At 47.7% G+C, this 128,786-nt stretch overlaps 1 protein-coding gene across 2 annotated transcripts; it reads left to right on the top strand.

The window, feature by feature from the left end:
• Nucleotides 1-41,180: 41,180 nt before the first annotated feature.
• On the top strand, nt 41,181-115,674 carry GABRQ (gamma-aminobutyric acid type A receptor subunit theta). 2 transcript variants are annotated; one of them, XM_037408558.1, is made up of 9 exons: nt 41,181-41,697; nt 45,749-45,837; nt 68,427-68,494; nt 92,031-92,251; nt 105,367-105,449; nt 109,804-109,941; nt 111,531-111,683; nt 114,395-114,651; nt 115,142-115,674. In XM_037408558.1, the coding sequence occupies exons 1-9, from the start codon at nt 41,618-41,620 to the stop codon at nt 115,517-115,519; spliced, it is 1,467 nt and encodes a 488-aa protein (XP_037264455.1). In that variant the 5' UTR covers nt 41,181-41,617; the 3' UTR covers nt 115,520-115,674. The 2 variants fall into 2 exon arrangements, with proteins under 2 accessions (XP_037264455.1, XP_037264456.1); XM_037408559.1 differs by having other exon boundaries at nt 41,405-41,697; nt 114,395-114,639.
• The last annotated feature ends 13,112 nt before the right edge of the window (nt 115,675-128,786 follow it).

Genomic DNA, 128,786 nt, shown 5'->3' with positions numbered 1-128,786 from the left:
AACTGTCAGTTCTCTGCGTTTTTATATCAGAAAATGACCCAGATCTTGCTTCCAGGAGAAAGTTAGGGGCAATCACTGTTCTACCTTATTCCTACATACCACAGCCATCCTGACTTTGGTGAGATAGCAGCATTCATAATGACTTGTTTCTGGAGAGTAGGAAGGGAACATAGGCTCTCTGTCAAAGCAAAATTTCAGCTGTCTATGATCTGAGCATGGTCTTTACTAATCCAGATATGCAGACTTGTCAGACTTGTATCTGTTAGCAGCAGTACAAATGCCAGGAGAGTTCTGCTTTCCTCTGCTGGATAGGGGCCATGGGCAAGACCTGATGAGCCTCACTAGATCTAAAGACCAACATCTTTAGGAAAAACTGAGTTTAGTCCAACACAGTGCCCACACAATCAAATCTGACATCTCTTAGACTAGAGGAGGAAGAGTCCTTAGGTGTTACTGCAACACTTGGCTCTCTTACAGGAACTCTATGGCTACCACAAACTGTGTGTAATCAAGACACGTTTCTCCAGCCCTCAACACCACACCCAACCCTAGCTGATGGAGATTAAATACTCACAGGATAATTTTGAAGCATCAACAACCAGACCTTCAAGTCACTATTTTCTGATCTCTGAAAGACATTTTGACTGAGCTGCAGGGACCTTACTTTTGAGATCTTGTGGGGACAGCTAATGTTTTAATTGCCCTTAGACTGTTCGTACATGAATGACAGCAACCATCACATGGTGTGGGGCTGTTCCCATTAAAAAAAAAATAATCCATTTCTGCATTGAATTCCTCCTGCCATAGCCTAAAGCATCACTCAAGAAGACAGCTGTGTGTGCATGCCAGCAGAGGAGCTTTTCTGCTGGTCTTCACAACTGGTGGAAATCATAGGAAAATTCACTTCAGAAGAGATTTCAACACATCATCTAGTCTAACCTCCTACTCAAACAATGGTCAGCTAGAGAAGAGCCCTCTGAGCAGCACAGGTTTGCCACACTTATTCACACTGAATTTCTGTTTACATCTAAGTTTCCTCCATGGCACATCTTCTGTTCCTGATTTGTATGCTTGTGAATACAAGAGTGTTGGCAAGGGAACAGACAAGAGCTTAGAGGGAGTCCCAAGGCACGGCCATTAACTTAACTAAAAGCCCCGAGGATCTGGTCCACCATCTTCTCATCAGAAAGTGATCTCCGTGGGAGGCTATCACAGAGATGACCATGCCCAGAGGTGGGACCAGACAAAGGACCTGGTTAACTTGAGAACATTGGTTTCCTGGACGCTGAGAGGAGAAAAGGCCCTAATACTTGTTCTTCCTTCTTTCCAAACTGACTCAGCTGCTGGCATGAACTGCCTTGGATATGAGAACAGGCATGAAACAGAATCAGCGAGACAAGCATATCCGGAGACAGAAATGACTCAGGAGTTTAAATGGCTCATATTTGAAGAACATTCCAAGATTTACAGGTATAAGTAATCACAGGCAATGGAAACCATGCTTCTCTTGAGGCCTGTTCATCCATGAGCAACAGCCACACAGACTTCCTCAGGAGCAATGTATCTCGCTCCACTCTGAGATGTCTTCTCTAAAGACTGCCTCCTTGCTCAGCGGTCTCCGGTGGCACTGCCAGCAGCCTGAAATAGTCGTGGGCACAAGGGCCTTTACTGGAAAAGTTTTTCCAAGAATCTAAAACTCACATGAAATCCCTCCCCTTGTATTCACACCACAAGCCAAGTTCTCCTTACAAAGGCGAGGGAAGTGGCCATAATTGTGGTCAGACAGGAAAGAAAGAACAGGGTAAGGAATTACAAGCGTGTAGCCACATGAACAGTGAGTTGCTAAGAGCAAAGCAAGAGATAACAGCACCTAAGCAGCACTTTAATGAGGAGATCACTGGACATGCATATCGCAACCCTTTCCTCCCCTCCAGATGTGCTGATCCACACCATATCGGCTCATGCAAGTCCTTGGCAGAGCAGACACCTGTGCACCACAGTAAGGCCTGCTTCTAGCTGCCAAACAGCGATAATCAAAATCTCCACCAGTCAAATCTCTCCTGGATTACAGAGGCTGCACCAGACAGACTCCAAAGCTTTGCATGATCTATGCCCCTTATGGTTTGGCTGCAACAATAAGAGCAGGCTGGCTCACCCCACCAGCTAGCCCAGCAGGGACATCAAAGGACACCCTGTTAATGGTGGAGGCAGTGAAGTCCTCCTTCATCCCAGCCAGTGCCAAAAGCCAACTGACCCATATGGGAAGGGAGTACGCCTACCATCTGGATAGTGCATGATGACAGAGTTAAAGACGTGATGGCTATTCAGCAGTAGCCCAGGATGGCTTTGAACAACAGAGGATGCTGTCAGGGAGGAGAGGCTTTGGCCAGGAAAGAAGGCATCAGATAGCTTAAGAAGTCCAGCTTTAGCCAACCTTTTCTTTGTGGGTTAGAGATAATGTTATCGATAGCTGGCATTAGCTAGCTGGAATTATCTTGATCTCTGCTCTGTTCAGAAGGAAAGGTAACCCTCCACTAAGAGCATCAGTCTCTGTGGATACATCCATCAATTTAGGAGGCATAAAAACATCTTGTGAAACTTGTAAGCAATTATCTTTTAATGCATCACTCCATCATAAGGCTTTTTATTTCCTTCTTAAAATATATAACCTCCCTCCCCCCTACCTCGCTCTCCTTTACCTTCTAGAACACCTGCCTGAACTGTGGCATACTCCAGGAGCTGATGGCTTTGAGGCAAAACCCTTCTTATGGCGATCAGGGTTAAAATATGTCTGTCACCATATTATTGAAAAGTAATCTCTCAAAATGGAAGTACAACAGCCTGGGAATATCTTGCTAATGATTAGCTAAGCCTTTGCCTGCCATCACCTGCTCAACTAGCCAGAGTAAAAGTATGCTTAGTTTTAGGTCCATGCTACAGTGCACTTGAGCTGAATGGGATTGCAGACTTAGCTCCCACCATGGCAAAGCAGTAGGGTCCATTCTGAAGGTGCAGGTTGGAGCAAGAGCTTAGGGATGTGCAGCACACTTCCAGTACCCATATCTTTGGAGGCAAGTCCATGCCATTCTCATTCATCCCACCCGACACCCATACTCAGCATCCAAGGGAGCTGGCTGCAGTTACGTTGCAATGGCCAGGATGGAGGACCAAGCCAGGGAACAGGTGACCTTCCCCAGTGTTGCAAGGCAGAAAGATAGCATGCCAAGGGAGACATGTCCCAGTAACACACCACTCCCCAAGGGCACTGGGTAGTGCAGACCTGCTGCAAGGCTGAAGGCTCATCATCACAGGGAGGGCACTGCAGTGAGAAAAGTCTTGGCTGCTTGTGTGCAGGTATCCGCCTTGGCATGGAGCAGGTCCTGTTTTCCCCACACATAAGCTAACACGGAGCCTAACAGAGTCCTTTGCACCAGCGCTGCATGAGGTGGCCTCTGCAAGCTGACATCCACATCTGCTTTGAGGCCTTCTTATGCTGCCAAGGGAAGCAGCCAGCCTACCGTCACTAAGCAGATAGGAGGTTGATGCAGGCAGGAAACCAGAACAAAAGACACTCTGGCTGCATAGGGGTTCAACCCTTTCCTTGAAAGCTGCTGGTCCCACAACCACCAAGAAACACCATGCTGGTAACTACTTCCCAAAGAGCTGGAAGAAGGAGACTCTCTTCTCCCATCACCATTTCCTCTTTCAAAGCACCTAGGGTGATCTCAACAGCCCTACAGACCCAACTCCTGCCCTGCTTTCCTGGTGCTACCCTGTTCTCACTCTTCATCCCCACAAGGCCAGCTGCCCCTTCTCCCCACCCGCCTGCTCCTTGCAACCATAGCAGCCTCAGAGCCGGCTGCTGCTTGGTGCTTTATTAGCCCATCTCCATGGCAACTCGCCTACAGCTTAACTCAGAGACACCCCTATCTCGCCTCAGCCATAAATCAGCCACCCGCCTGCGTCCTCAGTTGGAGACAGGGGTCACCACTCATCCTGTGCGCTACTGGGAGCCTTGCTGCCACTGTCCCAGCCTCCCTGCTGGGGCTGTCCCATGCAGGCAACAGGCACGGCAGGGATGCTGTTTGCTCTCTGTGGCACCATGTTTGTACCCCTCAAGCAAAGTCTAACAGTAATTAAAGAAATAGTATTAAAAAGCTAGTGGTTTTCCCAGTTTGCAGGCAAACTGAAGCCACCCATACAAACCAGCAGGGAGCTGGTGTTCTTTCTCCCTTGGGCAGGAAGCAGAGTTCTGGGCTTAGCCCCCAGCAAACAGGCATAGCGCTGGGCTGAGGCAGAAATGCAGCATCTCCTTCCCCCATGGTAAGCCAGCCCCCTCCCCTCCTTGTCTATGGTGAAGTCCTCAAAGCCTGCCAGAAGGGAACAAAGAGCCAGCTAAAATGCTGTGCTGTCCCTGGTATCCAGAAACAGCTCAAGAACAACCTTTTCCATAGCACAGTTCAAAGGCGAGACTCTTCTTCAGTGTTCTCTCATCAGGACTGTCCTTTGGGCACCACCTTACCAGTAAACCCACTGGCTGTTACCACATAGGTGCTGACAAATTAGAAGCAGGTGACTGGTAAGAATTGGCTGGACCCTACCAGGCCAGACTTTCCCACACACTTTTTGCCAATAGCACTGGGAAAGGGCTGCAGGACATGCTGCTCTTTCCAACCCCTCAAACACACAGCAAAAATGTGTTCTTGCTGCTGAAACTTTCTATGTCTAACCCTCAGACTTAGAAAATGGAGAGAGCTTTTTCTTTGTATCCCACATGTTATGGAGGTTGTCACTTCATCCATACATTTCAAGCACTTGATGATGTTGGGGTTAAATTCTGGCAACACAAATGCCAAGGTGGCTCCCACCACCAGAAGCTTAGGCTACAGAAGCCTGGCAAAGTAAGCAAGAAAGGAAGCATCATCTTTAGAAGATGTTGGGGTGTTGCAGGGCTGTGCTGGTGGGAGGAGGAAGGTGATGGGCTAAGGCAGAGTCATCATACGGCCACTTGAGGTTACAGACACAATCCACAACAAAAAAGACAGGCTAACATGCACTAGTGGAAAAGATGATCATTTTTCCATACCTTTCCACATTCCCTGAGAGGCACTGATCTACACATATAATGCCAAGAGATGCCTGAGGCACAATGCGGTGTTTCTATACGAGATCACATAATCCTTGCTGGTTTAGATAAGGGCTTCAGTATATCTGTGGTTTCACCCATAGCTTAGACATGCCCAATGAATTCCAGAAGCAGGCATTGGGGTAGCTATATAGGAGCATTTTGCATAGATGCTCAGCACGCATACCCACACAACAACTCAAAAAGCTAAAAAAAACTTTCTGGCAGGACACTGCAGAGCTCAAGGTCTGTGTCTCAGCAGATCCTGGTAAAGCAAAGAGCTGAAGCCTTGTTTCTATGACAAAATATGTCCATCCAAATCTCCAGAAGCCAGGTCTATCTGCACAGACAAGTACCAGAGCTCTTTCAGCAGGGATAGCTGTCTCGAATTTCCAAAACTATATACTGGCAGTAGAACAAATTCATAAAAGCTAATGGGCCTGAAAGGACTGTATTTGTTCTGCAGTCCCTTGGCAAGAGCAAAAATAAACCTGGAGAGAAAGACCTGTTCACATACTCTTTCTTTTCTCTTCTGCAGTTACAATAGCAGCACCAGTTCAAAAATCTCCCTGTAGAGTCATAAGGTTTTAGATGCCTCAGCATTTCTATTTCTTACATTGCGCATGCTTGTCAAGTCCAAATATGCTTAAGCAATTTAGGTACCTAACACTCATCTAAATCAAGTGCTTAGGAAGGCTGGCTTTAAGAGTCCTGTTTGTTTGCTTTTCTGATCCAGGGTCCCTCTGAGTTTGTCTCTGCATCCACAAAGCTGTGAACTCATCTTTTGTTTCAAAAGGAAGTGGAGAATGGCATAAAGCCAAAATCTGGAACTTGAAACAGGGCCAAATATGAGGAGGTTCACGCTAAAATTTGCAAGAGTTGAAAACACTAACTGAAGTGTTTGGAAAATGCCCTATGTTCATGTTACATGGAATATGTTATTTCAGGTCTTCCCTCCCCTTCAAATACCTTCATCAGCTTTCTTTGTCAACTCAAAGGAGACCCTGGTCTCGTCACAGCTCGATAAACTGAGCTCAGTTTACAGCTGCACACCAAACAACAGTAAGCCTCCTGTTGCAAAGGTGTTGCTCAGCTTCAGGTGCAAAGGCCATTAGGAGAATAAATCCCAAACAAGGGAAGTATGAACTCTGGTGCACTCAGAAACCTACCACATCGGGAGCACTTTCACTGAAACAGCAATTTTAGGATCCTCTCCATCAAACAGGGTAGTTAGCTGCACAATATGGTTGCAGCTAGAGCCAGTCAGCAGGAAAACAGAAGTTTCCTAAAGACTTCAGCTGAACCTGCTACTTTAACAAGAGCTCTAAACGTCACCACATTGCCTGTGGTATGGTCCCTGAAAGGATTAATATCCTGTCATGTTTGGTAAACTTTACGAGGACCACAGGAAGCTGAGGGACAGGCAACTGCCTAACACCGAGTGGGTCTCATCAGCTCTAATTAGCTGAAACAAAACAGCAGAGACCCAGGTAATAAAAGCTTTTCAAGACGTTAAGGTGAGCGGTCGCTGCGAGAGACAAGACACTTCAACCACTGGCTCCTGGAGGCACCCACGTGGGAAGCTGAGGCTGAGCCAGAAGCTCAGTAGGTAATGAAAGGAGGAACTGCTCAGAAATGGTTCATGTGTTAGCCTTGTCCTGGCATGTGGTGAAGCACAAAAAAAGGGGTAGTTCATAGCCCGAGGGCTGTCTCCCTGTCACTCACACAGCTTATGCATACACCATCTGCACAGCTGGTGCCAGGGGTGGAAGCATACTGGAGGACTGGCTTACCCATCAGTACAGGTCCTGTCCATCCCCAACTTCATTAGGATCAATGGTGACCCCCACTCTCAGAAACACCTTCAGACACGTGCACTGGAAACCACTACACAAGTTGCCTGCCAGAACTGGGCCAACACTGAGGCAGACATACATTAGGCTACAGCTCCCAGGGCAGGCAGCTGGGACTCCTTCCTGGCACAGTGCTTTGGAGAACCCAGCTGTAGTTGTGACTACAAATGTACCACTGATAGTCAATGCTTTCCCAATCCGCTGTCTGCTTCAGTAAAGTATTTTTGAGTGTAAACAGATCAGAGACAAGCAGCAAGAGGAGTTGTGCATTTGGTGATAGAAAGGCACACAGCAGAGCAGTGCAGCTATACATGGGAAGAAGTGCCAAAGGGCACAGAGACAGGCAGATGTTCTGCTGCTGCTATCAGCTGTCTGGCAATGCAGTCAGCCTCAGCCAAATAGGAAAACACAGGCCCAGGGAATCAAAGGACACTCAAGATGATGCTGTAATAGCCCCCAAAACAGCAATACCTAGAACAGGCGAAGTTGCATGACCCAGAACAGCCCTACACAGAGGGAAGTCCTGTGGCTGGTTGGGCTGTGATGAGCATCGCTGCTTCCACTCAGCCCCATATCCCAAAGCACACCATCCTTCAATACCAGGAAATTTGAAACAGCAACTTTCCCTAAGTCTCCTCCCTCCCACACAAGCTGAAAACAGTCAGAACAAGACAGCCCTAAAATGGCTTGGTCAAACACTTACCAAAGATTCACGTTAGATATTTCCTTCACATGCCTCCCTAGTCTCAGGTCACGGGCTATTCAGGTGACTCCAAAGTATCAGCCAGTCTGAGCCAGGGTCTTGGCTCTGAGTTACCCCCAGTGCCGACACACTTGATCTGCAGGGCTGAGCTTGGGCCTCACATGTTAGAGGACAGCAGCTGCAGCATCTAAGCATCAAACTTTTTAGAATTTACTAGAGCAAGCTTTACTTTGTTCCAACTGATAGGAGGGGAGAGGATAATAATTAGTAGGATCCATCCTGCTTTTCCCTGTCCAGCCAGCCCCACCATTAGGGAGGAGAGCTCCTCCTCTCTGGGAGCCACTGCACATGCCACCCTCTTGATTTGTAATTAGTGGAATGAGAATGCTCAGTCAGCTGGGAAATCTGCCTGAGTAAATGACATCCTCAAGTGCTTTCTAATCCGCGGAAGGCAGCCTCTCACTTCACTTCTAATGGGCTGCAGTGGGGAGCACCAAAATTTCTGCTGTGGACCCACATGCATCCAGAAACACTTCTTTAGCTAATCCTCTCCAGGATCTATGCCAGCAGCCCCAGCTAGTCACCTGAGAGAACCTGCTAGGTCCTGCCAAGAGTTTGTGTCAGTAATTAAACTGCCTCAGTATCACAGCATTTGCTCCCTCCTCAAGGAATCACAACCACATACCATTTAAGGAACGCTCCAGGCAGAAAGGAGTCTTAGTTCAAGAAATACAGGAGCTATAGAAAGCCCAGAGGCAGGTTCAAGGACAATTGCAGTGCTATTTCCACGGGCAGGACTTTAGAAGTGAAAGAACAGAGGTTACAAGTCAAGACAGAAGTTGCAGAGCACCTGGCAAATCACACAGTGGAATATTAACTAAAATAACCCTCTGCCTCATCTCTGTTGAATTCAGATGCACAGGGGAATCCATCAAGGTAATTTATGGTGTGTAGCTGCTGATATGCCAATCAAAGGAAGCCCAGAGTAACAAGTGCGTTAGAAGAGACCTCATTCATTGTTATCTCCACAAACACAGGATTAATTCCTTCAATCCCAGTTAATCAGGCTACTTTGTTACATTTCTTATGCAAAAGGAAAAGTGATCAGTAGGAAGCATTAGGTATTAGATATGCAACCCCCTGGTAGCTTCCCTTGTCTGGAGGGAGGCTGTGGAGGTGGTGTTTAGTAGGGCACATGTTCTGGAGCAAATCTGAAAGGTCTCCAGCCAGAGGTTTTCAATATGACATTTTTTTCTTTCTTAAATGGAAATTTCTCCATATACAAACCCCCAAGATTTTGATGAAAACCTGACAATTTGCAGATGCAGAGATGATAATTAGGAAGGCAGAAAGAAAAAAAGAGCTTTGCTAAATTTCAGGAGCCCACAATCAGCTTTCACAGACGGAGCAGGCTCACATGTTCTGCCAGGAGCAGCAGAGCGGACCTTGCTCTGTGGATTGCAGATCTGGAGCCATTCAAGGTGCCAGGAGCTGCGGCAGGAAAAGCACTACTACAGCAGCTTCTCTTTCCACCTTCTCTTTAACAGCACAAGCAGGGGTCTCTTTTCCTAGGTCTGATATATTTTTATTCTTTATTTGAAAAGAAAGACATTCTGACTAGATTGGTAGGGACCTTTTTGCATGGACTGATGTGCTATTGTATTACTGTAAGCTGTAACATCACGGCAAACTGAAAAGTGTTGAGAGGAGGAGGTAATGCATGGATCAGTACTAGATCTGGTCTTATTAAATATAAAATTACTGATCTGGAAGAGGGAATAAGCAGCACATTAATTAAGTTTGAAGAGGATCTGAAACAGAGGAGCTGCCAATAACAAAATTGAAAAAAGCATATAAAAAGGAGGGGGAAAAAATCAGGTGAGAAGAAAGTGGAACCAATTAGCAAAGGAAAAGACACTAAGGAGGCTGAGGGGAAGAGAAGGTTCAACCCTACTTCACCCCAATAGCCCCAGAATTCCCTTGTTGATATCTAACTTTTTCCACAAAACCAAAGCAACCCCCAGGCAGAAAGAGATTTGACACACCATTGTAGGAAGACACGTCCTCCCAAGTTTTTTACTTCAGCACTGTTAGGAGGGAATGATGAAAGCTTTGTCCCCCAATGAGAAAAAAATGCCCACGTTTAGCAAAGGGCCATTTTGGGAACCTGCAAAATTTCATCCAAATTCAAGTGTCTTGCTGCAGAGTGTCCAGCCTTGCACACAGACCCACACAGAAGATACTTGCAGAATTTCACTAAGGATGAAAATGTAGGGCTTTGGGGATTTTTTGGTGGTTTTTTGTGTAGAGGATTCTTTGAGAAGTTCAAAAGCTACAAAAAGCTTTTAGTGAAGCAGTCTTCAGATGCCAGGGAAGCCAGGGAGTAGCGTGCTGCAGAAAAGCTTTTGCTGAGCAGCAGACCTTTCCAGGACAGATACTCAGAGAGGCACAGACACACTCTCCTCTATCAAGTTGCAAAACAAAAGGGCAAGCTCCCTTTCCCTTCCTTCCCTGACAGGGGCAGCATTTCCAGCTTTGCTATGGCTGTCTTCAAGTTGCTACACATTATCTTTAATGCAGATTACTTTGTTGAAGATTATCTTTACATCCAAAGGTGATGTTTCAGCTGGCCTGCCCTGGAATTGCTAACAGAGTGACACCACCACTAATTAATTAGCCTCTGTCAAAACTCTGGGCATTTTTCAAACCTCCTGAATTCAAAGCACAACAATTAGTCACAGACATTACAGCAGGAATTGCCATCTTCCTTTCCTCTTGCATTCCTCTCCCATTTCTTGCTCACACACTTGCTCTGTAGCAGTGTTGCTGAGCCAACCCAAGCATCTATCCACAGGGAAAATGATCACATGGTATTGCCTGAAGTCCATATTTGCCTTGCTCATCATCATCCCTGAAAGGGTCTTGGCCAACATCAGTATTAACAGAAGCAGAAATGCAATGGACAAAGAAACAAATATTTCCCATACTGCTGCAGAGAGCTGGACTCCACTCAGCCCCCAAGCAGCTGTTCTGAATGCCCTTCAAAAACCAAGGGCATAAGCACATAGTGAACATTCACAGTAGAAATTCCAGATTAAAAGGGACAAGGAGAAGTGTAGTAGCTGACAGCTCTACCTGTCAAGTCAGGGATGATGGGACTGGCTGGGGAGGTACGAACAACAAGAAGAGGCCACATTGGTCAAATGCGGGGCTGAAGACATAGGACCCTGGACTATAAACAGCAGCCAAAGCATCTGGGGAGGGGACCAAAGCCCACAAACACCGCTGTGGCCACAAGTGTCTGCTGCCAACAGCAGCCCTAGATATCTTCAGCCTGACAGCCAAAAGCATTCACCGCTTTTCTGCTTTAGGCTCTGCATGTCAATTCTCACGAATTTAAAAAGGATAAAAATAACCTGTCTTCCAGTAGTGGTGGTGTGAATTTAAATTCATTACCATGTGTGAAGCAGTCTGATACAATAGGGATGAGTACTACTGTGCAGCAAAGAAGCAGATCCTACAATAGGCAAAAGAAAAAAACCTGAGAGCCACACTGATGCAAGCACTGGGTATCCTGTGCCCTGAGTGAGGCAGAAGCACTTCAGAGAAGATCCATGGGGTCAGGTAATTGGGCTGTATTGATGCATATGCACAGCATGGGGTGGGGTAAGGTAAAAGAGGCACATTCAGTTTTAGTCTCCTGACTCCTGAACATCAGGCTTCACTGCCTGAACATTCCAGTAACATCAGCATACATAGTACAGAGAAGCTTGGCAAAGAGCAGGTTAAAAATGAAGCTAGAAAAAAAAACCCAAGAGTAACAGTTGGGCCAAAAAGTTAGTCTTTTATCAAAGTAGTGAATATCAGGTTTGCAAAAAGGCTTGGCAACTTGCAAGGAAGCATGACTTCTTGAAAAGGCTGTTATAAGTAAAAGATATATAGAGTGCAGAGGTCAGGGGAAAGGGAAGGTGGGCAGTAAAAAGGTTTGCATCTCTTGGTGTGAAGGTACACATGTGAAAGCAGGGCTATCAGAGTGACTCCAGGCATCCTAAAAGCCATGCAAAGCACACTCGGCGAGCACTGCTAACCCCTCCTATGATTGCAACACCCATGAGGTCTCACCACAGACTCTGGGGCGTAATTTTCAGCTGTCTGATGCCTTTGCTTGGTTTGCACCTCTATTGTGGCTTAACCTTGACTAGCGACTAAGCCCCACACAGCCACTCACTCACTCCCCCCACAGTGGGATGGGAGAGAGGATCAGAAGAGTAAAAGCGAGAAAATTCATGTGGTGAGATAAAGACAGTTTAATAGGTAAAGCAAAAGCCGTGCATGCAAGCAAAGAAAACAAGGAATTAATTCACTACTTCCCATGGGCAGGCAGGTGTTCAGCCATCCCCAGGAAAGCAGGGCTCCATCATGCATAACAGTTACTTGGGAAGACAAATGCCACCATAATGCTGAATGTCACCCCCCTCCTTTTTCTTCTCCCAGTTTATATATACGCAACATGACATCATAATTTATGGAATATCCCTTTGGCTAGTTCAGGTCAACTGTCCTGGCTGTGTCCCCTCCCAGTTTCCTGTGCCCCTCTAGCCCTCTCGCCAGCAGGACCCAAGAAACTGAAAAGTCCTTGACTTTGTATAAACCTTACCCCGCAACAGATATAACCATCAGTGTGCCATCAACATTGTTCTTACACCAAATCCAAAATGCAGCACCGCACCAGCTACTAAGAAGAAAATTAACTCTATGCCAGCTGAAACCAGGACAGCCTCACAGATCAGCAGCTAGCTGCCTTTTTCCTCCAGACTACAGCAAACACATCTGGAATAGTTACGGATGGCAAATTCCTGTTGGCAAAGAAAGGATTAATCATGTGGATTTTACTTGATTGCCTTCCCTGTGATGTTTTTAATCAGAAGTTTAAGACAGCCATACTTGTGGCCACCTATGCAGACATTTGGTTGGCCTCTGCTCTGGACATGGCAATTCTGTGCCTGGGAGACCCAGAACCACTGCAACAGGCTAGGCTGGCTCACTTGTAGCTCTTGGTTTCTTCAGTGAATTTAGGCTTTTCCATATGAGCCTCCTGCAGGCAGAGTCAGACTGTTTTCCCATCCCAATGATTTGTCAGGTGGTTTGGTCTGATGAAAGCCAAAGCTCTTTGACTTCATGTGCCAGCTTCAAAGGATCTTGCCCATGACTCCACTTTCTTTTCCATCATTTTGTATTCTGTATAAAGTTCATCCCATGGAAACCGATAGCAGCCTCGTTCTCATTCACATTTATAACATGGCAGCACAACTTATAGCTGTCTCCCGCAAAAGCTCTTTGCCTTAGTCTCACCTGCTATCCATTAACATGAGGGAACTCAGGATGCTGGTTAACGCATTTAGAAATGGGATTATCTGAGGCCTCTTGCCTTCTTAGCATGGGGGAGGTACAACTAACCTCACATGGAGTTTTCACACCAAAGCTTAGATGAATTTTTTGGGCTAGTTTTCATTTTGTCTTGACTCTACGGAACACGGCACAGAAGCAGGTGGTCAGCTGTCATGTTGCTTTTGGGCACACAGACAAGGCCAGCAGGTGATGGTGCTCTAGATCCCTCTGAAGGAGACAGAGGGGAATTAAGAGAAAGAGACACAGTGCAAAGGTGTGATGGAGCTGAGGGGCCACTGCCAAGAACCAAACAGACCTCAACGCACATCAGCTGCACCAGGTTTCAGCACTGGTTCTTATAGCAGGGCAGAGTTACAAGGATGTGATCATGACAGCTTCTTCATTTTAAAATATTTTCTGCTGGGTTTTCTACTTTTTTTTTTTTTTAAAAAAAAAAAACAACCCAACTTTAACTCTAAAAATGTAAAATGAAACTTTGAAAAACTGCATTTTTCTTCAAGGTCTTACAGTTCCATTTTAAGCTCTCTACCAGCCAGAACAGCAGTAAGAAAGATGCATTTTTCAGATTAAACAGTCTCTTTCAGTTCTTTTCTCCTTTTTATCTTTTTATCTTCACCTGAGCAACAAAGTCAGAATATTTGAGCAAGTAGCTACTGCCTCATCCCTTTCTTTACTCCCATTTTACCAACCAGAAAAGTGATGAGGGCTTTCCATCAGTTTGAGGAAAGTGGGAAGGCCTGATAAGTCTTCCTATTAGAAAATTGAAAATTAAACCAGAACAAAAAATCTTTGTCAGGTGAAAATAGAAGAGAAAATTCAAAGAAAGAGAAAGCTGTTTCTCACCAAGAAACCACCCATTTGAACCAGCTTCAACTCTTGTGCTAAGTCATTTCTCTTTAAAAAAAAAAAAAAAAAAGAGGATTTAGAACTTGCTGCTAAAGGTATTTTTTTTACCCTGGGTTGAAAATATCATCCAGTTTGAAAAACAAAGCCTTGTGATGAGACAGTAAAGAGAAACAATAAAGCTGCCTTTACCCCTTCACAAACAAACCTCAGAGCCTCCAGAACCAAGCAGTATTGTGCCTTGCAGTGCAGCCATCAGTGAACAGACCCAGGTCTGGTCCTGGCCATGAGGACAGGGCCAAGGAACACCACCACAATCCACAAGAGGTGTTTTACAGTGGGATTACACACCTGTGAAAATTGCTCAGATATTAGGAGATTTTAGCCTGCGTGAAAACTGCTGCACATTTTCCTAAAATACTGAGGGAAGGAAAGCCACCTCTGAGGTGACACTGGGCTGTGCAGATCAGGACTTCTGTCCAAAAGGGGCTGTTGTGCTTTGGCAATGACTAGCACCAGAATATCTTGTTTCAGGAGACCTAGAAAGAGGCATCCATAAAAAGGAGGTTACTGAGGGATTCCCTCAGCTATTGAGGCACCAAGATGCTTGGCAAGAGGCTTGCTGTGGAAACTGCAGAGATACAGATGCTGTGCAAGCTCCCTCTGGGGCTTTTAAGAAGTGTCTGACTCAAATGGAAATCAATATGAGGCTGGAGTCAACTACTCTGGGGAGAAAAAACTCCATCCAGAGCCAAGCCCAGGCCAGCCCCTTTGTGCCGCCCTGGGGCCAAGAGTCCCAGGGCCCTGCCTAGCTTGTGGCAAGGGAGCTGCACACCAAGGGGAGCCCAGGGGGTTGCACCACATTTCCAAGAGCTTCTCTTCACCCCAGGACTGAGTTTCCCCTGGCTGCTTAGCATCGTTCTGTACTTCCTCTTTATTTCCTCTGCCCACAGCCCTTGCTGGTCACAGTCCCATTCCTGTTCCTGGGGCAGGGCTGTGCCTCTGTCCCAGGACAGCCTGTGGCCAGCAAGCTACAGTGCTGCCTGCGAGGGTGCGCAGACTTCCTGGGCACCACTGCACAGGCTAACCAACTTCTGGGAAGCTTGTTTTGCCAAAACCAGCTGCTTCCCTCCCAGTTCCCAGACAAGGCTGGAAGGGAGAATTACGTGTAGTGAGGAAAGCTCCCTGAATTGCAGCTGTATCAGGAGCCACAGCAGTAACGGATATGCTTGAAGGGCCGGCCAGACCACAGTGCTGCTGGGGAACGCCACTGCTGTGAGTCTGATTCCTAACATGGGACTGAAATGCATTTGCTCCAGCAGAGATCCCGCTGCTTTCTGAACCTACGTACCAGCAGAAGGCCCGCTGGAAATAGCGCAGACCCCCTCGGCAGGCACAGAGATCAGGGCAAGAGGTATTGCTGGCAGCAACAGCATCTGCCTGCAGGCATGCCCAAGGAAGGCACCTGGAGGGAGCCTGGATGAATCCAGCGTAGGAGCTCACCAAACAGACCTTGCCCATCTCCACGGCTCTGGTGAGTCCCCACCAGCCTTGCGGACAAACCCGGCTCCGCACTCGCGCCGGGCCGAGCCCGGGGGGCGCCGCTCCTCGCTGGCCCGTCCGGGGCTCGGCGCCGGTTCCGCGGGTTCTGCTGCCCTCTGCCCGCCGCGGGAGGGAAGCGCCGCTCGGCAGGGCCGGGAGGGGGGCGCTGCCGGGGGTCCACACAGGCAGGTGGAAACATCCCGCGTTAAACAAGAACGGACTCGCAAAGCGGCGACCGGCAGGGAGAGCTCCGACCTCCCCAGCCGTCCTGCAAGGGCTGAGCTTACAGAGCCACAGCTCGGCCCGGCCACAGCGCGCTCCTCCCGCTTCCAGCCCGGGGCTCCCGTTAGACAGAGCCGTCTGCGCCGCGGCTGGTCGTAGCTGATGGCCAGATGAGCACTGCAGAGCAGAAGCAGCAGTGATTTCGGTGTACAAAGGTACAGCTTGTTTTATTTATGCATATTTACTCCTGCAGAGACATGATCAAACAGCAGGCAGGAGCTCCCTGGGAATTCCTGTGCAGCACTGGTACCTGGTTCCTAAGGAAGGAGACTGATTCAAGAGCCACTCTCTGGACTCCAGTAAAACCCAAGCTCTCTAGTTAGATGGGCACGGTCCTGCCTTCTCAGAGAGGCTCCCCCCATCTCTTTTTACACAGCATTTCTAGCAGCCCCTAACACATGCTTCCCAGAGTGTCTTTGCTAGGATCACTTGCTCACATACTAAGAAAAGCTGTAAAGCAATAACAGCGTCACCTGCAGACATGTGCCACAGCCATTCAGGTCAACCAGTGCATTTCTGGGAAGTGGACATGTCCACAGGAGACCTCTGCTTTCCCAGATAAGCTTCCATTTTAAATTAAAGCTTATTCAAGCATTTACATCCCAGTGATGCATGAAAGTGTCTCTCTACAGGTAAAGTGACTGTAAGATGGCATTTTTGCATATCTGATATCAGGACTTTTTTTTTTTTTTTTTTTTTTTACAGGCTGAGCTATCAGTAGTTCCTTCTTCAAGTTACTGCTTTTCAGCAGCGTTCGGGTTTGAGCTACAAGCCAGTAAACCTACCCAGCAAGGTAAGAAGCAAAGTACTAAAACCCTACCGAGAAAATGCAGATCCGCAGAAATGCCTTGAATGCACAACTGTCCCAGTTGGACATCTGAGAAATCATTGGCTTTGTTTTTGAATGATAGGGAAATTCAGTCTTCCCACACTTGTGTTAACACCCCACAGACGTCTGGCAGCACCTCTAACCCCGGCTCTGCTGGAAGAAAGAGCTTCAGTACAAACAAGCTTCTTCGCTCCGGGTCTCAACCATACCCAGACAGCAACTTATCACTAAATATTTGCCAGCTTATGCAACTGCAGACATACCACGGGGTCACTGCAACAGACTCATTCCTCTCCTTCAAATGTTCCCTGACAAGCAGGCAACAGGACCCACTGGAAGACAGGTCAGTTCACTGACCTTAGGGTAGTCCCCACACCCCCCAACCCACAGCAGTCCTGTGTTTGCACCCTTCATAAGCCATAGAGGCACAAGCCCTCTCTGAAAGCCTGCACCTGTCATGCACAGCTACAGAGGCCCGATAAAACCATGGGTTTTGCTTTTCTTTCCTATTAGAACTCATTGGCTATTCATCACTTGTGGGCAAGCAGGTTGAAAAACCTTGGTTTGATCTCCAAGAAGAAGATCAGCTTGTAAGAAGTGTTCAGAGAAAGTGTGACATAACAGGGTATCTGTTTCTTCAACAGATCTGCTTCCCTGCATTTGTTTGAAGTCTGACCTGATTATTCTTGCAATTGTATTTTTAATGCTCATCAGGCATCCTTAGAGAAATGGATAGTCACTTTTTTTAGATCATGCATATGCAATCACATAAACAAAATATAGCTCACCTGCCCTGTTCTTCCCCTTTACAGCAAAAAGCACATCCATAAGAATTGCTCCAGTGAAAGCAATAGCTATTCAGATGGGACAGAGCACCAGTTTCTTATCTGCCTTGGGCACATGCACCAGAAGTGCCATCTGTCTTCATTGTAGGGACAAATGCTACCTTCATACTGGAATAAACCGAAGAAAGTTGTTTCCCTGTCACCCATGCTGTTGCCCTACTCATATTAGGGGTTCATGCATACAGTGTGTTCCTCTAGTGTTGTTCTCACGTATTTGTACAAGTTTACCTTAAATTGGCAAGTACAGCTCTATGGGTACTTGTATTCCCGTTTTCTCTTGTCTGTTAACCATTACCTGGACAAGACAAAGGCAGAAAGGATCACTCTTGGTACTTTGCAGTAGTGACCTGGCCATGAATGAGCTACCAAAAGAAGGGCACTAATTCAGCAGATGGTGCGGCATCAGTTCAGCACCTTCTGGCTGGTGAGATGCCACTCACATGTGCTGGGTCACCCCACCCCCCTCAGCACTGGGGAAAAGAAGAGGAGAGACTGGAAGATCTGCTGAGAGGGCAATCAGAAAAATTCAGCCAGCCCAGTCACAGCGTGAACCTGGGACATCAGCCCCAACCCGTGAGCACACCCCAAGCCCCTCTGGCCTGAGGTCTGGCATGTGTTACAGTTCTAGGGCACACAACAAGACCCACAGGCAGCCCCTACATCAAGAAATGGTCTCTCATCCAGGTGCCTGATCAGCTCAGCCCCCAGTGAGCTGTGGTCAAGGCTTCATCTCTCAGCCTTGCTGTTGAGAAGCTGCTCTGTCACACATCAACATCCCCTCTCAGTTCCTGCTCAGCACTCCCAGCATTTCCATCACTATCGAACCTCCCAGCCAGGCAGGGTTGGGATCAGGATCAGCAAACCTGGGGTGCAGGGGACTGCCACACACCAATCTCAGCATCAAGAGCCATGGAAACCCCCAACCAGGCCTGAGTTAGAGGCAGAAAGTTTGAGAAGCTGCACAGTGCTGTCATAAGCAGAAACCACGGACACAGGCAGTCCCTGCGCCTCATAAATCATCAGGAGGGGGCAGAGAACTAGCTGCCATTTCATCAGCTAATTACAACTGTTAATCATATTTTCATTAACCTGAAATGAAACTGCCAGCATTCCCCCATTCCCACCCCATGCCCCAAGTCCCATTTCTCAGATAGTGATTCTTTGTCAGCCAGGACACCTGCTGTCCTTTGCAATGTGCATCTGGCCAGTTGCCTATGTACAGTAGTTTCCAGACCCTGCTATCTTGCCTCTTTTCCACATCTGCATACACACTCCTTCCTAGGCCTCAGTAGGCGCATACGCTGCCTTTGCTGTACAGGTGACATATTTAACCCCCTTGTACTTTCCCAACCCTGCTCCAGATTACCTTCCAACCCTGCTTACGATTGTGGAAGCCTTCAAGGCCTATACTATTGACTGTCAGACTTGCTAACATATTGATCATGGAATCATTTAGGTTGGAAAAGACCTTTAAGATCATCAGGTCCAACTGTTAACCCAGCACTGCCAAGTACATCACCAAACCATGTCCCTCAGAGCCACAGCTACATGTTTTTTAAATGCCTCTAGGGATGGTGATCGGGCAGCCTGTTCCAATGCTTGACCACCCTTTCAGTGAAAACAATTTTCTTAATATCCAACCTAAACCTCCCTTGGTGCAACTTGAGGCTGTTTCCTCTTACCCTATCTGGGATAAGATATCTTTATTTTATCATTACCTGGGGGAACAGACCGACCCCCCTGCCTACAGCCCCTGCCAGGGAGCTGCAGAGAGCGGTCAGCGCCCCCCTGAGCCGCCTCCTCTCCAGACCAGCCCCCCCAGTCCCCTCAGCCGCCCCCCATCAGCCTCGTGCCCCAGCCCCTGCCCCAGCCCCTGCCCGGCTCTGGACACGCTCCAGCCCCTCCACGTCCCCCTGGCAGTGAGGGGCCCAAAGCTGAACACAGGATTCGAGGGGCGGCCTCACCAGGGCCCAGCACAGGGGGACGGGCACTGCCCTGGCCCTGCTGGCCACACTGTTCCTGACACCAGCCAGGCTGCTGCTGGCCCCCGTGGCCACCTGGGCACAGGGCTGGCTCCTGCCCAGCCGGCCCAGCCAGCCCCCCCCAGCCCCTTTCCCGCCGGGCACCTTCCCAGCCCCCTGCCCCAGCCTGCAGCGCTGCCTGGGGCTGCTGTGCCCCACGGGCAGGGCCCGGCACGGAGCCGGGTTGAACCTCACACAGCCGGCCTGGGCCCCTCGCCCGGCCTGCCCAGACCCCCTGCAGGGCCTCCTGCCCCCCCGCAGGGCAGCACTGCCCCAGCCTGGTGTCCTCCGCAGACCGGCTGGGGGTGCGCTCGGTGCCCTCATCCAGGTCATTGATAAAGATATCAAACAGGGCCGGCCCCAGCGCTGAGCCCTGGGGACACCCCGTGTGCCCCCGCCAGCGGGATGTCACCCCATCCCCCACCACGCTCTGCCCGGCCACCCAGCCAGCTCTTAGCCCAGCGCAGAGCACACCCGCCCCGGCCACGGGCAGCCGGTGTCTCCGGGAGATGCTGCGGGAGACGGTGCCAAAGGCTTCGCTAAGGTCCAGAGAGACACCAGCCACAGCCTTTCCCTCAGCCACTAGGCGGGTCACCTTGTCACAGGAGATCAGGTTCATCATGCAGGACCTGCCTTCCATAACCCCACGCTGGCTGGGCCTGATCCCCTGGCTGTCCTGCACATGCTGTGTAGTTCTGCACAGGATGATCTGCTCCAGAACTCTCCCCAGCATCGAGGTCAGTCTGACAGGCCTGTAGATCCCCAGGTCCTCCATGTTACTATGATACCACGTTTAAGTTTTCCCTACTTTTTTAAAATGGACTGGTGCTATAAGCCTGCTCTTGAAAAGCAGTTTTAGCTTTCCAGATATACCTGTGAACAGCGCTGTTTCTGCCATGGGACAGACAGGAAGAATAGCGAGGCCATCACCCTCCCCAGGGCAGGACATAGCTGCAATGTTCTGTGCTCTGCTGGGGCTGGAAAGCAGAGTTAATAGCTCAGCAGTGATCTTGGCAACAGTCAGGCCTTCCTCCCCAGGAACAGAGGAGTGGGCTGCAAAGCCCCTGCCCACCCTGCTCATGCCCCTTGTGCAGCCGCTCTGTGCACTCCGGCTCAGCTTCTGCTCCCGTCATCTCACACTCCTGGCTCTCCGTGAGGAGAAGGGGTGTTGATTAACATTAATTGAAGACTTTGGGTGCTACACCTTCCCCCAGGGTACAGACAAATAATGAGCAACATGACATTTGAGGTACCCTTTGCTTACGCTGTTACAGCAGTGTGCCTCAGCCCAGCCTGAGGGGACAAGTCACCTTTGGGGTGAGAAGGGGATTTGGTGTCCCCATGCCTTAACCGCTCTCCCTTCTTTGGTCCAGCACACAGCCCCAGGCCTGGAAAACACGCTTTTCCAGGCTGAGGCATCACATTCTTCATGTCTTTCTGCTCTTGGGAAAGCAGTCCCTGAGCAGGCCCTTCACACTCCATAGAGGAGCAGTGCTGTCCCCAACCTGGCCACACACAGGGCACCACACCAATGGAGCAGCACCTACCAGATGGTGGAGGAGAGGGAGGACATGACAGCAACCACAGAGCTCACCTGCTTAGCTTGCTTTGCTTCAGTTTTGGTCTATCGAGGTTAATCCCAGTCTGAACTAGGTGGCTTGAGAGAAAATGGTGACCACCCTGATCAAAGCCAGGCCCTACAAAGGGCAGGAGAGCACTTTGTCACACTCCAGAGCCACCCCAGACTTCTTAGATGGGAATGTTGCACCTCTTCCTCCATTTGCTTGGTTTCTTCACTTGCTCCTAACATTCAAGAATGAACCCAACTCTTCGCTTGCTCCACCACCTGTGGGGCTGAAGGTTGGTCAGAAAGCCAGCCAGGGAAGGGAGGAGAGCTTGGTTACAATCCAGGACCAGAAGCTCCAAGCTCTACAGTTGCTTTTGCCTCCCTCTCCTCTCACCCATCCTCCAGGAGCATCAGATGTGCTAAGCAGCCTGTAAAGGTGTTAATGGGGAACGCATCACCTCTGTCATATTTGCAATGTAACATGGCACCCAGCACAGAAATGAGATTTAAAGAGTGTATTTACTCTCCCAGTGTGAGAACTGCTGGGTTAAATATAACAGAGGCTTGCTGGCTCCAGGAAGCATAGCTGATCTCTTCATTTGATGGCAGAGTGCTTACTTTGCCAAACAGCCCTCAATCCCCATGGAGCAGGCAATTTCTCCTGTGTTAAATGTGTATATTCATTACCAGGTATGATAGAGGTGCATAAATTGCTTTCATTATATAAATTTCCATGCAAAGCATCACAACACAATGTCTCACCAGCCAAGCCTGACTTTTTTTGTTGTTGTTGTTTTCAATAAAGTTTTTAATTGGGTCCAAGTAGCACCGGTTCCTGCAGAACTTAATGAAGGACCTGTGCTGCAAAAAGGCACGAAAAAACCTTTGACACCTCCCTGGCAGCCTCAAGCTGAGACACAGCAAACGACACAGGATTGCTAATGGTCAGGACCTGCTTCTGTGGCCTTGAGAGTTAGCATCTGCCTTCCAGTTAGAGCTTTAACCACAGATTTCTCCCCTTTGTGCTTACCTGACCCATTAGGCCTCAAAGTCTTAGAGTGAGGATAAGCTGCATTTGTAATATACCATCACACTGACAGCACAGACTACTTGGCATTCACCCTAGGTCTTCCACAGGATCATTTGTAATTCCTTGGACTTGAGTCCAACACAGGACATCCTTATTAGCCACCAGTGAGGAGAGCTTAAATGCCAAATAAACATTCCCTGAGTTGTAGACCTGCTTTCCCATCTAAGCAACTCCCACACCTTGCACCCATGTTCGGAGACTGCAGGTGCTCACCGTCATTAAAAATGAAGCTTTGAATGCAAAGGCCTCTAAATTCAGCAGTAAGCAGGGTTAGTTTAGTCATGGGAGAGGAGGGGTGAGGAAGGTGAGAAACAAGATTTGCTTCTACCAAAAGTGACCTTAAGAGTCTGAAATTACCCAAGAAAAAAGTCACAAACCAAACATTTCTAATGGCAATCCTAATTAAATATTACATTCCCTCCAACTACATTCTTGGTCTATCTGGTTGCATAGGAGCTTCTGTTTACAAGAGGTCTACAAACCAAAACACATCTCTTGTAACAAACTGGCCTTGACAATCACATACTCTTCCTTCATCCAGCTAAAGTTACTGGACTCATCAAATGTGGAGTGTTAACCAGCTGAAACTTCAGGGCACTCTAGATAGAACAATTTATCAAATTACCCTTTCAAGCCTCAAACTCAGAGAGCTCAAATCATCTTGAATCCTTATGAAAAGTTAAGGCACTATTAAGCCATTTCTTATACTAGACTAGCTAACTGCCAACAACATAGGAACACACCACTCACCTTAAAGAAGTCAGCATTAATATTTACTAACTGAATGCAAACTGCAGAACAGCTCTTATCTGTGCCAGGTTTAAGAACAGCCCAATAAAGGCATGTCAGCAAGGCTTCTTTTTTAAAAAAGGGTGCCAAGGGATCTTGTTGTAAGTAAGATCTTTGAGAAAAGTGTGGAGATTTGTTGCATTAAGTGCACGGTATAAAATTAGGTTAGGCAAGACTGCTCTCCCTAGAGAGCTGGCTTTACCAGTCACCTGGGGGGGAGTATCTGTTAGAGAAAAAGCAAACAATCTTCAGTGTTACCCAATGCATTTAAGATCATGGCCTTTTACCAAGCCAGCTTTCCTCCTCAGCTGGGAGCACCAGCTGGGCAAATGGCACCCTCAGCCCCCTCTGGGCAATAACCTAGCTAGGTGAGGGCATACCACAACAAAAAGCATAAGGCTACCACTCTCCTAATGCCCCTGCCACAGCCTACATCTTCATAGTAGCTACAGCTTTAGCATTACCTTCCTTTGCAGTATATTAAGGTAATCCAGGTCATTGTTCACAGAAACTCTGAAGAGTAGCTGCTAATACATCCCAACCCATTTTCAAGGAAAGACCACATGCAGGGCTTGCCAGCTTTCTTATATCCGTGATAGTTTTATATCACTTCATTTTATTACCTAGCACTGTGACACATAGCAGTGCAGGCTGTAGCTGGAACACCCTGCCCAAATTTGCAGCATCATCTAAGAGACTGTAGACTTACCACCAGGACAACTAAAAAGCAACAAGGTTTTATTAGCCTTGTTTCTTCAGGCTGAAAGAAGTGCTTTGAAGACACAGGCAAAGTGGGAAGTTTTGACTCACCTGAAGCATTTTGCTACAAATAGCTACTCTACCCTCATCACAAGCTTCTGTTAGACTGCTATAGCATTTTAAAAGAAAGGTTATACATGCAGCTTCCTTCTGTTTACCTCGCTAAATTTCTGGTCAGCAGCTACAGCACATACACACACATTACAGCATGCACAGCACCCTGGCAACCACTCTGCCTTTAGGGCTTGTCAAGTATTTGGTCCAGCTCAATAGGCAAAACCTGACACGTCTGCTATGGGGCAGTAATTGCTCAGGTCCCCTCAACACTTCACAGAAAAATCACAAGACTCCGAAACTCACTGTAGAAAGAAGACTAAAATAAAAGGCAGACCTGAGAAACAGTGCCTAATTAGAGCAGGGACTTAAAAAAAACAGGCTCAGCCAAGCCTTAGGCCCCAGCCTCTGAGGGCACTTTGTTGCACTGCTAATGTTTGGTCCCTCACCAAGGTCCACAGCATTCTGCCCCTCGACTGCATTGCAAGGATGAACCCAGTCCAGCCTGTGAGACCTCCTACAAAAACACAGCACCTACCAATCAGTAAATATGCTGATTGTGTCTGCCGGTGATTAGTTGCAGATGATTTTACTGCAGTCTGTGGGGTGGATACAGGGGCTTATAGTATCACAGGTGGGCATGGTTTGCTGCTGGAGGCTGGCACCTCCCTGTGGCTGGAGAGGAGATGGATGCTGGCAGCCAGTGCAGTGCTGGCTGCTGCTAGTAGGCTCAGATTTTGCTCCTGCTCAGGCTGGGAGTGCCCTGAGTGAACACAGCACTTCGCTAAGATAATCAGTGCTTAGAATAATTCCTCAGCAAACACCCCACCTGGAGAGCAAAGCCTTCCTCTCTAATGCCCTGGTTTTGCAACAAGATGTTTTTGCAGGAGGGCTTTGAAGTCATCTAGTCTGCTACAGATCACCAGTGAGAAATGATGTTTGGGCTAATGCTCAACTACATCTCTTAGGGCAAAGGCCAGGGAGAAATACTGCAGGAGAGCAGAGAGGGAGGGAAAGGAATTCCCTGAGCAGAAATTATTTTGAGCAGAGAAAGCTGCAGAGCAGTGTGGAGTGAGGCAGAAGAAATGCAGGAAAGGGAGGTGGCTGTACTGAGGGAGACAAAAGAACAGAGGAAAGTGGAAACTCAGAAGGCTCTCTGGGGAGGTAGGATGCTGCTCACTGGGGCTCTGTTGAGGATCCCTGTCAGGAGCTGTCTGGGCTCAGCAGTGCTTTCCCCTGCAAAGGGATTCCCTCTGCCACCCGCTATTGGTCCTCACACAGTGACTAGCTGCTGGAGTGGATTTCTGTTCCCTGCGTATGTGGTAGATGTGTAGGAAAACAGCAGCCCCATCACCCTCCCCTCCCAAGAAGCGGAATTCCTTCCTCTGCCGTTGCTGGTTGCTCTGTACCAGGGCTGAGCACTCACACAAACCCATACAACCTGTCTTCACAGGGAAATCCGCTGGGGTTTGTACTCAAACTGTCTGCAAGATACACAGGGAAAGGTTGCTGTGCCAGCAGAGCACTGGGGAAGGGATGCAAAACCACAGTCCCTGTGAAAGGCAACACCTCTCTGCTGCTGGCATCAAGACATCCCTCAACCCCACAGCCATGCTGTGGTCCTGAAGCAGATACCTAGCCACCAACTAGTCTTGCAATTGCAAAGCTGTTGTGCTTTTGCACATGCAGAAGGTGTAAGCAAGGCAGCCCAGTAGACATGGGACCTTGATCACATGCTTTCCACTGACCAGATCCACTTCTGAAAAAGGGACACAATTGCCTACCCACCCATTCAGCATCACGCCCAACCATGTCCAAGTGCAGAAATTACAGCTTGAAAGCCTACCTTAAGTTCAAGTTGTATGTTAGTGACAAAACTCTGATCTCTGACAAAGACCCTCTGGTGACCTTAGGACACTCCTCTTTTCTTGTCCCTCTTCCCAAAGCTAAGATCTTATTACTTTGATGGATGCTTAGCAGCAGGAATGGCTCCTGCTCTGCCCAATCCCATGGAAGGCTCTGCCCAGCTGGAAAGTATTGCAAGAGAAATTGCAGTGTAGGGGCCTCAACTGGTACTTTCTTTCCAGGAGTACATCTGCTATCTGCCTTCCTCTGGATATGAGCTATGGAAGGGTCCTCAGAAAGCTACTCCCACTGAGCACTGGGGAAGCAGCAAGAACAGGGCCACTCCATATGTGGGAAGCAAACCAGGAGCAAAGGTGAACACAGCAAGGGCAGTGCCCTTACCACCCAGGGCGCAGTCTCCCACACAAGGCAAACAGATCAGATCTAGGAAGTCCAGCCAGGGTCAAAGCTGCAAAATACATGAGAATGCTCTAAGAGACAGAGACAGCATTACCCAGAGCATGGGGTGAGACTATGGGCCTGAGCTTAAATAGAGTCATGGCCCAGTGGGTGAGTGGGTATCAGTGGACATCCCAGGTGGGGCTGGTTGGGGCAGTTGAGTCCTGGTGGTGCACTCAAGGTCTTGACACACCTGCAACATAAGGCAAAACTCTCCAGGGGTAGGTATCCTGATGGTTGGGCATTTTTAGGTGTCTCAGGTGACTTTTCTTCTCATCATATCTAGATTTATGCTGTTGTTTCTGGTTTTGGAAGGAGCAGCACACAACGCACTGGTGTAAAGTAAAAGTCTCACAGAACTTTTGCAGAGCTGGATGCTGCTCGGAGGGAGACCTCAGTGAACCCTTACAAGCCACCTGAAGTGCAACCTGGAGCAATCTGTAGTCTTGGCCAGGGATAAACCAGGACCAGATTGAAACATCCCCTTGACATACTCGGACAAAAAGCAGCAGAATATTTAGCCTGGTGTTAACTAAAACGATGTGAAATTGTGTGGTGTGTCACACTGTCCCAAATTATTTGTATAAGGGCAACATGCGCCTGCCTGCTATGGGTGCATGGACGAACCCCTCTGGGTTGGGAGGTCCCCTTCCCACCGCTCCAGGGTGGGAACAGGGGCTGGTGCAGTTGCCATTTGTGCAGGGAGTCCTGGTGCCTTCTTCAGCATCTCAGAGATCCTGGGTGGAAGCAGTGAAGGTTTTGGCCATGCAGACAGATCTGCTTTTTTTTAACCTCTCTACCTCTTCACTTCTCTTTGCTCTTTAGGGAACACTCTGCATGATTTCTAATAGTGAACAAGAATTACCTAATACTTGAAAAGCCCAGGATCTCGAACTGTTGTAAAAAAGAAAGTAAACCAGAGTGACTCTCTCCACCCTGTAATGAGGAGGGTAAAGCAGTCCACAATGGTGATGAAATTCATGGGGTGTCACGGCACAAACAGAGCCTGGGTCTCCTGCTTGCACCCCCAGGTCCCTGTCCACCACCTGGCTTTGCCTCCCCAGGGAGAGGTGGTTGGAAGAAAATGGGGGGGATATCAAGAAGAAAAGTGGTTAAACCCTCTCTCCCCTCCCCCTGACTGCTGGAGTACAGATTATGCTGTTTATCTCCCACCACAATAACATCGTTATTCAACTTGGCAGCACAAGGTGGAGTGAGTGAGAGAGAGTGCGTGCGGTTGGTATTTTTTAAATCTATCAAACATTTCCCCGTTCTGCCGATTGCAAACTCCTGCCCGGCCATCCCTGCCGCAGCATCCTGCGTTGCCATGTCAACAGAGGCTGTCATCCCCTGTGTCGTGAGGGAACGATTTGCTTTCCTGGGGGCCGCGGGCTGGTGACAGAGGGATGTGCATGTGCCCAGCTGATGCTGACCCCAAACCAGGGCATTTTTTGATAGTTTTTCCCCAGAGCTTCCAATGCCAGGAGATGATTTACCCCTCATCAGCCCCTTTAAGATGTCATCATCACTGCCTGAATGAATCAGGACATCTTGGCATGAAAAACAGCCTTCTCCTGACCCCTGTGCTTCCACTGTGAATTAGATACAATAGAGCAAACAGCTCTTCCACTTCCCGCAATGCCTCGCCACCCTCCTGCCCTCGCTGCTGCTGCTGGAGGTGAGCATGCAGCTCGTGGGGAGGGAGCTTGTGGATCAGACTGGGCTGTGGGGCCTGTGCCTGCTTATTTCTGCACTCTTCTCTCCACATCCATAGGAATGGGGAGTGGAGACTCCACAGAGCCTAGCTGCCCAGCCCTGTGCCAGCCTGGTTTCCTTTAGAGTGTGTTTAAAGCACTATGTCCTGCTGGGCTGGTCAGGAAACAAAGAAGAGAAAGTTTGATGAGCTTTGCTTCTTTCTGCCAGGGTGAAAACGCTTGCTGAAGAGTTGTGGATGTAAATGTGAGTGCCACCACCAGGAGATAGCCTCCCCTAGGGTATTGGTTGACGCCAAGGACAGGGAAACAGTGGATCTGCTGCTTGGTCCCAAGGTTACACCAGGCTGTCCTTCCTTCTGTTTCTGGGGGCACGGCAGAGGGAATATCAGCATGGGGGAAAGGGGTACAGGGCTTGTGCTGGAAGAGAAAACAATGGAGTGCCAACCAGTTCTTACCTGAGACTGGGAAAACAAAAATCCCCTTGGATCAGGAGTGTCCCTTGCTCTGCCTGCAAAGCAGGTGTGGATGGCTTGCAGTGTGAGGGGAGGTTGGACTAGATCATCTCCAGAGCCCCCTTGCAACCAGTGTGTTTCTATGATTAAATCTCTGAGCACCACCAATTTGTTGGTTGTTTTCTCTGCAAAACTGGGCAGTCATTGCTGGAAGAAGTGTTATGTTGGTGGTCTGGAAAACAACTTCACAGCCAGAAGCCGGGACAATGGGCTGGGAAGCTGCTGGGAGGTTGCTGTCTGAGGCAGCCTCAGTGCAAGTTCCCTGAGGACACAGACACGCAGCTCTGTCTTTGCTGCTGGGCTTGCCTCTGGAGGCTGTACCTTATGGTTATGTCTACAAAGTGCTTTGTCCTCTTCAGCTTGGAAGAAAAGTGGCCCCTGCTCTGGGTAACAGCGACTGGAGAAAGGCGATAGCAGAAATACAGGTCACCTCACTTCAGTGTGGGTAGTATTGTGCTGTGTCCTCTTTTGAAGAGGACCCAAGAAGATGTATGTGAAGGTCTGGATTTAGCTCGAGCTGTGGGTTCTGTAGGCTTTGCAGTATACTTCTACTGGGGTCCCCAGGGAAGGCAGCAGTGGGATTTGCTTTTATTAAATTAAAGAAACAAAACAAAGTGCATCACTGATATCTGCAAGCCCAATATGGCTAGCTGCTCTCTTTGGAAAATCATGTCCAGCCAAATATGTGACCACACCATGTCTGTTTTTTAGCCTAGGTTCAGGTGACCTCCTATAGCCTTTTGGTTTTCAAATGAGAGCCAGAAACTGCAAAGAAAGCAGAGGAAAATTAAATTTCCAGGAACTGGGAAGTCAAATGGAAGCCTGTTGGAGCATATAGCAGTGGTCACAAACCCACCACTGACCCAATGTACTAGTCTCAGGACAGCACAGCCCTGCTCATCTGGGCTGCTGCTCCTTCCTGCAAGCCCTTGCCTGCACATCCCACAAGAAGGCTGAGCACTGTGGCCATTCCTATTTCCCATTCATAAAGGAAACTACCTTCCCCTCTCAGAGGAGGTTCGTACTGAGCAGCATTGCAGGAATGCTTTATACTTTCCCTTCCAGTTGCTTTGTTCTGTTGCCTCCCTGCAGTTTCCTTGGAAAAGTTAATTTTCCCTATGGACGTTTTTAGATGGAAACATTTCCCCTCAATGGGTTTGGTGAGCACAGAAAACATCAGTTTGGAACCTGACTGGAAGTAACTTGAAGCACCTTGGTGAAGAAATAACGGGCATGCACTGAGAAAGCTTGCACCCCTATATCCATGCCTTGGTTCACAGTACATGTGAGATATAGACTAAATTTATGTCAATAGCTTTCCAAAAGCTCTTGTGCTAGCTTCAACTCACTTTCTACTACCTTCTGCAGCAGCTGGCACCAGCATAAAGAAAATGTAACATGCTACTAAAGTGTTATGTCTTTGCACTCACTTTAGGCTGGTGCTAGCTGCAGCAGGAGGTGTTGGCTGGTGGAAAATCAGATGTTTCAGCTATTGCTTCAATTATAGATAGCTCTTCCTGAGAAAAGACTTTTCTGCCTGAGAAAAGGCAGTGGAGTGAGAGGGACAGCAGCCCAGCACAAGGATGACTGAGAGGATTCATAGCTCCCCTCCACCCTGCGCAGGGAACATGCTGTAACCCTCCTCTCTGTCAAGTTTTCTGGGCATCACTCTATGAAAAAGTTCTTTTCCTTACAAAGCTCAGGCTATAGCAAGGACAGACATAGCTGGCAACACAGCTGACACAGGCAAACTTGGTGTGACGGGTGCATGTCCTGGTCTTGCAGCTGCTTCACCCTGTGAACACCAGCCCCAAGGAACACGGCCTCCCCTAATGCTCTCAGGTGCTGTGCTGAACCTTAACCCTTAAAAAGAAAGCAACAGATTAATTTTCTCAGAAAACATAGTACAAAATGGAAATTTTCTGCAGAGAGGGATTGTTTTTTTCCCCTCAGTATTCATGCTACACTGTAATAGACTTTGCTCTGATAAGTGGTGCAGTCCTTACCAGTTTAAATTTAGTATTGCCTCATATTAGAAATGACAAGAAAGGTACAGCTAAAAAAAAATGTTATCCCAACATCTCAGAAGAAGCTTTACTTAGAAAAAATATTTTTGCTCATCTCTCCAAATTGGGATAAATTAACTGCTGGATTTGGGATTTCCTGCAAGGTCAAAGTCCTGTTACAGGACTGGTTTTGGCTGGACCGGGTGGGAAAAGAGCAGATGGAAAGAACTGAGCTAAAAGGTTTATCTTAATTATTAAGACTCTACAGTTGAGCATGGGGGAAACCACAGTCTCTTGCAACCCTACTACTCCCTCACTATGTGAGTGTGAACAAGATACCTTGTTTTATGTGTCCCAGAGGCAACATGGATGAATGCCTCCTCCTGAGGACACTGTGAGATAGTGTGGTTACTCTAAAAAAAAGCAAAAGGGAAAGCCAGAGGGTGGCCAAAGAGATGGCTGACATCCTGCTTGCAATGTGTTTTGTGCAGGGGCAGTCTTGTGAGGTGTCGGGGGACTGATGTGGAGGGCTGAGCTCTCAGCCTCCTGCCTGAATCAGTGCTGAAAACGGGCTGAAATGCAAGCAGAGGGAGGTGAGAAAACATCATGTGTGAGACAAAACAGCAGTCCAAAAATTTTCTTTGAGATGTCTGGGGCAGAGGTCTGCAGCCAGGACTCATGGTGCCATGTTCTAGGTAAGGGAGATTTACAGACATCCTCTGGGGAGGGATCAGCAGTGGTGAACAAGTGACTGGTCACAGGCCTGGAATTTCCCAGTGGGAAAGGATTCGGTGGCCTTCCCCAGGGATCTCCCCTGAGGGCTGGCTGTACCCATTGCCTGCCATCCCTCCCTGAGCCATTGCTTAGTATAGCTGACCCCTTAGTCTGAGTGTGGTCCCTTTGGGACAGTTGAACTGGGAGTGGGATCCTTTCAGGGATTTGTCTGAAAGGTGGTGTTATTCCCAGTGTAAACTTGTGTGGATGCTCATTGCTCAGAAAAATTCCCTTAGCCGAAATCAGTGCAATCAGCATCTGAACTTGTCTGAGGTCTCCAAGGATGGTGAGGGCAGCAGGACATTGTGAATCCCTTACAGGTGAAGAAATGCTACCAGTGCTCAGAGGAAAACTGCCTTTTCCTGCAGTTCTTTGGGTCAAAACTAGGACACACCTGAAGAGAGACAGCAGCTGTCCCTGGGAGGTGACAGCCATGAGCCCTTGCAGCTCAATGAGTCTGCAGATGTCTTACCTGGGCTCCCCTTTCCTCTCTTCCCTTCTGACTTCTCTCTTTTCTCCTATCTTCAGTTAGACTTTCATCTCCCTCTTTGTTCTTCTCATGTTTTTGTGCCTGTGCCTTTGCTCCAATACATGTCCCCCTCTGCTGCAGCATGCTCCCTTTCCATCTGCACAGTGGCTGTAGATGCTCCTCTCCAACACAGCTCTGGAGAAGACTTGCCCTGTGTTCCACCATTCCCAGCCTGTTGCCAGGCAACACAGCATCACATGGATTTCACTCCCAAGCTCCAAAATGAACTGTATATACAGGGGATTTTCCTCCCGTTCCTCCAATGAGGAACCTCGTGGACATGGGGACTGACAGGTCTGAGAAGGTGAGGGCTCTCCAGCAGCTGCTGTTGCCTGCTGGCTTTGCTGGGGTGCTGCTCTGCCTGGATCAGGAAAGCTGGGAGAGAGTTGGGTGGTGAAGGCAGAGAGGAGGCACCTGTAACTCCTGCTTGAACGGGCCATAGTTTCCTTGTTCCCCTCCAGCTTGCCCATACTTGACATCTACACTGCAGTCACAAGGGACAGGCAGCAAGAGTTCAGCCAACGTGCGGGACCAGTACTGTTTTCTGTTACGCTGGTTCGGATCAAGGCCGTTTCTTACCGGTGTCAGAGGGAACACAGAGCCTATCTCGGTTGTTTTCTGTTCTGAGGCAGAGGCATACATAACACACCGCTCCTCCCTTTACCCTCCTGTCTACCAATTTTACACCTGGGAAGTCCCACACTGAGTTTTGTTTGAAGGCAACGGTTCCCTCCGGGCACAGCCCACAGGCAGCTGGAAGCCAGACACTTGGGAGCAGTAGGAAACACTGGCATGATCTTTGTCTTCCACAGGGATTTGTTCAACTGATGCCTCACCTTCAGCCTGCACAGGACTGGCAGTCTGCTGGCTTTAATTTGGTACTCTGCATACTTACACAGGAATTTTGTTTTCACATCTACAGAGTGAATGCTAAAATGACTTCAGAAGTTGAGGCATGACCCAAGCTTACTTGTTGTCAGCAGGCTGATGGACTGTCAGACCTATTTCAGGAGCAAGAAACATGTCTTACTATCTTCCATCCTATAATGCACAAATTGCATTTCATGACAGCCATATAATACCCCTGAAAGTAAATTTTGGCACAATTATCACTCTTTCCAGGTCGTAAAAGTCACTCAGCTCTCAGCCACCTGTTTTAGAGCTGTCAGCCAAAGCCCCTTACAACCACTGCAGTGGTTAAACACCATGGAAAAGTACACATAAATACTACCTCACATAAAATGTTGAGTCAATAAGGAGCACACATCGTGTTCCAAGTGAGAATGTATTACAAATACCCTGTCCCAGGCAGGACGAGTCCTAGAGGAAGCATGCCTTTCCCAAAGCAGCATATGACTTCAGAAAGCACATTTCAGATGTGTCCTGCATTTCCACACCAAAAACTGAACTCAGTATACCGTCTCCATCGCAGAAACAAGCCTGTGAGTTGGCTTAGGTGTCCAGTCAAAACTAAGAGAGACTAAATTTGGACAGTCAGAGACCTCCCAAGTGAGAATGGGGCACTTGCACTACTAGTGGGAACCTCTTGATCCAGCACATAATTAAGGGGGTCCTGGTCTGCTCCAGGGAAGCAGCTAAGCAGAGCAGCTTCCCAGCATGGTGTAACACTAGAAAGCTGCAGGCTGACAGGGCTGCAGTGCAGGACTTTCTGCTGTCACAGTGTCCATGGCCCTGCCTACAGGGCTGTACTGTGCTAAATGCTCTACAGACACTGGGACACACGAACATAAGTGCCTTGCCTCAAGGGGGTCAGCTGTGGTGTAAATCTTTGGAGGGAACAGTCACTGGGATTGGTGCCACTTGACACTGAGGGAGTTTTCCCACCCAGTTTTGCACTCCCCATATAAATAACCACCCCTGCCTAGTCTCTGTAGCTCAGAACAAAATCAGAGCTTTACCCAGGACACAGACATGGCACCTGCCTCTCCTCCCTTACTGAAGTATTTTGTATATCCGATCACCAGAAGTCTCAACTTTCCATTCTGAACCAGAAGTACGTAATAAAAGCCTCTCAGAAATCATCAGTGAGCCGAAATATCCTAGTGACTGAAAGATCCAAAGAACTGACATTTGCCTTTTCAACTGCAGGAATCCATCATGTGTGGGGTGAGATGCTTGTTCAGTGTGGCATTGCCCTGGCTGCGCTTTCCCGGATTCTTGGTTGCTCGCAGAGCTGCCTCTGGACAGACAACCTCCTGGCTCTTGATTTAAACCATCAATTCAGGGAAAACTTCTCTTTCATACTCTTTTTTTTCCTGTTAATCTCTAATGTCACCTTACAAAGGTCCAGGATTTTTAAATCACCTCAAAGAGAATACTCTAATACTTAAATAGGAGGCAGGAGTTTTAAAGGACTGACATTGTACATTGTAGGCAGGTAATTAAGCTAGTATCTGCCTCAATTTCCCACCTGAAAAATAAAACCAGAAATTTATGATGAACAAAGGAGTAGGGTTGTTCCTTCTGCGTTCAGTCTTGGAAACTCTGAATGCAGTTCTATGTTCTCTCTTTCAGCTCTGCTCAGAGTAGAAAGCCTAGATGGGTACCCTGATGTGTGTGACACCAGTGTCCTTCACTGGTGTCACAGCCCAGGGACTTCATGCATTTGCCCCTCACTGCAGTTCACGTATCTTTAGGATGCTGCCTTCAGCATGTGTTCCCCCCGTGACATCATCACTTGACATTGCCCTCCACCCATGACATCACTGGCCATCTTTTCCTGCCATTGTCCAGAGTGTGATTCTGCCTTGGTGACCTTTGCAAGCCCCTATGCATAGCCTCTCCTGTGGAAGGGTGCTCTGTTTGCAAGCAAGCCCTGAGCTGGTGACCCAACCAGCCCCTGCTGAGCAGGAGCATCATGGGAGAGACCCCCATCTGTCTCCAACCACCAGGACATTGCCTGTGGAAGACACAACCATAAGCTTTGCCATGCGATAAAGTACAGATGAGGACTCTCTCTCTCTCCTACATGCCTGGGATGCAGGAGACAAGGGCTTGGCCTCCCTGAGGCTGATGGGGAAATCAAATGCAGGTGCCCCATGATGTGCAGGAACACTCTTTTCTATCACATTTGCTGTGGCCCCTCAGCGCAGGTGGTGGATGCTGCAAGGTTTTGGGAGAAGACAGCTCCAGGTGGCACCTGCTCTGGGAACACATTGTCCCCTTGGCCAGCAGGGACCAGCAACTGAGTTTCTCAGCTCCTGCTGCCTCCTGGGTGGTGGTATTGAGCCCTGGCCCTTCTCAGGACAGGAGATCTGCAGGGGCAGAGGAGAAAGAGGAGCTGACACCACCCACACCTCCATGTGGTGGTCAGGAGCGGAATTTTTTACCTAGATCCTTGCCATCTGTTTTCCAGCTGCTGCTTCCAGCACTTTTTGTTGGATCTCCATGACTCAGACCAGGGGCTTTGACTCAGAAGGGGACTTCCCTGCTGGTGTAAATGGGAAAGAGCATCCCTAGGAGTGAGAGGTGCTACATCCTTTGAAATGGAGATGCTTCATGGAGACACGGGCCCAACAGACACGCTCTGTGTCAGAGCAGATCTCCATCATTAACAATAATGAGCAGGGAGGCATTTTTTGGCACTTATTAACTGTCTGCAGGGGTTGAAGGGCCTTTTCCTTGCCTTGGGCCCTTCACACTGCCAGTCATAATATGATTAGAAATGCTGGTCCCAAAGGGCATCGCTGCTGCTCTTAACCACCATCATGGAAATGCAAAGAAAAAATAAACTCATGGCCTTTTATATGTTAAGCTCAAACCTGAGCAGGCCTTTGCCACAGATCAGGAGTTTGTGTTTACAGCCCCAAGGTGAGATGTGCAAGCGGGATAAGTCGATGACAGGCACCTGCAGTAAGCAGGACCAGGCTGGCTGACACCTTAGAGGACCTGGCCTCAACCTCCGCAGCAGTCAGTAGCCAAGAGACGAAGCCATCCATGCATTCATGAGATGACTAAGGCTCTACATCCCTCCACATGCACACAGGAATGAATTCACATCTCCCAGGGTACCACAGCTCTGCTGCAGCTGCATGTCAGCTCTAAGGCTGCCCTGTAGACCCGACTCACCTGCCTTCCCCATCACCAGCCTTCAGGTATGGCTGGAGCAGATTGTCCCTGTACCATGGGCACATCATGGTGTCACCGTCACCCTGCAGGTTGTCTGTGCATGGCAGGAGAAGGCTGTGGTATGGGAAGACCAGCATGCATAAGGCTGTTCTTTCACTGTAGACATGGGAGCTGAACCTTCGCAACAACCATAGCTATCACAGCAATTCTGCACTCTCATAATCAAAAGTCCTTCATTGGGCCACACCATTTTTCAAGTGAAGGAAAGCCCAGACTGTGTCTGCAGCCACATAACGTAGAAGACAGGCTGGAATGGGAGCTGGTGCGTGAATCCATTTCCATGGGCAATCCTTTCTCCCTTCCCTCCACACTTTCCATCCTGTAGTTAAACTGTTTTGAGCACAGCAGAGACACATGACTGCACGCAAATCTCTACTCACCAGTTCACCCATTCACAGTTCCTAAGAATGGTCAACATTTCCACTTACTCTGGAGTCTGCACTGTCTTGCAAAGTGAGGAAGGATCTTTAATGAACCTTGTATATACACTATGCCTTTGGGATATTTCTCAGGAATATATAACATCTAGCATATGGTGTGTCCAAGCAGAGGGGCTCCGGTGCTAAAACATTAGGAGTGATTTGTGAGTTAGAGAACACAGAGTTGCTGAAATGACAGTCCCAGCTGTCCAAGCAGTTGCTGGTAGCCGTCAGCCCCATCAGTACATGGGGGTGGAGACTTCTGGTCTTCTCTTGTCAAAGCCTGAGGGTGATTAGGTAGTCCTGTAATTGCTGATGGAACATTTGTCCTGCAGGATAGCTTGAGGGAAAACCCTTCTTTCTGGAATTTCGAAGGCTGTCTGGCTTGGTGAGTTCAGTCCTGGACTGCAGCAGGAGACAGAGGCTGTGTGCTACATCAGGTGGGTAAGTTTCCCTTGTCTCTGCCCTTCTCTGTTCCTGCCTCATGAAGTACACTTCACTTACTTTCAGAGTGTTTTCCACCTTCCATGCAGGAATGCTGGCTCTAAGGCTGAGTATTTTCTCCCTTCCTGCAGGGCTTTTATTAAACTTCTGGTTTAGTGCCTGGTTTGTTTTGCTTTCTCTTCTCCTGTCCTTTTTCTGCTTTAGAAGAACAACAAGATCTTCTGCTGGGAGTTGTTGGCTTAACAGAAAAGCCAGCCATCCTACCAGCAGGGAGAGAGGACCAGGAAGATTTTCCACCTTGATGGCAAGCCCATGGGAAAAGCAGCACTTCTGTGATAACCGCGATGGCAAGGGAAAGAGCTCGTTGTTCCCTCCTGCTGTGAGAGGGACACATGACACCTCCTCAGGGCAGGAGGTGACACAGCTAAGTGGTACTGGTGGACGTGTATTTTGGATGCTCCCTAGCACTAGTTCTAATTATAGTAGTTCCTTATGGTGGATACTTTCTACTGAATTATCTACCCTAGAATCCATTTGCTGAGTGCATCTGCATGCTTGGAGAGGAGGACTAAAGCATGTCTTGGTCCTGGCAAAGCTCAGCCTCCCTCTTTCCCTGTTTTTGCTAAGAGGTAGAGACAATCTGATTCACTGCCTCACTGCTTTACTTGTGCAACCCCCTCAGGACAGCACCGATCCTTCTGTCCTATACCATGAACCCAAAGATATAGGTAGCACACACATGAACACCCAGGAAGTGCTCAAATGTTAGACATGGGGCGGGGGAGGGGGGAGAAAAAGGGGGGAAAAGGAAAAAAAAAACCCGAAATTGTGGTGTCTCTGGTGGCTGTAGACCATAAGTCATGATCTGTAGAGGCTTTTGGCACAACACTGTCACACTGACTGCAACTTGGAGTCAGCAGTGGCCGCCAGGATAAGAAGGGAAGTCCGTGTGTGGAGCTTGCAGCGGAGCAACAAGTAAGAGAGGAGTGCAGAAGAATGATTTAGTAGTGGAGGACAGCAAATGGTCACAAACACAATCCTCCATGGCCTCTTCAGGGCGATCACAGCCACAGCATGTCATCTCCAGCAGCCTCTCACAGCTTTTTTCAGACTTGGAATATGAGCTCCAGAAAAACCCATTGCTGGGCTCTCACTGGAGAGCAGACAACCCCCCAGCAGGGGAGGGAGACCCAGTGTTTGGGATGCTGCAAGTGGCTGAAGAATGCCCATCTTCTGGAGGGCAAGAAACAAATACCTCAGTATCATCACATATCAGTGTACATCAGTCTTAATGAGACTCAGCAGAGACGGGTGACTAATTCCAAAGCAGTCCTTTATTCATGAACATGGCTTCAGGTAGATTATTCAAGAACACACAACAGTTTCTTTGCTTAGCAGTGAATACATTCAATCGGCTTTCCAAAGTTTCCCGTTGTGGCTGAGTGGTCAGATAATTCATGTGACATGGTTTCTGCTCCCGACTGGGTGAACTTGCAAGCACAAATGTCACCACTTGTGAGCATAATTTTTCCTCTTCATGTATGCCTCTGACATTTGCTTTCCACTTACCTTTTTGTCAGTAACATGCAATCATAGCTGGTGGGAGAGAGCAGTGCTAAGGGGTCAGAAAAGGGGGGGACTGGAAGGGCCCAGGGGGGGCTAAATGGGGCCTCTGGTGCCCAGAGCCTTGGCAGAGGCAAATGCTTCTTGTCTCCCCAAGAGCTCCGCCCTGGTACCCAGCAACTTAATTCAGAGTAAGTGCTTCAGAAACACACCGCTGCCAGGAGACCTGTGTGTTGGCAGCAGCAAATGAGGTAAATACCGCACCTGAGCAGTGGCAGGCACCCGAGAGGCACTGGGGCAGCTCATCCCAGACTCGGGGCTCCTGGTGGTACACACACACATTGGGAGATCTTGGAGGACCCTAGCATATCCATGCCATGGCTGGCTGTGCCCTGCACTGCAGAGCCACCAGGCGTGCCATGTGAGGCACAAGTGACCACGAGGAGACAAACTGCTCTGTGGGAATGGTGGGACCAGGTGCTTTTCACATTGGGGCTGAGCCTGACCAAGCGCAGCCCAGGTCTGTTGGGCTGGTTCCTCTTCTTCAACAGGTACATGGGGAAACCCTATTGCTTTGACCTGTCTGCCCCCAGCCCTTTAGCAAAGGTGAACTCCTCAGCCACAGGAATCGGGGAGCTGCAAGCTTCGGGGGGAGTTGACAAAGCATGTATTGCTCATGATACCAGGGCATGTCAAAGCTAGGGCATGTCCTGAGGGCGCACACCCTTGGCACAGCGGGCAGCCCACCGCCGAGAGCCTAGACAGACAGGCAGTGGTTGCTTCGGGCTACAATGCAGCTAAATAGCACCAGCCATAGCTGGATGTCATGGCTGAGTCCCTGCATCTAACTGCAGCCTGGGAGGCCACAGCAAGTGGTCTGCAGTGAAAGCTCATGACTAGCGTGATACATCCCAACTCCTGACTCTGCACATGCAGGCATATTTGCTGGCATATGACAAGTGCCACTTACCTGCTTTGGCCTCAGAGAAAACACAGCAAGAGATCACTGCTTTCAACTTAACTCATAGAGGTCTGGAGGAACAGGTGTGGTCCAGGGTCTAACCCAAGCCGAGATTGTTTTCTACCAGCCTCAGCAGCAGGTGAGAAGAGTTTTTTCCCTCCTGTTCTAGCACGGCCTCATTGTCTATGCAAAACCTTCTTGGAGTCCTCTTCTTCCCCACAAGCCTTGCATGCTGACTGCCCCCAGGACCTCCCTGCTGTGACAGAAGCCACAGGGAAGAAGGTCTAAGCTGTGACATCAGGATAGTGCATCACACAACCCAGCTTTTCCTTGTTTTAATGTCTCTGCATCACAACAGCTCAGTCTGGCCTGCAATGGGGAAGCTCTTCAAAATGGTCACTCTCTACCCTCCTTTCTGGGAGAAGGAGTTGCAGAGCATGTGGTCTGTAGCATGCCTCTGATAAGGAAGCCATGAAGAGCCATGCCAAGCACAAGGGAAGGGAGCGTTACAAACCCCAGAGCCAAGGATTTGCCCAGCGAGGGCAGATGTCCCTGCAGGGAAGGGCAGGACAGGGGTGCTGCCCGGCAGCCACTGTGCCTGTGGTGGTGCCTCTCCAGAGGCATTTTGGACATCACCCTGCTGAGCTGCAGTGACACATCTGCTCTGCACTCTTGGCCCAGAGGGCTTTGGAAACCATCCACACACAGGTGTCAGCCAGTGACAGGGGAGGGGAGACTTACCTCTTCAGAGGGTCTACTCTGAGCTGCCAGGCAGGTTCAGAGGAGACAGCATCTGGGATGATCTTGGCATGAGAGCTTGGACATTTCCTCCTTGAGCCATGTCTTCTGCTCTGTGTTCAAAGTACTGCTGGATCTCTTTTATTTCCTAGGAAAAAATCCTCCATGGAAATACATTACTGCGTGCCTGATGTAGAGATGTAGACCTCCTTAATTATATTACTTTTTCAAGATAAAGATCAGAAACTGATGCACAGGAGATTGTGACTGTGAAGATTTCTATGGCTGCAAAGCCACAGCACCAGGGGCTGATCCTCAGCAGTATTTCTAAAAGTTCAGGCTCCCTTTTCCCACAAACTATGGTACCCATAAGACAGCACCCTCCAGGGAAAGCTGAACATCTCTGCTGAGCTGGGCTTCCCTGGCCTGGGGAAGCCTTCAGCCCCACTAGAGGCTTCAGATCTTCCCCAGTGCCCCAGGAGGAGGCCACTAGGTCACTCTGCCCCATGGCATAGAGGGAGTCTCAGTACATCACCTTCTTTTTTATCTCTGTGGCTGAAGGAAGAAGCTCAGCTTTTGCTGATCACACTGTTTTAGGCAACCCCAGCACCCATCAGTGCTTGTAGCTGAGCCACTCTAGTCCAGGCGCATCCCCCCGCTTGCCAAAATGCTATCACCTTTCCTATCCTCTCCCCTGCTCCCAAATCCCTGGGAAAAAAATAAAAAAAAAGAAAAAAAATTCCCCTCTGCAAGCCAGCAGGGGTTAATGTTGTCAGCCATGACGTCAGGATCCCAATTTGTCCGGAGAGTCCCCCTCCCCATCCACAAACTCCCTCTCTCCTCCCCTCCTCTTGTGACTTTGCAATGAGCAGCAAAACTCCACAGGAGCTGCGGCAACAGCACTAGGGAGACATCAAGTCCTCCCTCGGAGAGCAGCTCTTTCCGCAGACAGGGATTTATTTATTTTCTACACATGCATATATGTATTTATTTATTTACTGGGTTGTATTTGTTTTTCCTTTTTTTTTTAACCCTTTCAGAAAAGCCCCAAACCTTCCAATTGATGAGCCTGAGATTTCCCTAAAAAATAACTGCACAGTGGGATTGGGTTGCTTCCCCTTCCCCCTCGGAAAATAAAGAAGGAAGGGGGAGCAAGTAGGTAAAATCCAGAATAAAATCATATTGCTAGATAACTCACACCTCCCCCCTCACACACACACACACACACACACACACACACACATACACTCTCTCTCTCTCTCTCTCTCTCTCTCTCTCCTCCTCCTCCTCTTCTCTGAAGGTGGGTAGCAGGAGCCATGCAACATCTGCAGAACCGGATGGCAAAAGAGCAGGAGGAAAAATAATCCAAGTGGAGTGCTCAGGGGACACTGAGTTCTTTTTTTCTTTTTCTTTTTTTTTTTTTTTTTCTTTTTTCTTCTCCTTCTTCTGCATACCTGTGAGATTCGATTTCACATTTTGCTGAGCCCATTTTGGGGCATTTTATTTTTCTTTCTCTTGGGATTTTCTCCATTGCCAGAGGATGTCTCTTGTTGAGAGGATGCTGAAAGGAAGAAGAAACGAATTCTTTGACTGGCACTGAAGGAGGGGGGGGGGATATTTTTCCCCCACATTTTTAATTTTTTTTCATTATTCTTTTTCTCTAGGAAATCATTAACTGGGGGGGGTTGGTTTCTTTTTTCCCTCCCCCCCTTTTTTTGGAGGGGGATTTCACAAGATCAGTCCTTTCCCCTCCCCTCCAAAGATTTTTTTTTCATCCTTCGTCTTTGTGGAAATGTGGACATTTCAGGCAGACAGATTGAGTGGAATTGTCTCTGCTTTAGCAGCTCTTTGTCTCGCCTGCTGTGCGCAAAGGTAAGGATTGCGATCCCAGGCTGCAGGGACAGGGGGGCTGACACAGGATTTGTTTGTTTTGTTTGGGGTTTTCTCCATCGATCTGTATGTGGGGAAGGGGAGGGGGTTCTTTCCCCAAATTGCTTCCCCTGCTGCCTGCTGCTGTTATTTCCCAGTCCGTGTCATTTTAGGGGGAGGAGGGATGCTCATACATGAGACGTGGAGCAGGCTCTCTGCAGACGGAGCCCACCTACCAGCCCGCTTGCAGCGTGTGCCCCCCCCACCCCCCCACCCGTACGCGACCGGGGGGAAAATGGCAAAATGAAGTGTTTTGCTGAGGAACATGGTGTCCGTAGGAGCCGAGGGAGTGCATGGCACCAAGCTGTGGGCATACGCACCCCGGCGCAGGGCTGCCTTGGCCATGCCGGGGTCTGCACACACACAGGCAGCCACACTCACATCCAAGCGTGCTGTGCCTGTACCAAAGCTCTGGCTCTGCGGTGTACGGGAGGCAATGCCTACGTCTGTGCCTCCACACAGATTTATGGCATGCAACAGAATCATCTGTGGGCGCAGTCCCTTCAGATACATCCCTGCATGTGCACATTCATGCATGCCCGTTTGGGTGCACACACATGTGTATCACAACACACCTACAGAGCACAGCACGCTTTACCTGCTCTGCGCATAGCCGTGTAAATGTTTGCACTAAACCCCTGCATATTCGAGCTGCAGCTATTCCTGGTATATGCCTTGAGCACCGAGTGCTCCAAGCAACCAGAGGTGCAGGCACTCATCCAGCCTGGACAAGGTGTACAGAGCACACCTGTTTGCTCCGACACAGACATTTATTCCCTGCTTTCACACACGGGAGTAGCGCTGCCTACTCCTCCTCACCCTCCCTCCTCACACATGCGGGCAGGTGGGTTTCTACCTCTGTGCCAATGGCGTGCATGAAGTCTGCTGGGGGGGGGGGGGGGGGAAGCTGTGGCATCTCCTTGCTCAACCATGCACACCGAGCGGTGTGTTCCTGAAGCACACATGCAGATCCCTGCACAGGCTTCAGATCTGTATATACAGAGATTTATGTTCCCACAGTTATAAACATGCACATGCGCAGATTCATGCCCACCTTACCCACACCATTCATGCATGGTTCCACTGTGTATGGGCGCATACACAGGCATGTATAGAGGCAGTGTCCAAGCAAAGGCATAAAGAGCAATGCACATATCAAAAGGCTTTGCTCAGATGTGTCCTTGAATGTGTGCTTATATCTGCTTATGTCCAGGACTAGCATTCATGTATAGTCTGCGTGTATATCTGTGCACACCTTGGAGACCAGCCACTCTCCCATGTGCACATGCCTTCAGCTACTCCCACACATCACAGCTAGCAGCATGGTGTGCATATATGTGGATGTTTGGCTGCAAGTGTATGTGTGTATGCAAAGCACATGCACATCCACACATTATCAGGGACACAGTACTCAAAAATTCAGTTCACAGCCTGGATGTACGTGCTCCCTAAGCGGATGCAGACCCATATTTGCCAGGAATAGCACTTACATGCAGCTGCTCGCCCACAGCTGGGCAAATGTACAACTTGCATGTTTGGTGGGAGGGACTTGGCTTTTTGGATCAAAAGGAGCCCTGAGAGGCAAGAGACCTTGCCCTTAATTATGATGCCAGTTTATGCCCTCACTGGGCCAACTTGTAGCTGATGAGGAGGAAAGAGCCCATATATCCCTCTTCCTGCTCTTCCCCTTTCTGTATGGCCCCTGGCACATTGGTCACTGTCTGCCTCAATTTCCTTGCTATATTAAGGAGTAACACTGCTTCCTGAGTTTATGTCCTGTGTGAAGCTAAAGAGAGGTGTCTAAATCCCTTGAGAAATACGTACTGGCTATATTATAAATATGGAAATCTATGTACCTAGGAATGACTGTCTAGAAATGAACAAATGCTGGTGCACATTACTAATCCATGATGAGCACGTATACACAAACATGTTGCAAAACCTCACACACCTGCGTAGAAATCCACAGGTGCAAGCAGACCTTGCAAGCCGAGACACAGTGTTGTGAAAATGTCCACCTGTGTGCACCTCTCTGGCCTTTTTACAGTTATTAAAGCAATGCAATGAAGAGCTGTACCCCTCTAAGGTGCATGCTCTGGAGTACAGCTCAGATACTTCCCTCCCCAGCACAAGTGCTGAACAGTTTGCCCGTGCACCAAAGCTGGGCCTGGGAAGTGTGCTGTCTCACATTTGCACATGCCTGCGTGGTGGAGAAATCCCTGCACACACACAGATTGTGCACCCAGAGCTTTAATGCATGACCAGACTCCCCAGTGGTCCCAAATGCCTCCACCCACATTTGTACTGAGAGTCTGAACACCTGGGAACCCAGTCTCAGGCACCCACAAATGCCTGTTTCTGTGCTCCTGCATAAATTCTGTGTCCACAGTTCAGTGTCCCATCATAACCCAATGGATCTGCACCCACAGTCACCTCCACACAGACTTGGATGGGGTCACACACGTGCACACATGTTTGTGCATGTTGTACAGATGTACCCTTGAGCTCCAGTGTGTTCATGTGTCTGCATGTTGCGTGTCTGTGCACAGACAGGGAGTCCATATATTCTCCATACAGTCAGGAGGGCATGTATGTCTGTGCGTGTGTGTGTGTGTGTGTGTGTGTGTGCAGACACACAGATGTGTCCGTGCAAACCCCGGTGTCCAGTGAGGCACGGGGCTGGCTGGCAGAGGTAGTGCTATGGTGCAGCTTTGCAGCTTTACTTGGATGGATGTGTGAGGCGGTGTTGACAAGGAGACATGCTGTTGTGGTGGGTGACTGCAAAGAGCAGCAGTTGTCACCGGCAGGGTCTCTATTCTCATGCAAAGCAGGGGATGAGGGTGGCACAGAGCCTGGGTATTCAGGTAGAAAACCTATATACCCTGCAGCACTGAATAGGTTCAATATTTTTAGCATCCTCTGCTTTCTGGTTTTCCACCTTCAGTTTTGCTTTGGCTCTTGGGCTGTTTTTAGAGGGAGCTCCCTCCTTGCTGAAATGGCTAGAGGAGCTGGAGCAGCTTTAGGGAGGACGCCTGCCCACCTCCACCCCCCCTCCGTGTGCAAGTCAGGGGTTTGGGAGGGGAAGGATCACTGCTCTGGCATACAGAGGGAAAGATGGACTCTCCTTCCGTGTCTCTGTCTCTTGATTTGCGTTGCTAAGAAGTCATGGTGATGCTGAGTGACAAAATGAATCTACACGCCAAAGATCAGCTGTATGTTGAGGCCATAGGACAAAAGGAGGGTTGCTTTTTCAATAATATGAAGGAATACCTGGGTGCATTGAGAAGCAGAGGTTGCACTGGTGTGTGTGACAGTGCAGGGTGCCTGCGAGGGGGGACTTGTCTAGTAGGGACCTCAGTGCGTTGACAAGTCTGTGCTGTGTGTTGTGAGACCAGGAGCAAGTGCCCAGCGTGGCAGGGGAAGGGGAGCGAGCCCTGCGAGAGAGAAGCTGCAGCTGCCCCCTGCATGCCTTGGTGGAACAGAAAGGACAATTTCTTGCCTGCATGTGTGTGTGTGCACCCACCTACGGGCAGGGCACAGTGATGTGCCCTGAGTGTCTGGGTTGGTGGCCAGGGGGAAAGTGTGAGTGGTGAGTGGTGCCTGCACTGAGGGGTGCAAGAGCCCAGTGGGACTGCTGGGATGCAGGCACACACCAGGTGGGAGCATGGGGGGATGGAGTCTGGGGTACCTACAAGTCATGGTGAGCCACAGAAGAGGAGCCTGCTAGGACTCCTGTGCCACACCCCAGGATGGTTTAGGAGCCCTGGCAGCCCTGCGGCGCTCATGTGCAGGTTGGGGGCTGAGAGCTGTGCCTGGGACAAAATATGAGTGAGAAAAGGAAACAGGGAGGCTCTGCCCATGGCTGGGGTGTCTGTAGCACACACGTGGTGCCATGGGGCACGAGGGATGCTGTGGTGGTACTGCCTGGCCAGGACCCCTTCCCACAGGCTGGTGGAACACAGGATGACGAGGACTTTCTTCTTTTGTCTTTCAGCCCATCCACTGGGAATATTTCTGTGGTGAAAGAGATTGTGGACAAACTGCTGAAGGGCTATGACGTCCGACTCAGGCCTGACTTTGGAGGTATGGTGACAACCAGTTGTGGGGAGCAGAGCATGTGGGCCATCACATGTCTGTGCTGCCAGTTTGGGCACTCACAGCACACACTGACCTCATGAAACACTCCCATCTGATGTCTCCTACCCTCCCCTGTTTGCTAGTCCTCATCTCTTTATTGCCTTCTCCCTCACATTTCTTTCTTGCCTTCTGGTTTCCATCCTCCTCTCACTGGCTCTTCTCCTCTTGCTGTCACACATTTTTGCAGACAGTTGGGTTGTCCATGGTATGATGTTTCTGGGGATATGTTTCTGGGGCAGAGACACTCTGCTTTTCATGTACTCCAGAATTTTGTCCATCACAGACAACAGGTCATCCCTTCTCCACTTCTGTTCCCCATGCCAGATATTTTAGCTCTTTTCCCTGCAGAGGGTTGGGGTCATCATTGGCAGGGCTGTTGGGTGGTCTGCCAGGCTGCCCTCTCAGCAACAATATAGGATAAAATATTCCCTGGGGAGCTGGTGTCCTGGCTGGTATTCAGGAGGAGATGTGAGGAGGTGCAAGAATCTGCAATTCCTCTCTTGTGTCCTGTGAACAAAAAGGAGAATGGGAAGGGCCTTCTCTTTGTTGTCCTCGTGGAGATGAAATACGAAATAATCCTTGGGTACCGTCATACTCCAGGGCACAGTTGAGGTCCATTTGTTGGGGAGAAGCAGGTAGTGGAGAACTACAGCTGACTGCACAGAAAGGGGGTTTTGGAGGGCTTCTGGCTTCAGCCTGCCGAGCTTGGCTGTTTTCAGTCTTCTCTGAGCAATGCGATTTCCTCCTCATAAGGAGATGTGTGGGATTGCGGGATCTTCAGCCTGCAGGAGAACAGGAACCACATTGAGATGTCCTCCAGATGACTGCTGGGAAGCAGATTCATGCTTGTGCTCTGGATGGGGAGAGATGCCAGGGCCAATTCCGTGGTGATACAAGGGAGGAGTTTTCTCACAAAGGGCGTGATCCAGAGCTCCTTGAAATTGGGGGTAGAGGAATAATCCCACTAATTTCATCAAATTTTGAAGTCACCCCAGTGTATTCCAGTTTCCCATGACCCCATGAATGAACCTGTTCCTGAAACATTTGATTTTCATGCACCCCATCCAAACCTGCCCCCAACCACTCGCTGCCCCTTCCCCTTCAGCAGAGACTGCATTCCCTCCTCACACACACTGCCCACACTGCCCTCGCCACCATGCTCTGCCCTGGAACGGAGCAGAGAGCTCAGGTGGCTGCACCAAGTGCTGTGAGGCCTTGGCCTCAGGAAGGACTGTGGGGTGGGGGAGATACTCACCCCTCCATAGTGCGCAGAAGCATCTGGGTGATCACTTCAGTGCAGTGGGTGAGCCCCTTTGGAGGAGCTTGCAGCAGCCCACAAGGAAACAGGGGTTGCCCCCTCCCCCTTCTTTCCTTTGGACATGGGATAGGGCTGGATTTGATTTAATGACTCTGTCTGGGAAACATGAAATGTCCCTATTATCTGACCAGCCCAAATCACAGGAATTGGTGCAGTCACATTTTATGAGGGGGAGAACTGCAGAGATGACATAAAAACTGCAAGAAAACCATCTTGTAAGCCACTGAGATGATTATGATACAGTAAACCAGTAGGTGATCTGGCTCCACGGAGGCACAGAACAGAGGGGTGCAGAGGGGAGCCACGGGGCTGGAGGTCCAGCAGCCCACGTCCACTTCACAGCCTGTGTGCGCTGATGCCAGGTCCCCAGGGCATCCAGCCACCCCCGCAGGACACGGGCCACCCCTTCCTTCAGCCTGGGCAAGGCAGCACGGGGCTCTGTGCGGGCGGTACTGCTGACCCTGCCAGCCTGTGCAGTGCACGGGCTGGGCTCAGCGGGCACTGCGTCCTTCCTGACTGCAAAATGGATGGTTTTGGGCAACCGTTGCATTTTGTTTGATGTTACTCTGAATTCCCAAAGTAGAAAACTGCTTTTTCCCCTCACTCAAGCAGAGAATTAGAAAGATGACAGTAACCCTCATTCCTGCACTCATCTCACTGTTGCCTTGCACCCCTTTTTGTCCTTCCCTTTGCTCATAAATGTGAAGTCCTGGCTGGCAGCACCAGTGACCGTGCTCTCAGCATGTCTGCCCCCCTCCCCTGAGGATAAGCTTATCTGGAAAAAATTGCCCCTGCATCATTTACAGTAGAGGAGAGGGTGAGCTAAGAGGTGAGTCTGAAAGCTGGAGATCATTAGCATTACAACCCCGGGGAAAAGGGGTGGAAGTTTCCTCGCTCCACTGCTGTCCCCAGAGCTCACCAGTTCTCTGAGATTTTGGTCCAAATGCATTGTTAGGAGAAATCCAGTAGGATCATTCCAGGACGTGTCTAACCCTTTGTGGCTTCAAGCTCATCCACAGCTGGGTTGTGGAGAAGGTGAAGTTCCCCCCAGTAAATTGTGGGCAGCTGGAAAAGGCACGCTTTGGGCGAAGCCCTGGAACCTGTGTGTATGCAGACCTGCTGTCTCTCAGGGGTGTGTGGGGCTGGACCGAACCCCAGTTCCACCCACTGGAGGACTGGGCTGTTCTCGAGAACACTGCCCTACAGCCTGCCTTGTGCTCCTCCTGGACTGTCCTGCCTCCCCTTGACTGCCTTCCAATCTAGGCAAGATGGGTATAAGCCATCTCTGCTGGGGGAGGCGATCACTCTTCACCCACTTGTGCTCTAGCCCCAGGAGGACCAGTCATGGTGAGCTGTGAATGGGCAAGACAGCATCTCAGAATGGTGGCAGGTCCTCCTTGGAGCTGCATGACCTGGAGGAATGGCATGGGGCTGTCTCAGGGCTGTCCCAGCAGTGACCAAGGCAGCTAGCTGCCTGCAGGAGTGGACTGGAGCAAAGCAGCTACCACTCAGTTGCCTGTGAACCAGGCTCAGCTGCCTCAGAGTGCACCTCTACAAGCCAGAGTCCTTGGCCCTCTGCAGCTCACAGATGAGGGCACTGGGGGCAGGGGAGGTCAGAGCAGCTGGTGCTGGGCACCCCAGAGGTGTGGGCAGAGAAAGGTCCTTCCCAGACTGATTCCTATATGATAAATGCTGCCCACAAAGCAATAAACCAGGCTGCTCGCCATGCCCTCCCTTCCTCCCCTCTCTGCTCTTTCCCCGCTTGCTTTCCCCATGTGTTCCTCCTACAGGAGTGTTTCCTTCTTGCCATCCTCCTCCCACATCAGTGCCTGGTGGCAATCACCTCTGCACTGTCCTCACCTCTGCACCCTGGGGTGCCTCCTCTGTGCACCCATGGCTGCTGCCCACAGAGCAGGAGGGGGCTGGGCTGGGGACTTTGGCTGTTCCCATGTACCATTTATGATCCTTGCCATGGTGAAGCAGATCTTGCACCTCACAACCTTTCTAAGAGAGACAGTGCTTCCACGGCACAGCAGCTCTGGGCTGCCCTCCTCATTCCAGCGCCTACACTGTCCCTGGGATGTGGTGCTTCAACAGCTCCAAATGCAACTCACAGCTCCCCAGTCCTCTTTTTTTTTTTGAGAGAGAGAGAAAGAGAACTCCGACTAATGCCAAAAGGAGGACAGGCCTGCTGGGGATTGCAGTTCACTTTTTAATTTTGAGATGCCTCGTTAGCTCTGGGCTGAGCTGAGTGGCTGAGAAGCATCAGCCACTCGCTCTCCTCCCCTCTTCCCCACCCTCTTGGAAACCCATTAGGCCGGTGAGCAGGTCGGCTCTCAGGGGTGGTTCTGTGGCAATGAGTATGACGTGCTCATCTGGGGAGCTGGACTGAATGGGGGGGGGGGGACACGGGAGAAAGGGGGAAAGTTGCAGCCATGTGGTGGTGATGGAAAAACCTGGGAGCAACTCCTCCAGAAAGCTGTTCTGGCTCAGTGGGGGCAGCCCAGGGGGGCCAAGCACCAGGAGAGGTGGAGGGGCTAGCATTGAAGGGTCTGCAGGTCCATTGGTCCTTGGGGCACAGGTGATAAACCCTTCCAGCCTGGGGGGCCCTGGACAGTCCCCTCAGCCAGTCCCCCAAGCCCTGGTGTAGCACACCACGTTGGAAAGATGTGGGACAGCGGCAGAGTGGGACTGTAGGGACCACAACACCCAGTTTTCATGGGCTGAGCAAGGAGATGATCTGGGACCAAAAGGGCAGAGGGTCATCGTAAAGCAGGTCTAAGCCATTTGGCCAGTGGTGAAGATCTGGAACAGCTTTGGAGGAAGGATTTGCAGGGTAGGAAGAAGATCTAGCCAGGGCTCTTGGATACTGAAGAGGGAGATGTCTGTCCTGGTACTGCAAGATCAGCAGCTATGCAGAGCGAGGTCTTTTGGCAGGGTGTGCTGGGGAGCCTGCTCCTCTCTGGGGGAGCACGCAGTGTATCTCACAGGGAGATCAAATCATGGGCGGGTGTCATCCAGTTGGCCCTGGCCAGGGGGAAGGACATTATGGGGAGCAATGTTTGGTGGGTATATTGCAAGCGCAATAATCACACCACAGTAAGACAAGCAGGATGCTCACGATTTAGGACTGTATGAGCAGGGGATGCTGCAGATCAGGTCTGGGAAGCATTGCAGGGCCATGGGTGGGGGAGAGAAGGAGCTTTCAAAGCAGCACCCTGGTTCTTGTAGGTACTCTTAGACACTCACTTTCAGAAACATTAGTTCCATAGGAGGAAAAAAAAAAAGAAAGAAGGAGGGGGGGGGGAAGAAAGCAAACAAAGACCTTGTTGCCCCAGGGTAAGAATTCAGTGAGGGAATGGCAGGAGGATCCCACTTGAAGCTCAGTGACTCAGCTGCTCTCTGTTGGTGCAACATTTCCAGCCCAAAACTTAACAACAGTTTCCAGCAGCTGGCTCCGCTTCTCATGAGTGGATGGAAAGGGGACCCTTTATGGTTTTCCAGCATCATTTACAGATCTTGTTAGCCAAAAGCAAGGTGAGGGCATTCTTTGCTCCTTGCATCCAGCCCACCTAGAGTGCTGGGTTCCTAGTGTTTCTCCTGGGTGTTGTGCACAGTGTCTGAGAATGACTGGTAAAAAAAAAAAGAATGACTGGGAAGCCCTCAGGATTACACAGTAAATCCCGTGTTTTCATGCCTGTGGAGCCAGCAGCTTTCCCTGCCCCATTTTTAATTCAAACTTCCCTAAGGAGAATTAGTGCTTCGGGGGTCTTGAACTGAAACGAGCCTGTGTCCTGCTCCTCATTTGCTCTGTGGCATGGATCTGGCTCCCCAGCCCTTGTCACCCTTGCCCAGTCTCACCCCTCCTCCTTTGACACCCAACCCCCTCCTTAGCTGTAATATCTTGGCCTCCCTCCTCTCTCTCCCCTGCCCCTCCTGCCCTTAGCCCCTCTCTGCTTCACCACACCTGAACCCTCTTGGGGACCTGCCTGCCCCCACCTCCTGCTTGTTCCCCAGCATTTCTCCTTCAAAGTCCTCTCCAAATTCCATGAACCTGGGGATGAAACCCTCAGCCCTTCCCTGCATAACAGCACCACTTGAAACCCAGAACTGTAAAAATAAATGATTGCTGATGCATAAAGTGTTGCAGTGAAGCATCGTCAGTAGTTCAGGGCTCTGAAACTGGCGGAGCTGGCAGGCTGAGCGGCTGCGCTGGCTGGCACGAATGCAGCAGGAGGTGGAGGGGGGCCCAAGCCCTGGCCCACCAGCCCTGTGTGGCTGGAAACAGCTAGTCTTAGTGGTCCTGTACTGGAAGGAATGGGAATTTGGTTTCTTACGTAGTCAAGGCTGGTGGTATTGCACATTGTTATGGCTTCCTGAAAATGTCCCTGTTTTCCATTGCATGTAAGGTTCAGCCACAGTGGTTGTGTTTTTTTCCGTGCAGCTGGCTTGCTAAGACTTTTTGAAGAGGAGGGGGAAATTCTAGACAAAATGATGTAGAAATTTCTGACAGCAAGCCGAGGCAACTACATGCTGGGTTTTTTTCCTCTCATAAAATGTTGGGGGATGAAACTGGCAGCACCTCCAGCAGGGCTGGCTCTGGTGCATGTGTAGCAGGCAGGTGCCCAGGACCGCCAATGACCTGGATGGCACAAGCACCGTGGCCCCTCTGCCTCCAGTGCTGGTGCAGCATCCCAGGGTGATGGTGCTGCTGCCGGAGGGCCAGGGTGTGGGGCTGGGAAGGGGCAGCCTGGCAGCAGGGCAGGTATTGGTCCTGAGCTGCTTGTCCCAGGGCAGTAGGAGCTGCAAACTTGCCTTTCTAAGGCTTAGTCCTCAGATCTCCAGCTCTCTTCCCCTCCACTTCTACGGCAAAAATGTTTAAATCTCAGAGCAGCCAGATTCAATTTTCCCTATGCTTCTGAGATGCCTTGAGCCAACTCTTTTGCATGCTTCGGGGCAGGGAATTGAGACTTAGCAGGAAGGGACTCCTGCTGCCACAGCCATCTCCTTCGCTGTCTGCAGGAGAAATTGCCCAAAGCTGGACACAGGGTTAACCTGAAATGCTGCACTTCACAGAGCCTTACTATGGTGGAAAATATCACCCTTCCTTCCCAATACCCTGGCAGGGCAGAGGAGCAGCTCTGGATTTGAAAGCGGAGGGGGGAATATTGAGGAAGCAGAGGGAGGAGCAGTCTGGAGAAGTCTGCAAACCCCGTGTCACCTGGGGCTAAAGAAAAGGTGAATGTGCCCCCAGGGCTGCTGGTAGTCCCACCTTCCTTCCTGAGAAAAGGGTGTTAAGAAAAGGATGCTCTTGGTCAGTAAAGCTGGCTGCTGTGCAGCCCTTGCTTCCTCCCCCATTTATGTGACTTCTGGCTCCAGACCGTGGGTCACATCCTCTCTAGGGCTAATCCAGAAGGAAGATGACAACCTCCTGCTGTTGTGTCTTACTTTATTAACTGAAGTGGCAGGAAATGAAAGGATCCAGTCCTTCTTGGGACATATGTGGATGTTAACACATTGCCACATGATAGAATTTCTATTTTTTTCACTTTGCTCTTTTTATAGGAAATACATGCTGTGAAAAGGACTTTGAGGCTGTAGTCAGACACTCAGGACTTCAGAAAAGCCAAAACTGGGATTTCTCCCTGGATCTATATTTGGTCCCCTTGTAAGGGTGCGTCAGGAGGCAAGGTCCAACAGTCGCTTCTTCCTGAACACCTCTGCAGAGCACACAAGAGATGCTGTTTACGCATGGACCTGATCTTTCTTGTTCCCTTCATTCAAGAGGGGGATGGGCTGGGAACATGACAGTGGGGACCAGCTGAGGTGGTCACAGCAGGTGATAAGGACAGGTTGAGCCAGACTGGAGAGAGACGCATGTCTGATGCAAATCCTGGGATTGAGTAGGCAAAGACCATATTGGATTCATGCTTTCTTGACTTCTCTCTATTCAGACCCGCTCACAACACAGAATTTGTTGTTTTTATAATTGTCAGGCACACCAGTACAGCATGAGCGTGTTCACACCTTCCCTCCAAGGAGTCAAAGGTATCCCCTGCTGTGGGGAGCCCAGCCAAAACACCCGATTTTCCAGAATACTTAGCAGCATTGTAGCCAGCACACTGCATGTACGAAGCACAGCTCCTATTGATTTCAGCCACAGCTGTGAGTGCTCAGCCCCAGTGCCCCAAGAGAGAGACATACAGAGTTCATGTAGACTTGTGAGGCTTAGGTGGCTTGCATAGGAAGGAGCGCTGTGACACATCCAGTCCCATCAGTGCTATCCTCCCGTATATAATCCTGCGTCATCCCCAGAGCAAATCCATCCTCTATCAAAGAAAGAATAGGAATGAACAAGGATCCTGTGGACTGTTTAATTAAGAACTGGCTCCATAAGTTCCATTCAGCAGTGGGCAACCTTCCACCTAACTTTCATCCATTTTATTTTCTCATGGTTTTTTTTTTTCTTTTACTGCAATAGTGTTTTAGGATATTAGACCAGTCCCTTCCTCCAGTGTGATAGAGCTTGTGAACTTCTTGCTGAATGTTGAACATCTTTGTGTATGCATCTGTGGCCCCACAAGATCCTTGTTGTCCTCCTTCAGAGACAAAAAGCTCTGACACAGGGCAGTAGAGAGAATTTTGGGTAGCATGACAAAGACAGCAATGAAGATGAGTTCCCCTGAGTCTCAGCCCAGAGATAACTGGACGTGGGTTTCTGAGCAATCTGTGTGCCTGCCCTGGAGCTGTGCTTGGTAGTACCAAGCAGTTTCCTGGATTTGGTATCTAGTGGAGGACATGAAGTCTTGCTGTAATCCTTAGGCCAGTATACTTTCACAGGAACTGGAGAAGATGTTGATTCTCATGTTTGTGCCAAAGCCCATGTCAGATAATTTTGCGTGGTTTCCCTCATTCTTTCTTTTCACCCTTGGCTGGTGCAGTCTTTCCCTGGTAGTGCACCATGGCTAGCAAGGGGCTCTGAGATATCTCTCTAAAGAAAGGTATCATAATAATTTTAATAAAGCATTTATTCCATGAATTTTGCCTCTTCTCTTAGTCATAGTTTTTTTATAACTGAATACAATGCACTGAATGATTAGTAGAATAATTCCAATACTTCTTAATTAATTCACTGATTAAAAGCAGATTGTTGTTTATAGCCAGTCTGGAGGTTGTTTGCCCTCTCATCCTGGACCCATCTTCCTCCTTGACCAACATCTACATAACATTCACCATTTCTGAGATTATTCCTGCTGGTAAACTTGCCTTTGAGGGACTGCCACTGAAAACAAAATTTAAAGAGTGTAAAACCCATTAGTACAAGTTCTTTTGATTACTCAAAACATATTCCCACAGCCCTAGAGCTGTTCATCAGAGCAGCTTTACATATCTGCATTGTTCATTTCCTAAGACTCCCAATATCCCAGTTAGGCAGAAAAATATTTTTAACTCACATAGCATGAACTATAAAAGCCAAGGAATATGCCATAGTTTTACTGCTACATGAAAGAGACTGTGTGTGCATGTCACTTTTCTCACCTATGTCTTGTTCAAAGCAAAACAAGTTGGAGGCTACTAAAGTGTCAGGCTGAACTGATGTAAGATGGCTTTTCAGTGGTAGTGACAGCATTTGGTGCAGGAGTCTGTAAGATCCATTATTGTGGAGAGCTCTTGGTAGGATTTGTTAGGTGTCTATATCCTAAAACATATGAAATACCATGCACTTGTTAAAACATGACTAGAAATGTGGACAAGACAAATGATATGCTTAATGATGGGATAAAGCTCATTAAAGGAATTCACAACATGTATGCAAGAAAGAGAGATGTTGGGTGGTGGAGCCCCTATAACATGAACGGATCAGTCAAATAAACAGGTATTCTGGAGATCCAATGATTGATCCTGTTCCCATCAAATGGAAAGAAACTGAGCTCTTCTCAGTCAGCCCTCCCTCCCAGGCTGTGGGAGTGCTGCAGTTTGCTTTGAGCAGGGTATGAATTTCAGGCTGGTTTTGGGAACACTGATCACGCAGTTCCTATAGGCTATTCTTCTTGTTTTGGCACTTACCCTTAGTTCTGTGTCAGAGCTAAAACCTCTTTTTCTTCTCTGATCTTTCCCCTTCCTCTTTCTCCTGCTCTTTGCAGTCCCGCAGGCACAGCGCTGGTAAGTCGTTGTGCACTTACTGCGCTTGTGGCAGGGGTGAGCCTCAGCCAGACCTACCACTGCCTGAATTTCCCTCCCAGACCTCAGGACCTCTTAGTTCAAGTCTGGGATGGCTCCGAGTACAGTTAGAGTTGCAGAAGAGCTTTTGTAAAAATTACATCTTTTTGTTCCATATTTATTCTCCCTCAGTGGTTTCCATGTCAAACTTGCTCAGTTTACCAGTCAAAACAAGATATTTCTACCTGCCAGCTCTGCCAGCTCAGCCTGGGCTCTGGAAATCAAACTGTGCTCTCTCTGCTCTGGACATCATCACCAGCCAAAAAGGATTCTCGAATAAGGGCTGAGCTGGATGTGATTTTGATTATGCATGAATATAATTTGTTCTCAGGTAGTATTACAAGCTCTGTGTGACAGATAGCAGCAAGGCTCCTGTGCTGTACAAACATTGACTAACAAATCTTGCCCACCACCTGTGGGGTGATGGGCCACTGCTAGGTCCATTTTACATCTAGGGGACACCAAGAGGGGGCAGGTTGTTGGAGATGACACAGAAAACCTGTGGCAGTGCAAGGAACAGCACTGTGAAATCCTGCTTCCTGGTACTGCTCTTTGTTCATGAGAACAAACCTGGTCACCCTCAGTGCTCTGGTCCACTGCTTGGTCACCAAACCATGACTTTTCCTTCAGCTGTGGTAGCCTGTAAAATCCCCAAACGCAACAGGCAGGTGGGCCCACTTCTTGCTGCAGAGAAATGGAAGGGGTATAGCCATAGGGCAGGCTCTTATATGCAATGAGCATTAATTTTTTTCACAAATAGTTCCCCTTCTGGTGGGCAGAGCAGGAGAGCATTCCTTACCATACTTTTCAGAAAAAATGAAATTTTGAAAAGCTGGTCATTGGCTGAATATTTCAAAAAATTATATGTGGCAGGCAATATATTCACTGCATTGAATCATGTCATATAGTAGAAAAAATGAGAAGGGGTGACGTGGCTATTGCACTAGTTCCAGCCTTCACTCTTCTTCTTCTGTAATGAATCTTCCCATGGACTGTCAGCAGGAAGGGACACCAGAGCCTTGCCTGTCCCAGTGCGAGACTCTGCTCTCTGAGCCTGCAGGGTCATTGCAGCCACTAAAAGCTGTAGTAGGCTTTTACTATGCCCCTACCAAGAGAAAGTAGTGTGCCTTGGTTCCTATGAGAGTTTATCATCCTGTGCTTGCGTTTGGGACTGAGGCTCATCAGTGAGATGTAAGAACATCAGACTGCCCTGTCCTTTTCCACAGGTCATAAAGTCAGCTGTGCTGCAGAACCAGGATGGGTTTTCTGATCAAGAGATTTTTCTAAACACATCTCCCCCGCTACCAGCCACTTCCTGGTGTTCTTGCTCCTCTTTTACAAGTTGACCACAGCAAGACAACCCACCTGCAGGCTTCTTTCTTTAAGGAGCTTTGCATTAGTGAGACCACAGCAGATGATTCCTCTAGGTTGGGGGAAACTTATGCCATGGGAAAGGCCAGGTTCAGGGGCTGCTCCGGGCACTTTAACAGGGAATGTATAAAGAATGGGGCTGCCTACTGCAGGTGGCAAAGCTCTGGGTGTAACATCAGAGGCTGCCAAACCAGGAGAGGAGGTCACCCAGGTTATGGGTGGGAGCTTACTGGTGGGACATTGTCACCTGAAGAAGGAAAACTCCTCCAGCTGTGGAGAAGGTCTGCAGGAAAGTCCAGTCTACTGGCCTCCAGGGAAGGGTCTCAGCTTGGTAGGAAATTTCTGGAAGTGAGTGAGAGGGTAGGCTATGAGCTGAATTTTTCTTCTTATTCTCCTTTCACAGCAAAAATAGAACATTCATCACAAGTTCCCCTACATGTTTTTCTTCCCTATTGCACACTAGCTCCTTGCTAGTATTTGAAGCTAGAGAAAAAAATTTGATGAGTACTCAAGTTAATAATGTGTGATTATTATGTTGATGAATTGCTGGAGATGAATATATATGTAAAAGCTCTGCAAGATTTGATCATCCATGCATCCTGAGTGAAAGCAATTATTTTGGTGAACAAATGGCAGTTAATTCTAGCTTTTAATAAGAGGTGCTGGGGTAAAAGGTAACATTTGTCCTGCTGAATTTCCAAGACACTATTGGAAATCAATCATTACTGAAATGGTGGAAACACCAGTACAGAGGTCAGTCTTTCAAAAATGACCAACTTACAAACTCACATTCTTCTTCCTACAAGACTCTTGCAATCCTCAGTTATCACTGAATTTTGTAAGCTTTTCTGTTTTGAGAAAAAGCAGAACAACCTGAACAAGGCATATCCAAGAGACTCAGAAACTGGGAGATAAAAACATATAATCCCATGTATAACATTTGGAAAGACAAGAGGCTTGTTTGTATGTGTGCTTTGTTTCTCATGATTTCTAACTCAGAGTCATGATTTTAATGTGAATGTCATGGTATTTTCAGGCCTGACTCACTCTTTTTTTTCAATACTTGCTCTGAAAATTGTCCTGACTGTCACTGAGCATAAACTTTGGGCACCGTGCAGCCCCAAAGCTCTGCCTCTGAGCTGAGCCAAAGGCCCTTCTTAGAGTAAGGAAAGGATGAGCGTGCAGGATGGAGAGGTGGTGGTAGGAGGCATCTGAAGTCAACATTAACAAAAGCCCTAGGAGCAGGCTCTGTCAGAAAGGATAAGGTGGGATCTGGGAAAGGCCTACATCTCTGTAAAGGGCTTGGCAAAAGTAACAAGAAATGAGTGACTTTACCTTGGAGACCCCAGCCATTGACTTTGCACTGTGTTGGGGGGTGAAGGACCATGTCTGGCACCACCAAAAAGTAATCTCGTGGAGGTATGGCAATGGGGCCACAGCAGGGCTATCCCCTGCTGCTCCTGGATGTCCCAGCCCTGATTTCAATATATGTGCCAGTTTGGCATGTCCTGACCTAGCCATCTTCTTTCTCTTCTTCAACTCGGGGGTTAGATGTGGTATCCTGTAAAGGCAAGAGTTCTTAAACAGTCATGAGGCGGTGTGACTGACTCATTAAAAATTGAAAACGGGGAAAAAAAGCGAAATACCTTCTTGTTGTCACTTTGATAAAAATGACAAGTCCAGATATTTTGTTGTTGTTACAAATACTTCCAAGACAGAGTAATGGATTTGATATGAACAGAGAAGCTTGTGTTAACCCATTTAAATTAATTTGGTTCAGCTCATTTTCAGCTAAGGGGATTAGATGGCTCAGGATTTGGCAATGTGTGAGAGTGTTTTCCCAGACAGGTCACATACTCAAGTACAGGCCAGGTCGGCAGTTGTTTGGGGGGTGATGTATCCAGTACACATAAGAGAGAGGCTCCTCCATATAGCAGATGCTTACGGGTATGTGCCAGAAGAGCTCAGCACTGAAAAGGTGGGTCAGGACCTTTGTGCCCTGAGAGGGCTGGTAGGAAGTGAGACAGACTAATGGACAACATAGGAGAAATTTCCATAGCTGTCAGCTGGTATGGAGAAAAAATGGCAAAATGGCCTCACCTGTGTGCCACCCTGGCAGCCTCACCTGAGTGGGGCGGAGGGTCCTGTGGAGGGAGGGAGCTGAGTGGTTGGATCCTGTTTCTGTCCCCAGCAAGTGCTGGGATGGGATGAGATGTCCCACATATAGCACCACCCTTGGTGTTAGGAACTATTTGGCTGTGGGTAGGAGGATGTTCCTGTGGTTTCCCTAGGTAATCTGCTCCACTTCTATGTCCTGGGCTGCTGTAAGAGATGTCGTGGTGCTGTGGGGGTTCCAGCTCTAGGGATTCAGCCCTAACCTTGCTTAAAAGTCTGTGTGGATTTGTGGACCTTGTAGCACCAATGTTTGTGCAGGAATCCAGCATTTTGGGTTGTAAAGAGTATTTTCCAGGCTGTGAAGGAGCCCTGGGAGGGGGTCTGCTCTGACACTAACTTTGCGAGCTGGAGATAAGGCAGGAGGGGGCAGCTGCCTGCCCTGAGGCTTGTGATGAGTGTGCTGTGGTGGAAAGCTGTAGGCACATGATTAAATACCTTGCTCCCTTTTGCTCATTTACCTATGGGCTTCAACATACTTAGTGTCTGTTTGCAATCCTTTCTGAAGTTCTGCCCTCTTAACAGGTGGTGGGCTAGGGAATGGGGAGCAGCAGGGTGCCAAAGGCTTCTGAGCCTGCCTGAGCTGGGGCGGCGTGCGGGTCTGGGAGCGTAGACAAGTGTCCAGGCTGGCTGTGAGGAGATGGAGCAAATGCAAGCCCTGAGGGCCTGAGTAAAAGCAGACTGCTCCCGAGTCCTCCCTCAGCTTCCCAGGCAGAGGGGGCAGAACTGTGCCCCACGGCTGCATTGGCAGGGCCTACAGGGGAGATGCACTTGCCTGCCAGGATCCTGACAGGTGTAGGAGGGAAGTCTTCTCAGGTGGAGAAATGTGGAGGTGGCTGATCAGTGTGGGTCTGATGCTTCATATTGCTATGGAGGAAAAACTGCTTGGCTTGTGTTGATCTGCTGTTAGTCTACAATACACCCTTGCTTTGGGAAGCCCTGTTGCCCTCCTGCAACTCTTGGTGCGGAGTAAGAGCTGAAGGGATATGGGATGATCAGTGCCTCTGCTTTTCCCAGGGTTAGCTCAGCGTAACCACAGGGAAATGCGATGTTTCATAGTGAAACCATATCTGCAGAGATATAAAAGCAAAATGCAAAGTGTGTGCCCTTCAGACTGCAAAGCCACTGAGCTGGTGTGTGTGTGTGTGTGTGCCCTGGAGGACATGGGGAGGAATGTCCCTGGAAGGGGAGGGCAGGTAGCCAGTCCTTGCTCTGGTAGCACAGTGCACCAGGTCAGGGCATTGCCTTTATCTCCTGACAGTCAGGTCTGGATCTGCCTTCTGCAACCACCCTGCTCCGACACAGAAAGTGAGAGCTGTGGCTGCCATGCAAAGTAAACTGGCTGTGGTCTGACCTGGGTGTTGCCTGCTTCAAGGGATGGGTGGTAGTTGGGAATTAGAGCTCTCGGTAAAGTTACTCTTAAAGAAGTGATTGCTTGGGACCCGCTGGTGGTGCCAGGTTGTTAATGATCAGGTCTGGTACGGTGATGCACTGAACATGTCTGTAAATGACACCAAATAAGCAATTTGACAAAACTGGGAATTTTTCCGCTCACTTTGCTGTAACCTTAGTGGGTGTGCATAACACAGGCCAGAGATACGCACACGGAAGGCTTTGGAAGACTACCTTCCTCACTGAGGATGAAACAGCTTTCAAAATCTGTCTCCTGAACACTGACCTAGGTCTCTCCCAAGAGCAGATGGTGTTCTGGGTAGCCAGTGATTTTTCTTAGTGCTGAAAGCCCTGTGTGTGTGTGTACAGGTGCTTTTCTGAACTGAGTCCATCAGTAGTACAGATGCTGTAAGGGTTGATGTTTACTCTCTTGTTCCATTTTTAAGCCTGTACATTTGAGATGTTGTTTTTATTCAGCTTGGGTAGCTGTCTACCAACATCTTTTAAAATCAACCTTGATTTAGCTTCCTTTGTAATTCTTCAGTACCTCTGGGACAACCTTTACACTGTTTTTACAGCCAGTTGATTGTTCTCTCTCACTTCCAAATTTCCATGGGATATTTGCAATATCCCACTCTAATACCTACTAATCCATTAAAAATGCCCATGAGATAGATTAGGTAATCCACTGTGCCTCACAGATTGTGCTCCTTAGCTCTCTGCTTTCCCTAGAATAGTCACAGAACAAGTGCTGCATCTGCATCGGGAAAGGATTGTTCTTCCAAAAGGATCCCTCAGCACTGGCTCACACAGGCACAGCTTGCTTGAGAAACTGCTCTGTATCTATTCAGATCTACAGGGACAGCTTCATTTGACAACATGCTGGAAATGCGGCTGCCATTATCAAGGTTAACCTATGTGTTTGCAAAGAGCATCACAGTGGTCAGTTCTGCCTGCTCTGCAAGTGCTATGTCTCTTTGCTCCTTGCTGAAGATTTGGCCTCATTGCTTGCTTGGAGGAAAGCCTGCCTCTTACTGAAGCCCTTGATTTGCTCACTGTTTGGATTTTCTGAGTGTCTGCTCAAGAGCCATGCTATGGATGTACCCTCCCTTAGATGTTCCATCAAATGTGTGTGCTGTCCTTGTTATCACCATCTTGGTGAGAGCGTGCTTTAACATTTCATTTCTCTTGGGAAATCCCTGGTATTCCCCCTTCTTAAATGAATAGTGCAAACTCAGTCATCTGACTGGATGAAGCGAAAAGCCGGGCTGCCAGGAGAGTGGAATGGTACAGGCTGGAAAATCTCGTTAGCCTTCTTGCAGAGTGATGCTCTGTCTGGTCTGATGTGGATGGATGGAGAACCTAGCAAGGTTAGGCACAATCTTGGTCTCATGCGGGCTCAGTGGCTTCAAAAGTAACAAGCGCTCCCTAAATAATCACGGCAACATGCAGGAAAACCTGTCAGGCAGAAGAAACCATCTTCTGCCAGACCTACTTGGAGACAAGTTACGATCTTTGTGAGAATTAGTGGTGGTGGATACCCCTCCTGCCCCAGCAGAACAATGAATCCATGGGGATGTAGCAGACATTGACAGCCCCAGATATTCTGGAGACCAAGGCCCTGTCTTTCAGCTCCAAAATGCAACGCTTGCTTCCTGTGGAGGAGATTCCTCAGCAGCAGCAAGTTCCTCATAGTCCCACAGAGAAGAAGATAATGTAATATTTGCTGACTTGCCATGAGACCATCTCTTTTTCTGATAATGTTTAACAATGGCCAAAAACATAATGGCATGGTATGCTTCGCTTTTTTAAATCCAACATATGTGATGGAGTGACCTGCTAAGATTTGGGAGAGAGCTTTGATATCAGCCTCTGAATGTGTTTGATGTTCCTGGCTGTTCTGCTGAGGCTGGCAAGCTTAGTGTGCAGCATTGGCTGTGGGTGGGGGAGAGGTCATGGAAATAAGAGTTAAAAAAAACAAGTAGAGAAAGGGTTGGAGTGTTTAATGGATGTTTAAACCTAGATTTCATTGGAAAAATTTAAATAGGTTCTTAAGAGACCCTGCTGAACTCAGTGCTTCTAGATGTCACTGCAAATCAGAGCTGCTGGATGAAAGTGATTCCCAAAACATTTCTGCTTTCATGATATGTGGCCAACTCTTCTCACTTCTCAAGTAACATGAACACTTACCAAGTTTGTGCTTGATGCTGAACGTAAGCTTGAAAAAAATAGGAAAGGAACCGGAAAATTAGTGTTGGGAAACTTCTTTATGATTTAGCTTCTGTAGCTTGCTGGGATGGCATCTTTTAGATGTTTTCCTATTAACTGCTGTAGCAGAGCCTCAGTCTTGAGATCTGTGAGCACAGCTGTTATGCAGATAGCAATCTGTGAATTCCTCTTACAGTCCTTCTATATGGTGAAAACCCAGGAACATTTCCACCCTTCCTGTCCCCGGGTGTAGGTATCCTCCTCCATGGTGAATTTGAGTGTCCTGACAATAGACTGGCCTCTGAGTTATCTTTTGGGTGTGTTTAAAAAAATATGGCCCACGAATTATTAGTCCATCAGATGAAAGTTGTTTTGGGAGGGACAGAGTGGGATTTCTGAGGAGAACATATGGCTGCATCCAGGCTCCTCAGCTAGTGACAAGCCTTGTGCTGAATGTGCAGCCTTCTGCACCTCTTACCTGGGAGCTCTTGCCTCCTAACTAACCGTGTCTGTCAGCCCTTGTATAACCAACCCCTCACTGCACGTAGCAGTGACGTGGGTCATGGTTCTAAGCTGTAAACATACAGCTAGGGTGCCCTGAGGTTCAGTGCTGTGAACAAAGCAGAGGCGGTGGCTTGAGCAAACCATTTTCTGCAGAAAGAGAAATGGAACAGTTCTCCCTTCTGCAGGAGATCAGGGAAAAAGACTGAAGGAAAAAGTCCTGGGAGTGAAATTACAGTCCACGTCATGCCTTTGGCAAGCCTGAGAATATCCTAACTGCTGATCCTGGGGGGTCACTGGAAATGCAAATGACACATTGCAGTCCTGTAGCTACATGTATCAGCAAACCTCACCCTCTTCATGCCTGACTATAGTCTTGCATTTGCAGAAACAGTTCTGCCAACCCGTGCAGGGCAACCTTGTCTGGGACTTGCTGTTCCTGGGCTCTACTGCCACTGTTGTCCTCCAGCTTCTGGACAGCTGGGGATGAGGAGCAGAGTTCTGTATGGGATGGAGTATTTTGCCTGTGGGTATTTACCGTTGCAGGGTAAGGCACAGACCTGCTCTGTATGTAGGTTCAGTGGCTGAAGCCTCTAATTTTCTCTGGTTGGCTTTGTTTACTCAGAAGAAGACCTTAAAGCAGCTTTCCTGCTGCTGCAGGGATCTCAGACTGGTGATGCCACAGGCAGAGTGCAGACAGGGAACGCTGGGGCTCATGCACAAAGCTGTCTTGAATAATCTTGCCTCTTGTCCAAAAGACACAGTGCTGTATTCCCTCTTCCTGCATGCGTGATGTGCTCTAATGGCAAGAGCTAGGCTGTCCCTTTAACATCTCTAACCTCCTACAGAAGTGAGCAGCTCCCAGGATGGGTGCAGTAGGCTCGGAGAGGCTTTTGTGGTTTGATGAGAATGCTGTGCATATGAAGTTTGTTGGTTTTTTTTTTTTTCTCTGTACTGGTGACATCTTTGCTTCAGTGGCTGGTTTCTGGATACCGTGCTTTAAAATAGAGATGTAAAGAAGTTGGCAAGAAGCCAGAGGAGAGCAGCACTAATTGTCAGAGCTTTAGAAAACATGACCTCTGAGGAGAGGGTGAAGAAATCGGGTGCATTTAATCTAGGCAAGACAGTATTTGTGGGAGAGGAAGATGGATATCGTGGTTTCTCAACGGATAAAAGCTGTTGTCGAGGAAGGATGATTGATTTGTTATTTCACTATCACTGGGGGGAAATGATGAGACAAAACTACATTTACACTGCAGAGAAGCTTTAGTTTGGATATTTAGGAAAAGCCATTGGTGCAGTGGAATGTAGGAAGAGATTGTCCAGGGGAGCTGTGGAATTTCTGACACTGGTGGTTTAAAGAAGATCTGGTCTGCTTCCATGAAAGATATGGGAAGTGCAACCTCCCAAGATCCCTGTTAATGCCTTTGTTCCTGCAGTTAAGGCTAGAGGATTGGTTTTTGGCTGATGCCTGTCCCTTAGCAACCACAAGCCTTGGCTCTGCCAGCATTGCCAAGTTCGCATGGTCAGAAATGCATGAACCAGACTCCTCAAAGCAGTGGCTGTAGTTCATAAAAATGGTGTGGCTTCAGTGGAAGATAAAGTAAGCTCTATTTATCTGCTCACTGATTTTGAGTCCTTTGCCTGTGTCTGTACCACTGTTGGAGATCTGGTGGCAGACAAAACCCAAGCTTGCTCTAGTCTGACTTTCTTGGGTAGAAGTGAAGAGAGGGCAGCTTGGACCTTAGTACAGGGCAGTTGTCCAAGTAAGCATCCACTGTCTGGAGACCTGTTACAGTGAACTTTGTGCTACTGTCCTTGCTGCTCTCTGCAGCTGAGGTACCAGGCTGACATCTGGAAGAGATGTCCTGATCCAGGCTGCCATCACCTCTGGCTGTAGTGTAGGCAGACGCAGGCTTGAAAACACGACCTGTCCTCTGCAGTCATGCCATGGGAATTACTTCTCTAGCAACATGACTCTAAGTTCTGGGGCTTTTAAACATTATAAAATAAAATGTGAAAGTAATAACTGGTTGCTGGGAAAATATTGCGGATTAGCACAACTTGTTCTCTACCTTGACTGTTTTTACATTTGACAAGGATCACTTGCAGAAAAAGGACAGGTTTTATTATAACTCTTTTGTCTGCTTCCCTTTCAACTTCCCAAGTACATTTTTCATGGCATCAGACCACTTTCAGGACAAAGTGTTGGTGATTTCTCCAGTGGTGGTGAGAAATGGGGACATGTGAGGGTGTCGTTCACTGGTGAAAGTGGCAGAATTTCTCACACTCCCTCACTGGTGATCTGGCCTACAAATCTCTCCTAAGCATAAGCTTTTTCTTTAAGGGGAGAAGGTCTAGTTTTTTGCACTTGTTGGCAAGGCACAAATAAAAGCACGGAGGTTTAATATCAGGTTTTCTTCTTTTGCCTTGTCTCAGGTCGACAAATGCAGAATTCTGCCTTTTTGGACAAATTTACAGATGACGTTATCCCATATTTTAAATACCCTACTTTTGTATTCCTCTTGCCTGAAGCTATTAACATTGGCAGAATTTATGTCCTTTGTTTATTTTGTGTACTACTTACAGCCTGAGTGTTGGACACCAGCCGGTCTAGATTTTTGCTGGGCTGCAGTAAGAGGTAGGGCATGTGTTTTCTGTTGGCTGTGTACATGCTCTTGCATCCTTGTCCTGAGGAGACTGCAAGCCAGTCTTCACAACAGGGATGGAGAAAGTGAAATGGCTTCCCTGTGATCAAGCTAGGAGCAGGTCCGGTAAAGGTAGGACTTTACACACCTTTGTAGCTGAAGTGTTTGTGCTTCTGCCTGTGGGCTGGTGGGTACACAGCCCAGGGGTTGCAAGCAGGGAGTGGAGCCTCCCACTTGCTATGATAGATGGGGTGTAGAGGCCTTGGCAGTGCCCAGAGTGGCCAAGAGGAACATTGCTGACTGTGCACGGGACCGGAGTGCAGCTGAGCCCAGGCTGACGGGGAGCAGTGTGGCTGATCTCCACTCCAGCGCGTGTCTTAGAGCTGGGAGTAGGGAGCTTTGGATCTTATCCATGGCTCTGACACTGAGTCACTGCATGACCTCAGGCACTCAGATACCATGGTGATGAACACAGCACAAATGTCTAGACAGATAGATTAGATTGGATAGACTCTGTATTTGACAAATATTTGTATATCACCACTGTCAGTGCTCTCTTGCTATAACTGCCCAGCCTGCTGGTTTCAGTGGGTTTCCTACACAGCAGGGAGGGGAAGAACCACTTTTTGCACTGAGGAAGGAGGGGACATGTAACCACAGTGACACCAGTACCAGTGGTGACAGAGTGGAAGCAAAGCGGGCAGTAGGGTGACTCTTGGAAGGTACAGCACTGCAGAAAGGCTCAGGAGTTGGGAGCTGGCTTCTCCCCAGCTCTGCTGCAGCCCTGTGCATGGCCCCGTCTTTCCTCCTGTAACCAATTAGTCTTTTAAGATTCTCAAGGCAGCGGTGCCTTCCTCCTTCTGCTATGGCTTCCATCACAAGGCCCTGATTTCAGAAAGAAAAGAGCAAACTACCAAAGTGAGACTTCCCTAAAAGCTTCCCTGTGCCACTGCTTGCCTCTGGTGCATGGGAGGATGCAGGAGACCCCGGAGTGACTCTTGGTTATTTTCCCACCTGGTTCCCTTGTGAAAGATAAATGTAGCAGTACAGCAAAGATGTGGCCAGGAGTGTGCCTGTGTAGGCATTTCCAGAGGCTCTGCAAGGTCTCCTGAGCACCCCTGCCTCCGGCACCCCCGACAGCGAGCCAGGAGGGCTGGAGAAGAGCACTGCCTCTTTAAGGAGATTTGCATAGCGGGGTCTAATTACAGTTGTTGATTCTGATGTTTTCCGTGTTGTTCATATTCCATTAAAGGATAATGCTGCTTAATTTGCAGCAGAGGGTCTCGGTTAACAGTACACCCAATCACAAGGCAGCCCTAATGACACTACTTCCCTACTTCTGGTAACACATAATTAAAAAATCACTTCATTTCCAGTTGTGTAGTTCTCCCCTCTCCCCCAATCTCCTAATTACTTTCTAAGCCATTTCACGATTATCTGTAAATATTTCAGCACTTAGATCTACTAATGAGTCCATGAAAGAGTTAATACCTTGAGTGGCATAACTGTTTGCCATTCCCTTTCTAGTGCTGCATTGCAAGGAAAAAATTTCCACCTTACACATGCGAGAAAAGGGGCTTCACTTGCGGTGGGATTGGGTTTGTGCTCTGGCTTTGGGGCTGTGAGGGTGACAATGAGGGGCAGCTCTCAGAAACCCCATCTCAAGCTACAGGAAGTTTTCTGCTGGTTTTGGTAGTGGATGTGTTTCTCCCTGCAAATTTTTTTACGCAGCTTAAATTCCACTGAAAGGGCTGTCCTGTTGCCTGGCTGTGAGAGCTGCTAGTCAGAGGGGCTTGGGCAGAGCTGGGTGTGAGTCTGGATCTAGTTGGAATGCCCACACAGCTGGAAGAATTAGCTGGTGTCTGCCCCAGTTCTACAAATTTGTGGGAAGTGGTAATGCAGCTCTTGCTGCACTTGTGTAAGAGGGGGCAACAGGTCTGGCTGCGCCTGCCCTTGCGTTGTGTTTCTTCACAAGCTCATCTTGCATGCTGCAGCCAGTGGCACTTACTGTGACGTGAGGGTAGCTTGGTCACTGGATAAGGGAATTTCTGAATTTCCCAGCAAACCTGTGCACAGATGTCTACCGCAGCTCCGTGGCTGCAGGTGAAAGGAGCCCTGATACCCAATGGTAAAATGAGGACTCGGTTCTCTAATCCAAGCAGTGCTCTGCTCTGAAAAGCTGCTCTACATTTCTCACTTCATAGGTCTGTTTCCTGTACTTGTCTGGTATCTTGGGTATTAAAATTTACTTGGAGTTTTCAGACTGAGCACTCGGAGCTGACAGTGATGGAGAAGTGAGCTGGAGTATCTTTCCTGCCCATGTGTTGCATGGGCTTGATTGCTATGTTCTTTGTATGGTCAATCAGTAACACTTTACACAAACCTGCTGGGAGCATACTGGTAGTTTCTGAAGGCATTATTTGGAATAACTGGAGATAATTGTATAACCAGGGGGTAATTAACTTCCAGGAATTAAAGAATCAACTTTAGGCTGCACTACTCCTAGGGGTGAGTCTGTAAGGCTGGGAGTTACAGGAATCTACTCCTCTTTAATCATTTGAGCACACATGACTTGGAAACCCTTGGTACTTGAGGAATGTGAGGCTGCTTCAAATCATATCTCTGCATTTCTAGACAATTCTCTGATAACAGATAGAGGAAGGAGGGCTTGAATATGGTCCTAATCCAGTCCATTTGTGTTTCAGGTAATCCTGTCACAGTGGGAATGAGCATCCATATCTCCAGCATTGACCAGATCTCTGAAGTCAACATGGTAAGTCTGAAAAGAAAAAAACAAAACAAAACAAAAACCAAACCAACCAACCAACCAAACAAACAAAAAAACCCAAAAAAACCCCACACCAAACAAAAAAACAAACAAACAAAAGACCATGAACTCTAATAAACTGTTCTTCCATTTTCTGGTTGAGGTGTACTTCCAAAACAATGGCTTCTTGGAGCCACCTGAGATCTCAGGGTGCGCTTCTGAAAAGCAGGATAGTCACACCCCTACTTCCTTCACCTTCTGCTACAGAATGAGTGGCATTCCTCAGGGGTCGGTATTGGGACCGGCACTGTTCAACATCTTTGGACGTTATAGTGGCCTCCAGCACCTAAAGGGGCAGATAAGAAAGCTGGAGAGGGACTTTTTATGAGGGCATGTAGTGATAGGACAAGTAACAGTTTTAAACTAAAAGAGAGTAGATTTTGGTTAGATATTAAGAATAAATTATTTTCTGAGGATAGTGAGACACTGGAACAAGTTGCCTAGAGAATCTGTGGATGCCCCATCCCTGGCAGTGTTCAAGGCCAGGTCGGATGGTCTTTGAGCGACCTGGTCTAGTGGAAGGTTTCCCTGTCCATGGCAGGGGAGTGGGAACTAAATGATCTTTAAGGTCCCTTCCAAGCCAAACCATTCTATGATTCTATGGTCTTTGCAGCTGGGAAGTTTTTGGAGGAAGAGTGACATTTGTCAGGTAATGAAGAAGGATTTTTTTTTTCTTCTGCTTTGGACACAGAATTTTGAGGGGTGATGGGAAATCTGACTTAAGACAGAACTCTTCCTCACTAAAGCATAAGGAATTCAAGGATGATTTCTCCATGTGTGATGAAAAAGAAAATCAAACACTTAACTGAGCCATAAGAGATGAGGTTTGTTTTTCCAAATTTCTTTCTCAGCATACTGGTTCCAGGCTGAGCCTTGCTCCTTCCACCTGCTGAGTGGCCTGTGTCACTTTGCCTGTCAGTTGTCCCCACAGCCTCAGCCCAGCTCCAGGCTGAAACAATCCTGAATCACCCAAACAACACTTGCAGGACAGGACTGGCATGTGGGACTGTTGTGGTACACACCTACCCCTTCTGGTGGTACTTGTGATAGGGTTGGACATGCTGAAAGACTGTAGTTCACTTCCTAGTCTTTGGTAAGTTCTAGTAGGGTTAGTATCTATACTGGCACGCTGAAGTGTCCCTGGTGTTACCTGTGAATGTGTGGATGGAGATCTCTGCTGGCACCTCTTCAGCTAGTAGCATCTTACCCACAATAGATTCTCATCCCTTATAGTTCTGCGCTGGTTGCACAGCCACCTCTCTGAGCCATCAATGCTCGTGCCTTAAAAGAGTCGATGTGAATTGTAATTTTTGGTGGACGTAAAGGCAGCGGTGGTTTTACAGTCAGGCACAGGCTGTAAAGTTCACAAGTTGAAAAAGTGAGTGGATTTTCATGTTTGCTGTTGTTAATTTGGCATTTCTTTGGAGATCTGTACTGGAAAGGGAGGCATCTAATGGAGATCTGGTTTTAGGTGGCATTAATAGACCGGAGCTTTTCATACCACTGAGGAGAAAAAAGTTATCTGCTCAGATAGCAATGGTTTGGGGTGAAATTCATTAATTGTTTTGGTCATGGCTTGGGTACACACCCAGGTCTGTGCTGTCTGTCTCAGAAGCCCTTAACGCCCAGCAAAATTGAAATCATGGATTGCACTGATCATTGCCTAACCTTGCCTTCCTCCCTCCTGCCCAGAGGCTTCTCCTCCAAACTCCTCTCCTGTCCAAGAGGCTGAGTGGAGTGGAAGGCTAGTGGGGACCTCCTGGCAGCAGCCATCCTGTTCCTCAGTTCCTGACCCATGCAGGAGAACCCCAGGCTAGTTTAGAGCTCTTGCTGTTCAAGTCAATTAAAACCTTTGTCTCCCAATGCTCCTGTCCTATTTATCTGTTTCTGGACTCTCCTGCCCTGTTTCTTTGGCCCACCAGCTATTCTGCTGCTGCATGGTGGGGAGGAGGGGAGGCGAGACAATCTGACTCGTCGTTTTGGTTTCCAAACTGCTTGAAAAACCTGAATGCATGTGCTGATATGACCCAGGGTGAAATGTCTATAATGAACCTTCAGGTTCTTATCTGGAACAGGTTATTTTGAAGACTCGCTGCTATCATCCCACCATTACTGTAATTATCTGCATGGCATCTTACACCCCAGACTAGTAACAGTGATGCTGGACAGTGTGTACAGTAGGAAATTCAGGTACAGACCTATGTCCCCATTGCATTGGGTAGCTGTGCTTGAGGTTAGGCTCAACTTAGAAGAGCCAGATGGCTTAACCTAGTTCCATCCATCTTGCCTGTCAGGGCAGAGCTCAACTTGGAGTCATGTCCTCCCCCAGTCTCAACTTGGACCTGAATTTTCTTACATAGTGAACCAGCTGTCACCTTCCTTGCTAGAGCCAGCATGAACAACCTGGGGTCTGGACCTGTAGCTTAAGTCCCCAGCTTGCACAAATGTAACTGGGAAGGAATGAGGGTTTTGGTTCCCAGCTTACTTGTAACACCTGTCCTGACCTTGCTTTGAAGACCTGAGAAGATAGCTGAGAACTGCAGAAGCTGTTTCAGGATGAACCTCCTGCTGGAGATGTGTGCAGGCACTATAAAGGCTGATTGAGTGTTTTGTCATACACCTGTTGTGATCTACCATGGCCAGGCATGCTTTGTCCTAGGAGAGTAGCCATTCTCCTAACACCACTTTTCAACCCTTGCCATATGAATGTGGTGTCCTCTCCTCTCCAGTGAACATCTGCTTCCCTCTGGGTGGCTGGGGCAAATGTGCGTGCTCAGGGCTGGGGATAAACAATGATATCATCTTTGTAGGGTGCATGGGAGTGCAGGTTTCCTGGCATGGACCTTCATTCACATGCTGCTCTGGATCTTGCAGAATTTGGGCAGCACTGTTGATGGACTTTGAGAGTTTTGATGATTGTGGAATGGCTGTAATCAGGTTGGGCACCAGGCACTGTCTGTCCTGTTGATACTATGAAGGCATGTCACTTCTGGGTATTTGGTTATCCCTTATGGCTTTCTTTTTGACTTGACAAATACAATCTCCTACCCATCCTTCCTACATGTGTCGGGATGGGGTGTGGGGAGAGTGGAGGACAAAGTGGCCGTATGTGAGAACCTACTCAAGATCAGGGTCTATAAGCACTGTGGTGAGGCAGCTTCCAAAAGGGGTTAAAAAAATCAGAATAATCTTAAAACCCAAACATTTAGGGAGCAGAAGAGTTCTCATGTGATATAAGTTTCCAGGCTGAAGGGATTTTATGTGCATCATTCTTCCATGTGACAGATGCCCCAGGGAAAGGTCTATGTCTTACCCCTGCTCTGGGCAATGGATATTGGCAAGAAAAACAAGGCATTTTTTTGGCATCATGTGTGATTGGGAAAGGGACTGTGTAATGGATAAATTAAAGGCACACAAGTGAAGCTGAGTTGTCATGGCAACCAAATAGTTTCTATTGTTCTACAAGGAGTGTTATTACTTACTGCCCCTTGTAGGATAATTAATTAATCCTCAGACATCCTTTTGGGAACAATGGCCCTGGTTCTGGGGCTGGGCAGGTTGAGGAAAGCCCCCAGCTTTCCCATGCTTTTCCCTGGGACTATTGGCATCTGCTGGGTCTGTGATGGTGGGGAACAAGTGCTGTTAGTGACTAGCTGTTGCATGAATCAAAAAGTTGTTTTCCACAGAGTCCAGCTGGATGCAGTGCTGCGGCGGAATACAGCACCACTCATGATCTAAGGAGCAATTCTTGCCTTCACTCCCATGAGAACTGTATTCCCAAAATGATGATGTGGTGACATTTCAATCCTGGAGGATACAGGACTCTGTAAAGGCAACACAGTCATGTTTTTAAGCTGGAAGTTCCCAGACACTCTGATACACAGAATGTTTTTTAGCTGCCTGTACATGCTATGTGTTTCCTGGTGCCTTGCTACACAAAGTCAATGCATCTCCATCTACTTGAGGGCCATGCCCAGATACTGTGCCATGGTACAGCTCAGAAGATGGAGTCATGCCAGGATGCAGGACATTCTTAGGTACAGTGCTGGCTTTGTAATGGTCTCTCAGTGATGAGGGACCAAAAGTACAGTCCTTATTTAAAAAAAAAAAAATGACACCTTCTTGCTCATCACAGCTGCTGCCTGTGTGTGGTCAGCCTTATTTGCAAGCTCACTTGCCAGAGTAATGCTTTATTACTGTGTACTGCTCTTAGCCCTGCTAAGCAACACCAAGCTGCAGCCTCTCCTCCTGTCAGTGATTAGAAGGATTATTTGCTGGGCCAAGATCAGTGACATCAATTGAAATCCCTGGGAAAGGATGCCAGGGCCAGGCCACACAGGTATTGGGGAGGGCACATTTGAGTGGCAGACCCTCTAAGAAGTGTTGATCCATGAAGATGAAAGGCCTAGCTGGAGTCTTTTCATACCCTGTGCGTATTTGCAAGTTGGGGATTTAAAAGCAGGCTGAAAGGAGGAAACGTCTTCATAATGATGTTCAGTAGCTCAGATGATCTGCAAAGAATGGAGGGATGGTATGTCCTAGTTCTCATTAAAGGAAATGGGTTGTATAAGTTATCTGGTAAATGCCATTTTGCTACAGGTAGTTGAATTGCAGTAAGCATGGAATAACATGCAGGTATTTATAGATGCTTGTTGGTGTATAGTGCTACTTGGACAGTGCTATGTTCAGACCCCTTAGTATGGTACCTACATTCCTAAGGAGCCTGGCAGTACTCCTGACCCGAGAGAATGAAGAACACCTTCTGGTACGTGGCCTGAATGCTGCCCAAAGCCCCTATCGCTTTAATGGTCTGGTTCAACCAGCCTGCTTTGGTGGATCCAGTTCTGATGGTATCCAATACCGACGGCTGCAGAACGAGCTGGAAGTCCTCCCACATTCCTGCATGCTCTTTCAACAGACAGCTAAGGACTAGCCTGTTCAGAGTATATTGTACTTGCTGCATGGTGGGACTAGAGGCTAATACTTCCAACTGTAGCTTTTTCTCTCTCCAGGTAGTCTTTGGGGAAATATTTTTCTAGTACCAGATGGTTCAGACTCCCTTCAAGCATTAATGAACTATTTCAATAAGGAAAACAACAAGAAGTTTTGTATGCATTTGAAATAAGAGGTGGTTACCCTTCATAACGCTTCAATTTTCCTGCCCTATGATCTGTGCAGTCCTAAACCTGCTTCCTCCTGTGTAGCTGCACACTGTAGACAGCTCGGAGCATCCAGCCGTTATAGTTGTGATTTCTTTGTGGCTCCTATAATTTATTCATCCCAAGATGCTCTCCTACATCTGCAATAACATTGTTTCAGTTTGTTATAGCACTAGCTTTAAAGTTTTATAAACCTGGTGACAAGTTGAAAAGTTACAAGAGGATTGTTGTAAAGGGCTAGTGTAAGAAACAAGGCTTTCAAACAGAAATGTTTGCAGGAATATGTGTGTCAAAGGAAGGATGCCTGTGGGATTGGCAATACTTTTTGTTGGGGCACAGTCTGCAGATAGGTTAAAGGTTGGTGCAAGATGCTTGGCAAAGCTGACCTTGATGCTTTGCTTCATTGCCTCCTGCTCCTGTATCACCTGTTGCCGCACTACTGTCTTGTCAGAGTGAGTGCACTCCCATTGGCATGCTCCACTGGAACTCTTGGGGGTTATGGAAGCAAGCATCATGTCTGTTATTTCACAACTTCCCACAGCTTGCTTGAAAAACAAGCAGTCTTATTTGACAAAGAAGTTTTCCCTGTTCAAGAGAGATGTAAAGCATGTCTGAAGACAGTGATGAGCTGCAAAGGCTTTAAATTGGCTTTTAATCCAAAAGAAAGTGGATCAGGTTGTGTGTAAGGGTGTTCTTGACTAGGACGGTTCATCCTACAACCTGCTATGCCATTATCAGGGGGGCATCACTCTTCTCAGTATGTCAAATTTTCTATTAGGCATGCTTGAAATAGCCTTTGTAGTGGAATCTGTCCTGATCAGGCTTTGCAGTTCTGTTTTCCTTGGAATATGAATATGCACTGACTAGCTGAATCTGTTTCAGTGTAACCTGTGCACAGTAATATATGTGCCTGAATCTGATGTGTGCTGGGCATAACTGATGAAAGAAGGCAGCTTGGATGGCTAGGCTTCATATGAGAGGCTTTCTTTGGTACACAACACAGCAGCCTCTTAGGCTGTACATTCTCCTGTCAGAACTCTTGACCTTTGAGCCCTTTCAGGAACGGGGAAGGGAAAGTCAGGAAAATTTATAGCTGTGTGGAATTGCTGATGTGGATGCATGATGTCCAATCCATGCTTAAACTGTTCTGACAGTCAAACTGTGTGTGCAAAACCCTAGTTTTCTTGGGGCTCATGCAGTGTTGGCAGTAGCTTTTGCAGACTCTCAGCAGACCTGTATGCCTGCAATAATGAACAGAAACTACTTTGCTGCAATATGCTCTGAAAAGGATTTTCCACTGGTATCTTGATGCCTTGAGCTTTAAAACTCAAGACTTTTAGGAACAGGTTTCTGCTATTATGCTGTACCTTATACTACTATACATCTCTTCAAATATATCAGCATTTTTCTTATTCTTAACTGAAAGTGTTCTGTTTTGTTGCAGTCTCATTTTAATGGAAAAATAACATGCAGATATTTCCCAGTCAGTCTATTCTATGTCCCTGGGTATCCGAGGGGTTTAAAAAAGCAAAGGTTAAAGCATTTAAATTCTACAGTCAGAGGTTTCTGGAGTTATACGCTATGAGATAAAAGTACGACATGACACTCCAGTACTGTAAATGTTTCTCTGTAGCCTAGGGTATCTTCAGCCCTGTGACACTCTGGTATCTAAACTGTGTCTGTGTGTATACATTACATCTTGGTATTTAAGTCTGCTGAATATTGAAGACTGCCAAAATAAGGTAAAACTAAGAGACAGCTTTGGTGCTGAGCTAATGATGGTGTGCTGTCATGGTACTGCAGGGGCTGCAGTCCTGTTGGATCACTGTAGGCTCCTGGGATGGCAGTGTTGCAGGTAGCAGAGGATGCTGTGGGGCCTTGGTGCTGCAGAGGGGCCAGATCCTACCAGTGTGGCATGGTGAGAATGGTACAGCTCTGACTAGGGTGACATATCCCCAGGCTCTCTGCTGGCAGGGACAGGTGTGGTTATGTGCTTCTCCCCCACACACACACACTAGGAGCTTCTGTGTGCCGTGATTTAGACTAAAGTGTTGCAAACGTGCAGCTGAGATGGAAGGTTTCTTCAGGGCTGGCAAGTGTCTGTGACTTCCTCTGCCAATGATTACTTCAGTACTACTTAGGTTATGCAGCTATTGTCCCTTCAAGTTCTATGTGCAGGGCTGCAATGCATTGGATGACTCTTGGCTTGGGAAATCAAACAGTGGCAGTTCTGTACATGTGAAACAACATTTTCCTGAAGGGAAGAGTCATCAGAGGATGCCAAGGGCAGTCCTGTACATGGTTGTGTGCAGTGTCCTGTGCACGCTGCCATCAGCTACGTATAGTCACTTTGGCGACATTCTCATGTCTCTGCTTCTCCAGCAATAGGAAGTAGCTTGTGTATAAACATGCAACGACTTGGCTAGCTGAAAGGGAAGCAACAGTATCACGATGCTTTTCTCTGCTAGAGGGGTGTTTGGAGAAATGAAAGATGGTTATAGCAGGGTGGAGAGTAACCTATAAGCCACTCTAGAGATGGCAGCTTTGAGCTGGTCTCTTTTGCAGGCAGGAGCTGCAACCTCTTGCTCTGTGGCTCATCTAGATAGATGGTAAGAGTAGAAATTTACTGAGCTCCTAGAAACAACTTTGCAGCAAAGCAAATGATAGGGACTCATCTTAGCTACCATTGCTAGATTTGAGGTTACTTTGTTTATCTTTGCAGTGGTGACATCCTGCGGATGTTGGGACTCAGGGTGATTTTTGCCAGCACTGATACAGTCTAGAAAGTCAAGAATCAGAAGTGGATATCTGCTCACACCACATTAGGCTTTTCTTTAATAGAAGTCCCACTGATTGTGCTGAAAGATCTCTTCGACTAACGTAGTGCATGAGGACCAGTAAAGCATCTGGCCTCAAGGGCACTCTGCAGTGTGGTGGTAGGGGGGAGTGGATGCTCAAGTTTAAACAAGCAGCAATCCCCTTTCTGCCCAAAAGACAGGGATGGTCCTTCCACAGGATGGTAATGTTCTTGCTTAAAATAGTTAAGAATAAAGAAAACTTATGAAGGGCTCTGGAGTGCTTCCCATTCATTGGTTCTGAAATCGGTTGCAAAGAGATTGTCCCGGCTTAAGAACTAGAAAATAGGTCAGTGTGACTCATATGTCAATATTTACAGCATTTATGGCAACTTGTAGAAGAGAAAAATCTTATCTGTCTTCCATAATATTTCACAGATTATCCCATTTCCATGAAAAAATTATTCCTATGCCCTTGGTCCTGGTGTTGCTTGGCTGCGGAGACAGCCCAGTAAATTCACTACATCTTAGAGTCAAGTTGCTAAGTAACAACCCAAAGATCACTGCATGGACTCTTCAAATGCTGTGGCCAGCTGAAAGCTAGGGTCTGCACAAGCTACCAGGAATTCCTTCTGAGGCAGAGGTCGCAAGGACTCCAGTGCCCGTGTAGCAGAGAGCAGCCTGGTAAAGCAGCAGTCCTGCCAGGTCCTTGCTGCTGTACTGTCTGGAGGTCTCACGTGAGAGAGGACAGCTTTGTTTCCCCTGTAAAGAGGTCTCCTGTGCTTGTGCTGAAGGGCTCTGATGCTTTGAACACTAATGATGTCCTTGAATGAAATATTTTTGTTGGCTGAATTGCATGATTTTGCCGCGTACATAGATCAGTAGATGATGAACTGTGGAAACCTTGCTGAAACAAGCTCTCAGCTGAAGAAAGGCTGTGAACTGCCTGACTAGAGAATGACTCTCTGCCCCTGAGGCTTTCTATTCTACCATGCTTATTTCTTGTAGCTTTCACGTGATATCTTAATAAGAGAGTCTGCAGAAAGCTTTTTGTCTGCATAACTGGAAATTCATGGTTATGGGAAAGCTGTTGGGTAGACTGGCTTATTCCTAGCCTAGACCTTGATTTTTGCAGCATGAATAAAATGTGGTGGCAATGCTTGCTGCAAATGATTCCCCCCTGTGCATCTTGCCATGATGCTGTTATCCCTAAGGAGCAGCTCTGCAAGTCCTCCAGCATTCCAAGTTCAAGCCTCAGGAGGGCTGAGTCAACCCTGCTCCAATACTGAGAAACAGAGTTCATGTGTTTTGCTCACTAGGCGATTTCCCAAATGAGAACATTTCTGTGCTCTCACTGAAGAGGCTAGGTTCACTCTGCCTTTCGTAGGTGACTCCACCCCATGGCAGGAGAGAAGTCATGTTGGAGAGGAAGAGAGTCTAGTGTGCTGCATACTTTCAGCTCAGTGATGCTGTGTATTGCAGTGCTCCATCTGTTCCTGTATCAGCCAAGTTATCTTTAGATCTGAACATGTCAGTGTTGTATGGCGCTGGTATGAACCACTTCAGCTTGCACACCAGCATTCCTGTAGTAGTTAGAATTGCTACTGCAGAAAACTTTGCCCAGGATAAAAATGTCCTTTTTTTTTTTTTTTTTTTTTTTTCCCCTGCTTAAGTTTTTATTCAGATTTTTACACAGGCAGAACTCCCACAGCCTTCATATATATATATATATATATGTATGTATGTATAAAAAAGCTGTCTGTATTTGAGAGCAATGTTCCAAACTGCCACCTGTTTCAATAGCAATGCTGCAGCATTGGAGAGGATTACTTCAGAATGCTAAAGTATCTTCCCACAAGGGAAAGCTTCATCTGGTTTGATTGAAAACCAAATCAGATCTTGAGACTCTGACCTTCTGACATCCTGTCATATATACATTTGAAGCATCTAGCAATAAAGAGTGTATGTGCGCAAGAGTGTCAGTACCTCAATATAGAACCTAAATCCAAATACAAGTGCGTGCATGTTGCTATTTGAATATGTAAATAAATGGGGCTATATATAGCTCTATATGTTATGTACATGTTAAGTGAAGGTGGCAGATAAGACAGCTGAATAGCTTTGCTGTTTCCGAATGCTGGTAGAGGCTCCCTGCATGCTCCCTACATATCCTGTGCTTGCTCCTACCCCTCTCAGCCTTTCTGCTATCGCATTTTCAGGCCTCTGGAGAAGATAGTGTGTGGGGACAGGAGTTGTTAATATTCTGAGTCTGTGCTGAGTTGCTAGGCTACAGAGAAAAATGAACATTCAAGGAAAGGGGATGGTAAAAGGAAGAGGATCTGCTGAGCTGCTTGTAGATCCAGAAAGGTCCTCTAGTCAGACAAAAGGGATCATTTTGGGGAAGGAGGGTGTGCATGCACGTGGAATGAAATGTGTGTAGTCCCTGTTGCCTTGACACAAGGAGAGTTTCAGACCAGCTTCAGCCAGCAAAATGGCAGAGGAGGGAGTAAAAGGCACGATCCACTGGCCCTTTCCACATCGTTGCTTGCAAGGTGTGCACAACTGGCCTCCTACTGTCTGTGCCAGGGTGCAGAGGGTTGCCAGACTGGAGTATGCCCTCTTACACATTCTTTTGCCCCCCTTGGCAAGTTGCACTGAGCTCCCAACTGAGGCTCCAGTGAAGAGGGAAGCAAACCCAAAATATACTCACTGCTTACAAGCTGGACCTCATCTCCCTTTGCCACTTTTGCAGCAACCTGCTACCACAGTATCTCCCTTAACTTCAGCATGACCCCAGGGGAAGGCAGCCTGTTGCTTGTATCCCCCTGCCCATCCCCTTTGATGCATTCCCAGGTCACAGATGCACAAAATACTGACCTCTTTATCCATCAAGGGTTTCCAGCTAAGGTTCAAGGGGACTTGAGAATTTACAATACGTAAGCTCCTGTGTGAGCCTAGTTTTTCTGAGTCCCAGTCTAGTTCCTGAACACAAACCCTCTTCCTTTTCAAGCAGTTCCCCCCATAAATGAGTGTCAGGTATTTAGCCGTACAAGCTGTGAGCCATCAGATCTGCCAGGTGCCTTGTGTTCCACTCTTCTGGAAGGATGGTTTTGCCCTGTGCTTCTGTTCCTGTCTGTAAGATTTCTGTTCCCTCTCAATATTACTGGCTGTATCAGAGCCTTACAAAAATTAAACAGTGCTTTTGGGTATTTTTATTATCTGGATACTTTATTTACCGAGCTTGCATGGGCTTACTGCCAATAACTTTCAGCCAGCTCTGCAAATAGGAGCTCCTTGGCTCCAGGACTGTTGGTCCTGGTACTGCAGAGAGCACTCACTCAGCATGGACAGGGACTGCAGCTTGTTCTCTGCCATCCAGTTGGCCGTGAAGTCAAAGTCTGCTTGCTTGTGGACCTCCACAGCCTGCTGAAATCTCATTTTTCTTCATGCTTCTTATAATAAGCTTGACTTGTCCAGCAGAATCAGGAGTGTTTCATACAGCTGCATTTTGAATGCCTTTGTCAGTTAACTACACTGCACCTGTCCACCAGGTTTATGATCCTGCAGACAAGACTTGAACCGTTAAAAGTGGAAGAAGGTTAGTATGGACCATGTGTGTGCTGCTGCCAGCCTGGACTGGTTCTCTTGGGTTTACCCTGGCATAACCAAGGGCAGACTAACCCATGGATAGAAGCAGAGGTAGACTAAATCTGTGATGATACAGTGTCTGGTCGGTACCCTTGACAGTAGAAATTGTTTCCTGGAACAAATCAGTTGATACTCCTGTGATTTTTGGTTGTTCCTGCATGACTATACTGTGCTCTGTTCACACCACAGTTGAGAAAGTTGATTTGCTAGCCCTTTTCTCCAATGATAACTCAATCTTACGGAGTTTCTCAACTTAGGAACCACAGATATAGCATTGCAGAATATTTATATGTAGAAACAATCTCCCCAGATATAGAACTGGGTCTCTGTGTGCAGGAGTCTTAGGGTCTTCAAGTGCAATATGCAGTTTTTCAAACTGCAGGGCTGCTACTCTTTACCCTTAGGAGACCACCCTTGTCCTACCTGAACCCTATTGCCAAAAATATATTCTGCTCTTCTGCATTTCACTACCTTATCTGCTTACTCCCAGTTATCCTTCCTACATGACCAAACTTTGCTTTCTACAGCAAATAAGTGCCATTCTGACCTTTTGGTCAAGCCAATCTGTGCCAGCCTAGTTGAGGTGATTGTTCTGCCCAGGACATGTTAGTCACCTTACATCATTGAAAGGATTTGTTTGCCTCTGGCTACCTCCTGGGAAATGACATCTTTATGGCAATTTTCAGAATCTGGAATATCAAACCTTCCTTCTCTAAGTCAAGTAGTGTCTTTAAATCACTGTGTGCCTTGATATTGTTGCAGAGAGTCTGTGGTTTCAGTGCTCAGAGGTGTACATACAGCATTTTATTTTGCCATGTAAAGTAGTAATACTGCTTCATTCATAACATGATTCCCTACCTATGCAGTCGCAAACTGCATTGCTGGTCTTCGCTGCCACGGAGAATTAAAAGCCCTATTTATTTATTTATTTATTTATTTATTTATTTATTTATTTATTTATTCCCCCCAGGGAGAAAAATCTTTTCTGTTCATTACACGTTAAACACCTGCCTAGAGACATGGGGGCTGCAAACTGCAACATGGAGGCAAGTTAGCATCAGTGTCTTATTTTTACAGATAAGAGAAAATAAAGCATAGGTGAAAGTACCCAAAGTCCACAGAGTTATCACTGGGTGAGCTGGAATTGATACCCAGAGGTGTTTTCTAGAGTGGCTAATTCCAATGGGCTACTAAGCCCCTTAAACTTTTTCCTCCAGCCTTTCTTCCCCCGATCTCCTGTGTGGAGGGCTGCAGAACCTCTGCTGCTTGGGGCAGAGTCTGTCTGGATGGGTGTCCAGTAAAACTCTTGGCAAGGTGAAGAGCAAGTTTCATTTAAATATAAAAAAGGTACAGAGGAGTGAAGAGTTCTGGGAACGTTTTGGAGATTACATTTTTTTGTTACCAGGTTGCTCCTGCTAGAAAGACTATTGAGTTTTAACGACTTGAAGTGAGCACCTGTCAGCAACCAAGGGTAAGAAAGTCACTATAGGGTGAAAAATCTTCGAGGATATGTGCAGAGGCTGTGAAGCCTCTTTGATAAGGTTTAGGGAGCATCGCTGGTCTTCCAGCATCACTTTCCCCTTGACATAATCTAATTTTCTCTCCCCATCCTTCTGAGGGCTTCAGAAACTGATATCTTCACTAGTCACTGCTCAGATGTCTCACTCAAATTTAATTTACTCTAATAGGCTAGTTGTTGCATGTTTAATTAAATACAAAGTGATTATTTAAAATGCTTTTGAGCTGTAATGGCTGTATAGTAGATAAGTCCATATGTGTATGCAGGAGGACACTTGCGACGGGCTGTAAGACAGTAAGGGTGGTGCTAGGAACGTACAAAAATAGTTGGGAGAAGCTAGGTGGGGAGATGGGAGGTGAAGAGGTTGGGATGCAGGCACCAACACTGACCCATGGCAGCGGTGTGCAGAAGGGAGTTGTATAGCATACTGGATTAGAAGAGACAAATGGTAGAAGGTAAAGACAACCTTTCTGAAAGCACCATGTTTTCCTGTCATGGGTCAGCAGAAGCCTATGGCACCATAATCTGTTTTAAATTACCAAGTACTTTAAACCAGAAAGCTTGTTGTAATATAAGCATGCCCTCAGACTCCCTTTCCCAGCTATGCGGTGCATGATCATGATGCTTCTCTGAGACTCCACTGAGATAGTGCATTAATGGTTGTGTAGCTCACACTGTGGTAATGGGTGACCTTGTGCATACCTAGAGGGAGGTTAAGAGAATCAATAGAAGGGGCTAAGTTAATATTTTGCCTTGAGTAAATACAGTAAGAGAGAGCTTGATGAAGCCGTTTGGAGACATCTGATGTACTAGCAGAACACAAATGTAAGCAATAAACCTTTCAGGATCTCCAGGAAGGGGAAGAACCCATGTCATTCCTGGGACAGACTTCACTTGGGAAAACACACATTGTGCTTCTCGGGGGGGAGATGTTGGCTTGCTGCCCTCCCTGCACTATTGCAAGCCAGTCACCCTTCTTAACTTGCTATTTTCCTGGAAGAAATTACTCAGATGAGGACCTGAGCTCCCTCCTTGTTTCAGTGAGCGTGTTCCCTGTTCTTAGCTATCCTGGTACTACAATCAGTCCTTACCAGTTCCCAGACCATCCAGGATGAGAGGATAGTGTAAGCACCCTCCCTTTGACTTTCTGCCTGAAAACTGGTAAAATTCATGCATCGTCTTTTTCTAAACTTAATGTATGGCCTTGCTTCTCTGGCCCTAGTTGGCTGTCTGCACAAAGCATGCCCTCCTGTGCTGGTCTGGCATGGGAAGGTAGAGGAAACAAAAACTAGTTTGACCCTTTCTTATTAAGTGGTTCCTCTCTGGGAGACAATTTCTCAAGTTATGATGAGGTTTGGAGTGAAAGCTATGCAGAAATGGGAAGGTCAGGCAATCCTGCTTTTGAGGGTAGAATGGGCTCTGGGTTTTGTCCAGCTACTCGTTCATGGGGAACAGAGGGAGGAGGCTAAACCAGCAGAAATGGTACGCAGTAAGTAGCTCACAGATTTTCATGGCTTAAGAATAGAAACTGCCTGGCATTGTTTTCTAAGATCTTGCCTGAGGAAGATGTCATGCTGCAGGTGGTGATTTTGGGATTGCTGCCTGTAACACTGAACAATGTTGCTGTTTTGCATGTGCTCATAGAGCAGGTGATAGCATCCCTGTGCCTATCAGTTCTGGCTTTCTCCTCTTGACCTCTGCTTCCAGCATGACTGAGGCTGTTAAGCAGATGACTGTAGTGCTGCCTCCTGCTCAGACAGGGCATTGATATACGCGTTTGAAAGTCTGAAAGCTTTGTCATGAACACATCAATGCCCCTTTGGCTTATGACCCACCTGAAGGACCAGCACCAATCCAGGTGCTGCAGGGATAGGGCACAGCAGGAGAGAAATAGGGCGACGAAGTGACACTTTACTTGCACACCCCTAGCTGTTGAGGATACAGCTGATGCCTGTCCCAGTTTCTGGACATACATTCAGCAATTAAACACATGCAAAATACTACAAAAGTAGATCAGCGAGGGGAGCATCTCCATGCAAAGTACTTCTCAGGTCCTAAAGAAAATGAGTTCAAGAGCACAAAGACCTGCACCACAGTAGGGCATAGAGCTTACCCCAGAAGCCAACCATTCCTGTCCCCTGCATTACTGACAGAGAGATTGCAGGTGAAAGGTGCTTTTCCTGATCCCCGAGTTAGTGCTGGCATCTGGTTATTCAAAATAAGGGAAGTGGAAAAAAGATTGTTGCTTTCTCACCTGCTAAGCTGAAAGGTAGGGAGAAGGGCAGTACCTAAAATTGTTGTCACTTTATGTATAACAGTTGTCATGCAGAGCTTCAGATTCGTAAAACTGGGCACAGCCTTGCACCAAAAGAGAAAATTAAAAGCAGTATTTTGGCAGAATACCCTCCCCATGAAAAGTACAGTAAGTACAAGAGCAGCTGCCTCCTGCCCTAAGCAAAAGTGAGAGTCTGAACAGACTTTGTGCTGTCTCAGAGCTGGAGAGACTGCTATCAAGTATTAACTTATGTCAGATTAACTGGTGCTCGTTAAGGTCTGGAACCCATTGATTTACCTGTGTGGTAATGGAAAACCCCTTATTGAGGGCAAAGTGGTTTTATTAAACAAGCTTGCTAAGGAAGAACCGTGGCTGTCTTGCTCTGTCCTTCCTGTGTTCTGCTGTACATTTTACACTGCTCCAGTTCTTTGCAACTGATTGCAGGCACATCCTTTCTCCTCCCCTTAAAAATAATTCCTCTTATTTCCCCTACCCCCTCCTTAAAATGAAACATACTTGAGGACTACTTTGTCCTTTACTTTCTCTCCCAAGAATGACAGGAACAGGAGATGGTGTTTAATCATCAAAGAAGTTGAAGCCAGCAAACTGTTCATTAGTCTCTGGCAGTGGCAGCTTGGCTTTTACTAAGTCAGATGTTCCATTTTTTTCCTTCTCTTTCTGAAGCATCTTGGCTTTCCTAATGTTCTTTTGTGATCTTGGATAAGGAGACCATATGTCATTTGCTTTTATGGGGAAGGACTTTTATTTGGTCACTTCTCCAAACAGAGGTGCTTTATCAAAGTCAGGGTGGAGGGGATATGGGGGGGAAAAAACCCCAGTCAAGTGGCACAGCTAGTGCTAGAGGCAAGCTGCAAAACCTTGATCCATCATGCCCAAAGTCATACAGCAGCAGAAGAGCAGTGTGTACTTTCTCCTGCAGAGAAGTTACTGCTTCCAGCACATTACAAGTGCTTGGTGATACACAACCTCCACTAGCAGCCTGGAATAGTCACCTTCACTTTCAAAGCCCCTCCAAAAGGTATCAAAGTCATTTGTCATCCACGTAAATGGACTAGACACAGGAGACATCCATGTTACCAGAAATACTGTATTCTGAGCAAAGATTTGACCCTTTCACGTACATTATTCTTTCCATTTCTAATCCTGGCTTCTGAGTCTAGTGTAGCTCCCGATGAGCATGCACACTTGTGCCTCTGGACAAGTTTAGTACTGGGGACTCTATAGGTCACAGCACAAAGGAAGAAGATCTGACCCAACCTGCCAATGCTCTGCACCTCCCAGGAGCGGTGCTGAGGGTTTATGAAACAGCCTGCCCAGGAGGGATGCTTCTGGTGACTTTCTACTGGAAGATGGAGCTTCTGCCTTGCAGCAGGAAAGTCTGTGTCCTTGGGCTATTCTTTCCTGTTAGTTCCTTCCTTTTATGTCTTGGACTGTATTTTCCGCATTAATGCCTAGACCTTCCAAAATACTGTTAAGCTCCTGACTTCATGCTTTTGTAACAGCAAATTCCACAGGCTCTGTGGAAAGTTATTTCTGTTACTTTGTCTTCAGTCTGTTCTTGTGCAACAACCCATTGCAGAATGTCAGATACTGTCATCATATGTCTCTGTTCTGTTTAACCTATGCAACTTTTCTCCCCCCTCTGCCCCCCCTCCTTGCTGCTTTCTGCCTTTGTCAGAGCCTTTCTAGTACTTTTGAGAGTTCATGTAGTTATTTATTATTTCATGTAGTTTTTTCTGCTCAGTAACCCTTAAGTATCTAAAAGGGGGTGGAACCCTGTAAGCTTGAGTAGCATAGGGTTATTATTATTTACTGACTTAATGCAAGCACTACAGGGAATCAGAAAAGACTGAGACTGATTGGTACTTGTTTTAAAGTGATGTAAATACAGTGAAGAGCTAAACTGTGGAACTCACTACCACAAGACTGCAGATGCCAAAGGCTGAATATTCTAAGGCAAATTTTCAGAAGAGAAACTGAGTATCTTCAATTAAGAAGGTACCAGCTCTGGCTCAGGAGATCCTTAAGCTTCAAATAGCTGGAGAATTAAGTACCACAACAGAGATCCTGTTTTGCTTATATTCCTCTCTGCTATTCTCTTTACTGTTATTGAAGAGAGGATACTAATGTCGGAAGACTTTTGGTCTGACACAAGACAACTGTGTCTCCAAAATCAGCATAAGCATACTTGTAAGAAAACCACTTGGGACATATACCATGTTTGTGTTCTGCGTGCTGGCACAAAACTGTGTGGAAGAGCAGCTTTTTCTGAGAAGAGGGGGTCCTAAATTTTGGACCCCTTCTCTCACTGCAGGGAGCAGAAAGGGACACATGATGCTAGCCTCCAAAGGGGCATCCTTGCGCCCAGGGACTCTAACAGTGTGTGCAAAGGACTGCCTTAGGTGGCTTTCTGGTTAAAGACTGCAGGTGCTCTCTGCAGAGTGCTGCCCTTGTTACCGAGGTGCCTTAACTGGCCTGCTCTACCCATTGCTGTTCTTAGATCTGTAGACATGGAAGTAAAGGTTCCCACCCTGAACCGACTCCCTGTACTGTTGTGTCCCTTGGCGGTCTGGGCACATCCCTGCACACTGCTCAATGTGCGTGGCTGGCCCACAAGCAACTGGCCACATGCCCATGTCCTCACCTGGGTTGTGGTGGCTTCAGATAGTATCTGCTACCCCTAAGTGCTCCAGCATCCTCCTACCCTCCAGTCTGTCAGTGTTTCGGTGGCAACCAACTTGTGCTTACAGTGCCAGGAGTGACCCACTGTCCTGTATTAGTTCCATTTCCTGGACCCGTGTGTCCTTTCACTGACTTGGCCGCCCTAAACTTTGCCTTCTTCTACACAAGTGGGTTTGTTCTCATTAGGCTCAGATCTGGCATCCACCTCCTGGGACTTTTCTGCTCCAAGAGATGGCTTTGGTCTCCTCTGACAGTAGGCTCATTTCTGCTCCCAGGCTGCGCAGAGCCAGCACAAGTGGGGAGGGGTCCAGGATGAGTACAAGTTTTCTTTCTAAGGATCGGTGAGCATTGCACTCCCAAAGAGGCTCTGTGAGGTGGAGGGGCTCATATGGTAGATGCTAATAAAGGTGTTTGGAATATAAGCCCGTGGAAATCCATTCCTGAATTCATACTAATGGTGCCAGCTTATTTCCCTTGTGCTGTGCCTCAGCTGTGCTCCCTTAGACCTTACCTACCCTGTCCTCTGAGAAACTGGGGAATCCCTGTGCATGCCTGACTGAATTTGCTGCCTCTGGGGCTCTGCAGGAAATACCCTCCTTCATCCATGCCCCTCTCATGTCAATATTTCAGCCTTTCGCTGTTCAGTCCTCTCACAACATCTTTGGTCTGGGGTCTCTGCTGAGTTTCGGGAAAGGCTGTAATTATCAGTCTCTTCCTCTCGTCTGGAGATGGATGCTAGCAGCCCTGTTCTCGGTAGCTGGTAGGGTGCACTGCCATTTCAGCATGTGAGTTCCTCAGGTAAGCTCCCCTTCCCCAGGGATTTTGTGGATCTCCAAGCGAGCTGTCCTCCCTCCTCACAGGGAGGCACCTCTGCAACATAGGCGTCTGCCAGTTCCACATCTTGCTCTCACCTCTGTTGTATATGCGTCACACAGCAAGAAGGGGGAGAGAGAGAAAGAGAGCAATGCTTTTGCAAAACCTGGGAGCGGGGGAGGCAGGGGGTCTGGGACTGACAGCTTGAAAGGAGCTGCTCAGCAGAGCAGAGCGAATGGAGGCATGTGCAGGGGGGGTCCCACAGGGATGGTCATGCAGAACAGCTTTCCAGCAGGCTCAGGTGCCGCCTCAGCTTCGTGAGGGGCTGAAGAGGAGCTGTAGAGCTGAGCGCAGTCCTGCACGCAGCTGGGCCATGAGGTCTGCCTTGCAAGGCAGGGAGGGCAGCACAGCGGTGCTACGGTGAGTAAAAAGGCTGGAAGCAGCATTAGAGCTGTGCAGCTTGTGAGCTACTGGGTACCGGACTTCTGGGACAGAGCAAGGGATCTGGCCGCTGCTGGACTAGTGAGATGGGGAGGGAGAAACAGATTGTTTTGGAAAACACAAGCTCTTTTAGTCTAAGCGACACATGATTTGTAGGTCAATGAGACTCAGCAGGGCTCATCTGGGTCTGAAACAGGCTTTCCCCTTGCCAGTGCTGTTCATTTCAGCTTCCCGCAGTGGGATACTGGTCAGGGTAGGTACAGGTTGACATGGCCAGTGAAGCTACCGTAGCAAAGCCTACCCAGAGAAAGTTTGCAGGTATCCTTGGGAAGCTTGTTTTTCCTGGGAGTGGAAGACAGGACTGAGTGGAGACACATAACTTCTGGTCACATCCACCCTTCAGAAGCCCCTTTCCCTTGTCCTAGCCTTTGGGTTGTTTTTTTTAAAAAACTGAAATCTAAGTTCATACTGAATAATTTCCAAAGGTCTTTGCAGTGCAACCTGCACAGAGTTTCTGATGAGAAGTGGTACCTCCCTTCCTCCATGCTTGCCTCCCCTTCCATGGTAGCCACCAGATGAAGCAGGAGGTTGCACAGACTGGCCTGCAACATGCATGCTCCCTCCAGCGTGGTCCTGCCTTTTCTCTCCAGTGCAGCAGGTGTATCTGGCAGGGTGAGCTGGGAACTCTGCAGAGCTCTCCCATCCTAGCTGCAGCAGTGACCGGCCTTGGCTAGACTGGCCACACCTGAGCATTTTATGGTCCTCCAGAAAGACCCAGTGGAATCTGTAACAGGAAATTTGGAAGCATTTTTATTGCTACTGGAGCTACACTGGTGCAGTATGGAAGAGGGTCTAGGCTTCTAGTTTAAAGGCAAGTGGAAAATCATATTTGCATGCACTGTCTGCTTGCTCCTCGAGCAGCAGCAGTGGAGAAAGCTGCTTACTGGGTATGTGTGCATGGAGAAAGCCCCCTTGCTTATTCCTAGGACAGGCAGTGGGGAAATTCTGCTGTGTTGTCCTGCTAAGGTGGTTCAGTGGTGAGCTGGAGGGGTGTATGGGCTCTAGGTGTGTTTGGTTTTGAAGCTTAACATTGAGCCTGGTAAATGGGACAACTTTCTATCTGCTGATGATGCTGGGAAACCCAGCTTGTGGTGTTACCTGTGGCATCAGCAGGCTTGTGAATGTCACTGGTTACTGGGAGGTTTGGGAAAGCCTCATATTAGCTGAATGACAGATAAAACCCTACAACAAAGGGATTGTCGTTCAAGACTTGGAGGAAAATCAGCTTCATTACTTCTGATTCCTGAACTTATGAACCACTGCATGCATTGACTCCATCTGGCCATTCTGCTTCTGCAGAACGATGTCACCCTTGGTCATTATTTTATATGCCTCTGAAAGGAAGGCTATGATTAAGATCTCATCAGCTCTGGCCTGGAGCCTGGCCAGGTGATGATGTCAGGGTGTCACACAGGTACTTCATAATTGCCTGACCAGGCTATGGGGCTTATAGGGGAAGGAAAGCTCACTGCTTTCTCTCCTGAGTATTGGTCCCTCTCATTTGCTTTAGTGGGCCATATCAGTGCTTCATCCAGACCCCTGGTCTGTGCCCTGTCCTCTCCCAGGGGCTGGAGGCAGAGCACCCCTCTTCCCCATAGCTCAGTGCTGTGTCCATCAGTATGTCAGTGGTACTTGTTCTCCCACAGAGGGCTGAACTCTGTGGGGTGGACATTTGTCCTGCTCTTTTCCTTCTGCCCAGAAATCCTGCCCACTGTTCAACAGCGTGATGGGACAGGGAGAGCAGGAGAATGAGAAGTGGAGCACAGGAATCAGCAGAGAGAGGGGCTGAGGGAAGCCTCAGGCACTAGATGAACCATGACTATCAAGTACTCTGGATTTCCATGAGGATGCCCAAAGAAATCTATTGTGCCAAGAAGCCTGGGAAGATTGGGAAATGGAGCTCAGCCCAGGGCTTGACTGGCTGTTCTTCCCCAGAAAGGTCTCTGCACCTAGAAGGTGAATTTCTTAGGTGCTAATGACTGTTCACTTTGTAAACAGCTTGCCTTTTTTGTTTTCTGAGATCAGTGCCACCTCTTGTCTGCTGGTGCTTGAAGGCTAGCAGAAGCCTGCAATGACAGCAGGGTGGCCTGGTTAGGGGTGAGCTGTTGCAGGGCTCTGTCAAGGATTAGGAAAATGCAGGTCAGTGAAGCAGCTTGCCAAGATGTCCGGGTGGAGTTCTCAAAGGGGGAGAATGGAAATGATGCCTCTGTAGCCAAGTTTCCTACAGGCAGGGGAAGAATCTGTCACCAGGGAGGATAAGAGGCTCCAAGAATCCAGGAGCTCTGCTCCTTTATGCTCTCACTGCAGTGCAGGTCCAAACACCCAAGGAGGGGTACCCCAGAGAACATTTTCCTTTGCAAGGTCTTAACCAAAATGAAAAATGTTTGTGCCCCTGAGAGATGGACTGTGAGGCTTCTGAGGCAGGAGTTTAGCAGTCCTTTAAAAAGCAAAGCAAAACAGTTTCTTGGCCAGAAAGCTGTCATTGTGTTTTTGTTCTTTTCAATATAACACACAAAGTGACAGATATAGCTTTTGTATCTAGTCTACACCACAGATTTACTCTGTGACCTTTCGGATATGCATGTGGGTCTAGATTTCTGAATCATACTTAGATACCCGAAAGCTGGCATACCGATAATGTGGGATTATTTGAGCTTGTTTTCAGAGGTGTTAATCAAACCTGGCTTCGAATGAAGTCCGTGGGAGAAGACAGGCAGGCAGGATGCCTCTGTGCTCAGCCCAGATGCTAGTGCATGAGCAAGGTCATCACCAGCCCCTTGCGCAGAGCTGGAATTTGCAGAGCAGAAATGTCCATCATGCAAATCAAAAAAGTCAAGAGGATTACTGTGGCACTGTAGGTATCTGCTTGGGTAGAGAACGAGTCTCTGGCCCCATCTGTTCTAGATCATTTGCATGCGTTTGCAAAAATGCTTTTTATTTAAGGGATTGTGAAAAATCACTGACTTCTGTAAGGCCACTGTCAGCAAGGCTTGTGCCCATTTCCTAATCAACATCCTGTTATTTTAACGCTAGCTATTTTACCCTCAAAATCTTGGATCCTAGCCTATTTGAGACCTGCTCTGAGAAGGTTTCCTGTCATTGGTGTGTAGAAGACCCCTTCCTGTACCACTCATTTACCTGAGAAGAAATGATCGTTCTCCCAGTACAGTGCCACAGTAGTGTGCCTCTGAACAAGCTGATGGGGGGGCTCTGGATCTCCCCTGGATGGTGCTGTTACTAGCCAACAAGTAGGGTGGTTTCTACAGAGCTACAGCTGTGGGCCACCAAACAGCCCTCCCCGTCCTCTAAAACATGCTTGTCTTGGCAAGTTTAAGTGTCAACTTTTTACTATTGAAAAGGAGAGGAGAGGGAGATATGTATGGCATTGTGCTGGCTGGGGATGGTGAGGGAGCTGCCCCTTTACCAGTGGATCACGCTCCACTGATGACAGATTTCCTCCACATATGTCCCTTCCTGAGAATGTGAATGAACTCCCGACTTAGCTCATATAACAAGGCAAGTGCTAATAGCTTGTCACGGCTGGCCTGGGTTGGCTTTGAAACCCTGGCCTCGAGGTCAGATTCTCCATGTGCCCTTTGGAATCTCCTGAATTTCTGCTCAAAATAAAATTGGCTTTTACCAACTGCATGGTAACAAGCAGTGGCTGGGCATTGTGTCCAGACACCTTGACATGATTTAATTGGGAGATCAGTCCTTGAAGTCTTTGGCGTGGTGTAGCCCACTTGCTTGACATCCCTTAGTGCTATCATAGTCCTAACTACTACTGGTTTTGCAGCCAAACTCTAAGCAGGCCGGGACAATGTGAGTGGGATGCAGTTTTGCTTTGCTGGAGTCATGTAATGCCATTTTGTCACCTGCAAGGCTCAGGATTGTTTCCATTTTCCCAGAAAAAGCACAGTGCCCCCCAAACTGGTGGAGGTGTGGACCCAAAGATTTTGATGCCAAGGAATTTGGAGACCCACCAAAGTCTTCGCAGTGGCAGTAGTGAAGGGATGGAGTAACATCCCTACCCTAGATCTGGGCTGACTTTTGCACTTTTCTTTCCCAGGACTACACCATCACCATGTACTTCCAGCAGAGCTGGCGGGACAAACGCCTGGCGTATAACGACCTTCCTCTCAACCTGACCCTGGACAACCGGGTGGCTGACCAGCTGTGGCTGCCGGACACCTACTTCCTGAATGACAAGAAGTCCTTTCTGCACGGGGTGACAGTGAAGAATCGCATGATTCGGCTCCATCCTGATGGGACTGTCCTGTACGGCCTGAGGTAAGTCTAAGGGTAATCTTTGTTGGTTGTAGTTGAGAATGACACATCATCTAAACCTCCTCCATTTCCAAAGGTATTCTGGTAAGGCAAGGAATCGAAAGCCCCAAAGATACTCAAGTGTTGCAGTTTTAAGTATCTGTTCTTTCTCCAAGGTGGAAATGGTTTTCTTCAGGCCTCCAAAGTTTCCTTTGCTGCTATAGTCAAATATTGGAGATGGGAACAGTGTGCTCTGAGTATTTCAGGTCACTGTCATTCATGTTGCATAACACTTCCATTTGAACGACTCATTTTCGATTGCTTATAATTTTCTGCAAGTTTGGCCTATCGAGATGAGACTTTGTTACTCTCGTATCTAAGGCTGAACTTCTGTAGCATTTGAATCAAATCATTTTAGTCATTTTTGAGTATGAGATAGGAGGCATGTTTTTGTACAGTTAAAAAAAAAAGTCTCTTTCCCAGAACGATTCTGACGATTGAGGCTTGAAAGTTGATGTTTGGTAGGGGAATGGTTCTCAGTGAGGAGGCTTTTTGTGGTGTCTGGAATAAATTAATGTAGGGACACGAGCCTTTGAAAGTGCTGTGCTTGTGTGCAGTGGCAAAGGTTGGCTTTACTGTATGATCTGGATACGTGGAGATGCCAGGGTAGGTAAGAAAGTCAAATGGAGGTGGGGCAAAGGCCTGAAAGGGAGTCTGTGGCTGTAGGTAAGAGTGCAGGTTTTGGATGCTGTAGCTGAAATCTAGGCACTGATTTTCCCAACCCTCTATTTGTCTGCTTTGAGCTTTTCTTTTCTTTTCTTTTTTTTTCTTTTTTTTTTTCCTTTTCAACTACCAAAATTCACAGCTGGCTTTTTAGACCTGCCTCCACATTCACAAATGATTGCGATAGCAGCTCTGGGCTTACATCCCAGTGCACCAAAGGAGGAGGAAAGACCTTTCTCCTTCAAAGAAGGTACACCCACCCTTCCCATTTACAGTATCAGCTCCTCTGCTGTTTCGTGTTTTGTGGCAAAGTCTGACTTGTTATGATTTTTTTCCCTCCTATTTAAGTAGCAGAGCTGTTTTGGGGAGGGTAAGGCTGGGTTTCGGCATAGCAAAGTAGGAAGCTGCCCAGGGCATCATCCTGCCAGGGCAGCCAGGTGGCTGTGCCCTGGGCTTTCCCCGTGCAGAGCTCTGGGAAGCCGAGGGAGCAGCAGTTGCTGCTGGTGTTGAGGGACAGGCTGCAGTATGTGGGGGAATGTACGTGCTACTTTTTCCTTTGAACTAGTGGATGCCTCTTGCTCCAGGCCAGGAGACAGCAAAACATGCAACAAGCCCAACCTTGTGACTCTGTCCCAGTTCTTCCCCCTTCCTTCCCGGGCCAGGTACATCCATCTCTATACCGTGGGCTGGTGCTGCTTGGTTGATACTGCCAAGGAGCCCTGAGCCAGCTCTACTGAGCCACCAGAAAGAGAGCAGCCTTCCCACAGCTGACTACCCCGAATTTCCTCATTGTGTTAAAACAAGAGTGAAGGTTAGGCAAGAAGGTGCTTTCACTTGGGGTAGGTAGGAGTATAAATTCTGCCTGTTGGGAAGGAGTGAGCAAAGAGTGCTGTTAAGCTCAGGCTGCTCTTTGCTGCTGAGCCAGCCCACCTGAGCGTAGAGCTGCCTCCCCCAGGCTGGTGGGAAATCTTTGCACACACCTGCATGGCAAAAGAAGAAATGCTAGTATATTTTTATCAGCTGCCATTTAGTCAGCTCAAAAGAGCAGTGTGAACCCTGCAGCACAGGTGACAGGCAGTAGAAGTCCTTGAAGGGTTTGCACTCGACCTGGCTCAGGCTGGGACACTGTGCAAGCACCTCCTGGATGTCCCTTCCCGTCCCCTTCCACAGGGCCCAGCAGAGCAGGGAAGGGAGCTTCCTTGCATGATGACCTGTGTAAACGGGTGAGATGAGGAAAATTGCATCTAGGCCAAAAGAAAGAAAATGACAGCTGTTTGCCCCTGTTATTTCCAGGGTGATAGTAAGAGCTGCCTGTGTTGTTTTAAATCTTGGCTGGTTTTCCTCCCCTGGAGAAAATGGCAATTGCAAAAATGAAGCACTGAGCAACTGAAGCTCCTGTTCATGAGCAGTGCCTCAGGTCAGGGCGGCTGGCTTTTACTATCCTGAAAGCACTGGGATTTTGAGGGACAAGCCAGGTGCCCTGAATGCTTAAAGTCCCTCTAGCTTTAGTCATAGTGGTATAGACAATGATTTCTTTAGGGCTGCTTTATGTACTGAGTCCTGCACCTGCGATTTTGCTGACAACAGAAGTACTCGGTCCAGTTTTGCAGGTGCAAATAACTGTGATCCTATTCAAAAATATGTAGCCATGTCCACAGTAGGTGTAAGCAAGTAAGAAAATAGTCACTCAGTATTCATCTGTGCTCCCTTTATCTTTGTAAAAATGCACCCACGTTTGTCCTGCAAAGAAAAGTGTGGGTCCTCTGTCTTTTGAAGCCTGTTCTTGTCTTTTCCTGCGTTTTTCAGAAGGATTCATAAAATGGAGTTTCCCTGATGGAAGAAAGCCAAAGGAGGAGAATTCTGTTTCTTTTCCTTTGTTTGTCTGTTTGTTTTTCCCCAAGCAAGAAACCACAGCTCTGCTCTTTCTCCTGCTACCTTCTCCCCAGCCAGTTCCCCCTCCTTTGAGCTTATCCTGTAGCAAAGTGACTCAATCATGCTATTTGGGGCACAACAGTCATTTTTCTTTCCAGCAGTCTCTGATGTCAGAGACCGGGAGGGATGACACCCTGGCAGGGCCCTGTCTTCAGCAGGTGTTCAAGCGACCGGCAGGATCAGCTCAAGCGCTGGATCAGACCCCAAGGTCCAAGTGAGCTCACACGGAAGTCAATGGGTATTTTGTTTCTGACTTCAGTGAGAACAAGATCAGGCTTCAGATAACTTGTTTGCGCGAGTGAATGAAGCCCTTTATTCCTCTGCTCCACTCCATTGTGCAAGTTGTGTGTCAGAAAAGCATATGCTTGGTTTTGGTAGAATTAGCAAATTAATGGATGAAGGGAGTGCGGCAGATGTAATATAGCTACATCTTAGGAAAGCGTTCGATACAAAAGCTTACTCCAAAATTAATTCCCACTGGGCTCAGATTAAAAGCTGGTTGCCAGGTCTCCAACAAAAGGAATGCATAAACAGCAGCAGGCTGCGCCAGGGTGGCAGTGCTGGGCTGCTGCAGGGCTGGAGTCAGGACTGGTGTTCCCTACCCCCTTCCCAACGACTTAGCAGATGGCATAAATCCCAGAAGGCCAAAGAGGGGCCTGGAGCCCAGATCCAGCCCAGAGGGCACTCTCATCTCTGCAAACACAGAGCAGGATGGGAGGATGCAAACCTGCAGAGCTGACAGGGTGTTTAAGAGGTGCAACTGGCACAATGGTGCCTGAACTCGCCTGGCCCCCAAATGCCTTGCGGGGATTAAAAGTGCTTGGGAAGCACGGGAGGGCTGGTCACCCTGGGCACGTGGCAGGGAAGCACTGGAATGATGTGGAAAAGCTGCAATATGAAGGGAGGCTGAAAGTAGCTACCCACAGAGACAAAGTGATCGGCTACTGGGTAGTAGAGGGAGGTGGATGAAATAGTGAGGAAGAGCTGGATAGTACTGGCTGAATTGAATGTATTTATCCTCCTAATGGCTTTTTGTCAAAAACTGCCTTGGTTTCATCAAATTTTAAACAAAAAATTAGGGCAAAATTTTTCATTTAAGAGAAAGCATTTCAGAGAATGTTGATCTTTCACTCCCAATATTATGCAGAGAATTTTTCACTTAAGTCAATATTTCCCTCACCATTTCAAGCTGCTTTACTACCACTGCTGATGTATGAGTAACAGAGAGAATCATCAAAGGCTTTCTCTGGACCTCCAGAGACTGTCTAGTCCACCCCTGCCACAATATTCAGTAAGCTTTACATTATCCCACATACAAGCTATACGTTATGGCCTGAGATTTTTACTTCCTTTTCTAGACCATGTAGCATCCATTTGGTAGTGAAACAAGTTGACACTTTTCAAATGCTGATGTCATCAGTGTTTTGCTATCCGTTTTCAGAGACCTAAAAATAGACACAACTGTAACAATGCTGAAATTCTCGTATGGTAATTTGATATCATATTTGAAACCAACTTTAAAACATCCTTCTGGGAAATCTTGAAGCTATTTAATTTCATTCTAATTAGGGACAAAACCGGATTCCAGCAACACAGGTGCTTTGAGAAGCCCAGACTGCATCCCTGAGCTCTCTGAGAGGGAGCGGGTGGGCTGGGATGCTGGGAAGCAGGCGTGAAGCCGGGTGGACAGCAAGTGAGATGCAGTGCCTGGCTGGCAAGGAGCCCAAGCAATGTAAACTGAGCAACTAAAAAACTGCAGAGGAATTTGATGACGGAGACTAAATCCTGTGCAGAGAGAATGAGGAATCTCCTCCTGTGAAGGTGGTAGTTGTGGTGGGGAGCGTGTGCATATGTCTTGTGGGTTTTTTATTCCTGTCCACGATAGTCAACTGCAATGAGATGTGTTTTAGAGGTGAAGCAGTTTGGATGCATGCAGAGGCGCCAAGGCATAGCGGGGCTCTGGGCCCAGGGAATGCTCTCCTGGGGAAGCAGACCCCTGCTGTTCTCATCAGTGCAAATACCTGTTCAGTGCTTAGAGCAAGGAGGAGAGAATTGTCATACTTCAAACAACTCACAATTTTTAGTTTTAAACTGAGAAAAGCTTTGCTTTGAGAAAAGTATCTGCTTTGGAGCACTTAATTTCTGCTTTTCCCGGGGTGAGTTTTGCCATCAGTCAGCTCCTCTCTGCAAGGTAGCGGCTCCTGGGGGACATCAGCCCTCGCATTGCAGCAAGCTGCTGCTGACCCGCTTGTGGACCTGACCTTGTTCCTGGGCAAGGCAGCAGCTAGAGCACCACTTCTAGCTCACCTTACACAGGGAAACAATGCAAGCTAACAGATGTACGTCAGGCATCTCACCCACTCTCTCATTCAACAGCAGGTACACTGCCAGAACCCCCCTGCCACCCTGGTGTGCAATGCCTCCAGGGCTGCCCTGCCTGCTCCCAGGGGCTGGGACTCCACTGGAGTTCATCACAGCTCCCATCTCCAACCTGCCTCTTGATCAGCACCCAGCCCTGTCTGCATTACATTCCCCAGGTCCCAGTCTGGGGTTATTGGGTTCTCCAGCTTTAAAACATCCTTCTGGGAAATCTTGAAGCTATTTAATTTCATTCTAATTAGGGACAAAACTGGATTCCAGCAACACAGGTGCTTTGAGAAGCCCAGACTGCATCCCTGAGCTCTCTGAGAGGGAGCGGGTGGGTTTCTCCTACTCCTGTCTCACTCAAAGCCTGCTGTTTGCAGACATATCCTTGTTCTTGCGATGGGTGTTATTTGATTTTCTGCAGAGAAGGTGTCCTGATGGGTTAAGACAGGAGTTTTTTCTGTACTGAGACCACTGAGCAATTTTCCTCTCCCATCTTACAGGCCAGAAGGGAAGGAATCCATGATTTTTGCTTCCCCTCCCTGAGAGAGGTTTCTCTAGAAATGTGAGAGATTATTCAGGCTCTACCCTAGTAACTGTGCCTGCTCCCTCTGCAAGTTAGGCAAAGGCAACAAAAAAATCTCTCCTTTGGCAGCTCGGGTGCAAACAGTTGGGCTTATGTCCATCCAGCTGGTCCTGCAGCCTTGTGCAGCTCCTACCATGGAGCTCTGCTTTGGGCCAGTTCCTTAGCACAAAGATGTGGGGGCAGAGAAGAGTTCGTTAGGTGGGTGAGGGAAAATGAGAATTTAATTAGGAGCTCAGCTTCCCAGTTGAGGTTAAGGACAGATTGCCTTCTGCATTTTTGCCTTCTAGGGCTGGGATGAGGGAATTTAGCTGGAAACATTGGAAGGAAGCTTAATATGGAATTTCAGAATAGTCTTAGAAGCTGTGGAAGAAATCGGAGCTCAATAAAACAGGATAAAACAGTGTGCCAGAGCTGCTTCTCCATCCTTAAATTTGCAAGAACAGAGGCAAGCATCACCAGGGCCTACATCTATACATTTGACTGGGTCAAGGAGTATCCACAAACAGCTGACTCCCACTGCCTCCTTGAAGATCACCGAAGCAGCCTGCATGCCCTGAACCCCTGGCTCACCCTGGCAGCACCTCTTAGTCTTCCTGCTTATTCTGTCCCAGCCACCAGTCTGAGCCCATCCCTGAACCCTGTCTATTCTTTGCCAAATCCCGCAGGTTTAAGTTGTAGGTTACTGTTTTATTAATTCAGCTTCATCCCAGCCCGATGCTGTTGAAGGAAGAGACCTTCTGCTCCATTAAGTGCAGATCACTGTTGTCTGGAGCAACAATAACAAACTAATCTCTTTTTAAACATGTTCCACTTGGGTCTCTCTTGTCCCCCAATCCAGCTGACAACTTGCAGACACACACTGCATTTCAAATAGAATAGAGGCAGGAGAGCAAAACCTTGCAGTGAGGGCAACTCTGCCTTGTACTCTCTCAGGGTGGAAAAATGGTTGATTTAGATGACTGGTAGCCTGAGCACTAGTTTAGAGGAGCACGCTTTTTTTTTCCCCTCCCCTATCTGAGTGCAGTGCACACTCTTATTTATCAAATGATGCCTATGCAAGCACAGATGCTTTTGGAAACAGAGTGGCCTTAGCAGGATTGTGCCAAGGCTTATGGAGTCAGTTTTAGGCAAAGAGACACAAGGGGAAAATATTCCATATCCCTGCCTTTCTCTGGGCTCTAACATGACCTCCAGGAGTCTGCAAAGATCAGACCATGTTAAAAGAATGGCAGAATTCACCATGGATTTATAAATCCCTTCAGGCCCTTGGAAGTTTGTGCTTACTGCTAGGCAGAAGGTGACATTTACCAGCATGTTTTTATGACTGACTTTGAGAACGTACAGAGTAAAAATTCAGTTTTGGTTTTTCCCCATGTTCAGCAAAACAGCAGTTTTGCCTCTTTCTACTCTTAGTCACCAGAATTCCCTTATGAGTCTAACTTGCCCCATGGGGTGAGCCTGCACAAGTCCTGCGAAACACCAGGCTGCTTCCATCCATTCTCCTTATTGCTGCAAACTGTTGTGAGCTCCGAGAGTCTGTATCCCAGGGGGACAGGAGCATCTTCAGCATCTTGGGAGATCTGAAATCCAAAAAGTTGCAACTGGCAACTTAAAAAAATGTTTATATTTTGCTATGAGATTGTTTGTGTTAGCCCCTGCGTAATGACGCTCAATCCGTGACTGCAAAATTGGGTAAGTGCCTGAACTGCTAGCTCTGTTTTCCCTTGAATTAAGAAAGTAGTGGTGGGGGTATTTGTGCTATACATCTTTTCTCACCCATACTGAATTTTAGGTAGCATCCTTGAAGCCAAAGATATCTGGGAACATTCTTGGACACTGGATGTCAGTGGCCTGCAAAATCAGTTTTTTTCCTGGGTTTGGTCTGTGTCCACGAACGTTGTCCCTTAGGCATTTCCCAGTTAGAGCACGGCAGAGGATGGTGACCATTCTCAACAGGCATTTTGCGCATGGCCAGACCCTTTTTCTGGAGGGTAAGAACTTGTAGACAAAGGCTGTTCCGTTACCAGTTGACATCAGCCCTAGAAACCAGTGCCAGGCACGTTCAGCTTTCTGGTATAGACAGTTATGACGCAGACAGTGCAGTAGTTTATTTTGTAAGGATAAGCTTAAGGGGAAAGGGACCCCACTTGTTTTAGGAACCTCTCAGAGGTAGTACACTGTTAGTTTTCCCCTCTCTCCCACCCAGTCCTCCTTAGAGAGTCTGGACCTGCTCTTTTCGAAATCAGATGATATTTTGGGAAAGTAATTTTTTGCACCTTACACTTAGATCTGGTGAATTTGGTTGTCCCAACACGCTGGAGGTGATCTAGAGGATGAATTGGTGGCCAAGGACCTTCAGAGCTGCAGTTTGGTAGAGGGAGATCTGACTGGGGCAGGAGCTGAAAGGACAGCTACCTTGGAGGCAGCCGGCAATGGGATAGGGAGGAGATGGAAAGAAGACCTTCAACTGTGGCAGGTTTTAATGGCAGGTTGGAGCTCTATGCTGCTCCTGTCTCTGGACATACATAATCATTCTAAATAACATAGAAGAAACCATTAATAAGTAAACAGTGATGAGGAAGATCAGAGAGGGAATGAAATGGCTGGTGGTGTTCATGTCAGAGAACTGAAATATTTGTGAAGAACTGATGGTTCGCATAAACTTCAGCATTCCCTTTTGAGCTGCAGCTGTGGTGGGACAGTCCTCTGCTGCCGCCAGGTTCAGCTTGCAGAGCAGGCAGCGGTGGAGGGACGGTGGGCTGAAGCTGCGCTACCCTTTCTGCGCCAGCATCTGCTTTGTCAATACAAGCTTCAAGTGAGCAGAGCTTTCCTCTTTGTAACAAATAAAGACCTAGCACTCACCCAGCGTGACTTAGAGCTTTGTGGCTGCTTTTCTAGAGACGGTCTCTACCTCACCTGCGCTTGAAGGGTGCTTTTCAGAGTGACGTATCCACACTACTTTGGCTTCTGCTTGAATCCACTGGGTGCTGGTAGAGAATAGGGATCTCTGTCAGTCAACAGCCTGCCAGAGCTGCTTGACACCTTATAAGTGCATGTCCCTTTTTTCCTTTTTTTTTTTTTTTTTTTTTTTTCTCTTGAGGTGTATTCAGCCCCAGATGAACTATGTCTGCCTGCCAGCTGTGCAGAAGAGTACCAGGGCAGTGAGGACTTGGCTGCTTGGTAGCACAACTGCCTACAGAGCTCAGGAGAAATGATTAGGGCAAGGGCACAAATGTCTTTTTTGTGGGGAAAGAGTTGTAAAGGTGGTGACATGTGAGGGGGCTGACCTGGAGGCCCACGGGATGGGCAGGGATTGAGGGGGAAAGGGGAGCCAGAGACGGAGGCTGGTGGTGGTGGCCGGACTTGGCAGCTGGAGGGAGTGGGACCGCTTCACTGAGTGCATCGTACAAAGCGCAGGCGAGCCTCTCCCCTCCGATGGGCAGTGTCTCTGTGAATTGCGGTCAAAGCAGATGAAATTTCACACCACACAAATTTTTGAATTTAAAAGGGGAGGGAGGTGGGTAGAGAAGTGGGAGAGGAGGAGGGGGAGGGAGAAGACGCAGCCTGGCTGGGTGCCAGTGTGCCTCTTGCTGATGCCACGGGGAAGGTGGCATCCTTCCCCAGCGTTCCCTCTGGCCCCCGCACTCCCTGCTCCCTTTCACTTCGGTTGCATCTCCTGGAGGCAGCATACTCTGTCTAGAGCTGTTTACAAGGCGATGGTTTGTTCTCTGTCTCCTCATCTCCTTTTTTACAGAGTGTGTATCCACTCCTCTGCTTTCTGTCTTTTATCTTCTCGTTCTTCTCCAGCTCTCCCTCACCAGCTGCTTTTACCCCTTGCTTCCCCCGATCCCTCTCCTCTGTTTCCTTACCTCAGTGGCCTCCTGTCTCTCATCCCCACTCCTGCCTCCCCCATCAGTGTTCATGTTACCATCACTCTTTGATCCTCTCTTTATTTTTCCACCTCTTACTTTCCTTCCATCTTTATTGCCTGTTAACCCTGTTGAGGCACTCAGGAGCTCCGTAGTGTCAATCCTCCACATGTCTCTCCATCCAGTCCTCCCCACGTTGTTTCTATGTGCCAAGCAAACACCTCTTCACACAACAGCTCAGAGTGTATCAAGGTAATACGTTTATACTCATCAAGGAATCAGATAGAGGTTGGTCCTGTGGCCTTCTGGACTAAAGATGGCACATGCTGTGACCCCACAAGGTCACTTGTGTGCCTGAGTTTTGCTCCCATTCCCCTTTAGCTGCAAAAGGTGGGTGCAGCCTCTCACCCCTTTATGAGTCCCACCTGCCCATGGCACACAGCTAGCAAAGGAGCTAGAGAAATCTCTTGTTGGTCCCTCTAGGAACAAGTGAATGTTGAGTCGGTCAGAGGCCACAGGTGAACATTTCACCAACAATGGCAGCTGTTGTGTTGCTGTGGTCACCCACAATCACTGTCAGGCAGGGTACGGCAAAGGGAAGTTGGTGTCCAGAGTGCTTTTTGAGACTTGAAGTCTAAAGAATTAAACATCTCTCCTTCCTTTCTGGGATACCACTTGCTTTATCCTAATTAGGGCTGATTTATCATGGTTTCGAAAACCTAAAGGGAGGATCTGAACTGAATCTGATGCCTCAGGCCCGCTGCCCCTTGCATCTGGTCACGCTGCAGGAGCCCCACATCCAGGTGGCCCTGGGGTGCTGGTGTCCCTGGGCTTGCCAGGCACACCTTACCGTGGGTATGGCACCGCAGCTGAAGTACTCCAGACAAGCAGGTGACTACAGCCTAGGACAGCTGTGCGTGGCTGTGCTACCTCCACAATGAAAACATAACAAAAACTTCTCCCTGTGTGGTCCCAATTCTCACCTCCCTGACAGTATTACATAGGCAAATCACCAGGATTTTGGGACCTGCAGCCAACTAGGGTATCTCCAGAGGATTCTGAACTCTACGGTGTGGATAGACTCACCCTTTAGTCAGAAGGAAAGAGAAATTATCTGGCTTTTGAGGACAGATGCCCTCGTAATCTTGGGGTTTTTTCTCCTTTCCGTCCTACCTGTCATAAGGTTCTCTTTTTTGAATCAATGGGACTAAATTCTGCCCTGATGTAAATCTTTGCTGATACAAAATTGGTGTGATCTTGCAAAAATCATTGGAGTGGCTCTGGATTTATGCTGGCTGTTAGTGTGAGCAGGATTTGGCGCATGGAGTGTGGTAGCCATAGCTCACTGTGTCGTGCTCTGCGTTTCCAACCAGCACTGCAGGCGATAAGCAAATCCTGTTGCGAGGTGAGATGGTCCCTCTCGAGCCAGAAAAGGTTTCCCCTGGATGTCCTTTGTGTCGTCAAGTTAGCCAGCCAGGCTGCAATTTTAGGATGGACATTGTGAAAAGGTTTTAGCCCACAGGGGCCCACAAATGGGGTGGAAAATTTTCATTTAATACATTTTTGCATCTCACACTTTAGGGAAAACAGGAAAACGCATTTGTAACTGCGATCTCCCACGAGTGCAGTATAATATATACAGTATATGCCGTGTGCGGCATAGGGGGATGAGTCATACCTGTGCATGACTCTTTGGTCTCGGTGCCTGGCCAGGATGGACTCTGCACCTGCCACTTTGGGCTTTCCTGGCAAAGTGCAGCTCCCCCCAGGTGTGCTTTGGATCTGCTCCTCCGCTGTGGTCTCCTGTGCCCAGCTACCCCGGTCCGGGAGGATTAGGGTGGGAGAGGCACTGCGTTTCCAGCAGCCCTCTGAGAGATGCCAAACTGGGAGGGTGCAAAAGCAATACATGCTTTTACAAAGCTGTGGTTATAGTTCGTAAGTGGCTCCTGTCCTATTATCCTTCTCCCCCTCGGAGCTTTCTCCTCCACCCCAACCACATTACAGATAAAAGGGTTAAGAGCTCACTTGGGCCCCCTGCTCAGAGAGAGGGCAGTTGCAATGTTGTATCTAGACCCAGTGAGGATATATATAAATTCCCTCCGTCTCTTTGGATCTATTTATAGCACGGCAGGCAGTGGCAAAGGCTCTCCTCAAGGCTTCATCTCCTACAAACAGACTTCACAGACAGCAGAGAGATAAATTTAGCACACGAGATTTCTTAAAGAGCCAGTAGCTCTGCGGGGCTGCTCGCCTGCCATGCTACAGCCCCCACCCTGATACCCCCACGGGGGCAGACCTCTCCTGTGGGTGCTTGCCTCCCCACCCCCCCCCACCCCCCCCCTTCTACCCCACCTTTCCAATTTTCTGTCCAGCTTCATCCATCCTTTTCCCTTTCCTGGTCTCTTTTCCTATAAGTTTTTTCTTTTTTTTCCCTTCTTTTTTGCTGGTTTGCCATCTCATCCTCTCTGCTTTCCTGCTTTTTTTTTTTTCCCCTCCCTTTTCTCTCTCCCAAGCCACAGGGCTCAGAAGATAAAGCTTTCTCGTTAACAGTTCACTGGTTATGCCCACATAGTAAAAAATGTGTAGCTTGATTAATGTCTTCCAGATGGTTAATTGAAAAAAAGGAGGGGGGGGGGGGGGGAAGCACCAATCTCTACCCCCCCCCCCACCTTCAGCACTCTGCACACATACATTGCACAGGACGAAAACTGCGTTGAAGGGTGAGGGGAGCGATATATTTGAGATGCAGGGGCAGCCTGTTAACTCCCGGGCAGCATTGCCAGGCTGGTGAGTTAGCTGTTGATTTGCTCTGTCCCTGCTTCATGCCCTCTTCCCTCATCTAATCCCATCACAGAGAGCGATGCTCCTCCATGTGCGACACGTAGCACACACAAACCCTGCTCACACCCTCACGTGAGCCCCACCATCAGCACTGTGCTGCTGTGCCCCCACGCCACGCGCTGACACCCCAAAGCAGCACAGACCTTCGTTCTCTCCCCGTATTTATTTCTCGTGGGGATGCGCGCCCCACAACATGTCTTCCGTGGATCTTGATCATGCAATGGGTTGTGCAGGAATGGCTCTTTACCAGAGCTGTGAATCTACAGGAGTGGAAGGGCGCCGTGTTAAAGTGGGTGTGATGGAGGGGGTGTGGGCGGGGGGCGGCAAGTTCAAGGTCACTGAGGCAGCTCGGGAAGAATAGGAAGTGATAATGTAGTCAGCTATTCTCCCTAGGTCATTGTTGGGCATTGTAATCAATACATCTTCTGTTTTACAGACACGTGTCAGCTGTCTCCCTCTTACAAACTAACATGCCTCTCCTCTCCGCCCCCCCCCCATGCCCATAGCTCTGCCTACTGCCGGTTTCTTTGTCTCTCACAGGAGAGACAGAGGAGGAACACAAATCCCTCCCCACCCAGTTAATAGAGATACTGCCTTGCTGACATGAGTCACGAAGGGTTTATGCCATGCAGTTGAGGGTGAGCTGCATCCAGGCCCCCACTCTGCACACCTCCCACCACGGATCTCCCTGGTTTCCAGGGAAACAGCGGCCCCAAATGCTGCCTGACTTTCACGTCTGCCTTTCATTTCTCCTTTTTTTTTTTTTTTTTTTTTTAGGTAAGAAAAAATGCACAACTGACTTTTTTTCTCCCTTCACCTTTCAGGATCACCACTACGGCTGCTTGCATGATGGACCTGCGGAGGTACCCCCTGGACCAGCAGAACTGCACGCTGGAGATCGAGAGCTGTGCGTATGCCTCGTGCCTACCCTCCACCATGCAGTGCCACCTGATGCCACCTGCCCCAGCCACTTCCCACTCATGGGATGCCTCCCAGGGGTGTTACAGGCCATCCCCTCCTGGAGGATGTCCCCTGGGGCAGGACCTGGCTTCCTCATCCAAACTTTACCCTGAGGGGAACTCGTGGCTAATATGCCCAGGAAAATGGAGCTCTAGCAGCAGGCTGGGCATTAAAATCACTTTCACCCTCGGAAGGGTGGTGGAAGCCTCCCTTAGCCCTAGGAAAGCCCTGGGAGCCTGCCCCGACTCGTGGCCGCCCCGCTCTGTGCAGGAGGTAGGACTCAAACCCTCCCACAGTCCCTTCCCATCTGGATCTTCCCTTGACTCCTATGGAAAGCCTCTTCTGACCATGCTAGCGGAGGAGGTCTGGCTCGCCCTCATAAAAATGCACTGCAGTATCCCTGCAGGAGCAGTCCAGAGCAGCAGATCAGTGGTGTTTATCACAGAATTGCTGTTTTCCAAAAAGAGGTCCCACAGCATCCACAGTGAGAAGGTGCCGTGCCGCCTTACCAGCCCTGCCTGCGCCTGGGAGCCTTCTTCCCATCCACCACTTGCTCGGGATGCGTGGCCGTTGGGTAATGGGATGTAAATCAGGTCCTGCTGCAGGCACTCATGACATGTCGGTTCTGGTACTCCTGAGCATTTTGAGAATAGTTTCTGGTGTAACCAAGAAAACAGAAGACAGAGAATTACCCACACAGTTCCTCGTGTAGTGATTTTGTTCTTAATGGGACATGTCGAGCCAATTTGTTAGTTAAAGCTATGTTTCCTTACAGTATTTCTAAGATCCATGCAGAGATGAAGAGAGTCAATTGTTTTCTTCTTCGGAGCTTTTATCTTTTACACACTTCCACTTTTGAAATCTGCAGGGCTCCATTTTGTTTGCTTCCAAGTCCACACAACTCTGGAATAACAGTCCTGTTATGGCTGGTTTAAAAAACAAACTATATTTTAAAAAAAATAAAAACAAAACAAAAAAAAACCCCAAAACAAACAACAAAGCAAACCACCAAAATCTGTGGTGCAGGGGTGCTGGGTTTGTAAAGCAGCAGCTTGGGGCACCTACCTGCAGGAGGAAAGCCAGTGCTGGCACTGCCTGTTGATCCCATCGCTCCATCCCTAAAGCATCTCTCACCATGTATGCCCCTGCCCAGCCGCGTGTCAGGATTCCACAAAAACCTGCTGAGGCAGGCTGCAAACAGGCTGTTAATCTGACATTTTAAGACATCGTATCAATACTTTATGATATTTCAGGTTGAAATGACTTGTCTTTGTGAACATTCTTTTACTTTTTAAAAGTAAAATGGAAATTTGATTTCCTTTTTAAAGCTAGAAATCAAAGCGAAGCATTTATTTTTAGACCGAACAACCTTTCCCTTTAGATTCACTTTTTAAAAATGGCTTCCTGAAAAACGGTTGATTTCATATTGCATAATGCCATAATAAAAAAAAATGCAAAAATTGGTACCCAATGCCAGCAGGTCATAGCGTAAATGGAATAGAGCTAGTTAACTGCAAAATCTCCTAAAATTAGTTACTGTAATTTGACATTTTCATTGCTGATCAGGAAGTAAATTTGAAGTCACTGCTGTTAAATTTGCGGATGATGAAGATAGCAGCCTGCGTGGCTTGCTCGCTGCACATTTGAATTCCTCCCAATCTGAATACATCCAGAATACGTTTGAACAGAGCTAAATGCGGAGGTCTGTGCCGGTGTGCGGGAGCGCGGGCCAGGCTGCCAGGCTCGTACCCATGCAGGTATTGACCAGGGGAAGCGACGAAGGGACAGCAGCCCTGAGCACCACGGCTGGAGGTTTTGTAGCAGGGCTCTGACAAAAAGGGCTGGAGTGAGCCTGGGTTATATAAACCAGGGGAGCTGTGAGTCAGAGCAGGGAATCGATTGGCCTCTGAATACGTTGCTGATGAGATGGGGAAAGGGACTCTGTCTATATTTGCTTTCCAAAATTTAGAGAGGAAGTTGAGAAATCAGAAGAGGTTGAGAAAAGAAGCTAAAAAGTGGTTCAAGGGCTAGAGCAGATGTTTTGCAGCGAGGAACCTCAATAGCTCAATCTGGTTTGTTTACTGCAAAGGAGGTGGAGAGGTGACTTGTTTACAGGCTGGGTGCACCTCTGCAGAGGGGGAGCACTGGGTAGAAAGGGCTCGGTATCCTCCTAGAAAAATTCAGAACAACCACCGGAGTCTGAAAGTCTGAGCCAAATGAATTCAGATGTAAAATTACACACAATGTTTTTTAACTGCAAGAGTGTTTGAGCTGCTGGAATCGTCCACTGGGAGGAGTGGGGGACTTGGCTGTTTCTTGCTGCTTTCCACACTTGGTCTCGGTGCTTTGGGAGAGATGCTACAGCCAGATGTGCTGCAGCCAGATGCAAATACCAGTTCTTGTGCACAAAGCTGGGGTACTCGAGGCAGTGTAATATCCTGTGACTCCCCAATGTCTGCAGCAGATGAGATGATAACCTGAAGGCCCTGATTCTTGATGGGCTTGTGGGTGTGGGTGCCTTACTGCCATGGGAGCAGGATCATGACATGGGGGGATAAGAAGCAGATCTAGCATGGCATTTGGAAGATTGTTATTATTTTTTAGCACCCATGAATAAGTGCAGAAATGACTGAGAGTGCAGGATGTGGGCTTGGAGACTACACTATCATCATTCCTGTTTGGGAAGAGACCTCAGGGTATCTCTAGTCCAGCCTGCAGCTCAAAGCAGGGTCAGCTATGAGATCAGATCAAGTTGCTCAGCTCTTTATCCACTCAGGACCTGCAGGCTGACACCATCCTCAACAGTTCAGCTCACGTCTGGGTTAACCCTTGGTCTCTAAGGCTAGGTAGAAGAATTTCTCTTCCATGGTGCATTCAATAGCTCTTCATTCCCCTGATCCCACTAATACAGTGAGGCTGGTTTTGGTGGCATCTCTCCCTGGTGGATGTTAGCCTTGCTGGGTATTGCTAGCCAACTGCCTTTCTGCTGTGAGGGCTTGTGGATAGGGCAGGCTGTTGTGCTGCAGTGCAGAAGGTGAATAAAAGGAGTCTGTGGGAACAGGTGAAGTTCATGCTTTAAAGGAAGCCTTGCACCACGCCACACCAAAGCCTGTACGTATCTTACTGCTTCTTTGGCCAGGCTGGGTGTGGCCTTGAGCCACCTGGTCTAGTGGCAGACGTCTTTCCCCATGGCAGAGGGGTTGGAACTAGATGATCTTCAAGGTTCCTTCCAAACAAACCCTTCTATGATTCTGTGATTTCTTGCACACAGAGGTGCTCCCATGCAGCTCTGCACTTTGCTTGGAATAAGAGGCCACCCCTTGTGCAGCAACAGCCACATTGTTTCAAAACCCAGCTTGTCACAAGCAGCATTAATTTTCAAGAGGAGGTGAATCTTTGCCCACAAAGGCAACAGGCATGGTTGTGAAGGTCACACCAATGGAAGGGGAGCCGCATGATTTTGTCCCCTGGGCTTCATTCCCCATAAGTCCAGAGCATCTGGGGACTCTTTCTCCTGGGATTGTGGCGTTAGGCTCCTCAGCACTTCCAGCCTGTGCAGCCCTCTCTGGCATGTATACTTTGGGGTTAAAGTAGGAGGCTGTATCGTTGGCTGAGTTAAAAAAACCCTTACCCTGAAACAAGGGATGAGTATTTGTTAGCAGCCTGACTCCCCTTTCTTTCTTCTCCCACTACCGCTCTTTTCAGCCAGCACTTGGTAAAAGCAGCCCCCAATCTCAGAGACTCCGTCTGCTTCCCGACTCCAAATTTTGACCAAGAGTACTTAGAAGAGGGAGGTGCTCTGATGTTTAAATTTCTTTTCAGCTGCTGTTGTAGGTCTTTTTCTCTCTGGGAATTTTTAAATACTTCGGTGCTCTGTTTACCTAGTCCCCACCAGGATGTATTGTGTGGTCTCCCCCTTCTGGTACAAGGAGGCAGTTTTTACAAAGCAAGACGCTGTGTTTGGTTCATTTGACAGAGGCTTCTGATGGTCAAGTCCCTGTCATGTCAGCCATGGAGATTATGTGGTGAAGTCAAGGCTTGATGGGCCACTTCTCACCTTTTCCTCCTGAATTCTAGCCAGAAGTGGGAGTTCTGACCAATTTTTTCCTCTTCTCCTGGGGTCTGTACTGTCAAGCTCAGCTGAAGAAGAAAAGTATGTCTGCAGAGAAGGGCTATGCTTGCTGTCTAATGGTGTGGGCTTTCCTCTGGATCCTCTTCCAAATCACATTAGTGAAAATGGGGGTGTCGTCTGCTCCTGCTTGTCAGCTTAATTCTCTCTCTGTGCTTCTTCATCTCTGCAGATGGTTACACGGTTGATGACATTGTCTTCTTCTGGCAAGGAAATGATTCTGCCGTCACGGGGATGGAGGTGCTAGAACTGCCCCAGTTCACCATTATCGAGCAGAGGCTGGTCAGCAGGGAAGTGGTCTTCACCACCGGTGAGTGTCTGCTGAAGGGAGGCCATGGAATGTGCAAACCCTCTGCTGACCAGTGTCAGTGTGGTTCTTCCTTTGATTGAGATGCTGGAGGCACTAACTTAGAATCTAGGCTTCAACTTGTTTTCATTTCTTTGTCAAAACACCAACTGAGCTCAAAGTAGAAGCTCTTTAGGAGGTTTTCAGCCCTTAACTTATTTTGATGTTGTTTGCAACTGGGTTTTGAAGCTAATGTAGGTGCAATAATAAACAGAAGAATATATTCGTTGAAATCCAAGTGGTCTATGAAATGATGCAAACCCATCTGTCCACAGCACTAAAAAGGTCTGGAGAGAATACCTTGGACAATTCAGATACTGCTAGCTGGAAAGTTGGAGGGGCTTGGATTTTGATTGCTGTCTTCACTTTGATCTGGCATGGAGTTCACTGCCAAAGCAGCATGCCACACACCTGTTAAATAGGACAATTTTTGAAACGCCGCGAAATCACAGCCTGAGTCTTTCAGCTGTGGTGGCAGATGGTGATGTTGTTCCAATAGTGCCTCGGGGGCATGCTGGGAGCAGGGTCCCATTGCAATGGTAATCTAGAGACCCACAACAAGAGGCAACATTCCTCCAAAAGAAGTTTGCAGTCTAAATAGGTAAGATCTTAAAAAAAAAAAACAAAAAAAAAAACCAACAAACAAACCAAAAAAACAAAACTGGTGAAATACGCGTTCAAGCTACGTAAATGGCACATAATGGTGAGAGAACATAACCTCCTTTTCCCCAGTCTACCTCCTTGATCATTAAAGACTATTGTTCTTTTGCTACTTTAGCTGCCAACCCATGATTACACCCATGTTTCAGGCTGCTGTGTTGCCTAAGGGACGGAGGTGGGAAGGAGGAATGACTTGGACTTTATTTCACAGCAATGTGAGAGGCTTTGTCCCTGTCAAAATGACCCTGCTCCCATGGAAGGACTGTAAAAAGTACTTATTGTCTATCACTATCCCCAATAGGTTTGCTAAAAGATTAGGAGGAAGTTGCAACAACTTGGGAAAAAAACCCCAACCCTACAGATTAACTAAGAGTATTCTATTTGCATATGAATTTGCCCAGTCTGACCATAATCTATTTTTAGAACAGCATGGGAAAAATACGATTCAGACCTTCATTGCTGTTTGGAGGAAAAGCTAGTACATGAAACATTGGAAAATCATCTCACTGCATCCAGATATAGGGTTAAAGTCTCCTGTGTAAGCCTGTATCAAATCAGCACTTACCATAATAGCAATTTCAGTACTGAACAGACATTCCCCCATGATGCTGGATATAATAATGTAACTTATGTAGAGTTTCCTTTCGTCTTAATATTCTGAGCCAACTGAGCAGACTCTGAAGAGCCCCCTTCCAAAAACCTGATGAATCTGCAAAAACCAAATGAAGGAAAAAAAAAAAAAAAAAGACAGATTTCTCATTATCCTTGCCTCTTGAGTTGCCTCTTGAGAACATTTTCCAAAATAAAATTTCAATTCCTAACCTAAGCTCTTACCATAAATACACCCTTAGCCTCCTCTTAAACAGCATCTCCCTTTCATATCTCATTGACAGGTTCGTACCTGCGCTTATCTTTGAGTTTCCGGATTAAGAGGAACATTGGTTACTTCATCCTGCAGACTTACATGCCATCTATTCTCATCACCATCTTGTCCTGGGTCTCCTTCTGGATCAATTATGATGCTTCTGCTGCACGAGTGGCACTAGGTAGGTACCTTTTCATCATATGTTGAAGAAGGCTTTTTTTTGAGAGAGATAAGCTAGGACCAGCTCTAAGAAAGAAAATACCTTTTTCTTTATGCTGTAGCAGTTAAGCAAGCCACGTAGGTCTGTCAAATTTGTCATCCCAAATGAAGGACATTTTTGCTGAGAACAAACTTCAAATTTTCAGCCAGAAGAACTACTTTCTTTTTATGTTTTTGTTCAGAAGTATCAGTATTTCCCAAGCTTGACTCTGTATTATTTGAATCAGTTAAAGTTCTGCCATAAATTTCTGTGGGTGCGTGTTTAAACTCTACAACAAAGGCATAAATGGTCACAGCTTCTCAGAGACGCCATGAGCTTGCCAGGTCCTTTGCTCTGGTTTGTATGTCTTTTCTGCAGAGGATAAATCTGGGCACCTCTTGGTCAACACATGTACCAAGACCTATTAGTTGGATAATAAATGCTGAGGGTGGCTGGCCAAAGAGTAGTAAGAATGATGAGTGGTGAATGGTTAAAAGATGAAAAAAGTAAAGGAATTGGCTTTACACATTCTCATATTTTAAGCCCCATACAGACACTTTTTGTAGCTGAAGGCCTTCATGACCAAGGCAAATATGGGACAGTAGTTGAAGTCAAAGTTCTTCTTAAGAACATGCTCCCCTAAATAGGAATGTTCTCCTACAAGAGGAAAAAAATGAGGTCTTTTAAGCAACAGAAGGGAAGTGGGGGTGGGTTGCAGATGAGGGTTTTGAAGAAGGAACAGGAGAAAGGGGTCATGGCTGGCATTTGAGAATGGGGCTGTGCAACATGATAGAAACTTCAGAGGAAACAGGAGAGCCAAGGGAAGAGAAGGATTTCATCTGCCAGGGGGAAAAGGCCCAGAGAGGCAATGGAGCGCAGGTGGAGGCTGGGTCTTACAGAAAAGGTTGGGGGCTTAAACTAGCTCTAGGAGAAGACAAAGTTTGAGAAGACTCAGAGGAGGGATGGTGTGTACAAAGATATAATATAGATCATCTGGCTGTGCTCGTGTGGAGAGGCTGGAGCAGGGAGACAGGGAGGGAACAAGAAGAATGTGGTAAATTGAAAAGGTAAGTTGCATTGACAAGGGTATAATAAGTGAGAGAAGGAAAAGAGACCATGGTAGACATTGCTGGCACAGTGAAAGTACAAGAAGAAGGCTGGACATGAGACACACAGCTGTTGAATTTCTGCTGACATCTGGATTCAAAGGAGAAGACAGAAGAAAAACATTGTAGATCAGAACTGGAACAGCTCTCTCTAAACTCTTCCTGACAGTTCTCTATATAACTTGTCCTTAAAAAGCTCCAGAGAAGGAGATTCCACAGCCTCCTCTGGGTACTCTAGGTACTCCAGATTTACCTGCTCGCACAGTTAAAAACCTCTTTGCCTCTCTCCTAAGTCTCCATTGTGATTTGTCTAGTTCTTAATGGAGATGTGGAGAACATTCTAGTCTCCCTTTATTTGCCCCAGATTTCTGGATATTTAGACTACTGTCTAAATATAGACAATATAATATATTGCATGTATATAAATATATCTCCTTTCTGTTTACTCTTCTGTGACCTGAAGACAATTAGTTCTTTAAATCCTTTATCAGGAATGACACTACAGACACAATGAGGGTGGAGGGCAAACAGGATGAGCAGGGGACCAGGATGCACAGAGAGGTTTGAAAGCCATCACTGTAGAGGCAGGGATGAAACCAGAAGAGCAAATTAAGGTCATGGAGACTAAGACAGCTGCCAGCAGAGAGAGAGGAGGGGAAAGGACACTAGAAAAGATCAGCAAGGTAGTAAGAAAAGCAGGACAGCTGAGCTAGGGAAGTGGGAAAAGAAGCCTAGGTTGACGAGGGAATGTTACTGCCTCCAAAAGAAGCATGAAGGCTGCCAGAGACAGATCTGAGGCCACTCTTGACAGTCTAGAGAAGGGAAGAGGCTGAGAAGAAAGAGGACTGAAGCTGTGAGAGTAAACATGGTGCACCAGGCTCTTGGAGATTGAGTAGATGGGGGAAAAAAGTGTTCAATAAGACCAAGAAATGTTTGCTTAAGATGCAGGAAATATGAGTAGGCCTAAAAAGGAGAGCATGAGAACCACGGGAGGAGTGTGTACAGGTGATAATTGAAGTAGTGAGTGGTAAAGCTGATGAGAGGAAGGTGGGAATTGATGGGGATGTAGACAGAAGCCTATGAGGCAGGCAAAAAAAAAAGAGACCACTATGAAAAGATAATCTCTTCACTCTTTCTCCTATTCATGGCATTGGAAAAACACAGCAGATTATAAATTCATGTCAAGGATACTGAGGCATTCAGTAGTGTGCAGGGTGTTCCTGAAGTGGAAAAAAGGGAGGAGAAGAGGTTGAGAGACTGAGAGCAAAACTGAATGTTTCCTACCCCACTGAGGGAAAGAAGGAGGAGCAGGGAGGACTTAAAGAACCAAGGTCTGGAGTATGTTGATCCCCATCATCCTAATGATACTCAGCTTTGACAACTTCTCCCACTGTTGGTGGCTGGTTTATTTCCTGCAGCAATTTGTACTGGGCAGCTGGGCTTAGAACAATGGTAGTTTTCTTCCCAGTTGCACTGCTGTCATCCCTCCTGAGGCTGTCCAACTGGGAGGAGGGATGGGGAAGCTGAGAGTGGCATTTCAGGAAGCCATCCCGCCATGGTAACAGAGCACCTACCCTCTCCTTACAGGGGTCACCACGGTACTTACGATGACTACCATCAACACCCATCTGCGGGAGACTCTCCCCAAGATCCCTTACGTCAAGGCTATTGATGTTTATCTCATGGGCTGCTTCGTCTTCGTGTTCCTGGCGCTCCTGGAGTATGCTTTTGTCAACTACATATTCTTCGGGCGAGGCCCCCGGCAGCAAAAGAAACAGAGTGAACGGATCAGCAAGGCCAACAATGAGCGCCACCGTTATGAGGAGAAGAGGGTGAGAGAGCAGGTTTGTCCCCTTCTTTCATTGTGGCAGGAGAATTCAGACTCTCCACTGTTCATTCAGTCCTGGGTGAGCTGTGGAGCAGCCTTTCTCCTCATCACAAGAGATGAACTCCAGTTCCCCTGTCTGGGGATTACTGGGAATTTTTTCTCCTTGATCATTTTGTCATCATCCTCAAGCCAGTCTCATCAGGACCATCCTCTTTCACAGGGCAGGTGTACCCAAAAGTACCCCTGTGGCTTTTGGTCCTGCTGTGTTGACAGAACCACACTACTCCGCTCAAAATTTGCTGCAAGCACATGCGGCTTGTCCTTCAACTCCAGCATCAGTGGACAACATTTTCAACCGCAGAAGTTCAGGTTCAGAGCGCACAAATGACCTAATCAGTGGTATTGTTACCCAGAAAACAGTTCAAAATCATCCCTGACGGTGTGGCCCTGTGTGCATTGTGCACAGGACATCCCTGCTACCTTTCTCTCTGTCTTCCCTGTTCTAGGTTGACCCTTATGGTAACATCCTCCTCAGCACTCTGGAGATGAACAACGAGCTGCTGGCCACAGACATGATGAGCAGCGTTGGCGACTCTCGAAACTCTGTCATGTCCTTTGAAGGCTCAGGAATCCAGTTCCGCAAGCAGCTGGCCTCTCGGGATGGATTTGGTCACCACCCGACCCTGGACCGCCATGTCCCACTGACCCACCATGCTGCGGCTCGCAACCGTGCCAACTGCCGTCTCCGCCGGCGGTCATCTAAGCTGAAGCTCAAAATCCCAGACCTGACAGACGTCAGCACCATTGACAAGTGGTCACGAATCATTTTTCCAATCACCTTTGGATTCTTCAACCTTGTTTACTGGTTGTACTATGTAAATTGATGCCTGCGGCCTCCAAGAGAGATAGGGACAGACACTCAGACAATGACAACACAGGAGTGTTGTGGTCTTTTGGGTTTGGGTTTTACTCTTTACTATCATTATCATTTATTCCTTTGGTTCATTAGATTTATTCTAAGCTTACTCTTCTCTTTTCAGCACATGTAGAACCACGGAGTGGGGGGGTGGGTAAGGGAGAGAAGGGTGTATGGGAAGGGGTTTGGTTTCAGGGAGGGATGTGTTTGTCTTGATTTTGGTTTCCTGCTGAAGGACTTAAACCATTGTAAAAAAAACCAAAAACAAAAACCACCAAAAACCAAAAAAAGAAAGAAAAAAATTACAGAAAAAAAGAAAAAAACTACTAAAAAAAACCCAAAAAAGAAAAAAAAATCAAAAAAAGCGGGGGAAGGAGATTTAAAGAAATTGAGTCAAAAACTGGTGGGGGCGATAGGTTATCTTTGGCTGTGCTCACTAATGCGCTATCTTCACTTCCATTTCACTACTGAATTTCATCTTTCTCCTCTCAGTATTATTACATTTTTTTAATCTTTCTTCTGTCACTGCCCTTAACCCCTTCATGTTGATTCTTTCATGGATTCATGAGGTGGTGGGGGTTCATTCTCATGCTACAAGATTTCTCTTTTCTTTTTCTCTCTCCCTCTCTCTTGCTTACAAGCCTAAAAGAATCTTTTAAACCAACAAATAAAACGAATATTTATTTTGGAAGAGCTGGGAAGGGGGGAGGACAAGGCAATTATTTGGGAGGGAAGGGGCAATGTGGGGTTATGGGAGGGGGGGAGGAGGGAGCATATCAAAAACAAAGGCACATTTGCAAGTTGCCTTTTTCCACCTTCAGGAGTTTGCAAGCTGTTTTTCCTGTATGAATGTGTGTGTGTGTGCGCGCACGGCGCATCTGTGTGCGTGTGAGCACATGTATGTAGGTACAGGTGTGTGTGTGCAAGCATGTTTTGTGGGGAGGGGAGCTGGGGAGGGGGGTTTTCTAATGTCTTTTGTAGAAGGAGAACACAGATGACATTTAACCGGCAGTGTTTTGAGGGGGAATAGCAGGGTTTTGTTTGCTCATTGCAACTGTGCGAGGCTGGAGGTCGGAGTCCTAGCTTGTATTAGAAAGGTGGAGCTGGAGAGGCAGATTGTGCAAATATCTACTTGCTGAGGAAATAGAGGGCTCTGGGGATCAGCAATGGGGCGGTGCTGCTGGCATCTGATCTCTAGTAGACAGCTGATTCAGTCCTGAAAGGATGGGTTGTTCGTAATCATCCCCACCCTGCATCTTTCTTACTGAGTTTGGGGAGAAAAGCATTTGCAGGACTCTGAAAGCTGAACCCTTCCCCCCCTCTACCTGTTCCTTGTGCCAGACGAGGGACTTCACTCTCCAGCCCACCGAGAGACCATAACCTATGGCAAGGTGCCGGAAAAGGTGGATGTCATTTAACTTTGTTGTGCTTCAGGACAAAAAAGATCCAGAAATTATAACTATCCACTTTCCTAAGAAGTTCAGAAGCAAATGGTGGGCTGACACCCTCTGATCTGTACTGCTTCTATCAGGCCTTGCTTTGTGTCTGTTATTACATGCAGAGTGTAGAGAAGAGCACCCTGTGTCCCTTCTTGCAAAAGATGTAACTAAGGATGCAGTAGAATTCCATGGATCGTCATCCCACTGGAAGACGATGGTCTTCAAAGACCGGGCAGGGTGAAGGTTGCAATGAAAGTGCTGAGCTTGCCAGTGCTTGTGGAAGCAGCTTCCATCCACAGGCACTTGTTAAAAAGGTACAAAAGGGTAACTTGGCCTTGGACATCAAGGTCAACTTTTTCCAAAGGAGCCAGTGACTTTCAGGAAAATCACTGAATTATTGGCCACTTTGGCAATCATTGATGATTGATAATCTCCCTGATAAGGTTAATAAAAGCCATGAAAATAACAAATTCACAAGTGCAAAACTTTAACCCTAGGGTCATTCTGCCATTCCTGGAATAATGATGAGAACCTTGTTCTTACCTGATGGAAGTTTTTACTTACTGACGCATGACACACACACACACTGCCTTGAATCCAGCCATCTCTTTATTTTCCTGCTAGTGTACTTTTCCATTTTCCTTGATTCTCACTGCTGGGTAGAGCAGAGTGATCCTCAGGCCAGGGAAACTCCTGTTTTTCAGGCAAAAGATGCATCTAATGCACATCTTTACATTCACTAATTTATGTCTGTGCAGTGCTATGAAAATGTGAATCACTGTACGCCTGACCTTGTAACACTGAAACCATGGAAAGTTTTGCCTCGACTTGGATGAAACAGGATCAGTGCTCATCAGAGTAATAAGTATTGTTATTTTTATATCAGTAATGTGTCTTATGCATTTTCTACTAACAGAATCTTAAGCATAAAAGCAGAGCATCTATCCTTCCCAACTGCCCACAATCTCTGTCTCCCTCTCTCAGTCATGTTCATGCATGCACACATTTGGTCCAGGTCTCCCTGGACTCACCAAGGTTTTAGCACAATTGTTAAATCAGACTTAGATTCCCAGCTGCCCTGGAGAATGGTCTCTTGCTGGTTTCCACGTTCAAGAGTGATGCTGTTAAACATGGGGTTTCCTAATATTATTGCAGCTTATGGTCTATATGGATCTGTATAGGAATAGGAATCTGAGGAGTGAACAGTGCTGGATGACAGGGCTAGGGCTGGAACAGGTAGTTCTGTCTACCCAGTATGCGGGAAGTTAAAGCTTGGCCAGTGGAGAAAGTTACGCTTTCTAGTGGGATTCTATTTGGAAATGGCTTTTACATAGTTTAATAGAAGTCATAAAAGTCATGTTTTATGACATCAACAGTATAATGTTGGTGGATATATGCATGTCAGATGACTGCAGTTTCCAGAGGGAGGCTGCCTATCAGCAGGTTCAGTTTTTAAGGGGAGTCTAACCAGCTGATTGATGATTAAATAAAATATCTTACCCTTTATATATGTGATTGTGATGTAAAGGGTGGTCAGAACGATAGAAGGGAAAAAAAGAGGCAGTTTTAAGAAGCCTATGAAGACTGAAGGGAGAAAAATGGCCACGTGGTAAGAAATCATGAAACTGAGGGAGGTGACTCAGGAACTCCAGGAATTCAATAGTTGTAGTAAAAGCCTGACAAGTGTGTGGTAGGAGTTAGGCACCTGAGAACTCTCTCAGTTGGTCCCAAAGACCAGCAGGAGCGGCAGCACACAGATGATGCAAAACCCACCTATGCTTTTTGCTGCTCAGGCACTGAGCCCCACACGGAGTGAGGTCCTGGCCAACGCCACCCAGCACCCTGCAGAGACAGCCCAGGGCCTCCAGCAGCTGGGGATCAGGTACATGGAGGCTGTGTTTAATATTTGAGGCTTCAATCAGAAACTGAGCCTAGAATTTCATAGTGACAATCCAAAAGCTTTCCAGGCAAAAAGCACTGCTCAGCTGATTTCTTCACCTGCTGGGACTAGGAGCCAGACTCCTTTGTTATTGCCTTGGTTCTTTGTTGGCTGGGTTCTCTTTCTTATCAGGAGTCATCCTAGTTTCTCTCTTTGAATGTTTCTGACCTCATATTACCAGGTCAGTTTTACTTCATAGACTTAGTCTTAGTATATCCAGACATCTGGACTATTAGGTCCTACACAATAATCTTTGCCAAAGAGTGTGCAGTCAGGACTTTCCACAGTTCAGGAACTGCCTTATAATTTCTGGTGATGGGGCAGAACGCTGGAGAACAACTGAGTGTCCTGTGATTCAGATGAGTAATAGAAAATATGTTCCCATACAGGGATGGGGGAACAATGCCCATGGCCTTTGGAAATGCCCTCCTTCAGAAATGCCCTCCTTCAGAACCAAGGTGGCATCTCCATTTTCCCCCTCTGTAGCTGTCTGCATCCACCCCCAAGAAAGGCAACAAACCCATTTCTCATTTTGAGGTCCAGTGATCCAGAAAGGCGATAGTGGAGGAAAAAAAAGGTATTTTGATAATGCTCAAGGCTCAGAGGTTTCAAGCCATCACAAGCCATGAGGAAAGGCAAGGCATGAACCTCTCATGCCGTGGGTGCAAAGCTGGTGTTACTGGAATGGTGGAGGGGATTTCCACACTGCAGCTTGTGTGCCTGCTGCTGTCCCACCTTTTCTTTGTGAAGGGAGAGCCATGGGGAAAGGGGAGGAAAGGGTGTGAGTGCTGTTCCAAAGCAGAGCTGCTTCTGACTTTCACTGCAGTGGTGCAGGAGGCAATTCTGAGTGGGGCTTGGTTGGTTTGTAGCTTGGGGCAGGATTGCTGCTTGCTGGGCCATGGTTTTTAGTGGAGACTATAACACAAGCATGAGGGATGCTCCAGGCTGCTTGAGGTAACTGGGCTGGGGGAGAACATTTTGCACCTTTCCCATGCGTAACAGCCTAAGGCAGGCATGTGGAGGAGGAGAAGGAAGTGAAGAATTAGAAATTAAATCTCTCTCAGGATATATGTGGCCAATGCAACTCTATTGCTTCATTTTCTGACACTGTATAGTGCTGTCACTCAGGGACCTTTAGGAACTAGGACCTTGGGACTGTAATCCTACCTGTCCCCCCGCTTATCCCCCCTTCACCTTGAGTATTAAGAAGTGAATAGAGAATGAGAAAAAGAGCCAATGAGGAAAATTAGAGCCCTGCTAGCAAATCCCTGCTATTCCATGGGTGAAGGTAAAGCTTTGGTTACTAAAGTCAAAGGAAAATACATACCTTTATATTCATGCCTGCAAGCATAAACCAGCCCGTAGTGTATATAGGATAAGTTCACAGTGCATGAAACAAACAGGACTGTAGGTCTTAACTGGCATCCAGCTTTCTTGCATGCACATCTGACACCATGCCAGCAGCTTATGTCTTGCAAATAAGTAGGGAACCTGCCAAGTCTTGGCACTTCCTCTGTCCAATGGACAGCACATCCACTTCCCAGAAACAGAGCCATGTGGGGAACTGATCCGGCCAGTCTGTTTGACCAGATCTGCTCCAGAGGCTCTGGCAGAAGGAGATAAGGGGTGGGGGAGGGAGTTGGTTTTGTTTTCTTTTTTTCAGGGAGAGGAAGGGGTTTTAAGTCTCTGAGCTGTTATCAGGCAGAAGAGAAACCTCTGGAGCTGCAGATCAAAGGACAGTGGCTTTAGGGAAGGTGGTTACAGAAATCCTAATGGAGAGGATGGGATGAGGAAGAGGTTGTTAGTGAGAGAGAGCTGTAACTACAGATACAGAGCAAATAGTAGAGAGGTAGTGAAAATATAAACCACGACAATGTGCAATACAATAGGTTTGAAGGGACTGGAGCACTGAACACCAGAGATCTCCACTGAGCAGACAGGCGGGGTGCAGCTGCAGGCAGCACTCAAGGAAACCCAGCCATGGCAGCAGTCCCCAGCGGGCAGAGACCGTGGTCTCTGGGAGATGGTGAGGTCAGGAAGAGGGAAAATAGAGGGAGAACCACGGCACGCTGCCGCCAGTATGAGCTCAGTCCCTTTAGGCAGGGACAATCATTTGCATCCGGACAATGTTGCAGGAGCTGGGCTGGGATGTGCAGGGGAGCTACTGCCGTGCAAAGCTGGGGCGGTGGCTGAGCTCTGCCCTGGTGTCAGAGGTCGGAGCCAGCCGGGCAAGGAACACCATGCGGGTTACCAAATGCTTCCTTAAGATGAGACTGGGCTTACCAAGCAGGGTGGGATGTCTCTACAGTAGACATGGAAATTGGGTCAGGGACACGGGTTGGGTTGAAGATGTGAAACCTACATGTTGGAAGCAGGACCTAATGCAGATGCTGGGAGGGTGGGAGGGTGGGAGGGGAGTGGAAACTGGGGAGGAGAAGATGTACATAGTGTTGGGGCTTGGGTTTTATTTTCATTTGGTTTTTGTTTGGTTTTGTTCTCTTTTTTTTAAAAAAAAATGTTTGATTTCTAATGTCTTGATGTAAACCAAATAAAAATGGTTCTGTACATTCAGAAGTAAAGAACAGCTGAAAGGTGACAAGTGTAATAAAGAAGCACTGTCCTCCAGGCTGATGCTATAACGCATTTCCCCAGACTTTTCCCACAGGGGCTGGAGGGCAAACCTGTGCCTGTGCCTGTATGGAGGCGCAGCCTGCCAGGATGGTGACCTTAGGGCTGGCTCCCTGATCCACCTCCAAGCGCAGTAAAGAAGAGGTGGGCAGTAGAGGTGGAAGTGATGGTATGTAACTAACTTCTCAGTGTTTGATCAAAACACCCCTGAGGCCAATGGGAGGAGGCTGTGTATTAGACTCTAACCTCTTGCACATATGGTCTCTTCCTGTAAAGCCAACCTGCACTATGCCTTACTGTATCCTGGGATGTAGTGAAGGGGGTGAAGATGATATCAGGCATCACTTGCATAAACGAAGTGATGCAGGTGGAGTAAAGGCAGTATGAGCCTGAACTTTCTTTGAGAAGCTTTTGTTGCTGCTGCTGCTGCTTTCTGCCCTGTGACTTACTTTAGAGTGACACGGGCTAGGAAATGCCCAGCTTCTCAGAAGAGGTGCAAAGAAAGACTTCCATGTAAAAAGACTTTTCTTAAGAGACTGCAATTCGATAGAACCTTGCTTGTGGCGTCCTGGCTATTTGTGAAGAATGAGTTTGGAAGAGAGTGCAAAGCAGGGATCTTGCATTAAGCTTAGTTATCTGTTTCAGTGGCCGTTGGCCCTGCAGAGGCAAATTCTTCAGCAGAAGTACAGAAGGGTCAGAAGTACGAATGAGTGGGCTCAGGTGTAGGACACTGACTGAATTTGGACTGAGGGACACCTGGTTTCTGTGCAGCTTTCAAGTAGCAGAACTGAGTGACGGGGAATGCCAAGGATGATGATGGTCTGAGGCGTATGGGTAACCCTCTGTGTTACAATCCATCTTTGTCCGCACTGGGGGGAGTGTCAAGGGTGAAAATATGAGAAATTGTCCGTCTGTCTTGTCTTATGTTTAGTGCTTTGGAAAAGCAGAGGACAGTCTTGCCTCTACGGGGCTGAAGTGTGGCGTCTTTCTACAGCTGGGCCAGTGAATGTTGTATTTTTTGTGTTACTGCATTAAGGCTAAAAGAAAAAAAAAAAACTTTACGTGGAAGGCAGACCACAGGGGAGTCTCAATCCTCTTAGGGAAGGCCATTCTTCAGCATTAAGACTTCTCTCCACTGCAGTTGCCGTTCCAGCTAGAGTGCATCAGTATGGTGCAGCCACACAGCCCTGACTCAGCCATTGCTGATGAGCAGGCCAAGTAGGACTGGTACATAAGCAAGGACAGGTGTTTTGCAGAGACAAAACAAGGATGAGTTGTGTGTGCATGACTTCCTGCACCCCATTGTGCTCTAGACTAGAAAAACCTGGAACAAAATGTGGCCCCTTGCTCCAAGAAGCTTATACTGTCATCATCCCCCACTAGAGACAATGGACCAAACCCATCCCAAACCTCCTGTTCTCAGCTCCATGCTGTGGGCTGCCTGCTCCCATCTAAGATAGTCAGAACTTGCCAGTGTCACAGGCAGAAAGTACTTACAGAGTAGTATTGCATATGCGTATGACAAAGTGGGGAGAGGAGAGGTGGTAGACCCGTTTATGATACAGGGATGCACATTTTATCATTTGCACAGGCTGAGCTTGGCATTTATGCTGGCAGACTTTTCCTCCAAAAAGGATGAGATAGCACAGCGGTGAGTAACATTTTTTTGAAGAAGGTGATAGTTTCTCCTCCAGTATGTGTTTTAAACAGTACATCAGTATAGGTTTGCCTTCTCTGAAGGCTAATGCCTCCCATCCCTCAGTGCTATGCTTGCTGAATGACATGGGGCGGCTCCGGGTTAATTGCAATATTCAGTTAGATGCTGGGTCCAGGTCTTATTTGGGGACCTTGCTGGGCATCCAGTGGACAGTGTCCAGGCAGGAGGGTGAAAGATCTTTTCCCTGACTTTTCCACCCCTCTGGACAAGTCTTTGACTGCAGCGTGCTTTACTGGATATGCTGTCACGTGGCTTACGCTGCCCAGCTGCACGGATAGCCTTGCTGTGCTGAGCCAGGTGAGGAGGGCTTGGGAACCAACAGGCTGGGAGAAGCCAGGCCAGCAAGGAAGGAAATGTGTCTGCATTTGCTGTGATGCTTCTTGGGGACTCAGACAAGGGACAATGACCTGGGTTTTAGCATCAGGAACACCCTATCTCAGGTTAGCAGGGGCATTCCTCTCTGTGGCTGATCTCAACTCCTTTCTGCAGAGAAAGGAACTGGCACTGCCTCTTTGCTGACAGATGCTCTGCCCCACACTGGGACAGACTCACTCAACACCACTCAGTCCTTGAGCAGGTCCTCTTTATCTTTACCTGTAGGGTGTGGTGCATTTGGTTGGTCTCTTCTTTCTCATCACCATCCCCTGGCTGTGGCCAGGGCCATGGAGCTTGTGCTGCTGTAGCACCAAGCCTTGCCAAGGCAATGGCTGTTCCCAATGAGACCAGAGGGTCTCACTGGTGAGTGCAGGAGGCAAGCAGGTGGGTGTTATGCAATATCATGACATGTCAGGTGGGAGGCCAAAGGGGAGGTGCACTTGTGAGAAAGCTGGCATTGGCATAGCCAGTGATGCTTAACCTTGCTTCTTCAGAGACAGTGGCCCACAGGACCTGAAGTTCTGGGGATCGCTGTGCTACCTGCCTCAGGTACCTCTGAGGACCCATCAGGGATGTTTCTAACAGGAATAGATCTTTTGCTAGTGCAGCTTACAGACTGTTGTTAGAGATCTCGCCAGCCTCATACCCCATGAATTTGGAAGCACAGAGAAGGGAGGCATGTCCCAGAGCCTCTCACAAGCAGAAACTCAGCAGAAATCCCTGAGTTTCAGCCCCTGCCAAGTCTAGGTGATGAGGAAGGAAGAGGTTAGTAAGGGAGGTGAGGTTGCCCCAGACTTCTCCTCTCCCATTTCAATTGCACTGAAGCAAGAGGGCAATAGCAGAGAAATATGGTGGGATTAAACCCACACCGTGCCCCAGTCCAGCAAAGCCCCATTTTTTGTCAGGTCCGAGCATAGGAGCAGACCTGACAACAGTGCATCTGCTTAAAATCATGCCTGGATCTGACAGCTTCACTGGGTTGGGGCCAATCTGTTTGGCGGGCCAAAAGGGAAGATTCTTAGTGGACAACCCCCTAGAAAGGCTCAGCAGTTATCACAGAGAAGAGTTTCTAACATCTGGAAAGATGAATAGCTAGGTGCTGGAGACGAAAATGGAAAAAATTAGAATAAAGGAAAGCCTCAAGAGTTACCTGGAAACATCCCATCTGTTGGCAAGTACACATGACCCTGGTGGCAGGACCGTTGTCCTGTCTGCAGTGTTTTTTCTTTCCATTGCCTGGCATGTCATAATATTGTGTCTTTGTGTGAAATCACATCCCCTTTCTGAAGATAAACCAGTTTCTGAAGGACAAATGCCCTCCCACGATGTGCTCGCTACAGGCATGCTATGCCAAGAGATATGAAAGCAAACAAGATTAGACCTCTAAGGCTGGGGCATTCTTCCCAGGAAAATCCAGACCATTTATGCCAATGTATCATCCTGTCAAACTGCACCCATCCATCTTCCTCTCAAAGATGAAGAAGAGCCAACGTCTTCTCTAACTGGGGACATCTTATGTGGCCTGAAATTCAGTCAAACAACTAACTGAACACCAATGACAACAGGACAGGGAGATCAATGTCAATGTGTACTATCTAAGGGACTGCTGTGAACCATCTTAACACACTGAGTGGCTGCGTTGCATCCTGTACAGCGCTAAATAACAAAGAAACAAAAAAAAAACCAACAAAAAAAACTCCCAGAACCAACCACCCATTTTTATGATCTTTAATTTGCATTTTCTGCATGAAATAAGACCTTGATCCTTGTCTTTTTTTCACAAAAGCAGATTCTGCTTTAAGTAATGTAAAAAAAAAAAAAAAAGGAAAGAAAAATGTTTCTAGCAAAGTGATTTAGATGTAGAAATTTTTGTAAAAAAAAAAAAAGGGAAAAAGAAAAAAAAGAGAAAAACAACAAAGAAATAAAATAAAATTACCTAAAGAGCCATCTTTGTCTGCTCTAGAAGTGGGAAGGTGTGGGGTGTGGCTGGTGGGTGGCACTTTCTGCTCTCCGAAGCGTCCTGTGTCAGTCGGAGAGGCGAGGGAGCCCACCCATGCTGCAGCAGGGCGCTGGGAAGGGTGTGCTCACCAACTACTGCCAGGTGCTTTCAAAAACTGTCTCCTTCATCTTCTTTTATAGGGAGTGGGCAGGAGGGCAGGGGGAAGGGTGGGAAAGGGTGAGGACAGTTGCCTTGATTTTATTTTGGGTTTTTCTCTGGGCCATTTTTGTTCCTGCATTGACAGTTTTTGAAAGGTGATGATGAACAAAAGCAAAAGCAAACAAACTTGAAAATAGTTTACAATTTTGTACAAACCATTATAAATACTAACAACAAATGTTTTTAAAAATGGTCCATACCAGTGCCAAATAATGTAATGTGTACATTAATTTATTCTCTTTTTTTTAAAAAAAAAAAAGGTGTTAAAACACAAAACCATTTCTTTTTTAACAAATGCTGTATGTGGACATAAATGTACTTGAACGCTGTTAACTATTAATCAGTTAGGAGTCCTTCTTGGGCTTTTGGGTTTGCTTTTTTTTTTTTTTTTTCCTACCCAGAACAAAAGTAACACTTATAAAATACAGCCTGTAAAGAAGAAATAGTCAACTTTTTCTCTGATGGTTTCAATGTTCTTACATGTTTTCGTTTTCAAGGCACTGTCTTTAGGCCAAATCTGTGTTACTGGCCTCTGAAAAGCAGATCAGCCTTACCATCCAGAGCACTCAAACTTGTCCTTAACTTTGATCGTAACTGTAGCGATGCCATTTGACATGTGTGTCCCAAGGTCTTTGCTAGGACTTAAGCAAAGTGTTCTGCATGTCCAAGCGTTCTGCCGTGATGAGCCAATAACTGGGATACACACAAGCTCTATGACACCACCTAGAAAAGAGGGGAAAATTAGATTAGAGTAAATCTTATTTTATTCTTCCACCATAAGGTGCGTAACTTACCCTAAGTTTGAGGAAAAAAGAGCAGAGGTTACATTTTCAGTGGTTCTTCAGCCCTATTTCCACAAGCAAATAAAGTGCTCAAGCACTTCCAGACTTCGCCATGCCGACCAAAAGTGGATTAGACAGGACCATGCTCAGAAACGACTGATGCACTTAGAGCAAAGCGTATTTCATGTTAATAGGCTGAGTCTTAAGCTCCCAAATTTCTTTTTAGAAGTTTAAAAGTCTTGGCCTTTTGAAGTCATCTAGAAGTTTTTTGGATGTGCAAATAAGGCTGGCTGGACAGCCGTTGCAGAGTGGGTGAGTGTGCTGAGCAGCCAAGGTGCTGCAGGCTGTCAGCATTGCTCAGCAAGGGACTGTGGGGACACGAGGGTGCTGGTAGGGAGGTGGGACACATGGTCAGCTGTAGCTGCAGGTAGAAGGAGGGAGCTGACTTTGAATCCCCACTTCTTTGTGGTGTAATTTGATGTTACCACCCCAAAGTCCCTCACTACAACTGCACTGGGTGTCCATCTTCCATCCAGGCTGCATTCTTCACAGTTTGGCCTGCTCCACACCTCCACGGCTTTACACTGTAAGCATACATCCAAGGATTAAAAATACAGGGAAACTGAGTGGTGCAGGGATGCTGGTGGGCTGCTGGAAGTCTGCTTGCAACTGATGGGACCATCCTTGCATCCCTGAAGCAGAGAGATGCTCTCTTTCCCACACTCAGGCAGGAAAATAGGAAAATTTACACTGCCTGATATGGTCCAGGTAGGCATTCAGGTATCTGGATCTCTTCTCGGCTGGGACCTACTGCCAGCTGGATCACTGTGGGTGCTAGGATGAAAAGTCAGGGAAAAAATGATGCTAGGAGCTACATTCAGCACTCAACACATGAAATCCAGTCCTTGTTCCCCTCTCCAACACCAACCGAAGCCACCACCCGTCCAGCAGACTGATTGTATGATACCTGGCAGGTGATGGAGAGGAGAGATTCTTTTTTTCTTTGGATTTTTTTTTTTTCACTGAAGCCTATATATAATATAAAAACATTACCTTGCTTTCATCAAATATGAGAATTCATCTTTTAGCTCTCCCCACCAGCCATTGGGACAGTTCTTGTCTTTAAAAGCTCCACAGCCCTGCTGAGCTGAGAGGATGCCCTTTCCTGGCAAAGCCGCAGTGGTGGGGAGGCCCTGGGAGCGCTGCTGCCCGCTCCCCTTGGGCTTCCTTCCCACTGACCCCATATTTGCTTAAAGCTGAAATTTTTCATAACCTAACACACGAGCTAGATTTCCAGTTCTCAGTCCTGGATGCCCAAACTCTTGAGAGTCTCAGCCTCGCTAAAATCATAGATGAAAGCTAAAGAGGATTTTCCCCCCAATAGAAATAGCAAAAGTCAATTATTTGGTAGCTTTAAAAGAGAAATAGCAAGTGGATAGTGTCTGCTGTGTTTATGCTTAAATAATGGGAGAACAGAGCGGAGGAGAGCAGCACAATGGAAATCTTTTCAAGCTGTGATGGTGAGTTACAGTTTCTGCTAACCTGCCACACCAGAGAGCTTCTGTGATGCTCTTTTTCCTCCTGCCTTCATTTTATTAAAGAGATAACTGTGTTTATGTTTAGCTGCTGGAAAAACTCCTCATCTTGCCATCTCATTTAATTTAAAGTGAGATTTTAGCCCTGTCAATCTCACTTTACCTTCCTGTTCTTGTCTGTTTAATCTGTTGTCCCCTGGGTTTCCATGGCGAGATCTCATACTGCAACAGGGCAAAAGCTTTAATGATTTCTTTTAGTCGTAGTTTGGGACAAGGTGCTAATAACCACTTCACACCCATAGACAATCTTCAGGGTTGACACCTGCCCAAGATAACTACCCTCTGTCCTTTTATGAAGAATATTTTGTCTAGATTAGAATTTCAGCAATTCTGCTGTATTAATCCATATCTTCAGTAAGCAGCACCAGTACATAACCAAACACCCTGGAAGCCCAGATAGGGCAGGATTACACTGTGTGCAGCAACAAACACCCTATTAAATCAATACCTGCCCACCTCTGTTACGGGGTACTGAAAGGAAATTTTTGTTAGTAACAGCAGGGATATTGTTATAATTAATGGTGCTAGTAAACTTATGGAATATTCAAATAATGATAGAGCTCCACATTTTCAAAAGTCCTTAAGTGATTAAAGCATCCAAG

Source organism: Falco rusticolus, chromosome 14 (assembly GCF_015220075.1).
Source record: "Falco rusticolus isolate bFalRus1 chromosome 14, bFalRus1.pri, whole genome shotgun sequence".
In the NCBI taxonomy this organism is placed as follows: Eukaryota; Metazoa; Chordata; class Aves; order Falconiformes; family Falconidae; genus Falco; species Falco rusticolus.
The sequence above is the reverse complement of the archived record's forward strand: the minus strand, read 5'-3'. Positions and strand labels throughout refer to the sequence as shown.

What these genes read in the sequence shown, in the direction of transcription:
- GABRQ (XM_037408558.1), top strand. Translation starts at nt 41,618, where the DNA reads ATGTGGACATTTCAGGCAGACAGATTGAGTGGAATTGTCTCTGCTTTA. An exon ending in CTCGCCTGCTGTGCGCAAAG is followed by an intron (nt 41,698 to 45,748) that starts GTAAGGATTGCG and finishes TTTGTCTTTCAG; the next exon opens with CCCATCCACTGGGAATATTT. An exon ending in GGAAGTGGTCTTCACCACCG is followed by an intron (nt 109,942 to 111,530) that starts GTGAGTGTCTGC and finishes TCTCATTGACAG; the next exon opens with GTTCGTACCTGCGCTTATCT.